Source organism: Mercenaria mercenaria, chromosome 14 (assembly GCF_021730395.1).
Source record: "Mercenaria mercenaria strain notata chromosome 14, MADL_Memer_1, whole genome shotgun sequence".
Taxonomy (NCBI): Eukaryota; Metazoa; Mollusca; class Bivalvia; order Venerida; family Veneridae; genus Mercenaria; species Mercenaria mercenaria.
Window position 1 is genome coordinate 55,906,395 of NC_069374.1, and position 116,121 is coordinate 56,022,515.

Sequence of the window (116,121 nt, forward strand, 5' to 3'; positions counted from 1 at the left end):
ATTCAAACGGAAGTTCGTCTGTATAGCCCATTAATTCATCTGCCACACATTTAGGGTGAAATCTACGGAATTCCGTTAGGGCCATCGCCTTTGAATGTGTTGATCTGAAACGCGATACTCGATAGTACGATGATGAAAACGCGAAATCACGAAACTACGATAACGAAAACGCGACAACACGATGATGATAACGCGATACTACGATAACGAAAACGCGATAATACGATAGTACGATGATGATAATGCGATATACTATCGCGTTTTCACCATCGTACTGTCGTGTTTTCACCATCGTACTATCGCATTATCGCGTTTTCGTTATCGTAGTATCGTGATTTCGCAATTTCATTATCGTACTATCGCGTTATCATCATCGTACTGTCGCGTTATCACCATCGTACTGTCGCGTTATCACCATCGTACTGTCGCGTTATCATCATCGCACCATCGCCTTCCGGTGCGCATGTGCATGCTAAAAATTAGAAGATTTGAAGTTATAGCTCAGCTCTCGCGATAGGGCGATATGCAGATTCGAACCCGGGTCCTCGTGTGTAAAAATCATGATTTTATTGATGATCCTACTATAGCCACAGCTGCTAGATAACCAAAAGCAACATAGTTAACCATTTATTTTGTACCGGCAACTTAAGAGACATTTACAGAGAATGAATTTAAGGAGGCGAAGAGTGTGCCAGGGATGTTGATTGTTGAACAGGTTCAAAATGCTATGCAGATATAATTCGACTGCATTTCTCATTCCTGTAAATTCATAATTAAAATTTCTAAGTAAAGGGGCGTTAATTCTGTCACTTTTGGTTGGAAACCGCTTTATTTTTTTTTTTGACAAGTGTAAATCGAAAATGAAATGCTATCTATCTTTGCAGAAAATTGCCAGACTTTGATGCCTTAAAATGAAAGTATATGCCATGAAAACTGCAAAAAAAATATTTTCGAATGGTGTCTTCGATGCTCCGATTTCAGTGGGGTTATGCGTCTTATGGAACTCAACATCGATGAGTTGAGATTTACAAGGCGTACTTTTGCTTCAATTTTCAGTGTAGAAATAAAAGCCATCATACTTGTGAAAATATTCATCATCATATTTGTGAAAATATTCATGTCAGACAAAAAAAAAAAACCCTCTGATCATGATACAAATGAGATTCTCTTTTGTTGTTGTTAATTTTATACTATATAGAAAACTCAAAGCGATTGACCTGCAGAGTTTTTGCCAAATTACATATTTGGTTTTACCTGAAAAACGTTTAACAACCCATGAAAAAGCGATAGATATCATTTTGAATTCTAACAGTATTTAAATAACAAGACAACCAGAACACTGAAGGGGAAATTCTTCTATGCGCATGGGTACTGGAAGGCGATAGTACGATGATGATAATGCGATAGTACGATGGTGATAACGCGACAGTACGATGGTGATAACGCGACAGTACGATGGTGATAACGCGATAGTACGATAATGATATTGCGAAATCATGATACTACGATAACGAAAACGCGATAATGCGATAGTACGATGGTGAAAACGCGACAGTACGATGGTGAAAACGCGAAAGTATATCGCATTATCAGCATCGTACTATCGTATTATCGCGTTTTCGTTATCGTAGTATCGCGTTATCACCATCGTGTTGTCGCGTTTTCGTTATCGCAGTTTCGTGATTTCGCATTTTCATCATCGTACTATCGAGTATCGTGTTTCAGATCAACACATTTAAAAGCGATGGCCCTAACGGCTTTCCGTAGAAATCTGCATCCACAATTGGTGCATGCAGGGTTTTTTCACATGCATACCAGTAACGTGGACCTTGTCGTGCAGGGTTGTCTTGGCACCCAAAATTTGCTTGCAACTCTTGACAAGCTCATGCTATTGCTACATGAGTCACCGCCTCCTCTACCAGAGTCGGATCATATTGCACATGTTTAAAACAAGCCAATATGAATGAAAGGAAGTTGAACTCATTTTACAAAGTAGTAGATTTATTTATTTGTTACTGTATCTTTTTTTATATATATATTTATTTATCAACTTATTTATTTATTTATAATCTAGCTCTAGTTATTTGCTTCAGATATAGTACAAGTCTTTATATATACTTATTTTGGATAAACTGTTCCTCATACATTGATTGTTTGGAATTAGCCTCACATTAATTAACAAGTGTGTCTAATTCCGAATGGCCTCTTTGATCTTTCAACGTTTTCCATAATGAGAAATGCAGTTAACTCCCTTCCAACGGGACACTTGTGATGTAAGAATTCCATCAAAACATTGTCAGCGGTAAAAACCAATACTTTTAGATCCTTACATACTACTTACATCAAAATACGAAAACAGGTAAGAACGACATGCATGCAAGCTGTCGTATAAATTCTAGTCTGTTATTTTGAAAAGGTGCGCGACAAAACTTTGCATTCATTGCAATATGATATGGAATTCGTTGTTATCATGTATGAGACGCCGTGGATTAGATTGGTGCCTTTCAAGAATACGAAAATGTCATTGGAAAAATGTGTTCGGAATTACCCCCCTGTTCGGGAATACCCACACCCGCTCTAATCTATTTCTTCGAATGGAAACTGTTCTGATTTTTTGATTTTTTGTCAGTTGTAATGTTGGTGGCAAGACAAGGTAAAACGTATCACCTCTGCTTTTTTCAATATACTTAAATGACTTACATAGCTATTTTACAAAAAGCGCAAATGTGATAGGAATCTCATGCAATAATACAACCGTAGAAAATCTTGTAAAGTATTTGAAATTAGTTGTGTTTGCTGACAATACGGATATTGTTTCAGAAACAGCTACATACTTGGAATCAGCAGTAAATGTATATAAATTATGCATGATATCATCAGTATGAAGAAAAAAGTTTCCAAAAAAGATTTTTAGTAGGCCTAAAGGTCGACCAAGAGCCTGTGATTTTTATCATAAACACTGTCATTGATTGGGTCTTAGGCATATCGACGATATCGATATATTAGAAGACAAATATCGACTATACATCGATATATCGATTATAAAGTTAGATTAACAACTTATTTGTTCATATGCGTACTATATACCTTCCTGTAATGCTATTTTTAGTTTTATTGCCTACTTTTCATATTACTGTTTGATTGTGTTGTATTTGTATTTATGAAATAAAAGAAATAAATAAAAATTAATAAAATCTGTCATTTTTATTTTGCCTTCACTTCTCTTTTGCATTTAACCAAATTTACAACTTTGTGAACTTAAGTTGTTTTTGAGGGTCTGAGTGTTTATCTGGATAGTTTTTTCTCTCTGTAAAATATCGATTTTTGAAAATGGGAATCGATAATCGATCGACAAAAAATATCGTTGATACATCGATATCGATATGCATATTCTGCAGTTAAAAAGCTCTACACCAAATGTTATGGTCTATGGCGTGTGAAGGTGTGATGCCAATTACAGCTGACATTAAATCAAGAATGACATCATTTTGGTCAAAACATGTAAAGTGAGAACATAGAAAACTATCCTTCGGTATCTGCAGTATATTGCTTGAAAATGTTGTAACATTATCTAAATTGTTAGTTAAAATATGTACACGATTTATTTATAGAATGTGGTATGCATGAACTTCTAGATTGTAACTGGTTCTGTCGTATTGTTTACAGCAACGACAGATTTGTTTTTAAATGACTGGGACACTTTAGATGAAAATTCTAGTAAGATAAATAAATTGTTCAAACATGAATTTATATTTGAAAATAATTAACTCGAAACGGAATAGAAATTTCTGAAGTATATAATGAAATTTAGGAAAAGAAACAACAGACTAGCCGTAAAAATAGGAAATTGGAACAGACTAGCTTTAGAAAATAAGAAAATGTACACTATGTCAAAGTAATATCGGAGACAACTACCACTTTTTACAGGACTTTTCTTCTTTTTCTCATGTCAGAAAAAATATATATCAGACCAAAAAAAATGTGCTAAAATTTGATATGCTAATGAATATGAATTGTAATGGATTAAGATATAAGAAAACATGTATGTCTATATGGGCTGAATAAAATAAATGAAGTTGAAAATTGACAATTGAAGCTATCGCAATGCAGATGTTTATTGTCTCAGGGTATTGTCACCTAGATTACTGGCGATCCATTTCAATTTCAGATATCATAAAAGAGTTTTTATAGAAAATTAAACAGGCCTATATCAATGCTGTGTATAACATTTCAAGATTTTAAAGGCATTGGATCACGCAAAGATATAATTTTATTCATTTCATGACCACATCCCAATTTTTAAAAGACACACAAAAAACATATGAAAGGTGTGTTTTAAAGAAACGTTTGATTACAATTTGTAAGAATTCAGAGACGTAGATTCTGCGTAGATTCTGATATTTTCTATTAAATGGCCAGATATCACACACATATCAGTTTCGTAATTTTTAAGATATTGGCAAAATTACAAATCCTCGATGGACTGTTTTGTTCAGTATAGAATGAGAAATGGAATCTTGTTCATGTGTTATGTATCACTATCAATTTTGAAACTAAATAACACGAATATTAGGCATGTTTGCAAAAGAAATCAAACCGCCTTTGTCAAATTGGTCTATTATACAGCTTTTTAAATGTATTGACAATCAGTTTAGTGTGTGCATTTTGGATCTGATCAGGTCATAAATGTGATAATTCTTAAATAGATTATATTACAAATGTATATGGGTTTACAATCGATTCTTTTTTAACTTAATAAACATATTTTAGATTCCAACACAAAACATTCCATGCTTCCCTAAATATCATTGCAATAAAAATTATGTTTTAAAAAATTATAGGTTGTTTATTTTAGAAATTGTATCATGTATTTCAAACTTAAAGGTCTTTGAGCGTTTAACATTGTTCTATTATGTGCATGTAATTAGTCTACATTGATGAGACCTAAATAAACTCAGAAAAAAACAACAACAAAGGCTTGAATGACCTTATTTTGAAACAGAATAGACATGTCCTATGTACCACTAAAATATCTTTGAGATTGACGACTGACGTCAATCGAAAGTGGGTTCCATTTGTATGTCATTATCCGTTCACAAAAAAATGCAAAGAACTTAATCTCCAGTAATCTCACATTTAACAATGAAAATAATATTTACAAAGATCTATCAGTTTAAAAAAGAAAAGTTATTAAAATGTTTCTCAATACAGTGAAACAGTAATCTGTTTTTGTGTTACCTGCAATACTGGATAATACAATCCTGATAGCATAGTGCTGAGATTGTTTTATCAGACGGTCTCATATTACTTGATATTTATCTTATACGCATATATATAGATAGCAGACACTTTTCTCTCGCCATCGGTAGATTGTGAAATTCTGTAGATTATAACTTAAAACAAAATTGTCTGTTTGTTAGTAAATTTCACTTCTATAATGTCAGAATTTCTCAAGAACAGTTCTCAATTTGGTCATACAGTTTTTTTTTAAATCACTGATCACTACCCAAAGCCGTCTACAGTAATTATGCATGCTTTTTTCATGTGCAAGATATAAAAAGTTCTCACAGTAGCGTTAAGGTTTAGGAGTGTATCATCAAAACACAGAAATATTTCATATACAAACGACCTATGTATTACTGTACTGTCCCCTACGCCTGGATACTTAGAATTCTCTTTTTCCGGAATTTAATGCATGTCATATAAATTGAGAATTGTAGAGTGATAAACATGTTTTACATGCATTTATATTTTCATGTAAAACAACCCGATTTGGTGCTGTTTGATTATTTTTTCTCTCAAAATATGGGACTAACCGTTAAAATTATCTCCATTTTTCCCCCAAGCTTTTTACCCAAAATACTTTTTCCGGCTCAAATAACTTTTTTTTGTAAACTGATCCTTTTGGGTATTTATTTTCAGAATTTGAAGTTTGGTGCAGTTATTATTATACATATATCTAAAATAAGTAGTGACTACTTGATACTTGAAGTTTGTATCCTTTAGCCTGCTGGCGGCAAGCGACCAGTGCAGACCAAGATCATGATGGTCTGCACTGTTCGCTGTTCAGTCAATAATCAGTGAACACCCCTTCAAATAATAAATGGTACTGCCCAAACTGAATGATGTACCAGTCCATTTTAAAAATTTAGCACGGTAAAGGTAAATTATATACACTGCTATAGTTAAATGAGTTCTCCGAACATGGTATTTCACTGAGTCACTGACCTCGAAAGCTGTTGTCATTACTTGCTGGCCAATCAAACTCCGTGACCTTTGAAATAACTTTTGACGTTAAAATTATTCTTTCCTTCTGGCTGAACGCGCTCTGCGATTATATATTACTAAACCCATGGATGGAAAAGTGGCTTTGTTGAAACATACCAATAATCTTATTTGTTTTAAAAGTTAACACACGCCGTTACCTTCGAATGCATGGTCAATATTTAAAAAAAAAACCAAAAACATTGCGACCCTCTAATTGTGCGCAACAAATTCACGCATCGAATGGTACACTACATAGACTGACCTGGTCAATGTGTATAGCCAGTGTTTTCTGAAGGTTTAGGAGTATATCACCAAAACACAAAAATATTTTATAAACGAATAACATCGTTACCAATATTTTACTTAACCATTACATGTTCTGCCGTACTGTCCCGTACTGAAAATATTCTGAAAAAGTTGTCCCCCTTTGAAAATGAATGCCATTTGTAAAGAAATAAAAATAAACAATTGCTGAAAACTGTGTTCCACTTAATTATGTGAATTTTCAACACTCGCATGCGATTGCAAATGAATCAAAACTAGCATGTGTAACAGTTCTTTGAAAATGGTGAGTTTTTGAAGGCGTTTGACTGCCCGGAAGTGGGTCCCATTTAGGCAATCTTTTTTTCGGAATTCAATGTTTATATTAGTATACTGACACTTGTTTTGTTGTTTTTGTAATGATAGCGTGTATATTACTTATATTACACTACAAAACAAGTAACAGTATACTGATATAAGCATTGAATTCCGAAAAAAGAACTGTTTAAATAGGCCCCACTTCCAGACAGTCAAGCGCTTTTAAAAACTCACCATTTTCAAGGAACTGTTACACATGTTTGTTTTGATGCATTTGTAATAGCGTGCGAGTGTTGAAATTTCACATAACTAGATGGAACACAGTTTTCAGCGATTGTTTATTTTTATTTCTTTACAAATGGCATTCATTTTCAAAGGGGGACAACTTTTTCAGAATATTTTCAGTACGGGACAGTACGGCAGAACATGTAATGGTCAGGTAAAATATTGGTAACGATGTTGTTCGTTTATAAAATATTTCTGTGTTTGGTGATATACTCCTAAACCTTAATTGCCGTCTTTATTCAACTGAAAGTGGGAACGAATTTACTTTGTTATTGGATTTAACAACTTATGTTAGCATAATACTTTGGAAATAGCGGACTTGACATTATGGGCAGTAGAAAACAACGTAGTTCTTTTCAAAATTTTAGTTCATTTTTGTATTTTTGTACAGAAATAAACGCATTCTTGGTGCAAAATGTAACGCCCCCGGGGGGGGGGGGGGGGGGGGTGGGGCACTTTCACTGAGGGATACGGAATAAGGTAGAACGGTCCGATCCTTGGGTTTCACACACTGATGACCAATGTTTAAAACAGACCTTACAACCAAAATTTTACAAGATGATCCTTATATGTTTATACAGATGTGCCCTAGTAGGAATTTTTTCTATGCTTTAACTTGTAAAACAGTTTGAATCAGCACCAAAGTATGACAGGAAGGAGATGTTTAAGTCTAAAATCTTCAGATTTCCCACAGTTATAAAGAAGTCATGACGATATATTTAGCGCAAGGTAAAAATACATTGTACAAATATTATAGCTCACCAAACTTTAACACTATTGTCAATTCCCTGAATATAGTCGGCGCCATTCTAACACCTTTCGCACGTAAAAAGTATTCGGTTCGTTCTGCAGAAAAGCAGTTTTATCGATTTGCAAAGGTAATGCCAATGAGATGATCGTTTATTTTGTTTTCTTTTCGTGATGCTGTTGACGATGTACGTCTACAATGAAAGAAATCAGAAAGTCCATTATTGGAGTTAAAATACCTTTCCTATATACTAATATATTTAATAATAAGCAGTGCTGTGACGGCTCTTTTTATGATTTAATGATTCTGCACCTGCGACATATTCATATTGATTAAAGACACTTGTAGCGCCAGTATTTTCTACTTACGTATGCACGCATGCGCAAATAGGTCTCTAAGAATATGCGTCATTCAGAATAGCAAAAATTGCTGCTTTGGAGAGGCGCAAAATAAAATATAATTTATCATCTTCGGTTTAAAGTGTCTAAAAAGATTTATTTACTTTTGCTGTGCAGGTAAATATGTTTATTTCGTTTAGTTCTTGCTGATTTTTACAAACGAAGTTATTCGTAAAGTTATTTATAATATTTTGAATAAAAAAAAAAAACAACTTTAATGTCATTTTATATATAGTAGCAATAGCTCTTAACTTTTGTTCGGATAATACTGTGTTTCAAGTCTATAAAATCTAATTCCTTGGCAATTTCTACTTGCTCTGAACTGATTTTTGTTCCTTTTTCTTTTATTGTGACTATGCGCAGTCACTAGAAATACTGGTTCTAGATTTTAAATGGGTAAGAACCCATCGTTCACATTTAATGAGTTTTTTTTAATAGAAGTAGGTTTATTGCGTCTTGATATGCAACCGACATAAAGTCGTTTACTGCGGATAATTGGACTAATAATAATTTACATAACTGCGATATGAGGAGCTGATTTCATAATGCTCCACTATTAAACAGTAATAAACACAACTGATTGTAAATATTAAACATATGTCATTCCCTTCTATTAAATCGAACGAATTCCTACATGCGTTAATTAAAGGGGCAAATCAAATTGTAATATATATATATACATGTAAGTGTATCGAATATATGTATCAATAATTCATATAGGTAAAAATGATTTACAGAGTCAAGTCAGGAACTAAAGGTCTCTAAAATATTTAAGTATTTGTCTCTTTTTCTTATGTTTAGAAAGCGTATGATCTGTACAAATATATTCATCTTTATATAAAGTGATAACTTGAGATATATGTTCTTTTTCGATATCTGTTTAGAAATTAAAAAGAAAGATACAATTCTCTAAAGATTTTAGTAAATATAATTTTAAAATACGTTATATTCCATGAATACAGGTGACAATATACTCGTGGAATACTAAATGAATAATACTGATTTATGTTATCTGATATTGTACAAGTGTATTTTATGTTAGCATAAAATAATGGTGGTTGTCGCAGACCTTTCAGATGTATTACATGTCATATTCTTTGCGTCCAGGTTTGTAAAAAAAAAACTTGTTATTTTATATTTTCTGGTATTTTTACAGTAACAAATACCCATTTTCAATCATAACTAAAGTTTGTGGTTAGTGCCCGTGTCCAGAAAAAAACAAAATAGGGTTGGTTTAATTGTAGCTTCTTCTATGATGTTGTATTTGACTCGAAAGGTTATGTAAGACCTGGATTACTCGAGGCGCGCATGCGCCGAGTGTAAAACTGTCTGGCAAATTCTACAAGAGCCATATACAATATTCCTAGTAACACTCCTATTATAATGACCTTTATTATATAGATTCATTTACAAAAAAAAAGGTGTTTTACAAAAAGCAAATCACACCGCAACATTACGGGCGATATTTCAAACTGTTCTCTCTTTTTTTTTTTTTTCATTTAGTAAGCTTTTAAAGTATCACGCTGTAATTTCTCTTTGCACAAGCTGGTTTGCCGCGCTATAGATTTATGTATGAGATCTATAAAATGTATAAAATGAGTAAGTATATAATGTTATTATCGGTAGTTTGCAATTTTTATGTTTAAAGATCAGCTATAGAGTATTTATAACGCTCATTTTTCTTTCTTTTTTTTTTTTCATTTTTTTTTCTGTTTTTAGTACTTAAAGAATAAATGAAACAAGTCCGGACATATGAATGATACAGGATTGGATTTCAACATAGTACAATACGGATTTTTTTTCTGCCTCTGCGTATTTACGTGTGAAATACAAGCCTATTTTCTGCAGAATTCATTTAGGTATATCTTGAATGGATGAGGTAACTGCCTGTTTTCAAAATTCTGATACCGTGACGCATTCTGGAAACGTGGCCCTGTAATGAACTTAACTTGTTGACAAATTTCTTTTAGACTTGCGCCTAAGATATGTCCGTTTTATTGAGACTGTAGTGCAATTCCACCGGATTTCAAACATGTGACGCCCGGGTTTGGCGTGAGGCGCCAAATACTTCTCCGACCGAATTTCTTAACATAACTGGATAAGCCGAAAGTATTTTAAATAGTGATAAAATGCACGAAAACAATGTAATAGATTGTGTAGTTTGTAAGTGCCATTCCAATCAGTTTTCTGGAATCTTGATTCTGCAGTGATTTTAATACAGGAACATCTCAACTTTCAGATGTGATAAATTGTCACCACACCATATGGTAAATAGGCAAAATCAATAATAATTGTGGCATAGTCAATTCTGTTTGAATTGTTCTTTTTGTTGATTTTATTTTTCGGCGTGTGCATATAAACAAAACAATATTCCATGGCATTTACGGAAGCCATTTGCTATCATTTATTTCATATCGTAAATTCATTCGGAATCTTTCTATTATCGGTAGATTTGTGGCATTCTATGATATATATTATATGTAGTTTTTTTTCTCAGATAATCAAATATCGTTTTACCAAATATATGCTATTTGTATTATTTTCATTCAATCGTCCCCGTCTTATATATGGCGGTGTAGTAATAAAGAATCAAATATACATTAACAGGTATATTCAAGTTCTGATAATTAACGTTTTAGTAAAGCCTAGGTCAGCGTCACTTTATCAACAAAACTGTTATTTAAGTTGTAGTATTGTTAGCAAGGAAATTCTGACTTCTTTATGCCAGTTGTGGTCAGACAGTTTCATATTATGGCACCACTATACATTGTCATAAGTGATATAGAATGTCACTCAGTCATATGTGTGCATTAGCAGAAGAGAAAATCTTGTCTATGATTGTTCTAACTATAAATCTGTGATATATCATGATCTTAAAAAAAGTTGTTTGATTTGGCATTACATTAAAAGATTGTTTGAGTACTTATTAACAAATTTAGGAATATATACAAATTTGACAATGTTTTTTTTTCAATAAAACATAATTTATTTTTCATTTTAGTAAGTTCTTATTTAAGTTATTTTGTTATGGTTATAAAATATCGCTTTCTTTGTCATAGAAACAACTTTGGGAACATAATAAAAATTTAACAATGATTTTAAAAGCAAAAAACTTTGTAAGTTACGTTCCGCGACCTAAAACATACAGCAAAACCGACAAATCTTTCGTTTTAATTATCATGTACATTGTACTTATATTTGCCGAGCTATTAAATATGGAACTTAATTAAGGCAGTAGACTCGTAACGACAATCGGCAACTTCCGTGAAATTACGTCACGATTCTCCGTATGATTTTTCGGCATCCTTCGGCAATAACAGGAAATTATTTTTCAGTACAACCGGAGACTGCCGAAATCACATAATGATATGGAGAAAATGACAGAAACAGATTTTACCGATTATTACCTTAGCCCATACTGCAAATTCCAAAGAACATTTATCTTTCTTTTACTAACGTACATTTTGATTTAATTATGTTTACGACAAAGCACCACAACTTACTTCATTACGTTACGTTATTTTCCAGTAAAACAGCAGTTGCGCGAGTTTATAACAAATTATCTATTTTTGTAACCGAAAAACCATTCAATAAGTTTTTATTACATGACATCAGAAATAAAGTATCACCATCACGGCAGCGGAGTGGTTTATACTAAATACATTACTTCATACAAACAAGCGTATCCAAATATTACTTTCGAAAGAATTTTGATACAGTTTTGACTTCTAGAGTTCAAGACTTTATCAATTCACACAATACATGACACATAATAAATATGAGGTAGAAGAATTTATGTCAGGTACAAAAACTGTATGTATGCTACATATCTATTATTAATTCAATGAAAGTTACAATCTAATCTTGCGTCATTATATTTAGAATTATTTAATAAAATAACATACATTTCTCCTGATAATTATGCATGATTCTAAATGTTAAGTTTTACCCGGAAAAAAGAAAATGGAAATGGAAATATGTTTACACCAGTTTCGCCAGATACTATAGTCACGGTTTAAAGTGCTCTTTTTAGATTAAGAATGTCTTTTACAAACTAAAAATGCACTCTTTCGATTTTATCTAAATTTCCAAATTACCACTCTGTGTTTAACAGTTTTTGCAAAGAAAGATCGATATGAACTTCGATCGGTAGGCAAAAAAAAATGTTTTTTACTTTTTCACAAGAGAATACATAGCTTTGGTAGCTTGTTTAGTAATGCCTTGTTTTGTTTTTTAAAATGTGCCTGATCGGGTAAATAGACTACCAAGATTCTTATATTCTATAATAATTTCAATATTTGCATCGTTAAACCGAAGGTTGTAGCTACCTCTGGAGAAGATACGTATTTTTGTTTGGAAGGATTTAATGTCTGTTTCTGGACGTGAAAGTAATCAAAGTAAATATTCAAAATGTTCGTTTTTTTTAGATTTTCTGCAGAATCTATAAATGATAGTGTCGGTGTTTTGCAGTATAAAAAGTTTGACAAAATTTATAGTTGACATTTCTATTCACGTTTGCTCCATCTTACACCTGGCAACCGGTATCTCAGTATTGTGTGTAAAATTAGTGAGCTCATATATGTACAGTGAAAAAAGCAAGGGAGAGAAGTTCTCTCATAGTCTAACGCCTATATTACAAAGGTTTTCCGCACCCCGATTTATTTTATGAGATCTATTTATCGAAAAATATAATAAAATGTATAAAACGAATAATTAAATAAATTATTGGTAGTTTGAAATTTTATATTTAAAGATCCGCCATGGAGAATTTATAAAGCTCTTTTTTTATGCCCCCGAAGGGACTTCGGAGGCATATAGTTTTTGAACCGTCTGTCCGTCTGTCGGTCTGTCCGTCTGTCCGTAATTTTCGTGTTCGGTCCATATCTTTGTCATCCACGGATGGATTTTCAAATAACTTGGCATGAATGTGTACCACAGTAAGACGACGTGTCGCGCGCAAGACCCAGGTCTGTAGTTCAAAGGTCAAGGTCACATTTAGACGTTAAAGGTCATTTTTCATGATAGGGCATTGATGGGCGTGTCCGGTCCATATCTTTGTCATCCATGGATGGATTTTCAAGTAACTACGCGTAAATGTGTGGCACAGTAAGACGACGTGTCGCGCGCAAGACCCAGGTCTGTAGCTCAAAGGTCAAGGTCACACTTAGACGTTAAAGGTCATATTTCATGATAGTGCATTGATGGGCGTGTCCGGGCCATATCCTTGTCATTCATGCATGGATTTTAAAATTATTTGGCATGAATGTGTACCACAGTAAGACGCCGTGTCGCGCGCAAGACCCAGGTCCGTAGCTCAAAAGTCAAGGCAAGGTCACACTTAGACGTTAAAGGTCATATTTCATGATAGTGCAATGATGGGCGTGTCCGGTCCATATCTTTGTCATTCATGCATGGATTTTAAAATAACTACGCATGAATGTGTGGCACAGTAAGACGACGTGTCGCGCGCAAGACCTAGGTCCGTAGGTCAAAGGTCCTAAACTCTAACATCGGCCATAACTATTCATTCAAAGTGCCATCGGGGGCATGTGTCATCCTATGGAGACAGCTCTTGTTTCTTCTTCTTTTCTGTTATAACTACTTATAAAATCAATGAAATAAGTCCGGCCATATGAATGTTTTGATTTCGACGTAGTACAATACGAATTTTTTACTGCCTCTGCGTATTTACATGAAATACATACAAGACGTATTTGCTGCAGAATTCATGTACGTATATCTTGAATGAATTAGGTAACTTTCCTGTTTTCAAAATTCTGATACGGTGACGCAATTCCATAGGCGTGCCCCTTTATTTATCTAAACTTGTTACAAATTTCTCTTAGACTTGCGCCTAAGATATGTCTTATTGAGACTGCACTGCTCACTTGCAATTCCATGTGATGCCCGGGTTTAGAGTGAGGCGCCAAATACTTTCCCGACCGAGTTGCTTAATAAAATGATAAAATGCACAAACAATATAATATATTGTGTGGTTTTTATTGTATCAAGTGCCATTTTAATCAGTTTTGTGGAATCTTGATTCTGCAGTGATCCTATTACAAGGTCTCAACTTTCACTTGTGGTATGTCACCACACCATATGGTAAATGGGCAAAATCAATAATAACTGTGACCATTGTCAATTGTGTTCGCATTGTACTATTTTGGCGTGTTCATATTAAATAGAAAAAGAAAAATTGATGAACATTCTGTAGCATTTACGGAAGCCATTAAGGGGACGCATATTGCTACATTCACAGTTCATACAGAAATGCGGAAGGGGTGCATATTCAAGAAATCGATGGCGGGAAAATAAAAAACATATTCCTAAACTGATATAATACTGATGGACACCTGTAATATTCAGTATTTTGTGGATAAGGATGTGGTACTATGAATGTAATAGGAAAACAGAGGTCTTTGTGAAAGTACATTCAACACAAAATATTAAGCTTTTGTATAAAATAATGTTGAAGGGATGAGATTTTCTTTCTAACACACCAGGTTTGCTTAAACATGTAAAAATTTAACGCCACGTCATTTCAGCTCGGGATGGACGCCATATTTCTCATTGATAAAAATGTAAACAAAAAAATCAGAGTGGGATTAGCATTGCAAGGGCATAACATGACATTCTACACAATGAATACCTTAGAACAGATATCTAAGATGCTACACAGGTCAGGCGGGTTAAATGCATAATGACGATCACTTGAAATTCATCTTGAAAAGGTGGTTAATTTTAGTTTATTTACATTGTTTTTAATTTTCCCACGACTTCTCGGCGATTCACTGCAAATGTGTTATTGCGCCGGACGAAAGGTAACTCTAATAAACAACGGGAGACAACTTAGGTGTCAGCACGTGTACGATTTTCAAAAAAACATGTCGATGATTATAATTTCTTATCAAATAATGAATCCTATTCAGATATTCGTCTTTAATATTAGAAAATTATTAATATCTGTGGACATTTGTCAAAAAATATTACTTACATTGGACTACTTTGCGCATCAAACTGGTTTCCGCTTCAGTTGTGAGGCACTTCCGTTATACTTTTTGACAACAATAACAAATCAATAAAATCACTTATGAACCGACTGCTACTTAAATCAGTGTAAGTAAAGTTGTTGTTACAACATTATACATGTTCGTTACGTTATGAGATAAAGTTTATCTTGAACTGCATAATCCATTAATTACGTTTAGATGATATTGCATTTACAACTTATTTGACCCCATTTTTTACGTGAATGACAGCATTCTCGTGCAACTCGTGCAAACAGAATTATGAAAAGTATGGTGGAGAATTCAAGGACAAATTATAAATGACATTAAAGTGAGGATAACTGTATATTCGTCCAGTTTTGATCATTGACATGCCTGCTGTGTATTAGTAACTTTTGTGAACAAGATTAGAATGTTACTTTTGCACATATACACATTGATTGGACCTCTCAACCAAATTTCATACCATATTTTAGGGATTTTTAAGACAATACATTTTCAAAGGTTTGTTGAATGTGTTTTGATATTTAAGTGCATTGTAGTTCATGAATACCAAGTTAAAAATTAATATTGGCAACATTTCTAGGCCCTTATTGTAAGCCACTAGACTTCTGTAACGATAAATGTTTAATGTATTAAGGGGAATATACTCTTTTAGTTTTGGAATGTGGCATTCCTTGACCACCGTATCTTTTCTTATGCACTACTTAGTAAACAAACTAAATAATGTATTTTAGCTTACATATGCGAAATGAAAAGCAAGACAGTGACCATATTTCACATTCTTTCTTTAAATTAGAATCTGTTGGACATTGATAAATGTTTGGACAAGGTGAAGCACTATTATTTTTGCACCAAAAAGTCTTAATTGTTGACTTTGAATGTACACAGTAAGTCTTATGTAATTCAAAAATAACTTTCTTGTTTCAGTTTTCTCATTTGTATTTTAGTGAGCAATCCTTTGTGTACTTATAACAGTTGAAACAGTATCCATTTCATGTACCAAAACCTTGTGCTTTTTTGCAGGGAAATTTTATCATACCCCACCCACTTTTTTTCTAATTTCAAAGTATGCGTCCCCTTAATATGTGCTTTCATTTATGGCACATTTCAATGATTATATCGTAAATTCATTCGGAATTTTTCTATTATCGTTAGATTTGTTGAATTCTATGCTATATAATATTTGTAGTTTTTTTTTTTCTCAGATAATAAAATGTTCGTTTGTTTATTTGTATTATACTCATTCATTCCCGCCTTATATTTGGCGGTGTAATTACAAAGAATCAAAGAATAAATTTACAGATATATTCTTGTTCTGTTAATTTATGTTTTAGTAAAGCCTAGGTCAGCATCACGGACATTATGAACAAAACTGTTATTTAAGTTGTAGTATTGTTACCGAGGAAATTCTGACTTCTTTATGCCAGTTGTGGTCAGACAGTTTTATATTATGGCACCACTATATATGGTCATAAATAATATATAAAGTCACTCAGCCATAGCAGAAGAGAAAATCTAGTCTATGTTCCAACTATAAATATGGGATATATCATGATCTTAAAACGTTCTATGATTTTGCATTACATTAAAAGATTGTTTGGGTATTTTTATAGGAATATATACCTTGACAATACATAATTATATTTCATTTTAGTAAGTTCTAATTTAAGTTATTTTGTTATGGTTAAAAATATCGCTTTCTTTGTCATACTTGCTAACAACTTTTGGAACATAATAAAAATTTGACAATGATTTTAAAAGAAAAAAAATAGACTAGATGTAAGTTACGTTCCGCGACATAAAACATACAGCAAAACTGACAAATCTTTCGTTTTAATTATCATGTACATTGTACTTATATTTGCTCAAGCAATTAAAAATGGAACTTAATTAAGGCAGTAGACTCGTATGGACAATCGGCAACTTCCGTGAAATTACGTCACGATTCTCCGTATGATTTTTCGGCATCCTTCGGCAATAACAGAAAATTATTTTTCATTACAACCAGAGACTGCCGAAATCACATATGGGAAACATGAAAACAGAAATTACCGATTATTAACTTAGCCCATACTGTCTTTGTTTTACTAACGTACATTTCAATTTTTATTATGTTAACGACAAAGCACCACAACTTGGTTTTGTCCCGTTATGTTATTTTCCAGTAAAACAGCAGTTGCATGTTTATAACAAATTATGTATTTTTATAACCGGGAAACCACGCAATAAGTTTTTGTCAAATCAGAAATAAAGTATCATAGCAGCGGACTGGTTTACCATTATTAAACTTTTTTGTGTGTGTTTAACAAATACATTACTTCATACAAACAAGCGTATTAAAATATTTCTTTCGAAAGAATTTTAATACAGTTTCAAGACTTCATCAGTTCACGCAATACAACTTATGTAGACAAATATGTGCCAGGTACAAAAAAAAACAAACTGTATGTATGTTACATATCTATTATTAATTCAATGAAAGTTACTATCTAATTTTGCTTCATTATTTAGTATTACTTAATTAAATAACACATATTTCTCCTGGTAATTATACATGGTTCTAAATGAGAAGTTTAACCGTAAAATAAAACGTAAATGAAAATATGTTTACAGCAGTTTCGCCAGATACTGTAGAGTTTAAAGTGCTTTTTTTAGATTAAGAATGTGTTTTACAAACTTAAGATGTACTCTTTCGATTAAATCTAAATTTTTGAATTACCACACTTCCGTATTAAACTATATTAGGTTTAATAGTTTTTGCAAAGACAGATTGATATGAATTTCGATCGATAGGCAAAAAATGTTTTTACTTTTTCAGAAGAGGAGAATTGGTTTAGGAATGCTTTGTTTTGTTTTGTAAATGAGCCTGATCAGGTAAATAGACTTCCAAGAGTCTTAAATTGTATAATAATTTCAATATTTGCATCGTTAAACTGAAGGTTGTATCTACCTCTGGAGAAGATAAATATTTTCGTTTGGTCGAATTTAATGTCGGTTTCTAGACGTGAAAGTAATCAAAATAAATATTCTAAATGGTTTTTAGATTTTCTGCAGAATCTATAAATAACAGTGTATAAATCTATAAATAAAAAGTTTGACAACATTTATAGCTGACATTTCTATTCACATTTGGTGCATCTTACACCTGGCAACCGGTAGCTATTGTGTGTAAAATTAATGAGCTCATATATGTAAAGAGAAAAAAGCAAGGGAGAGAAATTCCCTCATAGTCTTACGCCTACATAGCAAAGGTAATTATCAGTTTTAATTCCACTAAGTTACCACACATACAGGACTAATCATTTGCATATATATTTTCATTAATTGTAAAAATTTCCAATGTTATTCATTATCCAATGTAAATCTGAACCTGCAAATTACAGAGGAATTACACGTGTAAATGTTTTTTTCGAAGATTTTTTCATTGCTACTTAGAAATCGTATTAACAAATGGTGTGAATCTAAACAAATATTTAATGATGTACAATTCGGTTTTAGAGATAATCGTTCTACAGCTGATGCTATATTCCTTTTACATGCTATTATTCAAAAAGTACTGTCTAAAAAGTCTAAATAATGGTGCATTTTTATAGATTATCAAAGAACTTTTGATACAGTTAACAGAGATGCATTACGGTATAAATTAATACAGACTGGTATTAGCTGTAAAATGATTAATATTATTAAATGTATTTATCAAAAAGTACAGTCATGCCTTAAGATATCAAGTTCGATGTCATTTTCTGACTTCTTTGATGTAACGATAGGATTGAAACAAGGGGAGCCATTATCTCCCTTGCTATTCATTTTGTTTATTAATGATATCACAGAAAACTTAAATTGGAATGATTTTACGGATAAAGATCTTGAGCTTGAGCTATGTATTTAGTATTATTTGCTGATATTGTATTGTGTACGACTGATCCTAAGAGCTTACAGTCCCAAATCGATTCCATTTATCAATTTTCAATAAAGTGGGGTTTAACAATAAATGTTAAGAAAACAAAAACTTGTATTTTTGAAAACAGAAAAACTCATCATAATGAAGAATTTTACATTAATGGTGAAAATAGAAATAGTTGATGATTTTATATATTTAGGCATTAAGTTTTCTTACACTGGTTCTCTTTTAGGTGCAGTCAAGGCACTGAATGATCAGGCTTTAAGAGCCTATCACAATATACTGTTATTATTTGACAAAGTCTGTTTAGATGTTAAGACAAAGTTATTACTGTTTGATAGAATGGTTGTACCTATTTTACTGTACGGAGCAGAAATTTGGGGTGTTTACAATTTCAAAGGTGTGGATAATTTACATTTGAAATTCTGCAAATATTTACTAGATGCAAAGAAGCAGACGCCAAATAATGCTGTGTATGGTGAATTAGGTCGCATTCCATTATGTACTATTTGTAAAGAGAGATCTGTTCAATATTGGTTAAAATTAATGAAAACTGTTGATTCTCCAATGAATAGTCTGTATCAAAATCTATGTTCAAATGTAAGAACTGGGCTAAACGTATGCATTCTATTATTGACCATCTGGGTCTGACACATGTGCGTCAGTATTTTGATCCGAATATTAACTATCTCCCTGCGTTTAAACTGAGATTACGTGACAAATTTATTCAAGAATGGAATGCATCGATTAATTCAATGTCAAAGCTGAAATACTATTGTCAGTATAAAACAGTCTTTTGTGATGAAGAATACATTTATAAAATTGCCAGTGAAAATTTAAGAAAAATGTTTACTTGTTTAAGATTAAGCTTCCATAAGTTAGAAATCGAGTCCGGTAGATTTAATAATATTGATCGAAACAATAGAATATGCAGAATATGTAATCAAAATGCAGTTGAAACTGAGTACCATTTCTTGTTATGTTGTAGTAAATATACAGATGTTAGAAATAAGTATTTGGGAAATACAGCTTGGCCTACAATTCAGATGTTTAAAAGTATTATGTCAACAAGAAATAAGAAACGTCTTGTAAACATTTGTAGATATATAAAAGAATCTATGACGATAAGACATAATACCCTATCAAATCTTGCTGTTTCTTAATCTATTACTGACATGTGATATTCTCATGAATGTGCTATGTTTATGCAATATATGATATTTTTTTGTTTATTATATGTTGTATGTTAAAAATGGCCAAAGGCAAATTTAATTGCCGATTTTGATAATAAAGTTGATTGATTGGTTGATTGACTGACTGACTGACTGACTGACTGACTGACTGACTGACTGATTGATTGATTGATTGATTGATTGATTGATTGATTGATTGATTGATTGATTAATTGATATTTAATGTAAGTTTTGCTCACAGACAGTTCCTCCAAATAGTATCAAAAGCGATCTTAAGATCTACAAATGCGCAAAGCAGTTTTCCCACTGACACGATTGATCTGCACTGTTCACCATTCTGTCAGTATATTTTTGGTATACACCCCTTTTAACAGTTAATGGTACTGTCCAAATCGAAAGACGGACGAGTTCATTACAGAAATTTAGCAGGGTAAGGGTTAAGAACAAATAGATTATAACATGTAGAATATCTTTAACGAATTCCTGCATGATATTTGAGCCGCGCCATGAGAAAACCAACATAGTGGCTTTGCGACCAGCATGCATCCAGACCAACCTGCGCATCCGTGCAGTCTGGTCAGGATCCATGCTGTTCGCTTTCAAAGCTTATTGCAATTAGAGAAACCGTTAGCGAACATCACGGATCCTGACCAGACAGCGCAGATGTGCATGCTGGTCCGGATCCATGCTGGTCACAAAGCCACTATCATGTTGGTTTTCTCATGGCACGGTTCATTTATCAATTAAATCATTTTAGGACAGTATTGATGAAGCTTGTTATTCAAAAGTAAGGTAAACAGTTTACTCATGCAAATACGGTTAGGCAGTCTATTACATATTCTGCATTCTGAACGTTAAAATAAGCTTGTCGAACGATTTGAATAAAAGAAACAAAGCGTACTTATAATTTAGGGTTTTAAGTCAAATTATTATTATTATTATACCAGCGCCCTTTTCATGATCAATTTCACGTTCAAAGGCGCTTTACATAGTTCAAATGCAGCCACACACAAAGAGCGCATAATTCATCCTCTACTAGCTTGTCCGGCTAACTTAGCCTAGCTCGTTGCGAATAGACAGCCTGGTTCTTTAACGTGCCCAGTGTATAGCACTGATACACGCAAGGATTGCCTGGGTTCCTGACCAGTACATCTCTAGCTGGGTGGGAAACACTGAAAAGCGTTTCTGAAAATTCCCGAATAGCTGCCGGGGATCGAACCCCCGTGTGCAAACCACTGAGCTATCCGTCCACCCACAAATATGAAAAATCAGAATGTAAATCTACTACAAAGTGAACTAGCGTCATACAGTTTGGATTCTAAAATGGCTGTACTTGTTTATCAGTTACACAAACAAGGAAGTCAAGCGTTGTATATTATACAGTTATCGATTCATGTTGAGGTCAATATGTGTTTTTACAGGTCCGTAAGAACACACTGACCTCAACATAAGTCTATAATTGTTTTTACAGGTCCGTAAGAACACATATTGACCTCAACATAAGTCTTTAATTGTTATATTATATGCCCTTCTCAAATGCATGCATTTGACTGGCCCATATTTCGAACATATAAGAAAAAGTGATATCACAAGAGTCATTATCACTTTTGCAGGTCAATATCGCTTTTTGCGGACGCGCTTGCACTCATTTCGACCAATCAAATGAGCGCATTTGAGAAGGGAATATAATATTCTGTGATAAACAACGGTTGACGCACTGAACGGTGAAAAAAATAATGACGCCAATGATAATGTCAAATGGCCACATGACGCCCGGCTCATTACTACTTGCATAAAAGTTCAGCATATTTCACTGAGTATTATGCAAAGGAAATAATCTTGTGATTTATCGTCTTATTTACCACAGTTATTTGTTAAAATGCTTGAATGTTTAACCACCCGACTAAAGCACTCGTAATTCAGTTCCTGCGCATCTGAACTACAAACCGTGGTAAATCAGAAATAAACAATGCAAAGGTCTTGATTATTTGATAATTTCAATATGAAAACTCATGTTTATTTTCATTAAAACACGGCACTAACGACGTCACGTACACACTTATTTAGCGCCATAATTTTGACTTTTACATGATAGAAATAAATTTCCGGTTTTATATCATTTGCAAAAATGAATAAAGTGCAAAGCATATACTTCCTCCAGCACCGGCTTAAGCGACTCAGTCATAAAAGAACACCTGATTACACTCCAAACTTCTAGAAAGCGGACGCAGTGGTTCGGTGGTTATACTGTCTAACTACGAAACCTGGGGTCGCGAGCTCGAGCCCCCCGCTTCCTAAGCTAAACGTTACTAACTTTACCAACAGTTGTCTGGAGGAGTCGCCCATATTGCTCTCTTACCGGTCCGCGCGTCAACCGTTGTTTGTTGCAAAATATAGAGAGCTTGACTTTCTTCGTTGTTTAACTGGCCATCAATGGAGCCATGTTAGCATGATATTTTACCATGTAAAAAAGAGTCAATTATTTATTGTCGTTTATACAGTATTTTTTTACCGATGGCGGCTCTAAGTTAACTTAAAAATAACCAAATCCGTCACTCTGTGTTTTTTTTTGACATCCACCATTGGATACTTAGATTCTGCTTTTGTGATAGTTTAATGTTACATGATATTTTACCATGTAAAAAAGAGTCAATCATTTACTGTCGTTTATACAGTTTTTTTACACTAATGCGTATGTGTATAATAAATAGCCTACTAAGAACAGGAATGTGTTTAAAAGTTTAGCATATTTTTTTGACTGCTCTAGTACCGATAAATACACAGCTAGCACAGAGTTTGGTATTCAAGGCACATAAGAAAAACGAATACAGTACGGTATTCAATTATTCTGAGATAAATATCCTGCCGTATATGAATACATAAATAGCCATGTGCTCGGTATTCACTGTACATAAGAAAAAGGAATTCATAGCCTGGATCGAATACCAGCCAGCTCTGAGTATGGTATTCAAATAACCTATCCTGACAGAGATGAATACACAGCTGCCTCTGAGTTGATATTCAAAGCACATAAGAAAAATGAATACACAGCCGGGATGGAATACACAGCCAGCTCATTCTTGCACTTCATTTACATATAATAAAGATTTATTGATGGAAAAGCGTGATATAATGTTTAAAATGAATCATTATGAACAGTTTGCAATTTATATAAGAAGGATTATGGCGGAGAACCTGTAAGGTCCGCTTTTCTTTCTTTCCCCCTTTTTTAGCTCACCCGAGCAGGTGAGTTTTTGTGATCGCTCGATGTCCGGCGTCTGTCTGTCGTCTGTCTGTCGTCTGTCAATATTTAGCTTGTGTATGCGATAAAGGCTGTATTTTTCAACTGGTCTTCGTGAAATTTTGTCAGAATGATTATTTTGATGAAGTCTAGGTCAAGTTCGAAAATGGGTCATCTGGGTTCAAAAGCTAGGTCACTAGGTCAAATCAAAGAAAAATTTTGTGTATGCCATAGAGGCTGTATTTTTGATTTTCTTAATTAAATCTTGGTCAAGTTCGAATGTGGGTCATCTTGGGTCAAAAACTAGGTCACTAGATCAAATCAAAGAAAAACCGTGCGTATGCAGTAGGGGCTGCATTTTACACCGGATCTTCATGACATTTGACCAGAGTATTTGTTTGGATGAAATCAAGGTTGAGTTAAAATATGGGTCATCTAGGGTCAAAAATTAGGTCACTCGGTCAAATTAAAGAAAATCCTTGTGTATGCAATATGGGCTGCATTGTACACTGGATATTCATATTTTATAAAATTTAGTCAGAATGATTGCCTTGATGAAATCTATGCCAAGTTCAAATATGGGTCATCTGGGAAACATGTTTACACTGTAATGATGTGTTTCTCAGGTGAGCGACCTAGGGTCATCTTGGCCCTCTTGTTTATTAATATGAATATGGTTCATCTGGGGTCAAAAACTAGGTCACTAGGTTATATCAAAGAAAATACTTGTTTACACTCAAGAGACCACATTTTTGGTCCAATCCTTATGAAAATTGGCCAGAATATGTTTCCATGAAATCACTAGGTCAAACATGTTTACACTGTTATGGTGTGTTTCTCCGGTGAGCGGCCTAGGGTCATCTTGGCCCTCTTGTTTTTGTATATAATCCATGTACTATCATATAGGTACATTACTATATTCGTTACTATAAATAGTAACAAAAAAACGTTTAAAACTGTCATTACGGCTTCTATTGACGAATCCATAATGGCGCAGTGCACCTCACGCGCCATAATCATAATTGTCCTGGGTAACCGGAACGTCAGCGCGTTCTGACGTTGACGTCATGTAGCAACATCATTATGGCGGGTGAAAGGGTGCTGAATAATTTTCAGATCGATTGTCAAATAATGATGGCACTGTTGATGAAAAAAAATATCAATACAAATGATGCTTAGGCCCCTTAAGTTTGTAGAAAAAATATGTAAAGTGAAAATAACAAGATAAATATGAAGCGAAGGTATATAATAAAAAGGTCAATAAACGGCTGGTAGTGCCTTCTAGCCATAATGGCACACCTTGTTTCATAATGGTCCTCGGGTTAAAGCCCACGGGAAATTATGACACTAGGTGTGCCATTATGGCAAGAAGGCACAAGTAGCCGTTTATTAACCTTTTATTATCAATATCATATTGACCTCGTTAGAAGACAATACTTTATTGAAACTGACGGCAAATAACAAATACCAAATGTAAAATTATACAGAAAATATTTTTTTCACAGAATTTGACACTGATTACTGGGAGAAATTTTTCATTTATCATATGAGGCTTGCAAACTGCAAGGTAAATAGTAAATAATGATCAATAATTATGTGCGTCAAGACTATTGATATAAATGATATAAAGCTAGCTTGTAACTTGAGAACTTATTAATATATGTTTTAGTGGGAACTAAGACTTTGCTAATGAAACAAAAAAAACTGAAAAAAAAAGATAAAATGGAGTTATTTCAAGCGAGTATATGGTTTATAGCTGGCATCGCCCTTTCAGCGTTATTTATATGATCGTAAAACGTTGCCCTAATGATGATTTATCGTGTAAATATCTCATGCCAACGGTGCTGTCAACACATTTTCATTGAACTTATTCACTGTCTGAAACATTCAACATTCTTCGATAAGTACAAAATTTGTTAAGTAAAACACATTTTAAATATTCGCCCGAAGGAAATTTCAGTAGTACTATAGCCTCAACCTCATCGCGGTAAATGATCCAGAATTTTATCTTTGCAAAAGGCTTTTTTTTTCAAAATTTCAGTAGGACTATAGCCTCAACCTCATCGAGGTCAATGATCCAGAATTTAACTTTGCAACAGACTCTTTTTCCAAATTTCAGTAGGGCTATAGCCTCAACCTCATCGAGGTCAATGATCCAGAATTGTGTCTTTGCAAAGGCTTTTTTTCCAAATTTCAGAAGGACTGTAGCCTAAACCTCATCGAGGTCAATGATCCAGAATTTTATCTTTGCGAAGGCTTTCTTACCCCAAATTTCAGTAGGACTATAGCCTCAACCTCGTCGAGGTCAACGATCCAGAATTTTATCTTTGCAACATACTCTTTTTCCAAATTTCAGTATGACTATAGCCTCAACCTCATCGAGGTCAGTCCAGAATTTTATCTTTGCAACAGGCTTTTTTCCAAATGTCAGTAGGACTATAGCCTCAACCTCATCGAGGTCAATGATCCAGAATTTTATATCTGCAACAGGCTTTTCCAAATTTCAGTAGGACTATAGTCTCAACCTCATCGAGGTCAATGATCCAGAGTTTAATCTTTGCAACAAGCTTTTTTCAAATTCCAGTAGGACTTATAGCCTCAAATTCATCGAGATCAATGATCCAGAATTTTATCTTTACGACAGGCTTTTTCCAAATTTCAGTAGGACTATAGCCTCAACCTCTTCGAGGTCAATGATCCAGAGTTTTGTCTTAACAACAGGCTTTTTTTTCAAATTCCAGTAGGACTATAGCCTCAACCTCATCACGGTCAATAATCCAAAATTTTATCTTTGCAACAGGTTTTTTTCCAAATTTCAGTAGGACTTTAGCCTCAACCTCATCGAGGTCAATGATCCAGAATTTTATCTTTGCAACAGACTCTTTTTCCAAATTTCAGTAGGACTATACCTCAACCTCGTCGAGGCCAATGATCCAGAATTTTATCTTTGCAACAGACACTTTTTCCAAATTTCAGTTGGACTATACCTCAGCCTCATCGAGGTCAATGATCAAAAATTTTATCTTTGCAAAGGCTTTTTTCATATTTCAGTAGGACTATAGCCTCAACCTCACCGAGGTCAATGATCCAGAATTTTATCTTTGCATTGGCTTTTTTTCAAATTTCAGTAGGACTATAGCCTCAACCTCATCGAGGTCAATGATCCACAATTGTATCTTTGCAACAGTTTTTTTTTCCAAATTTCAGTAGGACTATAGCCTCAACCTCATCGAGGTCAATGATCCAGAATTTTCTCTTTGCAACAGGTTTTTTTTCCAAATTTCAGTCGTACTATAGCCTCAACCTCATCGAGATCAATGATCCAGATTTTTCTCTTTGCAGCAGGCTTTTTCCAAATTTCAGTAGGACTATAGCCTCAGCCTCATCGAGGTCAATGATCCAGAATTTTATCTTTGCAAAGGCTTTTTTTTCAAGTTTTAGTAGGACTATAGCCTCAACCTCATCGAGGTCAATGATCCAGAATTTTATCTTTACAACAGGCTTTTCCCCCCCAAATTTCAGTAGGACTATAGCCTCAACCTCATCGAGGTCAGTGATTCAGAATTTTATATTTGCAACAGGCTCTTTCTCCAAATTTCAGTAGGACTATAGCCTTTACCTTATCGAGGTCAATCCAGAATTTTATCTTTGCAACAGGCTTTTTTTTTCTCTAAATTTCAGTAGGACTATAGCCTCAACCTCATCGAGGTCAATGTAAAATTTTATCTGTGCAGCAGGCTTTTCCCAACTTGTCTGAAATGTATTTTATTTCCACTCCACTCTGTAAAAAGAGTAAATCTGGACCTGTCTTTATGCCTATTGTTTTCAGCTCCCCTGATCCAAGGTTGAGGGCGGGTTGCTAGTATATGTGGATGCCCCGGCGTCAGTCGTCAACATTTTACTTTGAATTTCGCATGAATTGTTTGATGAATGTTAACAAAACTATATCAGAGATAACATTGTAGCTCGTATTTGGCATCGAAGTGTCACTAGAGTCAAAAATGGAGATTTTTTTATGAACTTAGTGATGAATCTTTACTGGAAAGATAACTTTGTAGCATCCTAAAATTTAGGAAAATTAGTTTGTTTAAATCAACATTGTATTAGGCCGAATTAGGGTGCATAGGTGTTTTACACCTAGCATGCTAAAGAACCGAACCAGGTACGGAATTGGAACATCTTCTGTATCTTTATCAGTCTTCCAACTAAATGTCAATTGATATGCGATTTCAAGGCAAAAGTTTGACTTTTACTGCATTTTCCAGAAAATAGCTTTTATATTATTGGGGCGTTTATGACTGTAGTGAACAGGCATAAAACTGTATAATAAAACGAAGAGCTACATGTATATATACGAGATAGATCATTATGTCTTTACATTATGAATTAATATTTCTTTGTATAAAAATAGAAAATGTTGTAGTGTTTTCGTATATTTCTTTATTAAGAATTTATACAGTATACACAGAAGGTTATATGTTATGTTACTCTAATAAGTCCGACTAATTATCGTATAACAGTAGTTGAACGGAGTTGAACTGTATTTTCCAGCTCACCTGAACTTTGCTCAGGGTGAGCTATTAGAATATGTGAATGATCCAGCGTCCGTTGTCCTGCATCAACATTTTTATTTAAACATGCTCTGCTTTGGAACTGCTGGTCAATATTACACCAAACTTGGCCAGTAGCAGCCTTGCATGTGTCTCCCTCATTTTGTTTTAAAATGATTTAGATTTGCCCCTTTATGGGCTCTTGCTTTTCTCATAAACAATTAGACAGATCTTTATCCATTTTGGAGTGTAGCATCCTGGTAAGCTTCTACCTTATTTTCAATGGGTTAGCTTGGTCCCTTTTGCAGTGCTGTCAGAGCTAAAAATACAAAAAGCATGAGGACGACTTTATCTCGTGAACAAGTAGGTGGGTCTTCGCCATTATGGATTTTAGCTTATAGCATCCTTATAAGGTCCTCTCTCAAATTTGATCGAATGTTTGCCCCTTACAGTGCCAACAGCGCTAAAATGGGGTGAAAAACCTCTTCTCATGAACCCACTTCTGGATGTCAACAAAATATGGTTACCAGCGTCACTTTAAGGTACCTTTTCATTTCCTTTTTTTTAATGGTTTTGTTTGGCTCCTTCATGGGACCACCAGAGCTAAAAGCAGAAAAAATAACACTTTGACTTCTTCTCATGAGTCACTTGATGAATCTTCACCAAACTTATTCTGTAGCTTCCTTGTAATGTCCAGTCGCAAGTTGTTTTTAAACGGTTGCGCATGGACCTTGTAGTTCAAGAACCACTTGACTGATCTTCAGCAAACCTGGTCGTTATAATTCTCTCTAAAGAGTTTTTGAAATAATTACGCTTTGCCCTTTTAGGGGCCGCCCGAGCTAATATAAAAAATTATGCATGACTTAAATGACTTCTTCTCATGAATCACTTTTCAAATATATACCAAACTTGGTCTGTAGCGACCTTGTATAATCTTCTTTCAAACTAGTCCGAATGATTAAGCGTATCTCCTTTAAGGGGCCATAAGAGCTGATACTCTTAGACAATTTCTTCTCATGAACTAATAGACAGATCTCAACTAACTTCGTTTTATAGCAGGACTTTCTAGTTTCCTTTCAAATTAATTCAAACTGTTCTGCTTAGTACCTTTCAGGGGACAACGCAAATAAAATTAGAAAAAAATCAAACTACTTCTTCTCACTAACTGCAATATGAATCATAACAATACTTAACTTGTAGCATTGTTTTATGGTAGTCCCTCAGTTTAATTCAAATAGTTCTGCTTGGTCCTTTTTAGGGGCTTTCAGAGCTAAACATAGAAATAAACATTCAAAAGACTACTTCTCATGACCCAATTGATGAATCGGAACCAAACTGGATCTGTGGCATCCGTTTGAGATAGGGACATGGGCTTTTCGCGCGACATTCCGTCTTATCAAGATAACAGAAATAAGGTTGCACCAAAGCCGTGACTCTCTCTAGTTACCTCCCCTGACTGTCTGTTAACAGAATACCTGACTGTAACGAAGTAAAAATGAAAATTTCGTCGCGAGTTGGACTAAGAAATGGAAGTAATAATTTTATCTCGAGTTGGTCTAGATTGCTCCATGCAGAGCAAATTTATTTATATTTAAGATCTACAGTTGTGACCTTGGCCTTTGAAATAGGGACCGATGTTTGTGCATGGCACTGCGTCCCACTGAGGTGAACATTTTAGCTAAACATTTGCTCCATACATGTTTGACAACGCTATTGTCTTGACAAAATCGGGAGGACGTACTAGCGCATGCACTAATGTGCGCACGCGGAAACGCACATACACCGAACAGCCATTCTCGCGGCTATGTTGAGCTCGCTGCAGAAAATCAATCGATGATATTACTTAATGACAAAACATATATCTTTCCTTAAGTTTAACAATGCCAAATCCTTTCTCAACATACTTTTGAAAGTCAGATTGAAAATGTATACATGTATATCCTCAAACTTTGGTCACAAACTATGTGCTAGGTAATGACAGAAAGGCCTGTGAGAATGTCCCGGCATATGCACGAACTCTCTTTCCGTCAAGTCCATACTGAAGCAAATTACTTCAAATACTCCTTCTTCCCTTATACTGTCGTGTTGTGGAACCACCTGCCTTCTCAAATTATATTCCAGCCTGACATTGAGGGGTTCAAACGATGTCTTGACCCCTCGGTCCTCTCTTACCGCCCCTGAACTCACAAAGCGGATGTTTTAACCCCTTTTAACTTGTGTATATTTCGTCTTACTTAGCACTCTCACATTTTTATCTTCTCTCCCACTATCTTCATTTTTGAAGCCTTCCTTTCACTGCTTTTAAACCAACTTTTATCTGGTTGTGACGCGCAACCTGGCTATTATACCCGTGAGTCCAGCCGTATAGGTAGGTAGGTAGGTAGGGTAGGGTAGGGTAGGGTAGGTAGGTAGGTAGGATAGAGTAGGGTAGGGTAGGGTAGGGTAGGTAGGTAGGTAGGTAGGTGGATGACCCAATCTGATTAAGGTTTAGGAGTATATCATCAAAACACAGAAATATTTGATAAACGAAAAACATCTTTACCAATATTTTACCTGACCATTACATGTTCTGCCGTATTGTCACGAACAACGTAAAATATTCTGAAAAAGCTGTCCCCCCTTTGAAAATGAATGCCATTTGTAAAGAAATAAAAATAAACAATTGCTGAAAACTGTTCCACCTAGTTATATGAAGTTTCAACACTCGTACGCTATTGCAAATGCACAAAACAAACATATGTAACAGTTCTTTGAAAATGGTGAGTTTTTAAAGGGAATTCCTATAGTTTTTTATGCGCTCTTTTGCGCAGCCGACACTTTCTATGGGGAAAAATGAACTGAAGTCAACATTTGTTGAAACTGTTACAGACAATCTTAAATATGAGGAATTTTGAATGAAATAACATTTTTGATAAGTTATATCAGTACTCAAATGTTGATACTGGTTTATGTTGTATTAACAAGTATCAGCCTGACGGTATCTTGCTATTTTTGTGGTTGTGTTTTCACATCGCATTTTAGTACAAAGACAGTGTTGTTCATATAATGTAAGATAATTGACTTAGTACTGATAAGGACAATATCCCTTTAGATTATTTAGTATTCAATATAGAAAGAATTAAGAATTTTTAAAACTTTTTTTTAACTTTAAGCAGACATAATGTAATAAATTTGGCAGGTTCGTGCCATATACGTCCGAATAGGTGTTGTATTCTAGCGGTCTTAACATAAAAAATTTTGCCTGGTGACCCATACATTTTTAGCCATTTTTAGCTCACAATACAATTATCTATAACAAGAAGAAAAAGAAAAAATTCTAAAGAAAGAGTTTTTTCAAAATTAAAAAAAAAATCTTCACTTTGGGGTTTTTTCATTGAAAAAAGTTCACAAAAGTAAATATGAAACAATTTTCTTTTTCATTTGTACCCATTATTGTAAGGATAGAGTATTCAAATTTGACTATGATATCAAATAAGTATATTAATAAAATCTGTAAAAAGAAAAAAAAAAGTATTGTGCTGCCTGGATGTTTTATTTTGGTTGGTTATTTATAAAAAAGCAGAAAAAATTTTGAAAAAGTTGAAAAATCGCTGGCAGTTTCAGCAACAGCGGGTGTGTTCAAAAAAATTTTTCACAAAAACAAGCCTGGTGACCTATTGTTTTTATTTGTTCATTGTTTTCAGCACAAATTTTCCTATCATATATGTAAATTAAAAACAAATCTATGAAAGGAAAAAAAACTATAGGAATTCTCTTTAAAGGCGTTTAACTGCCCAGAAGTGGGGCCCTTTTAGGCAGCCCTTTTGAACACATATGCGGATGTCTCTAAATTGTTTTATTGTACTTTTAACATGTGTAAATGTTGAGTTCTGCTCAACCCGGGGCTAGAAGGCGTGGACGGTAGCATGCATTTCCACTACCGTCCATGAACAGGCTCAATCAAACCGAGCCTGCAACATTTTCGTTTTTGTAGTGTTGAGCGACCTGTGGAGTTTCCACTTTTTCTATTTATATCAGTATACTGACACTTGTTTCGTAGAGTAATATACATGTTTTACATGCTGTCCAATTTTCATGTGAAACAACTCTTTCTTTCTATGATTTGGTGCTGTTTGATTTTTTTTTTCTCAAAACGTAAGGCTAAGCGTTAAAATCTCGATAAAATCTTCTCGTACACGAAGATCTGACGGCGGCACAGCGGCCAGTTCTATACTGCTTTCGTACAATATCGGATTTCCGAAAACGGTATTTATAGTTCAGCCTGGCCAATGAAATCGCTTGTTACAGAATTAACGTAGGCTCGACCGCTAATGGCGCTGTCCATTTGTGCTTTAAGAAATACTTTTTTCTCTGACACTGTGCCAGTTTCATTTGAAATGTAGAAGAAAACTACACGCATGAAAAAATACAAGGTTTTAGCTTGATATCAACAGTTTCTAAGGTTTTATGGCATTTTCAGTAACGTAAGACACCGCGTCAGATTGTGTCAAAAATAGCTGTCGCGACATAATTTTCATGCATTTACCATAAATATAGCCTTGTTTTGCCCTGTTTTGTCATTTGCTACTCTGATCTGCATGCAAATTACACATTTAAAGTGTTAAATATGTCCACTTTCACCTCTGATTGCCAGAAATTAGCAATCAGTAGGCTATGAATATGCAATTTTTGAAAAAAAATACACTCAAAACAGTGAAAATGTGATATTTTTGGGTTTTATCTTCATTTACAACGAAATTGCAATAAATTTGTCAATTTCTATCAAATTCTAATCAAAGTAGCCCATTTTCACCCTCATCTCGCCTGATTTCAATTTTTACCAATGTCATCTTATATGCTAACAAAACTTTTAAAAAAAAGAGTTAAAATAAAAGAATTAAAACCTAAACAAGTGGACTTTTTCACGAAATAATGAACTGGAAAATTTGTGTCACTTAGGGCAAGTGCACATCGGAGCTCTGGAGAAGGGTAGGCTGTTGTGTAAATGATACTTACTCCCACAGTAAAGTAACCAACCAATCAAAAATTAGGCCCTGGAAATATGTAAAACTTTTTTCCCCTGCACATTGAGCGCTGTGATGAAAAGCAAGGAACCAGTAAACCCTACCTCGCCGTGGAGTTTGCAAAGTTCCGCTCTTCAACAGGAAGGTACGATTAGTGTACAAACTTATACCGTTCAAGTGGGTTATCGAGTATAATGTCGGTCTCTACTCTACCCTAGAGCTTCGATGTGAACATACCCTTACTTTCAATGCGGTCGTCATAAGAATTATAAACGCGTGTTAATCACACTAAAAAATTTGGGATCCTAGGCTCATGAGGCTAAATATAGATATTTTTGACTTCTACTTTCACTTTCAAAAACTTGAAAGCAAGGCGTTAATTGATTAGTGGAAACGTCGCGAGGTTACCTCCAATGGGTCACTGTTAGATCCTCAAGCGTAGCGTTATTGAGGGGATGAATTTAATCAGGTTTGGTAATGACCATATACGGAGGGACGAAGATGCTGCTCTTGAAATGGCCGTATCATTTTTGCATTTGTTTTTTTGCTCACAAAAATAAATCAAAATTGGAACAGCGATTGATCATGAGTTTGGTTTGCAACTATATTTTTGTCTTAAGAATAATGTTTGTTTAATAATATTAACTCTGTTTTTAATAATATTCCAGAGATGTCAGGTAGCGAGAATGAGGTTGCAGGAACGGAGGAGGTAAGAAATAACAACCATACCGTAGAAAAGAACCAGGTTAAAGAAGATGTCGTCACTATTAACGTCAGTGGCATGACGTTTGAACTTGACGTGGACGATATCCGACGGGCACCGTCTTCTCGTCTCCATAAATATGTCTTTAATGGTAAGATTTCATTACAGTGGCATGCGTCTTGAAGTAATAGGAGTAGATTTTTTCACACTTGTGTAGGAACGTCTAAGATTTTACGAGGGGTGTTCGAAAAGTAATGCAGCTGTTTTTTGGAAACTATTCTCAACTTGTTGAAAATTCCTGTTCATTTAGACTAAATGATTTTTCTCCTCCTCGTTAGCAATTACCCATTTTTTTCGAGTAAAAAGGTGCATTTTTGACTCATAATTTCTGGTATATATGAAGCAAACTAGATATTCGGAAAACGACAAAAATATATTAGTTGTAGAATATAAAATCCCTATTGAAACCTCTTTTTCTGTTGACTATGTTCGGTTTTGGCGTGTTTATTACATTTTTTCCTGTATAAATTCATACTTCAGTATGGTCTGTGTAACCCAGATTTTAATTACTAAATATATTACAGTATTCACAGAATTTCTGAAGATAATTTTTTTTTTCATTCTTATGTAGCATAACTTGTAAAGACGCCGAAGTAAGTCTTCAGTCATGCCCCTTTAAAATCTGTTGTTTTTTTTCATCAGGTAAACGGTCGATGTGCTTTAAACGCCCAGTTCAAAGTTTTGAGGCTATCCTGGCGTACTATCAAACCGGTGACTTACATATGCCATTGTCCGTTTGTCCCGGGGCGTTCAGGACGGAGTTGGAGTTTTGGGGACTGGACCCACAGATTATGACGAAGTGTTGTTACTACAGGTAAATATATTAATAATTTCCGCCGGTCCATAATTTGTGCAGTCTGACCGGTCTATATTTCAACACATAACTACTGTGAAAATTAATTTCTAATGGCATGTAATAATACACTTGTTAAATAATGTATGTTCACTATTATGTTTGTATAACATATGTATCTGCAATTTGTCATTTTACATTATATTGTTAATGGCCAAAGGCAAGAATATTGCCGATTTGCTGTAAATAAAACTTGAAACTTGAATTAAAAGGCTTGCTGGCCAATAGTCGAAACTATTGGCAACGTTAACGCCAGCACATGCCACATATCATATCTCCGTTAATGGGCCTATTAAAACCAATTATGCTAATCTTGTTGTTTTGTTTTTATAAGAAAATGAATAGGTGTGTTGAAAGAAATTATGCTCGATATGTTGTCATTAGTTATAATTAACGCATGATATGAGCCGCACCATGAGAAAACCAACATAGTGGCTTTGTGACCAGCATGGATTCAGACCAGCCTGTGCATCCGCGCAGTCTGGTCAGGATTCATGCTGTTCGCTAACACTTTCTCTAATTGTAATAGGCTTTGAAAGCGAACAGCATGGATTCTGACCAGACTGCGCGGATGCGCAGGCTGGTCTGGATCCGTGCTGGTCGCAAAGCCACTATGTTGGTTTTCCCATGGCGCGGCTCGTATCATGATCCTGTTGAAAGAAATTTAGCTACCAATCTGACTTAAGTACTTGATCTTCTAAACGAAGATCTGAGAACGACCCATTCACAAACGTCTTCTGCATATTTTGGATTTCCAGTATTGCTATTTTTATTTTCACAAATCTATTTTTATTTGAACCAATCGGACGACTTGTTCGAATGTCAAAGAGTAAGAAAAATGTGCAGTCATTCCAGGGCTCGAACCCGGGACCCCGCGCTTACAGAGCAAGTGGCCTACCGACTGAGCTAACCGGCAATCTGACACATTACAACATAATAATTGTAAATATCAAAAATCAAGGCTAAATGTAGATTTGCAAAATTTTGTAAGTTAAGCTCTGATTGGCTAGCGAAAGGGTCGTCAGAACGAGGCTATCAATAGGTCGTTCTCAGATCCTATGCGTAGCGTAATAGGAGATGTACTTTAGTCAGATTGTTTTGCTACCGACTTTGCCATTCGTATCGCATTAAACAGGACTGATGGCCTTGTTGACGTAACGTCTCGCCTTTTTATAACGGACTTTACGCTGATTACGACTTTGATGGAAGACGTTACGCTAATGACGTTGTCGCCCTAATCGCATTTATCATGACTGATGGGTTTGTTGATGGTCTGTTGACCTAACTTGGGAGAAGGCCGTCCTACATCTTGATATCCAAGGTCATTTGACGAAGGCGAGCAAGAAGGGCTAATAGCCAGTACAGTATACTACTACCTCCCCTCCTACTGATAAGTCAATGGTATGATATACATGTATACGTGTTTACCCAAATATCTGTACTTTTGTTGCAACGGAAGTGATGGGTTACCCTAAAATAGATTTGTATAAAACATGCAGAAACGTAATATGGTAACTAATTACCCTTACGAAATGGTTAAAAATATGTAAACATGCCGCGAACATGCCACGTACATACCCATTCGCGGTAAGTAATCGCGGAATATTCGCCGCTAGCCGCGAACATGTTGCGATTGGTTTGATACTAGTCCGCGGGATATTGACATTAGACCAATGATCGCGGTTTATTCGCCAGAAGAACTTGAAAGATTGTAATCTTTTGGTAAACTGTTCGCGAAGAACTTTGACTTCAGCAGATAATTGTAGATCAATTGATTTGTAACATTATCTGCAAGGTCACAGTCATATTATGTTAATTACAGCAAAATGTTTTTGACCATTTTAGAGGGAAAACTCTATGAAGTAAGACATTCATATAAATACTTAAAATTCGAATGGTCATGTTCTTAGAAGATGAAAGTAATATAGTCTTACTTGTGAAAAATCAGAAAATTCATATACCTGAATAAGCATGATAAAGTTTTGAAAATGAAACAGATGCTTAAACTTCTACAGCTGATTTAAATTATCTAAGAGGAAATGTAAAACAAAATGACAAGTATAGGTATATAAGTTTGAAAACGAAGATATTAAATTAAAATTTACTTTATGAGGGATTATCAAGATGTTTTAGTCATGCATATATAACAATGTAAAGAGAAAATTTTGTGATTACTTAATAATGTACAGTACTGCAAGGCTGTTATTTAAATTGCAATTAACGATCCAAATTCTTTGAAATTCCGGTTTTTAATTCATTTGTATTATGTATACCATCCATGGTTACATTTGACACAAGGCATAATTTTCAATAGATATTTTTTTTACCTTAGCTAGCGAACCCGCCTTCGGACTTTCAGTGGCGATATTCAAATATTCAAAGAAAAAAAGACTGTGTTCCCTGTTTGACTTCTGTTTGATGTAAACGTTTTTCATGTACAATCACATTTTACAGATTGACTAAGATTGGAAAAATGACCGACCCACTTTCTACGTAAACCATTTCTACCAGGGCAGTGTGAATTTAGTGACTTTTAAAGACAATGTTTTACAGTTAATTTTCTGACCAGAATTAGAAGCAATATGGCGTCTTACCACTGACCGTTTGAGTTTCGTACCGTGTAAAGTATAAAACTAGTTGTAGTAATTTCTGCGTTCGATCTCATTTACAGTTCTTAACTGCTATGTTTTTTATCAATTAATTCTAAAATTGAGGGTTGTTGATCGGCAACCAGTCTAAAGACCGGATACGCAGAAAAAATCTCGAACGAGGATTTATCATATGATATGTAGGCGTGAAATGATACGGAAATGATATCTGATATTTCTTATAGATAGTAACTGTAAAAATAAAACAAAGACTTGACCGCAATCTGAACCTTCATATCGTAAACTGCTTATTTTTTACTTAGTTCTTCGGCAGATATTTGTGTTTTTTAACAAGAAGACAGTGAACCTTAATACACAATGTATGAATAAGGTAATGTCTCTGAACGAGCTCCAGGAATACACAGTATCCATTGAAGCCTTGTGAAGGGCTTGCGAAGTCAAGTTGATGATTCTCATCGCAGTTGCGTCACTTCTCTTTCATCCGTGGTCTCGTCTTGGCAGATTTTAAAGTGGCATTATGCGAGTCTTACTGCACATTGTGTGTTTTTGGCGAATGTTTTATAAAAGCTAATTCCTGTTTCTAAAGTCTGTTCCATTCCAAAGGTTTACCCCAACTTTGGTGTCATATGACAAAACTACGACACTTACCGGCAAAGTAAACATGGTTTGATAAACTAAAAAAAAGTCACCCTCGAGAAATTTAACGATTTTTTTCTGCTTTGCCAAATATCCAAATAAATGACAAATTTATATTTTCAACGACAGTCTCCCATTGTAATTTCTTGTCGCCATTGGAGTTTGCTCTCTAAATTTAAGTATAACGGGAAAATTCACGTGAATTTTATCGGGAGCGACTCAAAACTCATTTCGTTAACAATTCCCTACGTGTAAATGCACTGAGTGAACTGAAATTTTGTGTTTAAAAATATGTTATTTAGATTTAACAAAAATGTAAATTGACTCACTTTTAACCTATCAAAGGTGTAAACACTCCAAAAATCTTCAAAAATCCTCTGTAGCTCTATCCAATCCTCAGCGAATCAGTTGTAAACAAACAAGCTCTTTTACACATCGATGAAATTCAGGCATCAATCGCACCATGCCCTTGAAACGATGACTTGTTCAATTTAACATCATTTCCAAACGCATGGTTCAAAGATAACCTGTATTTTAGCATCCTTACTGAAGTATTTACATTCCGCCACATATCCAATTTCTTTCACAATTTTCAGTTTTCAAAACACAATATTCGCCATATCGAGTCCCGATTGTGTATGCTTCTTTTTCTCCGAAAGAAACTTATGACGTATAAGATAAATGACGTAGTATTGCTGGCAATATGCAGATTTATTCGAGGCGCACAAGGGAAGAATTACACAGGTGTAGATACACAATCAGCCGATAGAAGATAGACATCTTGACGTCTTCACGCTAGAATTAAACTTCACTTTTTGAAATATATGTTTAAAAAATGCTTAATTGCTTATCATTTCATCAACCTATCTGTTTTTTGTTGGTTTTTTTATTATACTTTTGCTGTTTAGGCCTATATGAAAGCATCTCCTTTTAAACCTGTAATTTACTCTTGATCCGAAAGCTGCTAATTTAGATTTCTTTAAGCGAAATCGGATCACGAACACATTCCCTCTGTTTATTAAATTATTATTATTATCATTATTATTATAATTATTATGTCCAAAGAAGTATAAAATACTTTATTTTTATAGCTCTTTGTTATGTCAGATTTATATTTGACTCAGAGAGAAGTCATAGAGCGTAGAATGTTGTTATTTAAAACCGCCGATTTCAATTATGAAATATATCCCCGAACTATCATTTTATCAACTTTTTTGTCCACCGGAGCTACGATGTCCAGAAACGTATCTAAAGTTTTCTAAACATTCAAATACTATTTTCAAATCATTCATGAATAATTAACGGTAATGTGAGCTGAAACTTTTTTCCGTTAAAGTTTTACTTTAGTCTTACATTATTCTTGAAACTGCCAGTCAGGGCTTTTAACAAAGTTTTGATATTTTCTGTTTGTTCCTTATTTTTATATATATCGTACATTTCTGTTGAATATGTAGGCTGGAGTAGATTCTATGCTTTTAAATTCCACAAGGGATGTGCGTAATCTTCGCAAGTGTTACGTCACTTCAATCAGTTTTCTGCTGGATTAAACGAGCACAGATTAATTATTGTCTCTGGCACAATGTCTTGTTGATAAAGTCCACGGAGACCGATTAATAATTCTTTTTTCTTTTTTTTTTTTGGCCTGTGCTGACACGTATATCATAATTGGCACGTGACGAGGCGCGCGATCGAAGAAAATATGATAGAATGTTCAAAATGATAAGCAGAAAGTGTAACATGGGCGTAGGAGCAGCAGGACCTGAAGGACACCCACAAATATGGTGTACAGCATGTATTTTGTTTGTCCCCCCCCCCTCCACCAGTCCCCGTCGTTCCCCGCACTTTTAATTAAAACAAGAGGTTTTTCCATAGAAGTAACAGAAAAGTCCATTTGAGAGAGCATTTACATAAGAATTTGATGCAACGCAAATAGTCCAAAGACTGTAGAAACATAATGTTCTAATGTAATGAAGTAATGAACTTTGTTTGTTTGTTTGTTTTGGGTTTAACGCCGTTTTTCAACAGTATTTCAGTCATGTAACGGCGGGCAGTTAACCTAACCAGTCTTCCTGGATTCTGTACCAGTACAAACCTGTTCTCCGCAAGTAACTGCCAACTTCCCCACATGAATTATCAGAGGTGGAGGACTAATGATTTCAGACACAATGTCGTTTATCAAATAGTCACGGAGAACATACGCCTCGCCCGAGGATCGAACTCGCGACCCAGAGGTCCGTAGACCAACGCTCTTACCTACTGAGCTAAGCGGGCTGGGGTAATGAACTTTGAGAGAGAGAAATTTAACATAACTATGCATAGGCCTACCAAATCTGAACCTGAAAAAAAATGCTTTATAGCTGACGAAGGTTTTCATATATACGCCGAAACCTAAACCGAAATTACAGCATGCACGTCGGGAGCCTAAATTGGGCTGAAGATGATTAAAAAGGATAGTTTTGCTCATGCACAATGTATGTCAAATAATCATACATGCTTTTTGCCTTGCAGTTCCGCGGGAATTAATATCTCTATGTATATGTAATTGTTATGTGTTTTATTTATCCGTTCCTAATTTTGGCGGGAAAACTGCACGTGGTTTTTATTGCGCTCCGCCGGTTCATTAACATAAATTTTAGTTTCATGTTGCCGTCATGGTTTTATTTCAACAGAAACGATTCTGATTTTATTATAGAACGTAATCTTGAATTATTCTGTAAGTTTACCAAATGAAAATGAGCGATTCTTAGCGTGAATGAATTTCGATTCTGTACGGTGGTGACTATGTTTATGAAAATTTTCTTGCGGAAATATTAATATTTTGATTATGCGTTAAACTTCAAAAAGGACGTTAAGTTGAATCACAAAAAGACTTTTCACTTATTCTGGCGGACAAAAAATTAATTGCCAGCTGAACAATGTTTGATATATCCCTGTACATCCCGTAGTCTTACAAGCTCATATACTCTCCGTTTTTGAGGACAAACATGTGCAAGATACGGATCGAAATGGGTATGATTAACCAATGTTGCTATTAAATGTTATTCTAATAATAACAATACAAAACGTTAAATTGTTACCTTTGAAAAAGAGGCCATGGTCCGTTCTACATTTTTTATCCACATTGGTAACTAAAGGATTTTACATGCAACATAATTATGGAGTCTTAAAGAAAAATATTTTTTAAGTTATTATTTTTCTGTATGTTTTCCGAATACTCACTGGTCAGCGTTTAAAATTTGGTGTTTCAGTGGAACATTTACATAAACTGATATTTCTTTGTTAGATCTGGGTCCTAAATATAACTTAAAAATACAGAAATATTAGCAAGATTATTTAGGAAAACCCAATATTTGTAATTCTAAACGGTCACGATGGTTTTTGTTTGTATGAACTTATTTTAACGCAAATATTTCGAGTTGTAGACATCTAAGCCTTTTATGTTTAAAATAGTTTTTTTTCTTTGCCCTGTCCGTTCAAATTCAGTAATGCGACGTGTTGAAAGGGAATATCCTGACGGACTGCGAAGTTTAGTTTTCACTTTTATTAATTAAATCCATAAAGAAACTTCCGAGAGGAAATATCTATTTAGGACACATCAACTGAAGTCAATATATAATTTTCTTTCAACGACAGAAAACAGGATATAAGGAGAATGCCCATGTGATGTGTTACTAAAATATCGAGACGTTCGCACGCACATTTGTTTTTCGTTTTAGAATGTCCTTGTTCTTTCGTGTTTGTTTCTTTCTATTTTCTTATTTATTTATTTATTGTCATGTTGAGGTGGCCTGACCTGAATTTCCCCAAGAATTAATATATTATGATAACAAAAACTGTCTTTTCAAATATTAACTCGGGCGTTTTAATTTTGAGTTGACCCCTAGTTTATTGCGCTACGGGTGCCGCCATATTAGAAAGTCGGCGTAACGTCATATAGCATTACGGTCTATAGGGAAAAAAGAAAAATCCAAGATTATATCTTTAAAATACACTTTATTGAAAAAATGAAAAAAGGTCTAGAGATATTGATGTATGGTATATAAATATGGTTTTTGGACGATTTTACCGATACTGATAATTCAGAAACGAGGTAAACGTAATAGGTGGAACAGACTTTAGATTTTATGCATGTTGTGGCAAATCATATGACAGTCAAACAAGAATAAAAAGAAAATAGTATTACTCACATTAAAATAGAAATATACACAACAGAAAAAAAAATTACACAAAATTTGCTTATCTGGAATCACTTAGGTAATTTATAACATTCTTATAGGAAACAGTAACCACTTATTGTAAAAAATTTTTGACTGTAAACACAATCATATATCTGTTCTTAATTTGAAAAAAAATTAACTTTTTTTAAAAAAAAAGCCTGCCTTAGTTTTTGAGAGCTTAGTACAATGATCACAAGTCTCGGTTCAATTAGAAAGCATCTGGCAGTTTCAGAGGCCATGATGAGGTTCATCATGTGAAATCCTGGATTATACTTAGGAATTTTCTTCATGGGGATTTTTTAAGTTTAGATGTTGTGGTATCAAACTATAGCAAATAAACTCTTTTGAAACTTAAATATGTTACTGACAAGAACTGAAATGCTGCTTAAGGGGTTCGGAATAACGAGAAAAGGGCATATATCTATTTATTTTTGGAATACTTATGATAGTCATACGCCTGAATAACGAAATAATCGATTCGTGAAAAATACACCACTTTGTGAAGAAAGACGAAATATTTTCATAACATGTTGGAAATAATGTACTCGTGTTTCAGTAAGGCTCGCTCCTGGAGCTGGATATGTAGCCACCGTGCATCAGGAACTTTGCTCACAATTAATTACTTGATTTCAGGTACCTATCCTTTGAGGACGACCAAGAAACCCTTGATAAATTCCACTTACACTTGTTCCCGACGGTTGGCGTTGAAAAAGAAAAACATAAGTTCCTGCCAGGAATCAGGAAAAAGCTTTGGAACATTCTTGATTTTCAAGACAAGGCCATGGTAACAAAGGTACGTGAAAATTTATTTAAATTTTCGTCTAGTTTAAATTAGTATATTCCTGTATGGGCTTCCATCTAGTTTAGCCTAACATTATACGAGCCGTGACATGAGAAAACCAACATAGTGCGTTTGCGACCAGCGTGGATCCATACCAGACTGCGCGGATGCATACTGTTCGAACAGTTTCTCTAATTTCAATAGGCTTTGAAAGCGAACAACATGGATCCTGACCAGACTGCGCGCAGATGTGCAGGCTGGTCTGAATCCATGCTGGTCGCAAACGCACTATGTTGGTTTTCACTTGGCGCGGCTCATACTATTCTTTCACATGCAAGTTTCATATGCTGGTTACCGTATATCGTGCTTCCCGAGCTCACTTCAACAAGAATACTTTTAAAATGTAAATAAATGATGATAAACCAAATAATTTATAGCAAATATCGATTCCATCAAATAAAAGCTTCCATAGATTTTGAAAGTTTTTTTTTCACTCTGAACGTGTGCTAAGCGGAGATAGCCGAATCATATCAGTCTGCACCACTCGCTAAAATATTCAGTATTTGAGTTAGACGATGGAAGGGAGACAACTATGTATAGCATTGATCTTAATAAACAAGGGAAGATAATAGAATCGATTTTTATCCAATTCTTCAGTCCAGTCTGATATAATGAAGGAAGAATTATCATATTTGAGCAGCCGATGCTATTATGCGAGTTTAGTGAAGCATTTATGCATTTATTAATAAAAACGCTCATATTGACACATTGTTTGTAGAAACCCGCCCGCTTAGCTCAGTAGGTAAGAGCGTTGGTCTACGGATCGCGGGGTCGTGAGTTCGATCCTCGGGCGGGGTGTATGTTCTCCGTGACTATCTGATAAACGACATTGTGTCTGAAATCATTAGTCCTCCACCTCTGATTCATGTGGGGAAGTTGGCAGTTACTTGCGGAGAACAGGTTTGTACTGGTACAGAATCCAGGAAGACTGGTTAGGTTAACTGCCCGCCGTTACATGACTGAAATACTGTTGAAAAACGGCGTTAAACCAAAAAAAAAAAAAACAAACAAACATTGTTTGTAGAAAATATCCCCATTATGTTGTCCACTATGTCATTCCATCTACTTCATCTTAACTAATTTTTATTTATCATAACTTTATGACGACATTTCTCTGTTTTAAAAAGATCTGTCATTTTGACGTATACTTTAATGTGGTATTGTAATCGTATGTGTATTGTAAACAAAATACGAACATACGCTTAAAGATAAATGCTTTGTATTATACTTTCTTTACAGATATATTTTTGGATCTGCACGCTTATGGTTATACTGTCAGTTCTCACATTAGCGCTCAGTAGTTTGCCATATTTCCGCAGAAACCTGACAAAATGCGAAATGGAAGAAGCCCTTGGAAGACCACTTCAGTCAGTAAGCTATGAGGTACCGAAGAATGATTCCTGCGCTGAGCCCCTACCAGACGAAATTTTCAAGACCATTGTCGTCGAATACGAACGAGTTAACGTGACTAACAGGACGGAGCTACAGGAGAACGATATTCTATTAAATGCTGATGAAATTCGACAAGAAGAACTTGCTAATGCCAACAAGTCGGATGGATCTAAAGATTCAAGAAGTTTCTTTGATTTTGGTTTTGATGGGGACGATACCGTCTCCGATGAAGTGCTCCTCTCACACATTTTTGAGGCTTTGAGACCGCAGGTTGGTATTGGTAAGAAGACTGTTCGGATTCAAGCGATCGTTTACCTTGACACAATTGTCCTTGGTTTCTTCACCGCTGACTTGCTTCTGCGCATCTTCTGCTGCCCAAGCGTTTCCGGATACTTTCTGTCAACGATCAACATCATCGACGCGCTTGTTGTTTTGTCAGCGTACGCCCACATGACAATAAACCTTCTGAAGAAAAATGAAAAGTATGAGTTTTCAAACTTCGATATCTTGGAAATCTTTCAAGTTCTACGCGTTGTTCGTCTGCTACGGATCGTTCGTGACGTCATTGGTTTCAAGGTTTTGTCATTTTCAATGAAGGTCTCGCTTAAAGACCTCCTTGTCCTCTTTCTGTACTTGATCCTCGGTGTTATAATTTTCGCCAACTTCATTTTCTTTGTTGAAAGTGCCGAAGATATAGAAAGCGTGCCTGTTGGATGGTGGTGGGCAATCAGTACCCTGACAACCGTCGGTTACGGCGACGTGGTGCCACGATCTCTATACGGGCGTTTGATCGGCGGAATATGCGCCGTGTCCGGGCTCGTAATGATGGCGGTGGCGATTCCGGTGTTTGTAAACACGTTCCTTCTTGTGTACGCGTATGCTGTACTGTACAAGAAGTCCCTGCACAAGCCCGAGGACACGCACCGGTTCATACACCGACAGGGGAAACTAAGGAACAAAACGTCGCCCGAAACTGGGAATGGACATGTCAGCAATATAGGGCTATACTGAAAACTTTACGCAGGGAGAAAGGTTGTTATTATTGTTTTGTTAACACTGAAAATAAATAAACTGGATGCTAGTGGTAGAAGTGTAAATTTGAATGATAGCTTGAAAATATATGATTCCTGATGACAGCAGACTTGCACTGAATGCAAGCCTGAAGTACTCTTGCATATATATTGGATGAAAGCGAGTAAATGCATTTATTCTATGCCTACATAAATGCTGTCAAAAACAGCGCTTGTATTTCACAAGTAAATACGAACAGGCAGAAAAAAAACCGTATTGTACCTTTTGTTTTGTATATTGACGGGCTACTTTTATTTGATATGCATGGCCTGACAGTTTTTTTAAAAAAAAAAGACGCACACAAAAACTACGCACATCGATAAACAAAGAAGATATCGTTCGATAACAAATCAACAAACAAAAGGCGAAGGTATATGATAAAAGGGTCATTATAACAGTAGCTAGATCTGGGATTTTGTATTCGGCATTGTGGATTTTGCCAGGTCGGATCACACTTTGCGCGTGTGCGCCTCTTGTGATCCGACCTAGCAAAATCCACTTGAACCGAAGACAGCATCCACTATTATAATAACCCTGTTATATATTGAATGATAATGGTAAAATTATTTTATTGGATGATAATGAATACATAATACTAGTATTGGATGATAGTGGGAAAATACGTGCAGTGGATGACAGTGGGAAAATACGTGCAGTGGATGATAGTGGGAATATCGTGACGAATGATAGTGGGAAAATGCATATATTGAATGATAGTGTGAAAATACAATGTACACGTCCTGAATAATAGTGGAAATACACACATATCAAGTAATATTGGGAAAATACCTATACTGGATAATAGGGAAAATACGTGTATTGAATGAAATATACATATATTAAGCGATAGTGGGAAAATGCGTATATCAAATGATAGTTGGACGATAAACATATTGGGTGATAGTGGAAAAATGTATATTGAACGATAGTGGAAATATATATATTTGATGAAAGAGGGAAATACATGTCCTGGATGATAGTGTGAACATACATATATTGGATGATAGTGTGAAAATACACATATTGGATGGTAGTGGGGAAATACATATATTGGATGATAGTGTGAAAGTGCATATATTGGATGATAGTGTGAAAATACATACATAGATAGTGTGAAAATGCATATATTGGATGGTAGTGGGGAAATACATATATTGGATGATAGTGTGAAAATACATATATTATAGTGTGAAAATGCATATATTGGATGATAGTGGGGAAATACATATATAGGATGATAGTGTGAAAATACATATATTGATAGTGTGAAAATACATATATTGGATGATAGTGGGGAAATACATATATAGGATGGTAATGGGGAAATACATATATAGGATGGTAATGGGGAAATACATATATTGGATGGTAGTGGGGAAAATGGGGAAATACTTATATTGGATGGTAGTGGGGAAAATGGGGAAATACTTATATTGGATGGTAGTGGGGAAAATGGGGAAATACTTATATTGGATGGTAGTGGGGAAATACATATATTGGATGACAGTTGGAAAGTAAATGTATTTGGAAATAGGGAGGGGGATTCATATACTGGATGGTACTAGGAAAACTATGTATCATTGGATAGTTGAAAGATTACACAGCACAATAAACATACAGGAATATTTTTAAATGGAAAGGTCTGAAGACGCTAAATATGATCACGACAGATTAAAAAACAACAAAAAAAACAAAACATTTTTCAAAGAAAAGCTCGACTCAACTGGCGTCATACAATAAATGATATGTTTCACTTGATATATAAACGTGAGAACAAACTTATATGAGCAACTTTCTGAGTAGACAAAAAACACTGTTTCATCAGGAATTTCATACTAGACAACAGACAAAACTGCCTACTACTCAGACGGACAGAAGTTTTCTTACAAACAAGATAGTGCTTTATATTCCCATTGCTGGTTTGCTTTCTTAAAACAAGATAGTGCTTTATATTCCCTTTGCTGGTTTGTTTACATTCATATTGTGAAAACATTTTTTAATAAATGGTTTGTTGTCTGATATATGTGACACTGTTCAAATTATTTCATTTTCTTTTGCTGTTTCAATGCTGTTTCACGTTCATGTGATTTCAGGTCATTTGGGCGTTTTGAAGAAGATATACATGTATATTGGGTATGTTAAATAATCAAAGAAAACGTAATCAAATATGATTGTTTGTGAGACAGCTCTGCCTTCAGAAACATACTATCATAGATGATTGTACTATAATCAGTTGTACTGAATATGTATGCGCGCGTTCGGGTTTAACGTCTTTTTCAACAATTTTTCAGTCATATAAACGACGATGTCTACTTGTAGCAGTGAGCACAATGCCCAACTTTATAGTGCTGCGTCACTGGAATATCACTCCGCATACACATGAAACGATACCCCACCCAGTCACATTATACTGACACCGAGTATTATCCCCTTAATATTGAGCGCCAAGCAAGGACGCTACTTAGTACCATTCTTTTGTCTTTGGTATGACGCGGCCAGGGATCGAACCCACTCGAAGCGGGCGCTGTACCACTAGGCTACCGAGGCGATTCAAGTGTACTGTAATTCAACTGTTATGAGTCAAATTGAAGTTTACCTCAACGATTCGATGGAGTGTCCAAAACCTTTCTTGGAACTGGTCCGGTACCGTCCAGGTTGGAATGTTTTAGTCGCGAAAACATGCAATTGGGAAAAAACGGGGCGCAAAAACATTCAAATTGGGAATTTTGCAGCTGTTGCAATTGGAGACGGGTCCTGTAAAGGACAAATCCAACAGTGGAAAAAAAGCTCATGCAATAATTTCCCTATACATCTAGCTTTCAAAACTGACACAGAATTTTCTATTCTTTACCAGCATTCACAGTCTATCAATAGTCCAGTGTTGTATATTGGCCCTTACTGCCAATACGCAGACCTTATCATCCCCATAGGCCTGGCATACCAGAATCAGTGTCTTTAAATTCAACTAATCTATAATTCAATTATGGATTTGGTCAAACCGTCATCATTTACATCTGTGTATCTGCAAACAGCACACATTTTAAAAATTTCATTGACGTCAACATGGTTCAAGAAAAACCGTGAGAATTATCTCACTCTTAAAACCTATGTTTCAGTTATTTATTAGCGCTATATTTTAAAGAAATACAAATTGCTCTTTGTGAAGATCTAGATTTGAGCCGCGTCATGAGAAAATCAATATAGTGCGTTTGCGAACAGCATAGATCCAGACCAGCCTGCGCATCCGCGCAGTCTGGTCAGGATCCATGCTATTCGCTTTCTCCAATTGCAATAGGCTTTGAAAGCGAACAGGGCTGGTCTGGATCCATGCTGGTCGCAAATGTACTATGTTGGTTTTCTCATGGTGCAGCACATTTCATAAATTGAATTAAAGGTTCTTTAACCTGAAAGCTAATTAAATATCTCAGGAGACAATATGTCATACAGAGACACGTGTATCACAATGGACTGAATAAACTGTACACAGACCAGTTAGTGTATATCATGCATGGCGGGAAAATGGCGCTGTGAACGATATCATTCAGCGCCAATATAATTTGAATATGGTGTTACGTTAAGGTCATCGTTTTTTCATTCGTGATTATACGATGCGAAATTGAGAAACCAAGACGTGAAGACGCGATTTCAATATCGCACTTTCGCCTCGTGTTCCCGCGGTTTCGTATCATATTATCGCGCTGTTGTTTCTTCAACTTAAGGGTGAAATTACAAAAGTACGAGTGTGCTTCATCAATATTGCACTTTCGAATTTCATATCGTATTTTAGTCTTTAGGTTATGGTGTTGATATTGTGATTTTACAAGTCGAAAACGAGAAAACACGATGCAAAAGTGAGGTATTGATATCTCATTCCTACGAGTGGCACGATATGACTTGAGTGAAAAATGTGCTTCTGTTTATCTTGTGGCCCATGTATCGTATTTTCGTGTCCTCGCATTATCGCACAAACATGCAATTTACAGGGCGGAAGAGCGACAGAACTACGGCCCTGACAGAATACCGTATTTAAATGAGTTACAACATTTACTATATATCACTGCCAGCCTGTGGTCTATTTTTACTTATTATATTAGTAACTGAGAAACACACACACGAGATCGGAAAATGTGTTTCTTTTAATTAGGCCTATTTGATGACGGTGTAGTCGCCCTGCAAATGTCAGTTACAAACTGTCTAGAGCAGTATTTAATTTAGCATTCCATGTTTTTTAATGTATATTAAAATGTCATACACTCTTTATTTTGTACATTTCAACCGAGTCCATGAATCGCTTTGCTTGTTGACACAATAAATTCATTATATGCAGTTGCAATTTCTTTAGTCACGTGATCAAAGAAAAAGTATAGATTCTGAGGTTGCCACCAAGCGTGATAATAATTGTTAAAACCTGTGTTCACAACGGTTTCTTTTTGCCAGCGGCAGAATCCCTGCATACACTGAACACCGCTTTCTACTGCGTTCTGGCCTCGTTCTGGATCAACGCAAAGCTTCATGGTACACATGACGTCACGAGTGTGTTTACATAACGAGCAAAGTATGTCGCCGTGGAGAGAAGTTCCAGTCGCAAATGCTGTAAACAAAATGATTTTATTACTAATTTGAACCGGAATAATGTTTACACCGCTGCTCTTCTATAGGCCTAGTAGCCACGGTTTAATACCTTCTAAATGTAAATGTTACAACAATGTAACTACCAATGCTGTGATCAATCGGTTTGGCATGGGCGATTTTATTGTAACACTTAAGGATTGAATGCTATTTTTTGAAAGCCGGGTATAAACTACATTTGGACTTTTACCGTTCAAAACGCATATAAAATAACATTCAACCCTTTCATTTATATGTTACGGTAGTTTGCTATAAAAACAAATTGTTTTCTTTCCAAGCGTAGGGTTTCAGAAAATCAAAATAAATGTCACGCACCCGATCTTTTAAACTTCTAGATAGAACAGCCCCAACTCTCCCACTGCATTGTAATTCATCTTCCGTTAAAAAACCCAACTATATCAAACAGTATATCAAACAGTCGTGACGATTCAATTTTGATCGTAACCATCAGGAAAATAAGTTCTTACTATAACTGATTTTTTTTTTTTTTTGTTTAATTTTGGTGACCAAGTTTGAAGACGCCATTCAGATCGCGGCACGTAGGCTTACAATCTCCCGGAAAAGACACCTTTGGTATTACCACAATAATGTTTGTACGAAAATAAAGTTTTTTTATCTTTCTAAATAACATATTCAATATGAATAGAATGTAAAAACGACAAACGTGAAATAAATGAAGTAGAAAAGGGGCAATTTATAAAAAGCAGCGGTGTATCAGTTGAGGTTGTCAAACTGTATGCAGCTACAAACAGCGATGTCTGTCTCTATTTCGACAACAGTGGGTTTTGTTTTTAAATTACTAGAAAAAGAAAATACATTTATCAAAGTTTACAACGGACTAATTCTGATTCGAGGTAATTTAGAAATAAATAGAAAAATAACCGTTCTTTGAAGTCAGATATTAATGTCTGCAAACAAGACCGCATATGGTGATTTAATTTTTGTTCAAATAAATCTTTCTTTGCCTTACCTTTTTGATGTACATCTTTGACTCCAACCTTGGATGTGTTTATATCAGTATGCAGACGACACATGCTGGAGATGCACGGTAAATTTCCAGCAACCATACACTTACGGCAGGCGGTTTCCATGACACTAGATACCTCAGAATCTAAATAAAGTAACATGTTTGTTGTTATAAACGCAAAATAGTGTTACTGCGCTCACAGCTTTGATATTAGGACTTGCAGTAAATCTGATATAGCTTCCTTTATGATCTTTAATTAGTATAAGGTCTTAGTAAAAAAAGAAAAGTTAAAGAATAAACATATAAATCAATTACCTCTTAGAAAATTCCACGTGAGGATGTCCTTTCTTAGACCAGATAAAATAAGATTCCTTTGAACTGGAAAAATAAAAGTAAAAAACCACATTGATTTATGACCATATTAAAATATCCTTCTTCGTAAATCTTAAATAAACTCTCTCCAAAGAAAAGTAAATGATAAAGATGTTGATTTTATATTTGCTTATAATTAGGTAACACCTTTTATAAATATACCTACATAAATTCTTCAAAATACGGCTTGTATTTCATAAGCAGAAAATGAATTGTGTTTCGTAGTATGTTAAATTACCATTCCGTATCATACATGTGCCTGAACATCTTTTCTTACTATTCATGATCAGGTTCTACAAATATAATTACGAAGTTAGAATTAAAAAGAACTAAAAATATAAAACATACAATTGCATCAACCGAAGCAGCAATTATCTCCCCTACCGCTACACGTGATTATCGCATAGTGCGGCAATTTTCCTTTGATCTTTGCAGCATGTTATACATAGTAACACACATTATTACTACAAAACTGTGCTGATATCTTACAAAACTGTTCCGATATATATCGGAACACTTTTTCTCTCTGAGTTTCATAAGAAAAAAAGTGTTCAGATATATATCAGCACAGTAAAACTGTTCTGATATATATCGGAACACTTTCTCTATTGAGGTCCTATCAAGGGAGTATAATTTTTTCCTTTCAAAGAAAAGATGATTTTAGCTCCAATTTACAGTTCACAGAGAAAGAATATATTTATCGCAACACTTTTTCTTACAATGGCAAGGTCCTATGGAGGGAGTATTATTTTTTCCTGCCAATGAAAACATGATTTTATTTCAAATTTATTGTTCACGGAGATAGAGTGATCACAAATACCTGCATCTATAAAGTAAAAGAATAAATAAACTAGAATATTTCGAAGATTCGATATTTATCATTATCTCTAAATGAACATCAGAAATACATGATTGTCATGAAATATGAAATTCAAAGTTTTCTTAAATGTTTCTTAAAACTGAAAAGCGCTAAAAAAAGTATCCGTTATGTGCTATTTTGCTAAAATGTATCTGCTATGGCACTATAATGTATGTGCTACGGGTAGGTCAATTATATAATCATTATGAACAACAATTCCAACACACTGTTACAACAGTTCTCGTACGATATTAAAACTGAAAGTGCATCCAGAGAATGAGTGATTTCCAGAAAATAAACCCTTAAAACTTGGATCACTGCGTTTATTATCCACTGACTCGTCGTTATCCTTTAGAACACTTTCAGCATTTTTCTCATTGACCGTTTCACACTGTGCCTTGATTGTCGTCTGCGGTGGATTTAGTGTGTTTGAAATTTCTTTCAACATTGCGGGAGACGGTTTTTGGTATTTCCTAACCCGGTAGTGGATCTGTGGCCAGTTCGTTTCATAATCTCTTCCTCGGAATTCCTCCTGGTAGAGTGTTGTGGCACACGTTTTCTTTTCCACTATGGTTTGTGTATCTACCTTCTAAACCTGCAGACGAACAAATGTCTTTCATGAAAGTTTTTAACTTATTAATTCCAACAACTTGTTCCCCGTAACGCAAGTGTCCCTCGGATTTGTTTAAAGGCCGCCGATAAAATGGACCCGAAAGCCCCAATGCATTCAGATACTGCTCATAAAAGTCAACAATTCCACTATTTTCATCATAATGTCTTATAATTTTTGGTTCAATACGCCTGTGTTTTAATCCTCCATTGTACGTTTTACTGTTTGTACCTTTAAATTCTATGTAACGACCATTTTCGTCACTCCCGATTGCAAATTGGTTACAGTTTAATGTTCGGTGTTCATCCAAAGCCCTTAATCCGAAAAATTTACAGTTATAGAAATACATGGTATGCTGAAGAGCAACAGATGAACTGTTCCCAAATACACCTTTAGACCACAAAATCTTTTCATCTTCTTCATTGACTGGTTTTGCCTCCCTCTGACCAATACCTAACCCATCCTTTGTCAGCTTTTTCATCTGAGCATCTAGTACCTCGCGGAACCTCGCGTATCGTGCATTCGTCTCATCCAAGAAGTTTTTATCATAGATGCCAGAAGATCGGAGATTTCTCAAGAGTCCACAGGCAATATTATATAGCGATCCAGGTGGGTAGGGGGAACCATCCTGCTTTCTTGCTTCTACCACAAAACTGCAAGTATAAAAACATACTAGTTAATGTTGTACTCTCCATGAATTCAAAAATCTAAAAAGAATTGCACAATATATCAATGTGGCATTGTGCTCACTGCTACAAGTAGACACCATTGTTTATAAATTATATGACTGAAAACTTGTTGAAAAAGACGTTAAATCCGAACACACACACTAAGATTTTACCAGTTACAAATCTAAATCGACATGGCCGTCGATTTATTTTGACTAACAACGTACATTTCCATGCAAAAATGTTGAAAACTTTCTGAAAAGTACCAGTTTTCGAAATCGTAATTTTGCCTATTTTCATAATTGGAAAGCTACATTTTTACGCCATTAAACATGAAAAGTGATTCTTAAAAGCTATTTTAATCACCATCGGATACCTTTATTCAGGAATGTCTAGTTTAAAACTATCTTGCCAAGCAAAGCTCTATTAAGGATGAGTTAGATAAAACTGTATTTAGAAATATATATCCTAAGAATGCCATTTTTAGTGACCATAAATTATTTTTCAACAACATTTGGAGTTCATTCAGCAAAAACTAGAAACTGTTGGGCTAGTTCGAAATATCCAGTCTACAGTGAATAGGCTCCAATTTATATAGAATGCAGTCGCAGCCAAATCTCAAAGCGTTTGCAACTGATCTCGTCACTTCAACAAACCTGTATAATTCACAATGCTACATCTTGATTGCATTATAATTGAAACAAAGGTACATGTGCTTTTTGACTTACCGTGAAAGGTGTGTGTTGATATCGCATTCCTCGAGTGGTGGAATTTCCTCTCCGTCCAGTTTCCGAACGGATCTCCAAGCCTCAAATACAGAGGTGGCCCACTTTGTACTCCTCTCGGTGTTACCCGATTTCTGGTCCTTGACCAGTGCGTCAAAATCTTCAGTTTTGGTAGTTTTTCCAAAGCGATTTTCACAATGTGTATCCACACCCAACAGTTCACAATTTTCTCCAGTCGGTAGTTTCAACGTAAAACTACCGAAAAAGTCTGCACTGGTACAATCCTCTACAAGATTTTTAAACTGAGAATCTGGGCAAGTCAAACGATTCCTTGTTTTCAAATAAATCCAGAGCTTGCGACAACACTATATCGTCTTCTTGCATACTTTCAATCTCGTCAAGAACCTGAGATAAAAATATGTCCTGTCCATCATCTAATTTTAAATCGGAATCCGACATATTTTGATTTTTTATACTCCGTTTTTGTTGTTTTTTTTACGTTGTTTTATTTCTGATAGCTTGTTCGCGTTTACGTAGCTATACAGCATGAGATAGCGCACTGAAATGAAAAATATTACTTGGGCGCTGAAGCAAATTAGACTCCGAGATAAGCGTTTGGCCAATGAAATGCAAAGAGTAAATACAAATGTAGAAATCTGTTGGATACTTTTACCTGGGGAACACATTTTCTAAAACAGAACGTTTCTGGGTTTCAGTCAGTGAGGTGCAGAAAGGGAATCATAAGTGTAAAAATAATTATAAAAATTAATTTAAATGATAGATCTATAAACGAAAAATAATAAATAAATTGAAATGATAGAACTATGCGATAAAACAGTTATAATATGTGATGCTCGTGTGTTACGAGGATATATCAGAGCTAGGGGTACATCTCGGTATATTTCTCTTCACATATCTGTCTCGGCCTAACGGCCTCGACGATATGTGCAGAGAAAAATACCGAGATGTACCCCTAGCTCTGATATATCCTGGTAACACACTCTCACACTTACTATAACTATTACTTATTAAATTTATATGAGCGTTGAAATTAAAACATATTTTTTTCTTATTTTCGATTTATCAGCCACATTATCTGTCACACATGGCCAAAAGGTTTGCTAACCTCATATTCATAAATGATCTTTATACCACAACAACACCAAGAAAGGTAGGGATCATGTATCTTCTTAAAGTGATTTTTGTCTGACAGGTCAAAACTATGAAACATCTTCTAAACGTGAGTATGAACACATGTGTAATAAGGCCGGTTTACATTTCTACAGGTGCAAAAAAATCTTCTTGAAAATGCTACAAAATGTCAACTATAGGTTCACAATGAAATAAAAACAGAAACTGTTTTTTTTTATATTATATATGAAAATGGCAACTGAGAAAAACCCGTTATCAATATCATGTCCAGGAAGTGCTGCTTGATTGTCTAGTTACTGATACAGACATTATTTTTGTTGTTTGTTTTCATTTTCTAGCATTTTATAACGCTTCCCGTATGTATGTGGTAAGTTTTTTGGGGGTTTTTTTTGGTAAAATACTGTTTACTTTAAAGGAGTATATTTTAAACGGGCCATAACAAAATAAGTTTCATCTGGAATATTACATTCTAATCTAGCAATACTAGAGCGGATCACGGCACTTGACGCTTGCCTTGGATGATCCCGTTGTACTACTTTATTGTACATATGGACTTAAAGGAACCCGCTTCAAGTCTTGAACATTTTCAGTGCCGGTAATTTGCGCGTGCGTGTGTGTTTGCTTGAATTGGCCTTATGTCGGTACAACTTTTTAAACGGACATGCAGCCAGAATAGCACAAAGAAGAGCACGTATTATACAATATATTGAGAACCAGAAACCAGTATTGGTAAAGGTGATAGATTCTATATTGTGTATTGTGAAAAGGATTAATAGTAGAGTCAAATACATTCCAATTATTGGAGAGTTTTGCAACCAGAGAACAGATGGACATTCCGAATTTCGAGAAACAAAATGTAAAACATAGTGTCTATTGTATTTTAAAATGAGATTAGAGGAATCAACTCCCTTAGCAATGTATTTTACTTCATAATTATATTGTAAATGATCTATTTTTAAATTAATGACGGTCCTGACTGGTACGGTAAGAACGCTCAACTCGTAAACAAGTGGTGGCGAGTTTGAACCCCTACGGAAGCGGAATTAGAACACATGTAGGCTACAAGAGCTCCTTACCGTTCGAGTGGTCTTATCATTTGTTGAAAGATACTGTAAAGCTTGCATGATTAAGCAAAAGACGTTTTATGGATTATATTAAAACTTTGTAGCATTGATACATCGAAACAATACGTCTGCAGAATAATTTCACAACGCAAATGAATTATAAACGAGGCGTATAATCATTTCAAGTTTTTGAGATATATTGAAACATTGTTCGGGTTGAATGAATGAATGAATGAAGGAATAAAGGAAGGATGGAAGGAAGGAAGGTAGAAGGAAGGAAGGAAGGAAGGAACGAACGAACGAAGGGAGGGAGGAACGAACGAACGTTTGATTAAATGAACGCTTGACTGACTGACTAACTGACTGACTAACTGACTGACTGAATGAATGAACGCTTGATTGAATGAATGAATGAACGAACGCTTGATTGAATGAATGAATGAATGAAAGAATGAATGATTAAATTAACGAACGAACGCTTGAATGAATGAATGAATGAATGAATAAATGATTCAATGAATGAATGAACGAACGAACGAACGTACGCTTGAATGAATGAATGAATGAATGAATGAATGAACGAACACTTGATTGAATGAACGCTTGATTGAATGAATGGATGAAGGAACACTTGATTGAATGAATGAACGCTTGAATGAATGAATGGATGAACGAACGAACGAACGCTTGAATGAATGAATGAACGCTTGATTGATTGATTGAATGAATGAATGAACGAACGAACGAACGATTGAATGAAGGAATGAATGAACGCTTGATTGATTGAATGAATGAATAAATGAACGAACGAACCGCTTGAATGAATGAATGAATAAATGAACGCTTGGTTGAATGAATGAACGCTTGATTGATTGAATGAATGAATGAATGAACGCTTGATTGAATGAATGAATGAATGAATGAATGAATGAATGATTAATGAACGAACGAACGCTTGAATGAATGAACGCTTGATTGAATGAATGAACGCTTGATTGATTGAATGAATGAATGAATGAATGAATGAACGCTTGATTGATTGAATGAATGAATGAATGAATGAATGAATGATTAATGAACGAACGAACGCTTGAATGAATGAATGAATGAACGCTTGATTGATTGAATGAAGGAATGAACGCTTGATTTATTGAATGAATGAACGAATGAATGAATGAATGAACGAATGAACGCTTGAATGAATGAATGAATGAACGAACGAACGAACGAATGAACAATAGATGGAATGAACTCTTGAACGAACACTTAATTGAATGAACGCTGAATGAATGGATGAACGAACACTTCATTGAATGTAGGGACGCTTGATTGAATGAATGAATGAACGCTTGATTGAATGAATGAATGTATGAACGAACGAACGAATACTTGTTCGAATGAACGCTTGATTGAATGAATGAACTAACGCTTGATTGAATGAATGAATTAATTCTTGAATGAATGAATGTATGAACGAACGAACGCTTAAATAAATGAATGAATGAATGAACGTACGCTTAAATGAATGAAGAATGAATGAATGAATGCACGCATGTACGAACAAACGCTGGAATGAATGAATGAATGAATGAAATGTGCTTGATTGAATGATGAATATTCCCTTGAATGAATTAAAGTATGAACGAACGCTTGAATGAATGAATGAATGAATGAATGAATGAATGAATGAATGAATCTTTCATTCAGTTAATTTGTTTACTTCTTGAAATAGAAAGTTTACAACAGTTTCAGAATTACCTTCGGTATCGTAGTAATTGAATTCAGAAAGTTTTGGCACATCTTCTGGTTTCAGCTGTTGTATTTCCGGGCGTAACTGTTCCAAGTTCGTTAGATCCGGTGCAACAAAACTTCTGGAGCCAGTCTGGCCGATTCGAGAGCGCCCGTCGAAACTTTCCCCATTAATTAGCGATACAGTCAGAATAACATACAACAGGATTATCCCTAATAACATTTTCGGTTAACATTTATCACTAACTTGGGAAGTTTTGCCATTTGTCAAGTTTATTTTTCCAAAATAGCATTTTCTTTTTATTTACATTTTGTTAAATTTTGTATTCCGCCATTTTGAAAATTAGTCAACCACGTGAATACACAAAGTTCGTATTTCGTTGCCGCCGGTTATCTAACAGTTAAATTATCGATCATTTCCTTATTTGGTTGACAAGTTTGATTTTAAATTATTACCTTAAATTGAATAATTGCATTGACATGTCATTTTATAAGTTTATAGGGAACAAATTAACATACCTATTTATTTATATATGCCCTATATTTCTGACCGTTCAAAGAAGTATAAAATACACAATATTTATTTTTATAGCTCTTTGGACCGTTCGACCAGCCTCTTGTCCAAAATTTCGAGAACTGACATAAACATTTGTTTTCCATCTCATAAACTGAAAAGTTAATATGAACTTTTCAGGATTAGAACCCACGTTTATAAAGTTTAAGTGAAATCATGCGCTTCTTTCAAGTAAAAATCCAGCTGAAATAGATGTGTGTAAAAAGGGTATAGGAAATAATAGCCTTTAACCCAGTATACCAAACTGTTCCTGTTACCAGTACGAAATAATTACTTTCCAAATATGACTTATTCTTATTTTGACTGGGGCAGTCCTTTTAAGAAAAGTCAAACTGCACGCAGGAGTTGCATCCCTTCAACTTCATAGGCAAGGGAGATCACTGCGTACAAGAAATTGAAGAAAGAACTATTATTTTATTAGTCCGATAGCATCAACTTCAAATACTTATGCGGCATTATCGTTAATTTAATACATATATAAATGCACAGCAACCGAAAATTGCTTTTATAAAACATTCATCAAAAACACTGTGTGCAGTACCACTGACAAAGTTTTTCTGACAAATCTCAAAATTCAACACCAGCAAATGTTTATGGTCAAAGTTTCCAGGGTAAAATGTGAAGACGGAAATGTTCCCATGGTGTCAAGCATATGCCTGTCATGTAATTTCAGCAATATATTGCACAGAAATTTAGGGAAAGCTAAAAGAAACCCCTAGGAACTATTTGAATCTGCCATTTAAACGGCGATACCATTATTTGCCTCGATTTGGGCTATTTTTGTCATCAGAAAACATTTTAATTCATCCTCCTCTTTTAGCTGTTGTAGAAATACTGCCTATTACTTTTGTAGAATATTATTTTCATAACAAATGTTGACAAAAGACGTTAAACATCGTTTATAACAACGGTGAATTGATGAAAACTTCCTTCGTTTTAAAATAGATAAATTGCCAAACGGTCAGACCGCAAGAAAAAGGTCAGCATTTTGTGCCAATATGAAATACATGGGCCACTATAATATCTTCTATTTATTATATAGCAATGATTTATGATGGAGGAAAACCTCAGATGCCCTTTCTTATATTGTGTCAGGCATGGGTTGATAGAACCGTCAACTTCCGTAAGCCAACTCACATGGAGAATTCAACATACAAAGTGAACTGGCAAGTGATTCAAAGTCAGTGACCTTAACCACTCGCCCAAGGAGATTTTCTAAAACATTTAATCAGATAGAACTTTCCATACAGGCGGACAATCAGTCTTGAAGACGCAGTGTTTTAAAGCTAAGGCATTTTAGTTAAGTTGGTCTGCAGTTCGCAGTTCGCGTTTCGAATTGCGAACTGCAAACTGGTCTGCAGTTCGCAGTTCGCGATTCGAATTGCGAACTGCAAACTGGTCTGCAGTTCGCGATTCGAATTGCGAACTGTAAACTGGTCTGCACTTTACGATTCAAAGGTCAACGTGCCGTCTGATCAACAATGTCCTGCACATTGCAGACAAGAATGCATTTCACAGTTGGTCTCAGTTCTCGTTTCGAACTGCGAACTGCAAACTGGTCTGCAGTTTGCAATTCGTGTTGCGAACTGCAAACTAGTCTGCAGTTTACGATTCAAATTTCAAAGTGTGCAGTCTGATCAGCACTGCCCGGCAAATTGTAGACAAGAATGCATTTCACATTTAGACTGAAGTTAGCAGTTCGCGTTTCGAATTGCGAACTGCAAACTGGTCTGCAGTTCGCAATTCGAATTGCAAACTGTAAACTGGTCTGCGCTTTACGATTCAAATGTCAACGTGCAGTCTGATCAACACTGTCCTGCGCATTGCAGACAGAATGCATTTCACAGTTGGTCTGCAGTTCGCGTTTCGAATTGCAAACTGTAAACTGGTCTGCGCTTTACGATTCAAATGTCAACGTGCAGTCTGATCAACACTGTCCTGCGCATTGCAGACAGAATGCATTTCACAGTTGGTCTGCAGTTCGCGTTTCGAATTGCGAACTGCAAACTGGTCTGCAGTTTGAGATTCATATTGCGAACTGTAAACTGGGCAGCAGTTTACAATTCAAATTTCAAAGTGCAGTCTGATCAGCACTGTCCAGCGCATTGCGGACAAGAATGCATTTCATACTTAATCTGCAGTTTGCATTTCGCGTTTCCAACTGCGAACTGCAAACTGGTCCGCAGTTCGCGTTCCGAATTGCAAACTGCAATCTTGTCTGCTGATTACAATAAAAAATTCAAAGTACAGTCTGATGAGCACTTTCTTACGCATTGGAGACAAGAATGCATTTAGCAGCTGGTCTATAGTTCGCAGGTTGTGTTTCCAGTTGCGAACTGCAAACTGGTCTGCAGTTCGCTGTTCGCGTTTCGAATTGCGAACTGCAAACTGGTCTGCAGTTCGCAGTTCGCAGTTCGCGATTCGAATTGCGAACTGCAAACTGGTCTGCAGTTCGCGATTTGAATTCGAACTGCAAACTGGTCTGCAGTTCGGGATTCGTATTGCAAACTGTAAACTGGGCTACAATTTACGATTCAAATTTCAAAGTGCAGTCTGATCAGCTAACTAATACAGATGAATAACTCTAGTTACCCTAAACGGTGTTATTTTATGCTAAAATCTTTAGATAACGTAGGTAGAATCACCTGGGCTACTCAGGTCAAACACTTGTTATTTTTGTATGGTTTGGTTATGTTTGGGTTTCACATGATGTTGGAAATATTGACTACTTCGTTAGTATTTTTCGTCAAAGACTCTTAGATTGTCATAAACAAAACTGGAAAGAGTCTATCGAAGAATCAAGTAGATGTCACCATTATAAAGATTTTAAAACTTTATTAAATACAAAACGTTACCTTACAATAAATTTGCCATTTAAATACAGACTAGCAATGTCAAAATTTCGTTGTTCAAGCCATAAGCTGCATGTTGAAACTGGTAGACACAACAATACACCTTTTGAATCTCGTATCTTCGTATCTGCCAATTTTGTTATAACAGAAGTAACACTAGTATAGTTGAATGTGAATATCATGCTTTTTTCAATGTGAGAAATTTAGTTAGATCCGTAATCAGTATCTTCTTAATTGGTATTCATCTGACAGAAGTATACAAAGTTTTTATAACATACTTAGCTCTGATAATGAAAAGGTGTTATATCTAACAGCATTGTATCTTGAGAAACTCTTAAATAATGTTTGACCTGTTAAATATGATATTCAGCAGCCTATGTTTACTAGTCGACTGTGTGCTGAACCTATGAATATGTATTTTAACTTATCCGATTGTATATGTATACATTTTGTGGGATCACAACTGTTTATTAATATATATTTACTTACTATATATTATGTAGTGTATTTTGGGCCGGAGGCCTTTGTTACATTTCATAAACTTTTGACTTGACTTGACTTGACTGTCCAGTGCATTGCGGACAAGAATACATTTCATAATTAGTCTGCAGTTCGCATTTCGCGTTTCCAACTGCGAACTGCAAACTGGTCCGCAGTTCGCGTTCCGAATTGCAAACTGCAATCTTGTCGGCTGATTACAATAAAAATATCAAAGTGCAGTCTAATCAGCACATTCTTGCTCATTTCACAGTTGGTCTATAGTTCGCAGTTTGTGTTTCGAATTGCGAACTGCAAACTGGTCTGCAGTTCGCAGTTCGCAGTTCGCGATTCGAATTGCGAACTGCAAACTGGTCTGCAGTTCGCGATTTGAATTCGAACTGCAAACTGGTCTGCAGTTCGAGGTTCGTATTGCAAACTGTAAACTGGGCTACAATTTACGATTCAAATTTCAAAGTGCAGTCTGATCAGCACTGTCCAGCTCATTGCGGACAAGAATGCTTTTCATAATTAGTCTGCAGTTCGCATTTCGCGTTTCCAACTGCGAACTGCAAACTGGTCCGCAGTTCGCGTTCCAAATTGCAAACTGCAATCTTGTCTGCTGATTACAATAACAATTTCGAAGTGCAGTCTGAACAGCACTTTCTTGCGCATTGCAGACAAGCATGCATTTCACAGTTGGTCTATAGTTCTCAGTTTGTGTTTCAAATTGCGAACTGCAAACTGGTCTGCAGTTCGCAGTTCGTGATTCGAATTGCGAACTGCAAACTGGTCTGCGGTTCAAGATTCAAAATAAAAATATATTTGAACGTTACTCTTATACTTTTAATTAATAGATCAGTATTTGCTAAATATAAAATTTTGAGCCGTGCCATGAGAAAATCAACATAGTGGGTTTGCGACCAGCATGGATCCAGACCAGCTTGCGCATCCGCTCAGTCTGGTCAGGATCCATGCTGTTCGCTAATGGTTTCTCTAATTGCAGTAGGCTTTAAAAGTGAACAGCATGAATCCTGACCAGACTGCGCGGATGCGCAAGCTCGTCTGGATCCATGCTGGTCGCAAACCCACTATGTTGATTTTCTCATGGCACGGCTCATTAATGTTAATGGTCTGCACTTCCTCCCTTTTCAGTAGAACTGTAAAGTGCCGGCAAGTCTGCGGCTCCTAGTTTTCGATTCGAACTACGAACTGCAAACTGGCCTGCAGTTCTCAGTTCGCAGTTCGCAATTCGTAGTTCATAATTCGAATTGCGAACTGCAAACTGGTCTGCAGTTCGCAGTTCACGATTCGAATTGCGAACTGCAAACTGGTCTGCAGTTCAAGATTCAAAATGAAAATGAATTTGAAGGTTACTCTTATACTTTAAAGTAATAGGCAAGTGTTTGCTAAACATAAATGTGAAAAGTCTGCACTTCCTCCCTCTCCATTAGAACTGCAGACAAGAATGCATTTCACAGTTGGTCTACAGTTCGCAGTTTGCGTTTCGAATTGTGAACTGCAAACTGGTCCGCAGTTCGCAGTCCGCCTTTCGAATTGCAAACTGCAAACTGGCCTGCAGTTCGCAGTTCGCGATTCGAATTGCGAACTGCAAACTGGTCCGCTGTTCGCAGTTCGCCTTTCGAATTGCGAACTGCAAACTGGCCTGCAGTTCGCAGTTCGCAGTTCGCGATTCGAATTGCGAACTGCAAAATGGTCTGCAGTTCGCGATTCAAATTCGAACTGAAAACTGGTCTGCAGTTCGAGATTCGTATTGAGAACTGTACACTGTGCTGCAGTTTACGATTCTAATTTCAAAGTGCAGTCTGATCAGCACTGCCCGGCAAATTGTAGACAAGAATGCATTTCACAGTTGGTCTGCAGTTTGCAGTCCTCAGTTCACGTTTTCAAATGCGATCTGCAAACTGGAAAGTAAAGAAGAAATGAAAAATCTTGAAATGGAGCTGCTCTATCTTGCAGAATTTTTTCCAATGAATTTAGTAACATTTTTATGGAGGAGCCACCCATATCAATTACCGGTGACGAATATAGATAAGCTTAAATATAAACAATGAAAACATGTAGAAGTTATAGCATGTTTGTCACGGGATGTAACATTTCATGTTCTTTAAACTTAATAGTGACGTGCGCCGCGCATAGCGGGGAAACTAATACTTTTCCCTGGCGGTATCGTCTGCTGTTTAATTAAATTAGATATCCTCGGCAATGAACGTGTTATTACGAATATTAACGGAGATGTCCGAGGCACTTCATCCTTGCCCGTACAGTCTTTGTGAATTCTTGTCATGTAGGTTACATTCTACCAATTCAATTCCTTATTTATTTCATATTAATAACAAAACATTCAGACCTTTAGAGCATTTCAATGATATGAAAACCATATATGGTCATTTAGTATAACATGTCTTCTTATCAAAAATAGAAAAATATTGACATGTTTTATGTTGTATATAAAAAAAAATAATCTGTTCGGAGAAACATCACCCTCTAAAAATGCCCCCATGAAAACAGCCGTTTAGCAATTACGCGTAGGTAGACATTTTTCGCAAAGAATAAAACTTATTCCAGGAAATTTACAATGAAAATGGTCTAGATCTATTCTCAATACAATAAGCAACAAGTCAAATGGTTTACCGCGGCCAGAAATTTGTACAAACCGGACAGAAGTTGCGAAATTGTCATTTGTGCAGGAAAGAAGCGTTTACCGTAATGTCCAGTACTGGACAGGTATAGTGACCATGCACGGACACAGCCAATTTTCTCAGAGGGAGGCCGATCCCCTGCCCCCCCCCCCCCCCCCCCCCCCCCCCCCCCCCCCACCCTGGACATTTTGAAATTTAGCACTTCATTTTTTGCATTCTGGGACAGTTTTATGGACTAACCTGTTAAATTTGGGAAAATGATAAAATCAAGCTTTCTTGAAGGTAAAATTCTTAGTTTCTTTTAGATAAATCATATGAATTATGTCGGGGTCGTATGTAGCAGCAGCCGTATATACTTTACATGTAGTCCTAATGTTGCCTTTTTCGAAAAACATTTTCTTTCCTTCTTGTCTTCTTTCCTTTTTTAAAGATTTTCCAGAGGGGATCCGGACCCCCGGTACCCCCTCTCTGGATCCGCGTATGGTGACATATCATGCTTTCTGTTTATGCAGGTAAACTTGTGTTTGGTTAAATTTCAACAGAGCACAATTGTCTGAACAGTGTACAAACTCATTACTGTTTTTTCGGGCAAGGGTGGAAAAAAAGTGGTAAACAATGAAAGCAGTAACAGTTTTATTAAAAAAAATAAACAATGAGACAAACATTTCCAACATCTTTGGACGGTTCAAAAATCCCATGTTAAACATACGATAAAGGTTAAAGGTCAGTAATTCAAATCCTTCTTTGTTTCATATAAAAAACGACAACTTCATGTCGTCTTTACGTATCTTTAGAGAACATCACTTTTTCCTACACCAATTTTTCATGAAAGTTCTATCACAAATTAACGCAAAAATGAAAAGAAAATAGGGGGTTGAATAGTTCCTAGTGAAATGCCAGTCAGTTGTGGTCTGCTACCCTAAAAATGGCGCATATTTGCTCTCCTCCGCGCAATAAACACCTACTTCCGGTTTCGATCTGCAAAACTTGCCATGTGGGTTGTATGAACATGAAAACCGTCTCATTTCATGCAGAATGTATTCTAGTAGCGAAAAAGTGTGATTAAAGCACTCGTTCTACACGAATTTGCGCAGAAAATGGGAAAATTAGGATCTATTTATTATGGACTTCTTTCGACTACACCACGGAAGCACATTTTCGACCGAATTACTGACCTTATTCCTAAAGCCCGAAACGCGTGAAAATGTTCCGAATGTAAATCGGGTGAAATAGATGCTCGTATAGTTAGATTATGCGTCTAGATTGATTAAACTGGGCGAGTCTACTTACTTATTACTTGAGGATGAAAAAAACGTGTTTTTTAAATGTTGCTCTTAAACAAGGGTGGCGGTTGAACTACTAAAAGTACAACAATAGTTAATTCACAACAAATCGTACGGTATGTTTTTATAATCAGTAGAAGCTAGTCGTATTTACGCTTATGAGACCTGTTTCACCCATAAGTAAAGAATTCACAGGTCCATAATGAAATATTTTCCCCAGCGTGCAAATACTTGTCCTATTCAATATGTATTTATACATAAACATAAGCCAAAAATTTAACTGTCACCTCCTCATGTCACTCATTATACCAGACTTCATCCATAGCATGGAACTTTTTTTGACTACTTCACATGTAACACTGAGTAGTCACTTCCGGTTTGGTGTAATCCGTCCTGTATGACCAATCTTCTTGGTTTGTTTTATGAGTATAAAGGAGAGCTAGAATGAGAGAAAGAAATTCACTGGTGTTCTCTTAGTACCTTTTACTGCCAAATTCCTTCTACGCTCAGAGTAGTTAATGTACTCTTACGAGCAATACAGTAAAGTTCATAGAAAACTGAATTAAAATCATTTAGAATTCTTATGATTACTTCAATTAATTCACCAGTCGGTGTGGCAAGGAATATTTTGAAATATCTTTAATATTGTAGTTTGTATTTCTTTACAGAGCGCGTGAATTTTTTTTTTTTTTTTTTTTTTTGTGTAAACTTTGTATTATTTTATCTTTATTTTATCAGTTGATGTATATTGTGACATGTTTCAATGTAAAGATATTTACACCCATTATAAGGATCGTCTACAGCCAAGTATGGCCTAATGTAACTCTTGAATGGCTTAAAGCCCAACCCGTTTACTGTCATGATGTTATAACATTTTTTCTTATGGAATGTTTTTAACTCAAATACATTTCTATTGTATTTAGGACTTATTAAAAGGTCATAAAACACATGAACTGACATATAAAAAATAAAATGAAAAAATCTTGTGCAGCTTTTGCAGTAGTGCGTTGTTCCTGTAAAATAATTCAGCTTTACATTGTGTGATTTCTATTACAGTACATGTGTGTATATCATTTTAATTTTAAACAAAAATTATATTGCCCTTTGTAAATAAAATCAACGAAAGATTAATTGTAAGATTAATCAAAGAACTGTTTCATTTGACGGAATTTGCCCGGATATTCAAGTCACTGTCAGCCCACTCAAAAATGCTCATCTCACGTCTGACTATAGCTCACCTGACTTTGGATTATTTCTGACATATAAAATATTCAGATTGTAACCTACAGGTCAATGCAAGTTTGACATATCTGCGTCGAAGCCTGTATTGATTGTCCAGTCAGAGAGAGAGGCTAATTTTGCGATGAACTGCACCTGAGACGGGCTAATTTTGCCACGAACTTTACCTATTTCTAACTTTCAGAAACAGAACAATTTGATAAATAGTAACGAATATTAACGAAAGTAGTCCACACACAAGCAAAGTACGCAGTCGTATTTTGACAGTGTTTAAAGCGAAATATACTGGACCTATTGTACAAAATATTCATAGATAGTGTCATATAAAGAAGAAAGTCCGTATAATCTCGTCCCGGCAAAACCAGCATATTACATACATCTGCTAATAAAATACCACATTTAACACCATTCTTGCCGCGCCTTCGGATATGTCCAAAGGTAGCACTGGAATGGCTCATCGACAGACACGTTTTATTGTCTTGGTATTATAATGAAATATGACATAAGAAATCTGCAAACGGTCAGTACTAGAGCCTGGGCTTTGATCTTGGCTTAGAAACATTACTTTATAAATATTGTTTGGTTTAATGTAAGTGGGGCTTTGATATGTGCAGGTGTCTAATACTTTTAGAGATTTTATCTATTTGTGCCATTGATAAGTAATCTGAATTAAATTGTCCATAACTAATTGGAACGACGACATTTTTTTGTCGCAGTCGCAATTATGCACTCGGCACTAAGACCTGCATGATTGGTCAACATACCTTAAATGGGCGTAAGAAGAGAGTTGTGTTGTTTGTCTGTGCAAAATGTAACCAATCAAAGTGTTTAAATGATACAATGGGGCTAAAGTGATTGAATATATGTCTCGCAATTTTCTTAAAAAATATATGGACATTAAACAATAAATGTCAAATGATTTAGTTGTCTCCTTTATTTGTTTTAATGTCATTTTTTACCAGTTCCAAATGATCGCTAATCAAAGTTCAATGCATTATTCACAATTTTAATTGTAAACCGCATATACATTATGACAGAGAATGTTTAAAGTCCAGTGATTAATCCTTTTTTGTATTGTATTAAAAACCGCTAACTTCAGGCCGTCTTTACGTATCTTTAGAGAACATCAATTTTTCCTACAACTCCGTTTCAAAAGCTCTGTTACAAATGATAATAACAAGAAAATGGGGGTTGGATATTCCTATTAAAATGCTTGCAGTTCGCAATTCGAATCGTGAACTACGAATTGCGAACTGCGAACTGAGAACTGCAGACCAGTTTGCAGTTCGCAATTCGAATTATGAACTACGAATTGCGAACTGCGAACTGAGAACTGCTGACCAGATTGCAGTTCGTAGTTTGAATCGAAAACTAGGAGCCGCAGACTTGCCGGCACTTTGCAGTTCTAATCAAGAGGGAGGAAGTGCAGACCATTAATATTAATGAGCCGTGCCATGAGAAAACCAACATAGTGGGTGTGCGACCAGCATGGATCCAGACCAGCCTGCGCATCCGCGCAGTCTGGTCAGGATCCATGCTGTTCGCTTTTAAAGCCTACTGCAATTAGAGAAACCATTAGCGAACAGCATGGATCCCGACCTGATTGCGCGGATGCGCAAGCTGGTCTGGAACCATGCTGGTCGCAAACCCACTATGTTGATTTTTTCATGGCACGGCTCAAAATTTTATATTTAGCAAACACTGACCTATTACTTTAAAATATAAGAGTAACCTTCAAATTCACTTTCATTTTGAATCTTGAACTGCAAACCAGTTTCAGTTCGAATTCGAATTGCGAACTGCAGACCAGTTTGCAGTTCGCAATTCGAAACGCGAACTGCGAACTGCAGACTAGTTTGCAGTTCGCAATTCGAATCGCGAACTGCGGACTGCGAACTGCAGACCAGTTTGCAGTTCGCAATTCGAAACGCAAACTGTGAACTGCAGACCAGTTTGCAGTTCGCAATTCGAAACACAAACTGCGAACTATAGACCAACTGTGAAATGCGCAAGAAAGTGCTGATCAGACTGCACTTTGAAATTATTATTGTAATCAGCAGACAAGATTGCAGTTTGCAAGTCGGAAGGCAAACTGCGGACCAGTTTGCAGTTCGCAGTTGGAAACGCGAAATGCGAACTGCAGACTAATTATGAAATGCATTCTTGCCCGCAATGCGCTGGACAGTGCTGATAGGACTGCTCTTTGAAATTTGATTCGTAAATTGTAGCTCAGTTTACAGCTTGCAATACGAATCCCGAACTGCAGAGCAGTTTGCAGTTCGCAATTCGAATCGCGAACTGTGAACTGCGAACTGCAGACCAGTTTGCAGTTCGCAATTCGAAACGCGAACTCCGAACTTCAGACCAGTTTGCAGATCGCAATTGGAAACACAATCTGAGAACTATAGACCAACTGTGAAATGCATTCCTGTCTGCAATGCGCAAGAAAGTGCTGATCAGACTGCACTTTGAAATTTTTATTGTAATCAGCAGACAAGATTGCAGTTTGCAATTTGGAACGCGAACTGCGGACCAGTTTGAAGATCACAGTTTGAAACGCGAAATTGTAACTTCAGACTAATTATGAAAAGCATTCTTGTCCTCAATGCGCTGGACAGTGCTGATCAGACTGCACTTTGAAATTTGAATCGTAAATTGTGTCCCAGTTTACAGTTCGAAATACGAATCCCGAACTGCAGACCAGTTTGCAGTTCGCAATTCGAATCGCGAACTGCAGACCAGTTTGCAGTTTGCAATTCAGATCGCGAACTGCGAACTGCGAACTGCAGACCAGTTCGCAGTTCACAATTGGAAACACAAACTGCAAACTATAGACCAACTGTGAAATGCATTCTTGTCTGCAATGCGCAAGAAAGTGCTGATCTGACTGCACTTTGAAATTTTTATTGTAATCAGCAGACAAGATTGCAGTTTGCAATTTGGAACGCGAACCGCGGACCAGTTCGCAGTTGGAAATGAGAACTGCAGACTAATTATTAAATGCATTCTGGTCCGCAATGCGCTGGACAGTGCTGATCAGACTGCACTTTGAAATTTGAATCGTAAACTGCAGATTAGTTTGCAGTTCGCACACGAATCGCGAACTGCAGACCAGTTGCAGTTCGCATGTTCGAAACGCGAACTGCAGATCAACTGTGAAATGCATTCTTGTCTGCAATGCGCAGGACAGTGTTGATTAGACTGCACGTTGAAATTTGAATCGTAAACTGCAGACTAGTTTGCAGTTCGCAACACGAATCGCGAACTGCAGACCAGTTTGCAGTTCGCAAGTCGAAACGCGAACTGCAGACCAACCGTTAAATGCATTCTTGTCTGCAATGCGCAGGACAGTGTAGATCAGACTGCACATTGACATTTGAATCGTTAAGTGCAGACCAGTTTACAGTTTGCAATTCGAATCGCGAACTGCAGACCAGTTTGCAGTTCGCAATTCGAATCGCGAACTGCGAACTGCAGACCAGTTTGCAGTTCGCAATTCGAAACGCGAACTGCGAACTGCAGACCAACTTAACTTATATAGCAAAGGCAGCCATTCTGAGTACGATGACGTCACTGATCTTTCCAATGACATCATCATTCTTTCCTTACGTTCTATGTGACAAAAAAAAACAACAACAACAATGACGTCATTTTCTCTAAAATGGCTGCCATGTTCTTTAAAAGACTATTTGTTTAAACATTCAAAACTGTATTAATCAGCCAGCCGAAAGAGTGACCATGTCTGCGGCTTACGGCAGGTGGCTGCTTGGGGCAAGTTGAAATTAGAAATATTGATTGAAGAAGTAAGATGACTGCTTAAAACACAAGTAGCTGCTTCGTACAAGTGGCCGCTAAGGCAGGTCTAACAATATTCCATTTTTTTCGTAAGTGTTCATGTATAACAAAGCTCCATCTTGGAATATTGCGTATTTATCTGTAAATAATGCGGTTTCAATATAGCGAATTTGATGTACAGTTTTTTTTTGATGTACATTAGAAAATGAAAAAAAAAGAATACTTGCGACTTTCATTTATGAATGAAAATCATACTATATTTAGATCTATCACTAAGCACACTAAGTAGTATCAGTAATATCTCAAATTAAACGACTACGTACAGACAAACTTATCCTGAAGACAATCCGTGAACAGGGACCTTTAAACTTTTTTTTTTCACACACAGTCCTTCGCAAAGCAATAACAAAAATTCTGTTCAAGCGGTAAAACATTTTGCGTAAGCTGAGAAGTCCAGAATAATGATGATTGAAGATACTTCCACTATAAATTCATTCCTGAAAGACTGGACATTTTGGCATCGAGTCATTACGGCCCGATACTTATTTACTGACCATGCTATTTCGTTCCAAGCGTTTTTTGGAGAATTCAAATCGTTAATTGCGGTATATTATTCTTTCTGCTGTTCTTGAAATGTCCAGGGTGATACAGGAAGCAATAAATATCGCCGGAAGTAGTACCAGCACTGATTTATTCATTTATAAAATGACTAGATCACATAACTTATTAACATGATTAAGTTTGTCACGATGCAACGTTCAGAACAATTCTGTCTGCAAAATTTGCTCCTAAGAATGATTTGATCGGTCCAACGACTTGGCTGATAGTTCTTAACATTTCTGCAGTGTTCGAATGGTATCGGTCATCACCGTAACCAACCGGAAGAAACTCTGTCCTTATTGTTGGTGATTTAGCAGACGACACATCCTCTTCATTGAATACTTCCAATTCACTCATAGAGAGCTTACTGTCAGAAATCTGAAACAATACTGAGAAATTATAGCGATATTTTTGTCTTATTGTTTAAAGTAATGAAAATAAAATGAAGAAAAAAAGCACATGCCATTGGATAGATTGAACATGCAGTTCATGAATGCTGAACATTATTTGTACATTGCGAGCATCATTTTGGCCAGGCAAATAACTAATAAATGTTGCCTTTCCGCCCTGCAGATTGTTAAGGTCAATAATGTTATAATTTACGATTCAAAGATGCAGATATAATGATGCGATGATGCAATTATGACTATAAGATTCTTTCACTGGCTGAAGGTGCAGATGGGAATTTACGGCCTCCTGCCGAGTTACCGCCTAAACAGTTACCCGAGAGCCGGATATTCCCATCTGCATCTATAACCAGTGACAAAATCTTTTTCTTGCTTACCAATATCAAGAAATAATAATAAAAATATAATCAATCGAACGGCTTTCTTTTTAGAACTATTTCTTTATTATAGCAGCGTATTTAAACAAAGCGCGGGAAACCAACGTCCGTAAACAGGAAAGACGTCATGACGTTTCAAAGACAAATAACAATGTTTAATTCAGGTATTGTTTTATCAGTTGCAGCGTAACGTTATGAATTTTTGACAAAATAACGTGTTGTGAATCGAGAAATTTACTATCAGGAACAAAGAGGAATTGTCAAGGTATTGGATTTTTATTCCGTTTTTGAAATAAAATGTAAGTTACTACATAAATCTTCTACATATATATGTAGTTCGTAATACGTCATTTAAAGCACGAGAGTCATCTTACACTAAGATGGAGTTTTCCAGCACCGGAAAAATACCGGAAATCCCGTCTAGTATGCAAGAAATGGTACTTTCCTATTGTGTTTTCGCATCGTTTTATCATACGAAAGTCTGATAAATCGATGTTAATAGCCACTTTAGCATTGCGTTTTCGAATCGTATTATAACACGGCCGTTTCTCCGACATAAGGCAAGCAGCCAGAGATTTTCAAATCATTGTCTCACTGCTGGTATATGTGCCAGGTGACAATGTACCTATTAATTGCATTCATTAAGTGATCAATTAATTGACAAAAATAGGGGTTGTTTCTGGTGGCTGATTCTGCCATGTCGTGTTGGCGAGGCAAGAACACGATAACCCAAAGACACGATAACTTGACAAAGACCAAATCGAGTTTTCGTATCTTCGTGTTTTTGTGTTGGTGAGGCAACAAACACAACAGGGCGTCGACACGACAAATTTATCTATCGAGTTTTCTAGTTGGCGGGTATGAATACGTCGTGTTGTCGCAACTTCGCCCCGCCGAAACGAAAACAGGGCAAATACCTTTTTTGTAAAGATTTCTTGTTTTCGCCCCGACAACACGAAAACACGACAAATATCTTACGTGTTGTTCGTGTTAAAGTTCGTGTTAACGTTACTACTGTTTAGTACTTGTATGAAATTTGGGAATTATATGTTTTCTTACCATAACAATTTCCGTAATGGGTGCATTTGTGTGTTTCACTTTCCATCTCACTGGGTAGTGACTTCCAAGCACAATTGTCAACGCCTTTGTAACGCCTGTGCTCTCTACGTCTACCACTGTCGATTCTGAGAAATGGTTACCATAGATACCGATGACGTAAACGTCATGTTCGGTGTTTCCGGTATGATTACTGCAGTGGAAGGCGGTCGTTGGTGAGTTCCATATTGATGTGTATCGAGAGTGGATTTCTTTGGTTATAACGCACCCGTTCAAGGACGCTGAAAGAAAAACAAATTTTATGTTTCATAAGATGGAATCAAAATTGCATGTCACGTTATAATTAAGATAATTATTCAGGCTTGCGAAAATTATAGTTATTAAGTCACATTAACAGGAATTATCTTTCGTTTTCAGACTATGCACAGTATTTTGTAGATAATTTGCATTGTTACATCAACAACTAGTAGATCAAAACAAACAAAAATCCGATTTTGCTGTGGAGTTCTATTTTTGATCTAATCAATTCTCGTCTGCTTCTGTGAAACTGATTTTGGATTCAAAGTTTCTGCTGTTTTAAAATACATGTAGTTAAATCTACTAAAGCATTAAATCGTTATTTAGAGAAATTTATTTGTTTCTTGTTGTAGCAGACTGTTCTTTTTGAAACTTAATGCTTAACCTAAGTAACGCGATGGCGCACTGTACAACTTATGATATAATGCACTGTGCATGTAACTAACGCTATGACGCATTTCGCATGTAATTAACGTGAGAACGACATCTGCACGGAACTAACGCAATAACGCACTGTGAAACTGACGCGATAATACACTACTACAACGCACTTTGAATGTTGGTAAGGGGCCTCCGTGGCCGAGTGGTTAAGGTCGCTGACTTCAATCACTTGCCTCTCATCGATGTGGGTTCGAGCCTCATTCGAAGCATTGAATTCTCCATATTAGGAAGCCATCCAACTGGCTTACGGAAGGTCGGTGGTTCTACCCAGGTTCACGCACGTGATGAAATAATGCAAGGAGGGGCTCCTGGTGTCTTCCTCCACCATCAAAGCTGGAAAGTCGCCATATGACCAATAACTGTATCGGTGCGACGTAAAACCCAACAGAATAAATAAATAATGGATGTTAGTAACGCAAAAACGCACTGTACACGTCACTAACGTCATAAAGCACTGTGCACGTAACTAACGGGATAATGCATTGTATACGTTACTAACGTCATAAAGCACTGTGCACGTAACTAACAGGGTAATGCATTGTACACGTCACTAACGTCATAAAGCACTGTGCACGTAACTAACGGGATAATGCATTGTACACGTTACTAACGTCATAAAGCACTGTGCACGTAACTAACGGGATAATGCATTGTACACGTTACTAACGTCATAAAGCACTGTGCACGTAACTAACGGGATAATGCATTGTATACGTTACTAACGTCATAAAGCACTGTGCACGTAACTAACGGGATAATGCATTGTACACGTTACTAACGTCATAAACACACTTTGCGCAATGCTATTCATCTACTTACGTAAACACGTGTTTTGTTGAAAGTCTTTGCCTTTGCACATGCAGACACCAGACTCACATTTGGACTCGAACTTTGGCTTCCCGTATACCGTGCACCTTTTTAAACAATGTGTTCTCGGGTCCACGAATTGTGGACTCGGTAGAGGTGTGTTTGTCGTCTTTGTTGCTGGAAATTTAAGAAGAAAAAAAAATTAATCACCACAAAGTACAATCACAACCATGATCTCCGCTGCAAAGTACTGACTGCCTGTAACCTATATCGCAGTCATAATTCTCTGTAAATTTCGATGATCAGTATCTCGAGTCTCACAAATACATGAAGTCGGCAATACGGTGTTGTACTGTTGCGATTTTTTCTACGAATCGTACCGATTCGAAGTGTTTCATATATTAAAACATGGTTCTGATATATTTCACTTTGTTTCTAATATATCTATTAGTGGATGAAAAAGGGAATCACTATTTCATGGCGCAGGTAGACTTCACGTAAATATAAAATTAAACCACGGGAAGTAACACGTCCCGCGGAATAATTAAGAAGTGCGTAAGTATCTAGTGAGTTATTCTGTGCGCGTAATAACACAGTTTTGTTATAGGCTGAACACCACTAAATCCAGCTGTTCCTTATTTCATATAAAATCCACTTACTTCATAACGGTTTTTCGACATTTTCAAGCATATCAGATTTTCAGAGACTTATCTTCCCATAAAGAACTGGATCGCTACTTTAGAAAACGAAAAGAAAAGGGGGTGTTAACTTTTATATAAGAAAACTACAGCCCGCTGAATTTACTACTTTTCGCTTCTTTCAATTTCTCTTTTCGAGACATTAAATTCTGACGCCGCCAATGAAACGCGGTAGGGTAAAAGTAAGCACGTTGCTGCCGAGAAAATGCACTAGGAAAGGAAAAAACATTAGTAATTTATATTTGGACCACTTGTGACATGCGGAGGCTTACATTCTATTTGGTAGTGATCAGCCTTATAATCATTTCTATTCTCAATGTCTGTTATATAGAGCAATAGATCAAATATGATGGCACGTTCTCTCGGGGACTGTATGACGCCAAATAATAGAATTTATGTCGAAGTTACGTCAATACTGACGCGTTCAAATGAAAATATATGAAAATGTACACGTTTTTTTTATATATATTTACAACTTCTTCACAGAAACAAAATGCTTAAGTTGAATATAGAGGAACTGACTGAAGGCATTGATATATTGTTCTTTATCTATACATATTTAAGAGAGTCTGTCTTTACATATTTATTTTAGAAAAGGATGTACCTTTATCGATAGTTCCTACGTCAGCAGCTGTCGTCACGTCAACTTCTGTACCGTTCAAATACTTGTAATTCTGAAATGAATAAATACAAAATTAATCTTGTCGCAAAATTTATAATATATTATATCATATTTTATGGATAGACAGATATCTCTGATTTAATCATAAAACAATTGAGCCGCGCCATGAGAAAAGCAACATAGTGCATTTGCGACCAGTATTGATCCAGACCGGCCTGCGCATCCGCGCAGTCAGGTCAGGATCCATGCTGTTCGCTAACGGTTCGCTAATTGTTTCTCTAATTGCAATAGGCTTTGAAAGCGAACAGCATGGATCCTGACCAGACAACGCGGATGCGCAGGCCGGTCTGGATCCATGCTGGTCGCAAATGCGCTATGTAGCTTTTCTCATTGTGCGGTTCAATTATGTTGAAAACATCCTTCACAAAGTGTTTTGGTATATTGATCACTGCACTTCTCCGTTCATGTTGTTTCGAATAAATGTAAAGGCTTAGAAATACGCTTTGGGAAACAAAAATCAAACAACACCAAATCATAGAAAGAAAGAGTTGTTTAACATGAAAATTGAACAGCATGTAAAACATGTATATTACTTTACGAAACAAGTGTCAGTGTTTCTCAATGCGCAATTCTAAACATTAAAGGGACTGGCTCATATGTCGCGTGACGAAGGCTAGAAACAGTTAATCAGAATATCTGTATGTAAGATGTATGGTAATCGCTGTCAAATGAGGCAGTTGAACAGAATACATTGCCGAAATCAATAGAAAGAAACATCGTTTTTCAAACATTGTCAAGCATACAGGCCAACTGGGGACATGAACACGCCTTCTCATACTGGTATTACGCAAGTGCCGGTTTCTTCATGAAGCGGCTCGAGAGTGGTTCAAACTAAACCTGAAGCATTCATTGCAACTGAGCTAAGATACATAAGTTTAGTTTCTACTAATTTATTTTAGGTCGATTGTGAAGCAAGTACTAAGTAAGTAATAATAAATATGCATAAACTAATAAAAAAAGAAGGGGCTAGGGGTGGGCGGTAATATTGTAATAAAGTAATAAAAACGATTAAAACAGCAGTTCTGAAATGAATCACCTAACTTTAATTATGCCACAACCCACTATAAAGTTTGCTAAAGAAATCCCCATCAGAATGTATGAAAGCTACGAAAATGCTAAAAAAGTTGTTGCTTTTAAAAATGCAAATGGATACTTTTAAACTTTTTAAAGGAAACGGCGATTCAGGATCAACAATGTTGTTGATTTCATGAACGAAACAAAAAGAATATTGCTTGTTGCGATTTTTTTTGTTTTCCCTGTCTTCCTAGTCACTCATCCTATTGTAATTCTAATCTTGATCTTGATATTTGCCGACATTTCTTTGATGTATTTGGCTTTGATGCTGTGAACGCTTTATTCAAATGGGTTGATACGGAATCATATCTTGAATGCAAAAGATCAGTTCTTATGAATATATAGATAGAAAATGTTTGCTAAATCCGTAACCATGGTAACAGATGCCCCAGAATAGCATACGTCTGACCATTTGTCTCGTTTATGATAAAAACTAGATATATTTTGTCACATTTGTCTGTTCTAAAATATATAGATTCAGCTGACGACAATCGGTAATTTCCGTTCCATTACGTTCTCTCGGTGTACAATTCCGTCCGACTGGTACGGAAAGCCATATAGGCATACAATGATACAGACACTAAATAAAAAAATGGCGCATAATGGCGGATACAAATGGTCCTCGGGGTTTTTGTTTGCTCTGTAGAGCTATATTCCTTATTTTCTTTGCATTTTCTTTTGCTTACATCACATGACAGATCTATGCTTGACATGTAGGTAGCATTTTCATAATGAAATAACAACAAGACAATTTTCATTGATCATACACCACCAGTATAATTTGAGGTCTCATTTCTTAGCTGATTTTGCAGTTTGTGTGTTTGACTGAAATTATTTTTCTTGCATCAAACATGACCCCCACTTTTCTTTTGATTTTTATTTAGCACTGACAATATTCTTCAAGAAAATGTAGGTTACAGACATTTAAAATGGGTCCTGATGTGTGCTGCGGCCATTGGAAATAGGTCAATTTTATATAGAATAAAGAACAACAAATATTTAGTGTGTTATAACCTGTAAAAAACGACAGAAGAATACCGACATAAGGGACGGAAATTATTTACTCGCGTGTAACCTTTAGGTTTAGCAGTATATCACAAAATAACAGAATTTTTTACTAAACAGACAACATCTTGACAAACAACTTAGCTGTCCAGTTCTGTCCCATAGAATTGGATGCTTAAAATATTATAAAGGAGCTGTCTCCACGTTTAAAAAAAAAAGAATGTCATTTGTAAAGAAATAAATGTAAACAATTGTCAAAAACGATGTTTTCATAGTTATATTAAGTTTAAACACTGGTACATTGTTGCAAATGCATCAAAATGAAGATATGTAACAGCTTTTTAAAAATGGTGAGTATTTAAAGGCGCTGAACTGTCCAGAAGTGTGGCCCCTTCATGCAGACCCTTTCCGAAATTCAATACATGGCATAGTTTTGTAGAATAAAATACATGTTTTATGTGTTGTTTAGTTTTCATGTAAAACAATGCTTTCTTTCTATGATTTGGTGATGTTCGAACATTTTTCCCCGAAACATGGACCTAACTCTGGAATCGAAAAACAAAATGTCTCCATAGGTATATTTTATACGAAATTTTGATGAAAAGTAGTGATTTTGCTTCTCTGGCACCAGAATGAAAATGCCTCTGTACATGTTATACCTTACCCCTAGATATTTTATAAGAACCTAGGGGTACAGAGGCATTTTATTTCTGGTCTGGAGTCAGTGGTTTGATTTAGCGCTTTATCACATGACATCTAAAATTCAACATTCACAATTTTCAGCTTTTTGACATATCAGCCTAGTAAACATGTCTTGAATAATACAACACGAACCCATGTAATTATACAACTTATAATAATAACAAAATGCTGAGTCCTGTGTGTCAGGCGTTAGATGAAATTAACGGCGGCCTTCTGTTACTTCACGAATGAAGATCAAGTTATCATTCGTTATTTTTAAAGTCTTGTTTTCGTCAGAAAAGTGGTAATAATTCGTGTGCCTCATTTCGCGTGAAAGTGTGGCAGCAAACATAAACCAATGTTGTTAACATGCACAAAAGCAATTTCTTGGAAGAAAACAAGCTGCTCTTAATTTGAATTTTGTTTCAGATTAGCCTTGAATCAATACAAACAGTCCTCTGTAATAAACTGCGGCGCTAAAGTGATTTTAGCGGTTCTGTGGGATGAGAGGAATCACGTGTGAGCCATTATACTTCTATTTTCCGTTTCTGTAATTTCATGAAATGTAAACTGTTTGAAAAAAAACAACATACATTTTCCTCATCATTATAGACCTACGAATTAACAAAATTTGAAAACTGAAAATCAGTCTGTTTCTCCTTAACTGTTTCATGTGTTGTAAGTTAGTTAGGCCTAAAAAAATCTTTGTTTCAGGTAACATGCTCAAAGAAATTAAGGTAGGTAGGTCGAAATTTTTTTTGTAATATTTTTTTATTAAGGGAGACTTTTCGGAAATCATTTTTGTGTCAAAAAATGAATACAAGAAAGTGGGTTATGCCTTAAGAGCATCAATAAGTTGATTTCTAATATCACTGGCCATGTTTAAAGCATAAAAAGTGCAGTTTTGCAACCTTTTGTTAAAAAGTTGAAAGAAAATATTCTCTAACATTTAGGGTCAGGCAACAATTTAGGGTAGGTCGGGATACCGGAAACAAACATTTTTTTGTTTTGTTATGAGCTGATACAATATTGACGAGAAGTTTGGAACACCGTTAATCTGTGAGAACATCATATGAAAAAAATATATGACAACCCGACATAATAAAACCACTTACCGTGAGGATAGCCGCTGACTCCTCTTGTATTACACGTTGTATCTCGTGCACTGCTACTGTCACGGCAATTGAAGAAGACACAATAAAAATGGCGGCAAGAATGATGTATACTGTCCGTGTGCTGAATCTAGAAGGCGGTTTATAGTCATCCGTTTCTATGGTAACTCGAACGTCTGGTTTTGGACTTAGAGACCGGAAATGGGATGGAAGAGAACCAGACGAAAAGCTGTAGACCGAGCAGACGGACTCCATCGAATCTCTCTTCGGAATGAAAGAAAAATCAAGACATATGTTTTAAACAGTTGAGACTTTTAGAAGAGTTACATTAGTACTGTGAATAGCATGAAAGAAAATTATCAAATCTAATATTAAAAGAGAATTCAAGTATTAATTTTAAGTTACATGACTCTACAAAAATGTTTTACACGTTGAACTGAGTGGTATCAAAATACATGAAAATAGAACGTTGATAGAATAAATACTCCGTTAACAGTTTTGCGTAACAGTTAGTTTTTTTTAATTATAAGTTTTTGTTTAAAATTTAATCAAACTTTATTGATTAAAGGGAAAGTCAACGATGTTTATATGTTAATTTCATCTGCTAGGATTTCTTAAATCATTTAAAGAAGTGAAAGAATTTTCAAAATCAACTCAAAGATGAAAAAGTTATGACTATTTAAATATTTGATGAAAATGGCGGCCATTTTGTTTCCATGGCAACAAAAAACAAAATGGCGGATTTATCAAATTTCTACATACATATTGGAACTGTATTTACTTCTTTCTGTAAAATTCTCTACTTTTTAAGCTATAATAAAACAAATTTCCATGTTTAACATCTTAGACTCAAACAACATAAGAAAGTGATTTATAAAAAAAGGTTGTTTGCTAAATAAAGAATTCAGCAGTGTGTAAATGATGTCACGATCACGATCAGCCATTTCCTTAAATTTCAAACTGCTATATTTTTTTTCAATAGTGGTCCGATTTTAAAAATTCTTTCAGCTTTTTGAAAGGCTTGAGCATGGCTTTCATATTTCAGGCATTCCTTGCCCTTTAAAGGTCCATTACTAAGGGAAAGTGAGTTGGCAATTTTTTTCATACCCAGTGCATAGACTTCTGCAAGACACTAAATAATGAAGATTGGCAGGTCAAAATTTACAGAAGATCTTTGGAACTCAAGGAAATGTATGTGTATTGTGTTGAAATTTCAATGAATCGACAGAATGACCCCCAGGTCTTTTTAACTTTCTTCATACTTCATAGAAAAATAATTGTACATATATTGCGATTTATTTCGAATTTCTACATACCAACTTTCATTTTCCAATAAAATGAAATAGTTTCTGTGCTTTTTAAAAGAAATTAAAATGTTCACCTTCCTTAGTATTGGACCTTCAAGAAATACGGCAATATAACGCTATACAATACATTTTTGATATCAACTTTATTAACACACGTGTTTATTCTTTCTTTTGTTTGTTTGCTGATTTATTTTCAATTATAATATTTACATTTTCTGCATGTTTTGTACAAAAAGAAATAAAATAAGCTTTAACCATAAAAGTGATCTTGTCATCGAATAATCAGATGTAAAGGAGTAACATTACGATGGCGCATCCTGAGTTGTATAATAATAAGCATCTGAATCACAATGATTTTATTCAAAAGAAAATGATATTAAGGGAAGCTCCAAGGGCACGAGTGTGGGTTTTTCATCTCTTGGCCACGAGAGAGTAACTTATGTGAGTGAGAGACATACACTGTCTGTAAAAGTTAATCCTAAATTGTTTTCCCAGTTAAAGTGGCATTTTCGTGTTTCATTAAGTCGGTTTCAGTTTTTATTTCATTGAGGACCTATACCTGACAGTTTCAATGGCATTCTAAAGATTTTTTTTGCATTTTTATAAATGCAAACAGAACTTATTACTTATCTGTCCATATTCATACTTCAGTTGTCAGTTTGTAAGTTGTTCCATTGTATTGAACTGTCTTTTATAAGATTTATGGCCTATACTTTTCTTGTTGACTTTACATGATTTATACGTCGCTTGTGAACATAGGGTTAGTAATTCTTTTTCAATGGGCCGGTCTATGTGTGGTAGCTCTCAGAAGATCGGTTTTTGATATAGATTATATAGCAAATTTATTTACTACTGTCCTACCTAATGGGATCGAGATAGTATCTCGTTGTCACGAGATATAAAACACAAACTTGTCACCACGGAACTTCCGTAGTTTTAGATATATTATTTCTATTCTAACATGAAATCTACTTCCTTGACGAAATGGATCAACAAACATTTGCCTGTTTTATGTGGTTTTATTAGGCTGTAACAAATTTACCTTAAAATTTAACGTGCCCAAGTTACATTGGTTCTTTTGCTAATAACATGTAAGTCTCTGACGGAACGTCAGCGCGTTCTGACGTCGGCGTCATGTAGCAATTTATATGATAAAAAGGTCAATAAATGAGTGAAGAGTTCCATTTGGCCTCAGTGGCACACTTAGTTGAACGATGGTCCACATGCTAAAGTCGTCGGGCCATTATTAGTCCCCTACTGGTTGAAAACCAGTTTCGGGGACTATAGTAATGCGCTTTTCCGTCCTTCCGTCATTCCGTCTTTCCGTCATTCTGTCATTCCGTCATTCTATCATTCCGTCCGTCCGCAATTTCGTGTCCGGTCCATAACTCTTTTATCCATGAAGGGATTTTATTATTACTTGGCATAAATGTTTCCCATGATGAGACGACGTGTCATTTGCAAAACCCGGACCCCTAGCTTAAAGGTCAAGGTCACAACTGGAGGTCAAAGGTCAACAGGGCTTTTTTCCTGTTCGGTCCATAACTCTCCCATCCATGAAGGGATTTTAATGTCACTTGGCACAAATGTACCTCATAATAAGATGATGTGTCATGCACAACTTTCAGATCCCTAGCTCAAAGGTGAAGGTCACACTTAGTAGTCAAATGTTAACATGGCATGAACAGGGTCCGTTTCGTGTCCGGTCCATAACTCTTTCATCTATGAAGGGATTTTAATATTACTTGACACAAATGTTCCCCATGATGTGACGACGTGTCATGCGCAAAACCCGCACTCCTAACTCAAAGGTCAAGGTCACAATTGGAGGTCAAAGGTCAACAGGGATTTTTTCCTGTCCGGTCCATAACTCTCTCATCCATGAAGGGATTTTAATATCAATTGGCAAAATTGTACGTCATAATAAGACGATGTGTCATGGACAACTTTCAGACCCCTAGCTCAAAGGTGAAGGTCACACTTAGTAGTCGAATGTTAACATGGCATGAACAGGGTCTGTTTCGTGTCCGGTCCATAACTCTGTCAGTCATTAAGGGATTTCAATATTACTTGGCACAGATGTTCTCCATGATGAGACAACGTGTCATGCGCAAATCCCGGAGCCCTTGCTCAAAGGTCAAGGTCATACTTAGAGGTCAAAGGTCTAATTCAGGAATGACTTTGTCTGGAGCATTTCTTCTTTATGAATGGAGGGATTTTAATGTAACTTGGCACAAATGTTCACCACCATGAGACAAATTGTCTTGCGCCAGAACCAGGTTGCTAGGTCTAAGGTCAAGGTCATACTTAGAGGTCAAAGGTCAAATTCAAGAATGACTTTGTCCGGAGCATTTCTTCTTCATGCATGGAGAGATTTTGATGTAACTTGGCACAAATGTTCACCACCATGAGGCACACTTTTTTAGAATTACGTCCCTTTGTTGTTACTATAAATAGATTACATTGTAACTTTTTTATTACTGGCCGTAGGGAAAAATCGAGACAACTTTTCTGTGGTACAACATGCATGTTACATCCAATATTTAGGTGTATTTTGATCTATCTCTACCTGGTAAAGATTTTCTTGTGAACTTACATTTTATAGAATTTTTTTTTTTTTTAGGATTAATTTCACTTTGTTGTTACTATGAATAACTTTTATGATAACTTTTTGTATAATCGGCCAAAAAAATTCCAAATGAAAACAACTGTACGTTTTTATATATGCAAATTTTAATCCAAGTGCTTTGTTATATTATATTGTATATATAGTACAATATTGTTTATACATCATTGACAGATATCAGTTCATTATGTTATACTGCAATAGAGAAAATTAGGTGCCTTCCAGTAGGGGACTTTGTATTGCATTGTAATACTTCATTCACTTGTTAAACTAGAAATGTTCCATTATGGCAAGAAAGCACACTGCAGACGTGAATTAACCTCTTATTTTGTTATCAGCACGTCACTTTGACGTTTGAATGTATGGCAAAATAGTTTTGAATGCTTACAAACGATGATTTTGTTACATAATGCCATAGTTTAAGTCTGTCTTGTTTAGCATGTAAATAAATCAGGTCGTGTTAGAATTTTGTACAGGAATTTAAATGCAATGATATCAAATGGCGTCCTTGCTGCGAAACTGAACACCCGATCTGCCATCAATAACAAAAGGTATATTAACAAAATAGCATCGTTTAAACAACTTGGATGTCATGATTTCACAAAGATCACAATGATTTTAAGCTACATTACTCCTAAATAAAAACTTGTTGAACATCAAGCAGAATATTATCGAGTCAGAAATAATATTTAGCTCGGAAAAAATGTCTTTGTCACATTGCGCAACATGTGCAGTCAGGCTTTTACTATGCATAAAGGCGATATTTCCTCGCAAAAAAAGGGTAAAATAACTTTCCTCAAAACTGAAGAAGCATGTATTTCACGATGGGTAAAAATCTTTGTCATAAAATTGATATTAGAGATCTAATAAAGATACATGTATTTCGAGAATTAAACACACACACACACACACACACACACACACACACACACACACACACACGCACACTAGACCTATAGAATGATGTACAGCTTTAATCTGTATTTTAAAAAGCATTTATTCACGAAAAACTCTATTACTAATTAGGTTTATCACAAAGAATAATTATTTTTCATTTGCAGGAAGCTCTAATGTGGTATTAAATCCTAACTCGCACATAGATGAGTTTTAGAAATCGTATAAAGCATTTGAGCCGTGCCATAAGAAAACCAACATAGTGGGTTTGCGACCAGCATGGATCCAGACCAGCCTGCGCATCCGCGCAGTCTGGTCAGAATCCATGCTGTTCGCTTACCGTTTCTCAAATTCCAATAGGCTTTGAAAGCGAACAGCATGGATCCTGACCAGACTGCGCGGATGCGCAGGCTGGTCTGGATCCATGCTGGTCGCAAACCCACTATGTTGGTTTTCTCATGGCACGGCTCATTTAAATTCGGTAAGTATAGGACTTTTTTCATAATTTCACGGATAAGAAATCATTTTCCTATGGAGAAAAATCTATAGTTGACGGCGTTTAGCAGAAATACCAAATGTATCTGCTGGTAGATTACTCAGAAAATATGAATTTTATATTCCGCATTTTATTATTAAAGATATGTAAAAAGTAAATGAGATTTATAAACATTATATCAGTACATTTGCTTCTTATTTGAACAGAACGTCCCACAAAGTACAAAATGTAAGCTTTATATAAAAAAAAAATAAGACGCGTGAATTTCGTGATACTAAACTACTAAATCTTATATCAAAGAGAAAAAAAAAACCTACCTGCATCTGCATGTAATGCACGTTGAAGGAGTTTTCGTCGTTACGTCTCTCTGTAGCTGGCATGACAGCTGAAAATAGGTCGAGAAACACGTCATGTGGTTATATGAAATGACTAACAAAATTGCCCACTCAACAACTGTACAATACTCCTATGCCATATTGAGAATTTCTTGAGATATTCTTGGCTTTCATAATCCACAGATCAAGTGAATTACTCAGGGCAACATGACAAAAATATCGACCCAGGATAGTTCTCTGTATCAAAATGTGCATTCATTTTCTCACAAAAGTCGCCTTGCCTTCATTTGCTGTTTACCATTTCCGAAAATCTCTTGGAATATCTTGATACCACTAAGAAGAAATAAATTCCTTAAGGATTTAATGAAAGTATGGAAATAATGCGTCGATTTATTTCCGCCACATTACAGGGGAGTCCGAATGATTTTTTCTTTAATCTCTGTGGTAGCACTCAATGACACTTGAATGTTTGGCTGTAAAGAGGATTGGGAGTGGGGGTGATGGCTGAGGCAGAGGATGTGGGAATGGGCTGGTGCAAGGGACACCATGTGGCAACAACTTAGTGCATATATTTAAACATATTTCGGGTAGATTTGGTTTATGTTGTTTTACAGTTGATATCGTGACAAAACGATAACTGACAGTCAAAATGAAATAGCTTAAATCTAGCTAGCTTATAAACATTTTGGGATGTGATATATATGGAAAGGTTTCGGACTACGAAAATGACCTCTGCTTCACAAAATAAAATAAATAACCGGCGTAAACCGATGTCCACATTATGGGTGCTTCACGTGTACTCACGGTTTATTAATTGCCATTAGATTTTTAATATTTTCAAGATTTGATTAAAAGACTAGTCAACAACATAAATTATAGACCGGCAATACTTTAGGAGTCATGTAGTAATATATATCATAAACTAGCATGTGTAATTTAGAGATGGTACCTAAAAAATTCAAATTCATCTTTATAGATTTTTTTTAGAGTGAAATGATAGCTAAGTGCACCAATTTTCTAAATATATTTATGGTTTTCCTCTTCTCCATGTCAAAAATAGAAATATTTGATATCTAAAAAATGACTTTCTCAAAATATCTGAAGCAAAATGGACAACTCTTGTATTGACCGTTTTTCAAAGATTTTAGGACTTCCCCAATTATAGTCTATATCAAAAGCTCCCACAGCTAAATAAATTCAATAGAGTATAAGGTAAGTTTACTCTACTTTCAACATTTTGAAAGAGCCTATATTGAACTTCCTTTTGTCTTTTAATAAAGTCAAATTCCAAGACTAGCCAAGAGTCTGAAACACTTGGAAAAATGCTGAGTGGAAGAGAATGACATGCTCTTTATTATAAGCTTACCAAAACCATACCAAAAATGTACCTTAAAGAAGTTATTAAAGATTTTATATTGTAAACAAACCCCTACACCATTTTACCATCACTATTTTCCACTCATGAATGCACTCAATTCAGGTGATAATTGTTGATATATTTGTAAATGAGAGGCCCCAACAAAAACCTTTTTTTCAAGTTGTGTAAACAGTATAAGTTTTAAATTAATGTTGATATCTGAAATTATCCGATTACTTTGTTTTCAACAATAAATAAAACACCTTTTAGTTTGTTTAGGGTAGCTGACATGTAACGAAAATTATCAAATAGAGTAATCTCCATATGCTTTTTCAGCATTTATTCGTTTTTCAAGGAAAGCAAATGATCGTGCTAGTTCCCTCCAGAGAATGTTTAAATTGAGAATTGCTTAAAATACATTACATAGAGTCATCATTACCTGTCAGCTACCTTAACATGTAGTAATTACAACCACTACCTTAAAACATTGTAATTATATTTGACGACAATGAATTTTTGTGTTACCAATTTAACTTTTTTTGCAATCTGACTAAAGTACTTGATCTTCTAAACGAAGATCTGAGAACGACCCATTCACATTCGTCTTCTGTATATTTTGGATTTCCAAGATTGCTATTTTTATTTTCGCAAATCTATTTTTGTTTGAACCAATCAGACAACTTGTTCGAATGTCAAAGAGTAAGAAAAATTTGTAATTAATCCAGGGCTCGAACCCTGGACCTCTCGCTTACAGAGCAAATGCGCTACCGACTGAGCTAACCGGCTATCTGACAGTTTTCTACATAAAAATTGTTAATATCAAATACCAAGGCTTTTTAAAGCTTGCAAAATGTTGTAAGTTAACTTTTGATTGGCTAGCGGAAGGGTTGTCAGAACGAGGCCATCAATAGCTCGTTGTCAGATCCTATGCGTAGCTTAATAGGATATGTACTTTAGTCAGATTGCTTTTTTTGTTATTTCTCATTGTTGGATATATACATTTTACATTTTGATATATAAATGTTGTGTAAACCAATGTATCACCATTGAGAACAATAAATAAACAATTTTGGCTAAAAGATCAAAACTTAATAACGTTTCTTAATGTCGTTAATTTTCTTCAAAGGAATGTATGCATTATTCTATATAATCTTCATGCATTACTAAACTTTCTATCAGGGCCTCACTACAACTTACAAAATAACTGTCAGTGTAAGTCATGAGAAAAGCGTGCAAATTGTATATTGAATACAAAGGGATTAAAACAAATGTAGGTCATATTTTGTCTGCCTGATAAGTTGTTTGAAAAAGGACCTATCTGATTTTTCTTTCACTTTTGATCAATGTTTAATGTTGGCTTCAGTTTATTGGCCAATTCAGAGTTGCCCCCCTTTGATTTATTTGGGTAGGTACCATCTCTATGTAATTTACTGCCTAGCATGTGTAATTTACTGCTCTTTTAAGCGTTAGTCACGCAGTAAAGTAATGATGAAATTAAACGGCAGCTGAAATGTATCTAATGCACTTTTATCTCAACTGGCTTATTTTATCATCATATTTCATAGTTTGCGTGCATCCGCTCACGTTTAGGCTGTTTTCTCATATTCTAAAGGGCCTAAGGGGTTGTTTTATCCCAGTAAGATTAATCATCTCATAAACAATATTTGGGTGTAATTTTGTACATGAGATGTTACAGAAATTATCTCATTTAGTTATTTTGTTTCAGTATAAAATTTGAACTAGGAATTATTTTGGAAAATTCAGTAAAATGCCAATATTTTCATCAATTTGTGTTCAAATCACTTGAAATTTTCAGTGTGTCAGTTTCTTTTACCAATTAAACAAACATTATAATATTCTGACGCTAATCTGCTTCGAAGACTACTTTAACAGAGTCATTAGTATGTTTACTGCAGCCGTGAAAAAAAAACGCAAATTTAAATGTTTAGAATATAGTACAATTTACACTTTCATTTATATGACAGTAACTTTGAATTTAAAACATCGGTCTTACCTGACTGCATTTAAAAAGAAACATCAAAGTTTGAACAGAATGTTATTTGATACCGGGTTGTATTTTTTTTCTAACTGTATTAAAATGTACATACGTTTATCCATAGTATATCCAAAATAACAAGATCAGTGAACACTTAAACAAGAGGTTGTTTCAAAGCATTGAAGTATATAGAATATTTTGGCTGCCTTAAACGTCCTTTCTTTATAGACAAACTACCATTGAAAATAAGTAGTTCAAGTTAAATACCCATCTGCTCTTTATTAACAACATCGTGAACATGTGGCAAGCGAGAATGCATAAAAGCTATAATGCGGCTATATTATACTGCTTTCACAAAACGCTTCGACCGAAAAATGGTGTACAATTCCCCTACTTTAGTACGGATTCATTATCGGGTGTTTTGTATAGCCTTGGCCTGCTGGTGGAAAGTGAAGGACGCTGAAACAGCTTGCACGGGTAACTTAATGAGAGTTTTATGATAGGGGTTTGAACATTTTATGATGGAAAAAGATCAGTTTGTCCAAGATCAAACTATCTGAAAATTAAAACGACATTTTTTAAAACAACACACGAATGAATAGATTGATGCTTGTAGCTGCATTGTTACAAGACCAGTCAAACGGCGCTGTTCTACACAGAGTACTGAGAGCATGTTAACATTAGATAACAATGTCTACGACAGCGATGATGATAATGATGATGAGGATGAAGCTGACCACGACGATGATGATGATAATGATGATGATGATGATGAAGCTGACCACGATGACGCCGACGACGATGGTGATGATGATGGTGGTGGTGATGATGATGATGGTGGTGATGAAGACTACGATGATGAAAATGAAGATGTTGTTGTTGTTGATGATGATGATGATGATGATGATGACGATGACAATACTGATACTGATTATAAGAAGAAGGAGAAGGAAGATGTTGATGATGGTGATGATGATGACGATTGCGATGAAGATGATAATACAAATGCTGCCGTTGATGATGCTGACGACGATGGTAATGATAGTGGTTATCTAGTCGACAACGGTGATGGTAACGAAGACGATGATGAAAATGAAAATGATGGTGATGATGATGAATACGATGCCGACGATGATGATTATATTTTTGCTGCTGCTGCTGTTGCTGATGATGCTGTATAAAAGACTGTTGTGCTTGGGGCGTAAAAGTTGTTGCACATTTACTTAAATTACATAATCGAGACTGTTATTATACAATCGTTTGAATTTCGTACTTTAAGTGTTTCTCATATTCATTTTATTGCCTCTTAAGCTTTAATTGCAAATCTGCAAATATTACGCGAAATTTCACTTTGCACTTTTATTTTTATTATCAACATATATAAGAAAGGGATAAACTTCTCTATGGACGGGGAGTGGGTGGTATTGGAGGCCTATAGCCTATCAATGTTGGGCAATAAATCCGTGTATATCACAGACCAGAGCAGTCTGTACCCCTCGATTATAGTTAGACGGAAAATGCTGACAAGGTGCGAACAGATACGAGAGGTCTACGGTGCAAACCCGAAACTGAAGCACTTCCGGGTCGTTATTTCCTAGGAAGTAATTTGTTTTGTCTATTTTCTGCTGACTCCAGTCATCCATGACAGATGTGTCTGAAAATGCGGACTGTGATTAAAAACATTGCTGTAGAGCACAAAATGTTCATCGTTTTAGACAATTGCTTTTTAGTCTTGACTGACTTGGATAGCGTTAAACTGTAGAAATACAGAACTGTCATTGCTGTAATTTTGTTGTGAGAAATGCGCGCTCTTCTACACAACAAAGAATGAGAATATAAGAATCTTTCAATGGTGGAAATATTGGCTCTTGGGTAACAGTTTAAGCGGTAACGAGGCTCTGCCGAGTTAAAACGAAACAGTTACCCTAGGGCCGGATATTTCCACCCTCACCTTCAACTAGTGAAAGATTCTTTTTCTTCCATACCGTAATCTTCAATTAATAGAAGAAATAGTATAAAACAAATGCTTGTCTTTTAAGCACTATTTTATTATAATAGCGTATGAATTTACGCATTCATTAATAAATTTCAGCACGTGAGTCATCATACATCCCGGGGTGTAAGATGAGCATTTCCGCAAAAACACGGGAAAATTCTGTCTGGGATGCAGAGAACGATACCAGGCCGACACCCTACCCTGGTTTGTCTCTGGACAATGGACGACAGTTGCGATAGGTACAAACAAGTTTTCCAAGATTCCCTGGGACACACCCAGACGGTGTCGAACCTTAAAAATATGAGAATGTTCAGCTTACTCTAAGAATTGACAAGTCTGGATATAGAACCTCGTGACACTGCGAGCAGTGGCTAATCCAAGTTCGATTCTTCAACTGGTACTGTATATTTACCACTTCAAAGATTGGCCTACGTGTGAGATATGTATTTTGTGAATATGTGAAGGAAAATATAGGCACGATGAACAGATACCGCTGTATGAATAATGTCGACAATATTATGCTATGCTATATATCTTTATATTTTCACTAAAACAATACCGGTACCTTGTGTGCCCCATTGTATTAAATTAAAAGAGGTAAATGAAACGAACACGAAAATATTCACACTTTTTTTCGGCTGAAAGTAGAATCTAGTCTTAAAATATATATATTATTATTTTTCTTAAGTTCATATAGATCTATGTTATACCAAGTTTCTGTTGTTTCCATAGAAACCGTTGTGGCTAAATTGTAAAAAAAATCTCATTGTGCCGTTTTATAATCATAATCCATGTTTTGTATTCGTCTTGCGTTTTCCACATGGCTTTTCCAGTAATTGGTTCAACAATAATCAAAGAAAATCTCGCTATTATACGTTACACGATCTCCGGAATGGTGAAATACGATATAATAGTGAACGCTGGCGGCAGCTGTGTGAATTAACTAAATTATGATTAGAAATATTCATCTAACCGCATTTTCATAAAAAGGAAAGCAACAAAAAAAATGCACAACGGAGACAAACAAGACATAAACGAATAACGAGAAAATATATACCTGAAGGGATGAAATAATGAAATGAAGACACGAAGAAAGATAGTAAGAAAGAAAAAAAGAAAAGTAAGTAAGAAAGAAAGAAATAAAAAAAATAAAGAACAAGAGAAGGAAAGGAAGTCTAGGAACGCTAGCAACAGGAACTCAAGGAACGCCACTTGCGCAGCAACAGGAAATCTAGGAACGCCGCTTGCACAGCAACAAGAAGTCAATGCACAACAACAAGAATTCCAGGAACACTACTTGTGAAACAACAGAAAGTCTAGGAACGCCACATGTGCAGCAACAGGAAGTCCAGGAACGCTACTTGTGAAACAACAGGAAGTCTACGAACGCCACATGCGCAGCGACAAGAAGTCTAAAAACGCTACTTATGCAGCGACAGGAAGTCTAGATTCGCCACTTGTAACAACAAGAAGCCTAGGAACGCTACTTGTGAGACAACAGGAAGTCTAAGAACGCCACATGCGCAGCAACAAGAAGTCTAAGAACGCTACTTGTGCAGCGACAGGAAGTCTAGAACCGTCACTAGCATAGCAACAAAGGTCTAGGAATGCTACTTGTGAAACAACAGGAAGTCTAAGAACACCACATGCACAGCGACTAGAAGTCTAAGAACGCTACTTGTGCAGCGATAGGAAGTCTAGGAACGCCACTTGCATAGCAACAAGAAGTCCAGGAACGCTACTTGTGAAACAACAGGAAGTCTAAGAACGCCACATGCACAGCGACTAGAAGTCTAAGAACGCTACTTGTGCAGCGATAGGAAGTCTAGGAACGCCACTTGCATAGCAACAAGAAGTCCAGGAACGCTACTTGTGAAACAACAGGAAGTCTAAGAACGCCACATGCACAGCGACAAGACGTCTAAAAACGCTACTTGTGCAGCGATAGGAAGTCTAGGAACGCCACTTGCATAGCAACAAGAAATCCAGGAACGCTACTTGTGAAACAACAGGAAGTCTAAGAACGCCACATGCACAGCGACAAGACGTCTAAAAACGCTACTTGTGCAGCGATAGGAAGTCTAGGAACGCCACTTGCATAGCAACAAGAAATCCAGGAACGCTACTTGTGAAACAACAGGAAGTCTAAGAATACCACAAGCACAGCGACAAGACGTCTAAAAACGCTACCTGTGCAGCGATAGGAAGTCTAGGAACGCCACTTGCATAGCAACAAGAAATCCAGGAACGCTACTTGTGAAACAACAGGAAGTCTAAGAACGCCACATGCACAGCGACAAGAAGTCTAAGAACGCTACTTGTGCAGCGACAGGAAGTCTAGGAACGCCGCTTGCATAGCAACAAGAAGTCCAGGAACGCTACTTGTGAGACAACAGGAAGTCTAAGAACGCCACATGCGCAGCAACAAGAAGTCTAAGAACGCTACTTGTGCAGCGATAGGAAGTCTAGGAACGCCACTTGCACAGCGACAAGAAGTCTAAGAACGCTACTTGTGCAGCGATAGGACGTCTAGGAACGCCACTTGCATAGCAACAAGAAATCCAGGAACGCTACTTGTGAAACAACAGGAAGTCTAAGAACGCCACATGCGGAGCGACAAGAAGTCTAAGAACGCTACTTGTGCAGTGACAGGATGTCTAGGAACGCCGCTTGCATAGCAACAAGAAGTGCAGGAACGCTACTTGTGAAACAACAGGAAGTCTAAGAACGCCACGTGCGCAGCGACAAGAAGTCTAAGAACGCTACTTGTGCAGTGACAGGATGTCTAGGAACGCCGCTTGCATAGCAACAAGAAGTGCAGGAACGCTACTTGTGAAACAACAGGAAATCTAAGAACGCCACTTGCGCTGCAACAAGAAGTGCAGGAACGCTCAATACTTGCACACTTACGTGAACTACACGTGCACGTCTGAAATCCCAATAAGTTCTCCTAGGTCAATGAGTATATTCTTCAAATATAATTCTTTACTTAATGATATGAAAAGATTTAAGGAAAAACACTTTTTGTATTAATCAATTTTATTTTTATTATTCTGTCAATGACCGGGTACCAGCGAGTATTTGATGACCGCCGGGGCCATGAATTCTAACGTTGATACTCAGTTACATTAACGCAAATAGAAATTATATTACTCAGCGGCAAATTAAATTCTTTGATTGATAAAAAGGGCTATATATCAAATCCGTATCTGGACTTTCATTGAGTATTCAACCAGAACATTTAACAATTTCAATGCATCATAAATCAGCTAATCTCCACCTTTTTAACAAAAAAAAAGGTTAGCTTTTGTAATATAATTGAGGACATTAAACTGCTTAAAAGTCGTTGTATATATAGTTAATCTAACTCATTTTATTTATTGGGGAAAAAATGATAGTAAAAGTGAGTGAAAACTGAAATTCATTTAAAAATTGATAAAAATCTACCGTTCTGGTTTGACATAGGAAACATGTACATCGGCCTAATTCCAGATGATAAGATCTTTTCACTATGGTTTTATAAGTCGAACCTATGAGTTATTTGTACACTACACATTGATATACTGGTAAGTTTATGCTAAACTTTATTTTTATTTAGACACGAGTAGCTGAAGTTGAAATATTTCTGTGCCATCCTTCTATAATCACTCTTTCTTCATGTTAGTTACTTTGTTAGGTCGTTGTGCATCCGTCCGTTCGAAACATTTCATGCCCCAGCTATAAAATTTTAGAGCATACCCAACTTTTTTCTTCTTAGGCGTCTTATCAAGCCATCCGCAGCAGAACAGCCGCAGAGACTTTCTGATATCAGACAGACCTGTGATTTACATTGAAACACAAATTATGTGACGCACACAAGTTATATCTGCACTTATAAGGCCAATGTCTCGGGCAAACACCTAGCCATAAACACTAGAGGTAACTTCCCCCACAAACAAAGACACTAATTCGGGGATAGGCATCACTTACTAGTGGCACCTCGTATTTCCGTCTCGATTAAGTTATGACATTTTCTTAAGAAACTATTTTTTTTACCTTCATTTAATTTCCATTGGTTCATTATATCCCCATCACCTTAAAAAAGATTGCTTTGATAGTTTTGCTTCTAATACGAAACATGTGTCGATGGCCTCAGTTCTAATTTATAATCAAATTGTTAAGTACAGATAGAGTATAAACATTTGATATGTTCTTTGGCGCATCTTACTGCACATAGTGTGTTTTTGGTGACAGAGATTTCTGAAGTTGAAGGGAAGCAACTCCTGCGTGTAGTACAAAATTACTGAAAAACGGTATTATTTAAGCAAAACCAATGCGTTACATTTTTTTAAATTACACCAATTTTGCCGCTTCATCACCAAACTTTACTAAATACAGTGTACATATTTCGTTAAAATAGAAATGCGAACGGCGTTCCTGTTGTTCCTGACTTTACTGCAGTCAGGTAGAGGTGACTACCCTTGTCTGTGTACTTACGCAGTGGATACACCAATCTACAGTGGCCATAGTACATCGTCGTCTGTTATAAGTAGGTATCTACGTCATATAGTCCAGGACTCTTTTGGCAGACGAGAGCTTCATATTAGTAATTTATGCTGTAAACTTTTGGAAAACAATCTGTGGAATAAAATGTTTAATTTTATACATCGTGGATGGACGCGATATTTATCGTATTTTGATTTGTTTTTCATCACCAAACTGAAAAGGAAAAGTGAACGAACCAAACTAAGACGAAATATAATGTTCAATGGCGAATATACTGTACACGAACCGAATACAAAACATGGTCCAAAATCTGCAATGATATCACCCAAAGTATGATAATATTATATCTAAAAGTACGCCATTTTCAATTTATATTGTTTGAATTTCAAAATCATGTTATCAGATAATTTTGTTTTATTTTTCCATTTATGATTTTAACTTCTAATTTGTTAACAGATCATCTCTATGAATTTGACTGTACACCGACTTATCAGCCGACAGTCAACAGTGTACCGAAATGGCAGGCAGTTGTGAAAGATCACCAGGTAAGAGGTATAAGGAATACGCTAACGTCTGATCAAACCGGGAGAGGTAGACTAGCTCCTAGACTATGATATATCTTTTTACATTTTTATGATTGAATGTAGTGAACTGAGCCAGTCTATATTCTATGTCCAATATCACATGGTAATTTCAACATCAGTCCTGTGTGAAAATCTCTAAAATAGACTGGCTTTTGTCTCTATGAAATTGAATTTGTCAAAAAAGGGAAAAATATAGAAATATAGTTATTATCAGTCTAGTGGCTAGTCTACGGGAGAGGCTGCGAGTCCAAATCTACCTGGGAACACAACCACTCCCTCACATCCGGTGTAATAAAACTGCGATTTGTGACAAATCTCGAACTGTAAACTTACCAGTGATCATATAAACAGTTGTGATCAGAAACTTAGTCAGATTCTGAAGTCGTAACAAACCTTGGACCCTGATTTTACCAGGATGTGGCTTTTATAGGGACTCAGATAATAATTAGTATCAGCTAAAATCGGATTAAAAGAAGCTTCATAAAAGTCATTATTCATAATCGAACTATGAATTCGTTTAAGCTTAATGTATTCATCTTTTCTTTCATTTTCAAAACATTCAATCGCTGTAACAAAATATTTGATAAATACGGTTACGAGAAAAAATAAAAAATATTTCGTTTTTAACAACGAACTAAGATTTTAGGGGTGGTCTTGTGGTTAATTTTTCGGCCTGCCAAGCCAGAGGTCTTAAGTTCAATACCCAATAGGGTCACGACTTTGCCTTCTCATATGACACCAGTACTGTTTTTTTCTAAGAAGCGGACTCGTGAGCGAATCTACAGCCTGGCTGCATGGTTATTCTTTATAAATTCTGCAAACATTTTAGCATTTAATTATGGTACAGCTATGTTCGGAGCCAGGGGTAATAAAAAGTTTCAATATAGAAACAACCAGCTGGAGTTACTTCCCCTGTTAATGAAGAAACATACGGAAACCAGTTTAGCGATTCAAAATTTCACCACAGAGTCGAGCTAAAATAAATGAGTAAAAACAAAGGGCATCCGAATATTTAAGTTGGCGAATACAGATGTAGGCATCGAGTGGTAGATCAAACAGTTAAAGAAAAATAATAAATGACAGATAATAATGAATTTCAGTTGCATAGTTTAATCCTTTTTTAATACGTGTGTTTTAGTTTATTTTACTGTTTTATCTAGATCGGATTTGTGGAGTTGGGCTCTTTCCTTATGCAACAAACGTGTCGAGGGGACCCGGATCCAGTAGACACAGGTAGAATATTACTTAAATTCCTGATTTCAAAGCTGTAAGTAGTTATCGTGAAAACAGCAAGAAAACGAATGAATGAAAAATAACACATGTTGACTTTTTCAAAGACGTTATATCTAATATGTTAATTAGTGACTTGTAACTGGTATGGCACTCCGTCAGCCAGAATCATCTGTCTAACTCTTAGCATACTGGTGGAAATTGTATCTGCCTTTGCGACCAGTGCAGCCTGATGATCAGGATCAGCCTGCACATCCTTGCAGTCTGATCATGATCTGTACCGTTCGCTGTTCAGTCAGTAAATTTTTAGTGAATACCCCTATGAATTATAAATGGTAATGTCCAAACTGAAAGACAGAGTAGTTCATTTTAGAAACTTAGCAGAGTAAGAGCTAGGGCCTAAAGTAGACATCATGTTTAAGTGGACGCGAAATGATAACTGGCAAATAACGTATTCTCCGTATTATTCCGTTTGTTATCGGAGTCATTACGCCTTTTAGTTATTATTGCTTTCGAAGAATGCCGTATTACACGGAAATTGCCGAGTGCCATGCCGGGCTAACTACCATAAAATTACGGAAATTGCCGAATGCCGTTCCGTCTTGACTCCGTTAAAATATCATACAGCCTGACGGACGGATGAAAGGACTTATCGACTGATCTACAGCCCATTTTTGGGCAATTGTAGTTCTTGTCACCTTTTAATTCCATCTATACGATTCAATTCACGTGTGTATGAACCAATGTTTTCCCAATTCCGTTATCATTCGAATCGATTACAGTTAAAGTGACAACAGGTGCTCCCACTTCGAGCTAAACGACAGCGTCACATAGCTCGACAGTGACGTCAACGAATCAGCAGAAAGTAACAAACTCACCGACGACTGCTGGGTTTTCAAGTTCTCCAGTAACACAGACAATGCCCGCGTCAAAGTCCTCCACGGCAACATTGATGTAAACACAGAATTCAGTAAAACCTGCAACAATGTCCGCAAGAAAGTCTACACAGCAAACAACAACACCATCATCATCATCATCATCATCATCATCATCATCATCGACATCATCATCAGCAATAGCAACAACGACAACATCAACAACAACAGCTACTACTACTACTACAACAACAACACAAAAACCAGTGACTTACAAACTAGTGATCGCAACTTAAACACATCCTATTGGGAATAGTAAGTAGGTTTTACTCCCAAAAAAGCTTGTATCTGCGGTCCGTATTTTAGCTTCGTATCATACTAGCGTTATGTAATATAAATCGTAGATAATATTGTTATTGTTATAATCATCCCTACAAAGGTTGTCATACAGATATTTTAGATTTTTTAGAAGTATAAGTTTTTAGACTGCACGTGGGGCATTTTAACAGGATCTTTATATCCTGTGATGGAACTTGCGTTGGGTGTGGATTAATGTTCTGTGATCAAGTTTGATCAAGCTATAAAATCTTGGAATGGGGGAAACCTACAATTGCTTTATTATATTAAATAAGTCTCATTTTTCCATCTTCGTCGCTCTTCATCTTATGAAAATCCGTCGAGTAGGCCCCCTAAAATGGAAAATATTACCAAAATGCTACCTGAATCGGGGCATTTTCTCCGTGTGTACAACATCCAAAAGTCAGAAAGTATTTGTCCATTATACATAATTTTATAATTATTTCGTTTTTACATTTCAAATATTTGATTTCAATTGGGTGTTTTATTTTTTCCTTTATTTGGAACTATTTTCAGTTCATTTTTGCCCTCCCAACGTAATGGCGGCGGCGCGACATAATGGCGGCTATGCTAAAGTGCATGGCAACAGTTGCTATGAGCTTGTTCCCGCAAGAGCAACCTGGCAATACGCTGAGCAGAACTTTCGACATAAAGGAGGTCATTTAGTACACGTGTCCACCCCAGACGACGAAAACTTTGTCATGCAGTTTTTTTCGAGTCATAACTACAAAATAGCTGTGTGGACAGAACTTAATGACATCAACCATGAGGAGAATTTTTGGTGGTCGTCAGGTCAGGAAAATATAGTTTATAAGTATCAAGGAACTCGGACACAAGTTCTACTTCAATTTAGTTTTCTAATTCCTTAGATATAGGCCTATGTGTGAAAAAGGAATACATGCAAAGGTAGACAGGTAGATGGAACGAAAAGCAAACGGTTAAATAACAAGACTTAATCATAACCCATTCTAACATAAAAAATATTACTCAGATATGAAAAAAATACATGCAGAATGATATGATTCTAATAGATATGTAATAAATTCGGGGAATGTCACATTGTCTCGAGGCCATTGGCCAATATGACATTGCAAAAGTTACTGGGTCATTGCAGAAACGCATCTTTTTATTTACATTTTTCACTTATGATTAAAGGGTGCATGCTGAGCCAAAATGCATGGACAGTTACTGTTTGCTATAAAGGTTACACCCTCCCTCTGCATTGCAACGCAAATTACAATTAAATTGACCTAGAAGGGAAAACTTAGTTTCAAATCCTTCAAATGTCGATGTTCGACTTGCTTTATTGTATTTAAATCTTGCTTCTTCAGACTGAAATAAATCATACCTAGAGAATAAAGGCATGCCAGTTAAAAAACTCATAAAACACTATATTTTATATACAGGGGACAAGTTTGTGTATGCAAAATGGATGCCAGGAAGGAAGAGTAACTTTCAGCATCACAATTATGAAGATTATGTAGTCCTGGTTCCATACCTGCATGCTGGTTTCCTGCAGACATACGGCCAATGGGATGACGTTAATTGCAAGCAGATGTATCCATGGATATGTGAATACGGTACAGATTTTATTTAAAGACTTTTTATCAATTAAAAAAATGCCGTTTAAAACGCGAACAGTTCAATCAAGGCTAATAATATTGTTACTGAGTAACAACGCATTTCTTCTCCCTCAGTGACTGGTCATCAAATACCCACGGATCTCAGAATGCCACAAAATAAGATTGATCAATTAAGAAATTACAAAACGCACCGTTAAAAAACTACGTGACTTTCGACCGTAGACGACAATTCAAAGTTTTATTGTGTGCTTAATCGCAAAGGCGCAAGAACAGTATCCACCTTTGTTTAAGTACATAGAAATAAAATTCAAACGACTTAAATTTTTTTATAGGCAGAGTACCCTCCGAAAACGTATCCTCACCGCGGATACCCAGGTACTCTCAATACTCCATGTTCCTATAAATCTTGTTTCCATAAACATGTGCTTTATAAATTTCATATCATAAAAGATTGCCATTTTTGGACTGACTGCATTTGCATCATACAGAAAAGCCTTTAAATCAACCAGTATTGTCACACGTTATGACACTCGCCTCCGTGCACTTATTAAACAATTTTTGTGAATACTTATCTCCGATTTTTTTTTCAGATTTTCAGCCATCACATGGTACAACTTTAGCACCAGTAATAGACATTTCTAACGTAAACGTAAATCGGAAACGGATTACTGAATCCGTAAAAGTTATTTGCAAATAATGGTCTAAGGGAGATACTATTGCATTACTATTGGATGAAATTGTCTCCCCTAGACCACAAATTAGCCTAAAATTTTACGGATTCAGTATTCCGTTTCCTAATTACGTTTACGTTAGAAAGGTCTAATAAATCTATTGATGAACCTATTCGGTAAATAGACAAAACTTGAATAAATCATTGTAAAGCCATATTTCCTTAACCAAATCCTTATTCCATCTTTCCTGGAGATATCACGATCATTATATAAGTATATATACTGATTTACGCACGGAATATACGCATTGACCTTAGAGATGTTATTGAGTATAGTGCATGTACGCGTGTAGTAAGTATCTGCAAAAATTTATTAGATAAAAAAAATCGTGTTGCTTGTATATATATATTACATTTTGAACATCTACGGCTAAATTGCGTGAAAAAATTCTAATGTATCCCAAATGCAAAACGCTTATAGAATGAAATCTTACACGTGCGCGTTTAAATACAAGTATGAATTGACAACCTCTCCAATACTCAGTAAAAGCGACAAGCACCGTTCCTCAGTATCAAGTTCATCGAACAAATTCTTGTTGCGTCGCAGTGGAGTTCCTGGACTTCCTGTTGCTGCGCATTCATTCAGGTTGAAAATTATACTTCAAACATTATTATAGAAATTGAAATTGCCAAATTTTCCTTTGTAACAGATCTATAGCTGCCGGATACTTTGCATGGCTTTTTATAGAAGTAAATGTCATATTATCGCCAAGTTTCATAAAAATCTAAACTAGATTTATTAACACAGTGCAAAAGGTAATTTGAGCATTTCAATATCTAAGTGTGAATTTTAGACTTAAAATATTCATTAATATTGGCTCATATCTTCTGGTTGCTGCACAAGTAGAGTTCCTAGACTTCTTTGATGCCACGCAAGTAGCGTTCGTGGACCAAGTAGCGTTTCTAAATATCATGTTGCCGTGCAAGTGGCGTGCCTATACATCCTGTTGTTGCGAAAGTGGCGTTCCAAGATTTTCTGTTACAGCGCATGTAGTGTTCAAAGACATCCTGTTGCCGCGTAATTGGCGTTCCTCCAAGATTCCCGTTGTTGCGCAAGTAGCGTTCCTAGACTTCCTGTGCACGACTTACTGTTGCTGCGCATAGAGTACTAGTACCCATCCTGCTGTTGTACATGCAAGTAGTCCCAGATACAACTTACTTTATAACAAGTCCGAATATAGATATGGTGCACACATACAAAAATTGCACTAACATGTAGTTTTAATCAGCAATTAGCGATGTTTTTCCACCCACACCCATTCGCGTTCATCCAGTTTGAAAATAGACACACGCAGATTGATGTGAAAAGACGAGTTCTCTTTAGACAACTCCCTGGACACCATCCCCATCTTTACTTTTTCTTGGAAGCGCCAGTAGTGAAAATAATTCGGCGCCAAGGCCCAGTGCCAGCGCTTGTGCTTATATAAAACAACATCTTTTCCTAAATGATCGGGGTCAGTAAATTTATTGTTGGCACCAGGGCAGAAGGTGACTAGCTGCTAGTGTGAAGTTTATTTTCTGTCAATGAACTTTCATCCTGTAATGATGCTATTTGAATGCCTAGGTGTGATATCATCTTTAAATTCGCAGAAAGCGGAGAGGTTAGCTATTATTATAGGAGGAAGTTATTAAATGAGTGACAAATGTAAGGACAGTGACCTAAATTACGTTCCTAAAAGGGTCTGTTATAATAAAACATGGAAAATAATGCAGCTAATACAAAATGCTTACATGATTAGATACTCGTGATACAAAAATCTGGTAAATTTCGGATATTTTTTATTGGAGAAAATGAATTTTATTCTGATACTCTGGATTTGGAAAAAAAGACAACCTTTTCAAAGAACACGATTCAGTAACAACACATTCAACATTTTGTGACAGATCATCAATTAATGCATAAACAACAATACCATAAAACAATTAACTTCTGAATATTATATTGCAACACATTTCTTTCTTTAGATTTATAACTGGTATAGCTCCTTTTAGTGAAAATTACTATTTTCTAAAAAGTTTGCTAAAAAAGCAAACTTTCTGAGAATGACATGTACTCCTCTGATATTTGACAGTTATAAAGCCAATTCATACAACTGTAAACATCCTGATGAGTTATTTGAACAGAAATACATCATATGTGAGTTTTTGTTGTTGTTTTTTCACGCGGTATTTCCATATCTGTCCTCTAGGTGACACGAGCATGTTCTGATTATATCCTCATCTATCTTGTTCATGCTGAGAATATAATTGTATATATTTGTTCTCGATGAAGATGTGAGAAAATCTGTCATTGGGGATCGGCTGTATTTGTGATTGAGAGATTACAAATTTCTGCAATAATATGATATTTAATTGCATACACGACACCAACGCCTGCACGGCCAATCCTTCTATACATGTACATTTAGCATTTGTTTTACACGGAGTTATTTAATATTGGTGCAAATTAGTCATAATTTGTCCAGAAAATACGCTCTTCTAGTAACGTGAGATTCTCAAAATGTAGGCATGTCTTGAAAGAAGCGTCCAGAGAAGATACAGAAGACAAGGTAGGCGTTGAAAGAAAGGCAAGAGGCCCAAATGGGCATGAGTTACTCACTTGAGGAGGACACTGATCTGTCAGCATTGCTTCTATCAAATCCATAAAGCGTCCATGAAAAGGGTTATCAGTTGTTAGCCAAAGGGTTTCGCGGAACCATTTGAACAAAGTTTAGAGACGTCCATTCAAGGATGCTTCAGACCAAGTTTGAGTATGATTCATCAAGCAGTTCATGACAATGGCTCGTTTAAAGATTGTGTCTATTTGTAGTAGCTGTGATGGCTCCAGACAAAGCTGAATCATTTAAAGAGACTCAAGAGAGGATCCTACATGACTGTTGCAGGCCAAGTTTGGTGAAGATCCAAAAAGTGGTTAATGAGAAGAAATCGTTTATATTTTTTTTTTCTTCAAATTTCAACTCTAGTTGCCCCTAAAATAAGCGACTGAGTAAAACTGAGAATGGGGTATTTACATCAAGTTTCGATCTATCAAGCGATTCTTGATGCTTAAAGATTTTTTTTCTCTTTTTAGCTTTCGCAGCCCATTAAAGGACAAAGCTTAACACTTTGAACAAACCTCAAGGATGCTACAAATAAGGTTTAGTGAGTATCCATCAAGTGGTCCATGTGTAGCTTTTTTTAGTAGTTTTTTTTCTGTCTTTAGTTCTCATGGCCCCTTAAAGGAGTCAAGTGGGAACACTAAAGTTGAAAACAACTTACAGAGGTAAACAAAAGGATGCTACAGACCAAGTTAATGTGATCTCGAGTGAAAATCCATCTAGTGGTTAATGAGAAAAAGTCGAAGTCTGAGAGAGATCTACACAAACATGCTACAGATTAAATTTGGTGAACATCCTTCAAGTGGTAAATGAAAATATCTTTAAATTTTATTTTTCAGCTCTGGTGACCCATAAAAGGCGTAAAGTGGACTCATTTGAACAAATACAAGAGATAACCATACAAAGATTCTGCAGATTGAGTTTGGTGAAGATCTATCCAGTGGTTTGTGAGAAGATGTTTAACAAGAGCTGTCCGTAGGACAGCGCGCTCGACATTTCTCAGTGCTTGCCTCTGAATTAGAGCTTTGCCAGTAAAAAAAATCCAAGTTAAAAAGGGACATAACTCTGTCAAAATTCAAATCAGAGTGTTATGGTAATTGTGTCTCCTGGTGTAGACTTTGATAGTTAATAACTGTTTTGAGTTTCAAGTCAAAAGTGTTAATAGTAACCGAGATATCTGACTTTTATCAAAAATTTTAACAAAAATTCTAAGTTAAAAAGGGACATAATTCTGTCAAAATTCAAATCAGAGTTATGGGGATTGTTTCTCCTGGTGTAGACTTTGATGGTAAACAAGTATCTATAAGTTTCAAGTAAAAAGCTTCGATAGTGACATAGATATTTGACTTTATCAAAAACTTTAACAAAAAATTCTAAGTTAAAAAGGGGCATAATTCTGTCAAAATTCAAATCAGAGTTATGGGAAGTGTGTTTCCTGGTGTAGATTTTGATAGTAAATAACTGTTTTGAGTTTCAAGTCAAAAGCTTTAATAGTATCAGAGATATTTGACTTTATCAAAAATTTTAACAAAAAATTCTAAGTTACAAGGGGCATAATTCTGTCAAAATTCAAATCAGGTTTATGGCGATTATTCCTCCTGGTGTAAACTCTGATGCTAAATAAGTATTTTAAGTGTCAAGTCAAAAGCTTTGATAGTAACAGAGATATTTGAATTTATCAAAAACTTTAACCAAAAATTCTAAGTTAAAAAGGGGCATAATTCTGTCAAAATTCAAATCAGAGTTATGGGGATTGTTTCTCCTGGTGTAGACTTTGATAGTAAATAACTATTTTATTAAGTTTCAAGTCAATAGCTTTAATAGTATCAGAGATATTTGACTTTATCAAAAACTTTAACCAACAGCGACGCCGACGCCGGGGCGAGTACAATAGCTCTACTTTTTCTTCGAAAAGACGAGCTAAAAATTGTTTTATTTAAGCGTTCTGAGCCCGACCATGCACAATGGACGTCGAACGCTGGATCATCCACCTGTAGGCTACTAATAATTCCGACTGAACAAAGTTCAGCAAAACTAAAAACGAGTCACACAGAAAGAATGAAGAACGTAAAAATGACAGCCAGAGAAACTCTCGACCTAAAGAAATCGAAACACATGACATTAATGACATTCAAAGCAACTCTCGACAGAGAGAATGGGGAACAGGTTAATGGCATTCAAAACAACACCCATCATAGAGAATGGGGGAACAGATCAATGGCTTTCAAAACAACACCTGACGTAGAGAATGGGGGAACAGATCAATGGCATTCAAAGCAACTCCTGACAAAAAGAATGGGAAACAGATTAATGAAAAGAATGGGGATCAGATTATTGACATTCAAAGCAACTCCCGACAGAAAGAATGGGGAACAGGTTAATATCATTCAAAGCAACTCCCGACAGAAAGAATGGGGAACTGATTAATGTCATTCAAAGCAACTCTCAACAGAAAGAGAGGGGGAACATATTAAAAACATTCAAAGCAACTCCCAACAGAAATAATGGCGAACATATTACGGACATTCAAAGCAACTCCCAACAGAAAGAATGGAAATCAGATTTATGGCATTCAAAGCAACTCCCAACAGAAAGAATGGGGAACAGATTAATGACATCCAGAGCAATTCCCAACAGAAAGAATGGAGAACAGACTTATGACATTCAAAGCAACTCTTGATAGAAAGAATGGGGAACAGGTTAATATCATTCAAAGCAACTCCCCAAAGAAATTAATGGGAAATAGATTAATAACATTCAGAGCAATTCAAAACAGAAAGCATGGAGAACGGATTAATGGCCTTCAGAGCAACTCCCGATAGAATGAATGGGGAACAGGTTAATATCATTCAAAGCAACTGCCTTACAGAAAGCTAAGAGAACGTATTAATGGCATTCAACCTAAAAAGACATTCTCTCTTTGAAGTGAACAACCTTAGTTATCTTACATTAAACATTTCGTATGAAAAATATGTTGAAATGTATCAAGTGGAACCATTTGAACAAACTTGAGAAATGTTCATGAAATCCATCAAGCAATTCATCAGAAAAAAATCATTTAAAAGGTTTTTCTAGTTTTAGCTCTTGTTGTCATTAAAAGGAGTCAAGTGAAACCATCTCAATACAATTTATAAAGGTCAGCAAATCAGCTACAAAGTTTAGTGAAGTTCCATAGAGTGGTTCATGAGAATCTATTTATAAGCTTTTTTTCTATTGCATCTTAATGTAGACAAGTGGAACTGTTTGAACACACTTGAGGGAGGTCTATGCCAAGATGCTACAGACCAAGTTTGATGTAATTCTGACTGCCATTTTAAGTTTAAGAAAGAAATCTGAGGCTAGCAGACATTGGACAGAGTACAATGAAAGACAGACACCTAGTGATCACAAAAACTCACCAAAGGACTTATGAGCTAAAAATATCTCAATTTGTGTTTCTGTGACATCACCTGTATTAATGTGCATCTGATTCAGGTGTTTAATTAAAACTTACTATGGAATAGAACAACACATTAATTAGAGACTTACCCTAAGCCCTCTTTAAACAAGGGAAACAATCTGTTTATATAATGAAATTTGTTGAGTGAACACCGTTTGTTAATCCTAATCCTATCAATGTTATGCCAGTGCAATGGAAAAGTAATCTATCTAAGTTAAATGCTATGCATGATAACACAGGCATACATCTAACAGTCCTAAAATTGATTTCATTGATTTTCTCTAATTTCTAGATGTTTTTCCTATACTTTGACGCATATATATGGATAAAAGAGATTGTTCTATTTCCAGCAGTAGCCTTTTCAACATATTTTATCTTGTGAAATTCTGTGGGTTTTGACTTTTTCAAAAAAAAATTGTCTGTTTGTTGACAAATTTCACCACAGAAAATGTCACACTTTCCCCAGGGCATTAACTTATTTGATTTTTACACAGTTTTCTATTCAGATGGATAATCTGTGTGGCAATTATACATGCCTTTTATCTGCATAGAGGTAAAAAGTGCATAGTTTGCATGGGGTTCTAGGTCAATAGCCACCTAAGCCTACATTGTGACATCTGTTCCAAGCCTCAGATAATGCTTTATTGCTCAGCAGTATATCCAGGGAGAAAGTTATTATGATCAGCAATTAATGATATGCACTGCTGAAAACCCAGAACAAGGTGATGCTGTTTTGAGCTCTTCACAAGAGTACATATCACTCACCAGCATAATATGAATTTGGTGTATATCATAAAGTTTTCTGAATAGCAATATAAATAGTGGAAACTAGCCCCACTGGTACATTTACATGAATCAATTACCCTTATTTACATTTTACATGTGTATAGAAATTGTTTCAAATGTAGACCATTATGTTTTCTTAGGACAATAATTGAGGATTACTGGTAAACCTGTGTCCTACTTCTGAGAAAAGCCAAGTAAACAGGCTATAAAACTGAATTTGGAGACCAGTATGAAATCTACAGTTACTATATCTGATTGGCTGTTCACAGTATTTGAACTGACCAATGGCAAGGCTGCATTTTCAGACTGGTCTCCAATCTTGGCTACGAGACTGGAACCTCAACAGGGGCGTAGTGAAAACCATGGAAATGTAATATAGCCTAATAAGTGCAAGTTGGACTAGAAAAGAAGGACTTAAAATATGTTCAGGAAAAAAACTGAGATAAAACAATTCTTTTTCTAGCTCTGTATTTTGGACTTTTTATAACATCCTTAAACAAAATATTCCAGTATGCCACAAATCATAATAAGTCTATAACAAATCATTACATATGATAAAATCAACAAGTAAAATGATGAGTATTTATTCATACAAAACATGTTAAAAACACATTCCACACAACAGTAACAGAAACACGATACTTTAAAATTAAATACAGATACACCCCTATTCTGTAAAAATTAAATTAAATATCTTAAGTTCCTGAAAAGAGAGGCAATAAAAAAGTTGTGTTGATTTAAAGACACCCATATTGTTCCATATGTGCAGTAAAACAAAATGACTGATATAAGGTAAACAAGAGGGCCAAGATGGCCCTGGGTCGCTCAACTGTGTAACACTACATAACAGTGTAAACATGTTTTACCCAGTGATTTCATGAAGACAAATATTCTGACCATTTTTCATTAAGATTGGACCAAAACACATACCTTAGTGACCTTTACCCAACATGACCCATATTTGAACTTGTCCAAAATTTCATGAAACAAACATTCTGACAAAGTTTCAGGAAGATTTGAGCAAAAAAAGTGGCCTCTAGAGCCTATACGAGCTTTTCCTATGATCTGACCCTAGTTTTTGACCCCACATGACCCAGATTTAAAATTGTCCAAGACTTCATGATAACAAACATTCTGGCCAAAATTTATGAAGACAGAAGCAAAAATGTGCCCCTAGGTTGTAAACAAGCTTATTCTTTGATTTGACCTGATGACCTAGTTTTTGACCCCACATGACCCAGATAAAAATTCATACATATTTCATGCAGACAGACATTCTGACCAAGTTTCTTGCACATCAACTGAACAAGAGTGTTAGCAAGTGTTTCCTTTGATTTTACTGGGTAACCTAGTTTTTGACACCATATGACCCAGTTTCAAACTTGGCCTAGGAATCATCAAGATAAACATTTTGACCAAGTTTCATGAAGATAGGGTCATAAATGTGGCCTCTAGGTTGTTAACAAACTTTCTTGGATCTAACCTAATGACCTAGTTTTTGACTTGACATGACCCAGTTTCAATCCAGGCCTAGAGATCATCAAGGTAATCATTCTGTGCAAGTTTGTATCAAATCAGAGCATAAATGAAACCTCAATATGTCTGAGATGGCCAAAATAGAATATTTTGTCCCTTTCAGGGACAGTAAATCTAGAACCCATGATAGAATTTAGCTGGTTTTTGAAAGGAACCAAGATCTTATTGTGACTTAAGTTGTGTAAAAGTGTGGTTAAAATCAAATACAAAATGTCACTTCTATCATGTTCACAAGGTAAAAATTACCAAGTTTTGGCTCTTTTAGGGGTCAATCAGGGGCCGTAACTCCAGAATCTATAATTGGATCTGACAGTTCCATCACGGAATCCAAGATTTATTGTTGTTGAAGATATTTTGCAAGTTTGTATCAAATCAAACCATACATGAAGTCTCTATATGGCTGCAGAAGCCAAAATTGCAAATGTTGGCCCTTTAAGGGGCCATAACTCTGGAACCCATGATGGGATCTGGCAAGTTTTCAAAGTGAACCAAAATATTATGCTAATACAAGTTGTGTACAAGTTTGATTTAAGTTGATTGCAAAATGTTGTCTCTATCGTGTTTATAAGCCAAAAATAGCAAATCTTTGGCCCTTTCAGGGGCCGTAACTCGAGAACCCATTAGGGATCTAGCCAGTTTTCAAAAGGAACCGAGATATTACGCCAATATAAGTTGTGTGCAAGCTTGATTAAAGTTTATTAAAAATTGTGGTCTCTATCGTGTTCAGAAGCCAAAAATGACAAATTTTGGCCATTTACGGTTCCATAACTCTGGAACCAATGATGGGACCTGGCCAGTTTTTGAAAGGAACTGAGATATTATGCTAATACAAATTGTGTGCAATTTTGATTAAAATCAAATACAAAATGTGGTCTCTATCGTGTTCACAAGGAAGTTGTGAACGGATGAAGGGTGATCACAAAAGCTCACCCTGTCATTATGTGACAGGTGAGCTAAACAAGAGCACTGCCTTGTGGGTGCTGACGCTCATCTGATTTTTTTGTATAATAGAAAAATTGTCCTATCAATGATTTTCTTAGTCCAAAAAGGGTCATAGTTGTTGCAAAAAGCGGGATGGAGTTATGTCTCTTGATGTACAGAGTCAGCTTATGATGGTGAACAACTGTTGCAAGTTTCAAAGCAATAGCTTGAATAGTTTAGGAGAAAAGCTGACCTAAACATAAAACTTAACCAATAAATCTGATATTTTCTAAGTCCAAAAGGGGCCATAATTCTTGCAAACAGCAGGACAGAGTTATGTTTCTTTCAGCTTATGATGGTGAACAAGTGTTGCAAGTTTTAAAGAAATAGCTTTGATAGTTTATGAGAAAAGCTGACCTAAACAGAAAGCTTAACCAAGAAATCTGATTTTCTTAGTCCAAAAGGGGCAATAATTCTTGAAACAAGAGCACCTCCTTGCGGGTGCTGACGCTCATCTGATTTTTTTTGTGTAATAGAAATATTGTCCTACCCATGATTTTCTAAGTCTAAAAAGGGCCATCATTCTTGCAAAAAGCAGGATAGAGTATGTTTCTTGAATTTCAGTGTCCACTTAAAAGATGGTGAAAAACTGTTGCAAAGTTTTAAAGCAATAGCTTTGATAGTTATGAGAAAAGTGACTTAAACATAATACTCACCAAAAAATGATTTTCTAAGTCCAAAAGGGGCAATAATTATTGCAAAAAGCAGATGGAGTTATGTTGCTTGCTGTACAGGGCACTTATGATGGTTCAACAAGTGTTGCAAGTTTCAAAGCAATAGCTTTGATAGTTTAAGAAAAAAGTTGACCAAACATAATACTTAAACCAAGAAATCTAATATTTTCTAAGTCCAAAAGGGGCCATAAATCTTGCAAAAAGCAGGATGGAGTTATGTTTCTTGCTGTACAGGTCACTTATATGGTCAACAAGTGTTGCAAGTTTCAAAGCAATAGCTTTGATAGTTTAAGAGAAAAAGTTGACCTAAACAAAACTTAACCAGAAATTGATATTTTCTAAGTCCAAAAGGGGCCATAAATCTTGCAAAAAGCAGGATGGAGTTATGTTTCTTGCTGTACAGGGTCAACTTATGATGGTCAACAAGTGTTGCAAGTTTATAAAGCAATAGCTTTGATAGTTTAGGTAAAAGATGACCTAAACATAAAACTTAACCAAGAAAACTGATTTTCTAAGTCCAAAAGGGGCAATAAATCTTGCAAAAAGCAAGATTGAGTTATGTTTCTTGATGTACAGGGTCTGCTTATGATGGTGAACAAGTATTCCAAGTTTCAAAGCAATAGCTTTGATAGTTTAGGAGAAAAGTTGACCTAAACATAAAACTTAACCAAGAAATCTGATATTTTCTAAGTACAAAAGGGGCCATAAATCTTGCAAAAAGCAAGATGGAGTTATGTTTCTTGCTATACAGGGTCAGCTTATGATGGTGAACAAGTATTCCAAGTTTCAAAGCAATAGCTTTGATAGTTTAGGAGAAAAGCTGACCTAAACATAAAACTTAACCAGGCAACGCCGACGCAGACGCCGACGCCGACGCCGACAACCGCTCAAGTGATGACAATAACTCATCATTTTTTTTCAAAAAATCAGATGAGCTAAAAAGCAGAATGGAGTTACGTTTCTTGATATACATGGTCAGCTTATGATGGTGAACAAGTGTTGCAAGTTTCAAAGCAATAGCTTTGATAGTTTAGGAGAAAAGTTTACCTAAACATAAAACTTAACCAAGAAATCTGATATTTTCTAAGTTCAAGAGGGGCCATAATTCTTGCAAAAAGCAGGATGGAGTTATGTTTCTTGCTGTACAGGGCCAGCTACTGATGGTGAACAAGTGTTCCAAGTTCCAAAGCAATATCTTTGATAGTTTAGGAGAAAAGCTGACCTAAACATAATACTTAACCAGGCAACGCCACTGCCAACACCGATCAAGTTATGACAAAAACTCATCTTTTTTTTTTCAAAAAATCAGATGAGCTAAAAAAATGAAGGCAGTGGCTAGGTAGCCGGTTCCGGCTACCTAGACCTTTAGTCTACGTAGCCGGTTCCGGCTACCTAGACTAAAGGTCTAGGTAGCCGGCTCTATATATACATATCGTATATGAACATGTAAGTAAAGTTAGCCGGCTTTAATAAACTGTATCTATAAAAGATTATTTATAAGGATCATTATATTATTTACCTGTTTATTTTGCCGCATTTACACACTCATATCACATCGGCGGACATTTTGTTATGTTAAAACATACTCGATACATATTCAAGATACAGTGATTTATTCTTAAACGAAAACAGAACAAACAGTTAAAAAAAGGCAAAACAAAGAGGAGTGCGTAAATACGGCGAAATAAACAGGTAAATCACAAATAGTAAATAATAAGTCACAAAAATGTAATTTATTTAACTAATAAAATGATCCTTTATAACAAAGTTTATCAAAGCCGGCTACCTTGACTTACGTGTTCATTTATGATATGTATATATATAGAGCCGGCTACCTAGACCTTTAGTCTAGGTAGCCGGAACCGGCTACGTAGACCTTTGGTCTAGGTAGCCGGAACTGGCTACCTAGCCACTTCCAAAAATGAAATCATATCAATTTACTTTTACAAAAGCATAAAAAGTCCCCTAAAGCAGCTATCAAAAGATAGAGTATACATAATAATATTGTATGAAAAGCACCAATTTCAATGTTACACATGAACTTATACAGTACAGCAATAAAGGGAGGTAATAAAAACAATGCCTCCATCAATATTATTATGTTTAACAAACATATTTAAATTTATCACATGTTTAGATGAAACTTTTACTGAAAATCAGAAATGGCAAGAAAATAATACATTTCCTGTCCATAATAAAAATGTGGCTGTCTCTTTGTAAAGAAGTTTATATTTTAAAACAAAGAGCTGTCAGTAAGACAGCCAATGCTCCACTATTCCAACTGCTTTCCCAGAAACAGGAATATTACCCTAAATGTAAAAATATCTATACAGTTTCAATCCAGTATCTGAATTAGTTTTTGAGATAGTAACTTGAATATAAAACTTTAACCAGTATTTTCTAAGTCCAAAAGGGGGCATAATTTGGCCAAAATGCAGGTCAGTGTTATGGGACTTGATGCTATCACTTAGTTTTATAACCCTGAAGACACATGTGAAGTTTCAATTCAATATCTTCATTAGCTTTGGCTATAGAAACTTGCAAGCAAAATTTTAACCAGGATTTTCTAAGTCCAAAAGGGGGGCATAATTTGGCCAGAATACATGTCAGAGTTATGGGACTTGACCCAATAAGGTTGGTAATTAACCTAGAAAAAGAAAAAATTAGTTTCAAAGCTATATGCCTTTAAATAATAGCTCCCGGTATATGTACTTCCATGCAAAACTTTAACCAAGGTGTATCACTGACACCGATGCCAATGCCAAGACCAGGGTGAGAAGAATAGCAAGACTATTCTTCAAATAGTCAAGTTAAAAGTCTTGTCAATATATTATATATAAAATGCTTTACACAAATAACAATTTACATATATACAACTGCAAAGAGATGAGCCTATATTTCTTCATTGTGGAGATATAAGTACTTAATTACTACATCAAATTTGATTAAAATCAATGATTTTCCAACAATCTAAATTTAAAACAAAGTCAAAGAAATAAAAGTACATTTCGTAATTCTAAAATTTTCTTAAAAATGTTCTTAAATATTACATCAGTTGCTTTTTAAGTGAACGTAGTAAAACAGTCATTAAAGAAAGTTGTGATTTCATACTTAAGAAGCATGTTTGTGAATAACGCATGATTATATATGCGTCCAGGTATATATGAGTCGTGTCATGAGAAAACCAACATAGTGGGTTTGCGACCAGCATAGATCCAGACCAGCCTGCGCATCCATGCAGTCTGGTCAGGATCCATGCTGTTCGCTTTCAAAGCCTATTGCAATTGGAGAAACTGTTAGTGAACAGCATGGATCTTGACCAGATTGCGCGGATGCGCAGGCTGGTCTGGATCCATGCTGGTCACAAACCCACTATGGTGGTTTTCTCATGGCACGGCTCATATAGTCAGTCTGTGCTATCAAAATTCACAAAGTCCTGTGAATCCGAATGGTACACGTTACTTATAAAACTATCAGTTTATGTTTTAAAAATAGATTAGAAATGTAGATTTACCTTTTTGCAAACAACTTAAAAATTTATTGAACATTTTGTAGCAGACGATCATTTTCTTGTATATGAATTTACTGCATGTTAATATACAAGTGCTAAAATTGCAACCCCTCCGTTAATTTGTATTACGTGGCTCTTGTATAAATTGCCAGTCAGAAATTTATGCTATTAACCAGTCTTAAGTTTAACACAGATTTAGCTTGGACAAAGTCAAATCTTGAGAAAAAAGCTTTTAAGGCTTTGTTTCTGATGTCATATAATACAGTAGAAACTCCATATCTTGAACTAGCTCCTCTCCAAATTCCAGCTATTTCAAAGACATTTTCAAATCCCGTCCCGAAAACATGTGCACAAAATATCATTTTAAGTCAAATGTCAGCTATCTTGAAGCAAAATTATTAACCTTTTGTCTGACCAGAAACACATTCAATAAGTGTTTTATTACACAACATCAAAAACTAATTTTCATTGATTTTTTTTCCCGAGTTATTAGCCTATCAAATATGTTTTGAATATCCCCTATCCTGCTAAATTTCTATAACGAACTTGTCCATCTTTCAATTTGGACAGAACCATTAAAGGCGTGCATACCAAAAGGACACTGACTGAATGGCGAACAGTGCAGTTAATGATCGGACTGCATAGATGTGCAGGCTGATCATGATCTACTGGGCTGGTCAATCATGTCCAGCATGATAAGGGATATACACTGGTCATATTGCACAAACTATGAACTGAAGATTTATATATAGAGTGATAAAATGATAAAAATCTGTAACAAATAATTAATATAGGGTAAAATGTGAAAATAAAATGGAAGACTTTACACATATGATACTAGGCTTTAGCCTGCTGGCAGCAAGTAATTCTACCTTTGAGACCTGTGAAGACCAAACTCAGCCTGCACATCTGCACTGTTCACTATTCAGTCTGTAAATTTTCAGTAAACACCCCCCTCAAATAAACAAGAGCACCGCCTTGCGGGTGCTGACGCTCATCTGATTTTTTTTGTATAATAGAAATATTGTCCTATCCATGATTTTCTAAGTCTAAAAAGGGCCATCATTCTTGCAAAAAGCAGGATAGAGTTATGTTTCTTGATGTACAGTGTCCACTTATGATGGTGAAAAACTGTTGCAAGTTTTAAAGCAATAGCTTTGATAGTTTATAAGAGAAGTTGACTTAAACATAATACTCAACCAAGAAAATGATTTTCTAAGTCCAAAAGGGGCAATAATTATTGCATAAAGCAAGATGGAGTTATGTTGCTT

The 116,121-nt window shown here is 35.7% G+C and overlaps 5 protein-coding genes and 1 long non-coding RNA gene across 7 annotated transcripts; 3 read left to right on the forward strand and 3 right to left on the reverse strand.

Moving 5' to 3' along the window:
* Nucleotides 1–19,533: 19,533 nt before the first annotated feature.
* LOC128548197 (potassium voltage-gated channel protein Shaw-like) lies at nt 19,534–47,537 on the forward strand. The gene is made up of 5 exons (XM_053522643.1): nt 19,534–19,669; nt 33,847–34,032; nt 34,584–34,755; nt 42,890–43,049; nt 44,337–47,537. The coding sequence occupies exons 1-5, from the start codon at nt 19,534–19,536 to the stop codon at nt 45,498–45,500; spliced, it is 1,818 nt and encodes a 605-aa protein (XP_053378618.1). The 3' UTR covers nt 45,501–47,537.
* Nucleotides 47,538–52,893: 5,356 nt separating this feature from the next.
* Nucleotides 52,894–54,849, reverse strand: LOC128548198 (uncharacterized protein KIAA1958 homolog). Its single transcript, XM_053522644.1, has 3 exons — nt 54,777–54,849; nt 54,394–54,676; nt 52,894–53,650 (listed from the first exon to the last, which is right to left on the reverse strand). The coding sequence occupies exons 1-3, from the start codon at nt 54,847–54,849 to the stop codon at nt 52,894–52,896; spliced, it is 1,113 nt and encodes a 370-aa protein (XP_053378619.1).
* Nucleotides 54,850–71,908: 17,059 nt separating this feature from the next.
* LOC123527906 (uncharacterized) lies at nt 71,909–89,838 on the reverse strand. 2 transcript variants are annotated; one of them, XM_045307637.2, is made up of 7 exons: nt 89,754–89,838; nt 86,116–86,183; nt 80,479–80,739; nt 76,526–76,595; nt 75,236–75,400; nt 73,682–73,959; nt 71,909–72,216 (listed from the first exon to the last, which is right to left on the reverse strand). In XM_045307637.2, exons 1-7 carry the CDS (start codon nt 89,803–89,805, stop codon nt 71,983–71,985), a joined length of 1,128 nt encoding a protein of 375 aa, XP_045163572.2. In that variant the 5' UTR covers nt 89,806–89,838; the 3' UTR covers nt 71,909–71,982. The 2 variants fall into 2 exon arrangements, with proteins under 2 accessions (XP_045163572.2, XP_045163573.2); XM_045307638.2 differs by having other exon boundaries at nt 89,599–89,812.
* A 319-nt stretch (nt 89,839–90,157) lies between these two features.
* On the forward strand, nt 90,158–90,667 carry LOC128548199 (prostatic spermine-binding protein-like). The gene is made up of 2 exons (XM_053522645.1): nt 90,158–90,277; nt 90,425–90,667. Exons 1-2 carry the CDS (start codon nt 90,158–90,160, stop codon nt 90,665–90,667), a joined length of 363 nt encoding a protein of 120 aa, XP_053378620.1.
* An 8,885-nt stretch (nt 90,668–99,552) lies between these two features.
* On the forward strand, nt 99,553–100,610 carry LOC123527039 (brevican core protein-like). The gene is made up of 2 exons (XM_053522646.1): nt 99,553–99,805; nt 100,420–100,610. Exons 1-2 carry the CDS (start codon nt 99,553–99,555, stop codon nt 100,608–100,610), a joined length of 444 nt encoding a protein of 147 aa, XP_053378621.1.
* A 7,989-nt stretch (nt 100,611–108,599) lies between these two features.
* On the reverse strand, nt 108,600–111,091 carry LOC128548512 (uncharacterized). The gene is made up of 2 exons (XR_008367125.1): nt 111,023–111,091; nt 108,600–110,858 (listed from the first exon to the last, which is right to left on the reverse strand). It is a non-coding gene; the product is annotated as an uncharacterized LOC128548512 (long non-coding RNA).
* Between the last annotated feature and the right edge of the window lie 5,030 nt (nt 111,092–116,121).

Bases quoted from the DNA above. Each gene is read 5' to 3' on its own strand.
- LOC128548197 (XM_053522643.1), top strand. From the start codon at position 19,534: ATGGTTGTACCTATTTTACTGTACGGAGCAGAAATTTGGGGTGTTTAC. The intron at 34,756-42,889 runs GTAAATATATTA...ACTTGATTTCAG, and splicing joins ACGAAGTGTTGTTACTACAG to GTACCTATCCTTTGAGGACG. The intron at 43,050-44,336 runs GTACGTGAAAAT...CTTTCTTTACAG, and splicing joins ACAAGGCCATGGTAACAAAG to ATATATTTTTGGATCTGCAC.
- LOC128548198 (XM_053522644.1), bottom strand. From the start codon at position 54,849: ATGTCGGATTCCGATTTAAAATTAGATGATGGACAGGACATATTTTTA. The intron at 54,677-54,776 runs GTATGCAAGAAG...AAAATCTTGTAG, and splicing joins GGTTCTTGACGAGATTGAAA to AGGATTGTACCAGTGCAGAC. The intron at 53,651-54,393 runs GTAAGTCAAAAA...TTATACTTGCAG, and splicing joins ATCAACACACACCTTTCACG to TTTTGTGGTAGAAGCAAGAA.
- LOC123527906 (XM_045307637.2), bottom strand. From the start codon at position 89,805: ATGCATTCTCGCTTGCCACATGTTCACGATGTTGTTAATAAAGAGCAG. The intron at 86,184-89,753 runs GTATTTAACTTG...ACCTATTTTCAG, and splicing joins TGTTAATAAAGAGCAGATGG to CTGTCATGCCAGCTACAGAG. The intron at 72,217-73,681 runs GTAAGAAAACAT...GTATTGTTTCAG, and splicing joins CCATTACGGAAATTGTTATG to ATTTCTGACAGTAAGCTCTC.
- LOC128548199 (XM_053522645.1), top strand. From the start codon at position 90,158: ATGTTAACATTAGATAACAATGTCTACGACAGCGATGATGATAATGAT. The intron at 90,278-90,424 runs GCCGACGACGAT...ACTGATTATAAG, and splicing joins ATGAAGCTGACCACGATGAC to AAGAAGGAGAAGGAAGATGT.
- LOC123527039 (XM_053522646.1), top strand. From the start codon at position 99,553: ATGGCGGCGGCGCGACATAATGGCGGCTATGCTAAAGTGCATGGCAAC. The intron at 99,806-100,419 runs GTCAGGAAAATA...TTTTATATACAG, and splicing joins GAATTTTTGGTGGTCGTCAG to GGGACAAGTTTGTGTATGCA.